We start from the raw sequence: 121,896 nt of genomic DNA, 5'->3' as shown, positions 1-121,896 counted from the left end.
CTTCTCTCTCTTCTCTCTCTTCTCTCTCTTCTCTCTCTTCTCTCTCCCTCTCTCAAAGCTCTTTGAAAAGACTTTGCTTCCCCTGCAGAGAAGTTGCCTCTCCATTTCTTTCTTGATCAGTCTTTGCCAACTCCCCGGTGCCCACCCAATGTTTTGGACCACAGATCCCATCAGCACCAGCTAGCACAGCAGCCCGAGCACATCAGGAGGGCACCACCAGGTTGGCAAAGGCTGGCTTGGTTGTTCTGCCTGGGGCTTCCTCTTGGATATATCAATGGATACCTTGGGGTGTATACCTTTGGAAGGGAAGCTCATTGGACTCTTCCAATGAGCAGGTGCCCCAGCCTGGGAAGCATCTCTGGGCATCTTGCTGCTGCTGGGCTAGGTGGATGTAGCAGATCTTGTGCGCAGCAATTCTTGCTTAAGGGCCGAAAGAGCTGCCCTGTGGGGTCATGCCAAGGGGAGCCCACCTCCCCTCGAATCCGGCTGCTTCTCAAAATGACCAGCCAGGTGCCTCCAGGGAATCCCACAAGCAAGACATTATGGTAACTAGTCCTCCTGTGTTGCTTGCTAACTGGCAAGATCCACTGGATCTGGTCTTCCCATTGGCTCTTCTGACTAATAGCTCATCTTTAGCAGACCTCTTTCTCTCCTCACTTCCAATTTCTCTCTTTCTTGGTCTTGGGAGAGAAAAGCTCAAGAAATCCTTTTGTTGTTGTTTTTCTACATCTTTGTGGATTCTTCTGGCCTGACGTGATCCCCTTCTGCAGTCTCCAGGTTGGAAAGCATTGCAAGATGAGAGCCATCACAGTGACCCTGGCCCTGGTGTTCCTCACAGGTGAGTGACCCTGTGCTCACGGGCAGGGAATGGCAGCTCTCCCTGAGGCAGCCCAACTCCTGCCCAAGAACCTTGGGGGGATGAGCTCTGAAGGACATGCTCCGATCTCCGCTAATTTCTGCTTGCGGGTGGAGGGAGGAGTAGCCGTAGAGGAGTGGACTCTGCCTTCGCAGGGCCGAACTGGGGGAGACCTGGCTCACTTCTGACTGCCCCTTTCTAAACACTTTGCCCTTAGGCTCTAACCATTATTGCATTGCTTCTGCAGGAACCCAGGCCCGCCACTTCTGGCAGCAAGATGAGCCCCAACAAACCCCCTTGGAGCGTGTGCACGACGCTCTCACTGTTTACATAGAAACCATCAGGACTGGTCTCCGTGAAGCCATCACTCAGCTGGATAACTCTGAATGGGGCAAGGAAGTAGAGTGAGTAGCAAATTAGGGACAAGCAGGGAATAGACTGGCAGGCTGTAGGCTTTTGGGGTGGCCAAAGCTCCTTCCCCTTTATCTCCTCAGGAGATGATGCTTCTGCCTCAGGAGGGCTTTCCATCTGTGCAGTGAGGGAGGGGGGGCAGGGAGGAGTGGCTGGCTGGCTGGCTGGCTTTGTGGATACCTGTGGAGGCCTTTCCAAACCCATGTCCCCCAGATCTCCATTCACCCTCATGGAACTGTGGTGCAGCACCGACCTCCGACCCCCCCCCCGGCTAAAAGCCAGATATGGGGGGGGGGTGCCTTACATCCACTCTGATCTCAGGGGCCTTCCCTGGGAGGGACAGCCCCACAAACTCTAGAGGGGCTGGATTACGTGACCCGCCTTACCCCACCCCACCCCGGCTGGGCTACTGAACAGCATCACAAATTCATAGCCGAAAGAGGAGCCTCAAATATACTTTTTTAGGCAACTGCTAAATAGACATGCTTTGTATGAACCCTATAAACAGATTTTAAAAAAATGAAATTAGACAACTGAGGTGTGTATGTGACAGGGTGGGGGGAGGAATCCTTTTATAAAGGCTGAGTAGATACCATATTTTTATCGATGCAGCCTTGGCTCATGTTGGCTGCTGCTGCTGCTTCTATTTGGGCGAGGAGGCAGTTTTGGCAGGTCGCTGTGTTGGGTTCAGACAGCGGAGAGGCTCCTCTTTTGCTGTGATGAGCTTCTCCCAAGAGAGCATCCCCACTCCAAAGGCAGGACCCAGCTCTGGCACTCGAAGGCATTCCAACATGTTGGAAAGAGCAAAAGACACTAAAACAAAGTGGCCTCCCCAACACTGATGGTCAGAGCAGAGGGTGGCTTCCTCGCTTCTGCTCCACATTGTATAAAGAGGTAGCAGAGACCCTGACCTTGCTTAGCAGAACAGGAGGTCGAAACTGGCTGGTGCTTCTCGAGGACAGAGGTGCTTCTTTCTTCTTCTGGGCTGGAGCAAGAGGTCTAGGCACCAACTCTGCCCTCCCTTCACCCACTAACTCGGTCTCCCCATCCTCTCTCTCTAGCCTGAGCCTGGTTCCGAAATTGGACAAGGCGCACCAGATATTAGCTGAGTTGCACAAAGAAATAGCCCCTGAGATGGAAGAACTGAAGCAAGAGCTGAAAGTGCACTGGGACAAGGGGATCGAGGAGCTGAAGAAGCACTTGGAAAGCGTGAATGCCAATATCCAGCCCTACTTTGATGAATTCAGCAAGAAGCTCCACCAGGAAATAGAGGCTCTCCGGGCCAAGGCAGAGCCCATTGAGCAGGAGGTGAAGCAGATTGTGCGCCAGAACCTGGAGACAATTCAGGAGAAGGTGAGGCCAGTGGCCGAGGAAGCGCGGGACAAGCTGCGGGACCACGTGGACGAGCTGCGTGCCAAGGTGGCCCCCCACGCCGAAGAGATGCGCCAGAGGCTGAGCCAGAAGCTGCAGGAGCTCCGGGAGCAGGGCGCCCCCAAGTTGAGAGAGTTTCAGGCCGAGGCCCAGAAGCACTTCTCTGCCCTGCGGGAGAAGATCGGACCCATGGTGGAGAAGCTGCGTGAGCAACTGCCCACGAGCGTGGAAAGCTTCAAGACCTACGTGGAGAGCCTCATCGCCAGTGTGCAAAAGGCCGTGGAGGACGAGGTGAAGAAGGGGCAGCAACAGCAGGCCGCCTAGAGAGAAGCATGGCAGCCCCTCTCCTTCCAGGATCCTGCCTGGACCTTTGGGCCTCCCCCTTCCCTCTGATCAGGGTTCCTCTGAATAAGCACTGCCTCCCCACTTCGGTATTTATCGCTGACCTTTCCCACCCCACATTTTGGCACCACAACCCTGGGTGGGTTAATGGGGTGTGAGCAGGGAAAGGAGGGGTTGCAACTCCTCCCCACGCCCTTAAGATCCCAGCTGGAAGACCTCAGGCTGGAGTGGAAGAAAACCTAGCTTCTCTCCCCCTCTTCTCCCCGCTGCCATCCCTACCTGCTCAGTCCAGTGCCTCTCTCCTTCTCTTTTGCCAAATAAAAAGCAACTTTAAGAGATATGGCTATTGTGTGGTGGATGTCTGCTGCCATGAAGGGGGCTGGGAGCTGTGGGGCACGGCTGGGTGGGGGGTCAGAAGGGGGAGGGCAGTGAGAGGTGGGTAGGAACTGAAGCGTTGGCATTTGGGGTGAGGGTGGGGACTCCTTTTGCAGGTTTTGCCAGTCCAAAGGTCCTGTTTCCTCCTGGCTAGTTCTGTGGGTGTCTCCCCACCATGCCCAGCGCCTTAGTGGGGGAGGGAGGCCTAGATTAAGAGAGGGTGGGTCCTGAAGGAGGGAGAGGAGGCTGCTTCAGGTGCCAGATGTTTTGGGGTTAAAAGATAGAGGGAGTTGTCTGCAGGCAAGGACAGCTGCCTCAAAGAGGTTCAGGCCATATAGACCCCTGGATGAACTTGCTAGGGATGCAGCAATGGCCCCATGCAACAGCACAGCTGCCCAGTGCCCCTGCAATCTCTTGGCAAGGCCAAGTGGAAGAAGGCTGCCGCCACTGTGTGAGACAGATTTTTGGTTTATTCCCTGTTTATTCCCAGCTCTTGGAATCAAAAATATATTGGGACTGGGAAGAACTAGAGGGAGTTTGGGAGGGGGGCAGAGCCAGGGAAGAAATCCCTGCCATTTGAGGGCAAAGAGATTGGCCTTACTTCTCTCTCTCTCTCTCTCTCTCTCTCTCTCTCTCTCTCTCTCTCTCTCTCTCTCTCTGTGTGTGTGTGTGTGTGTGTGTGTGTGTAGAGCCCACCACAAAAATATACACTCAACTCGGCAGTTTGTTTGAAAAACAAAACAGGGCAGCTAAACCTGAAAGTGAACAAGTGCCTAGTCAATAATTGTCTTGGCCATTTGGCCTCCTGGTGGCAGTGGCTGCTATGCCGACTCATCTTTATCCTTAGGTAGCACAGGGCAGAACTTTTCTCAACTCTCCTGTGGGTTGTGCTGGCAGATGGAGCCAGGAGGAGCTGCAGGAGACCCCCTGGCTAGGTGAAGATGCCTCTCCCTGCTTGCTTGCTTGCCTGCCACCACCAAACCCACCAAACCTAGGTCACCACGAACACATCAAGATTCTCTCTCTCCTTTCCCCCTTCCTCAGATTCAGGCCAAATTCATCCCAACTGGCAGCAGGAGGGAAGGGATTAAGCAGGTGCCCTGATAGGGCAAAGTTTTGATTCTGGAGAGTGAGTTTTAACTGGAAAGGGCCTTTTCCCAGAATGCCTCCCCCTGCCCACTTACGGCACATAGTTGCTCAAGGAAGGGGATCCCACCCACATCTGGAAATGTGGAAATGTGATTGTTTTGCTCTTGGGTGGTTCTGGTGGGAAACCACTGAAAGCCTCCCAAAAAGTCTTTTTGAAAGTGTCTCTCTTGCTCCATCAAAACCTCTGCCCAGTTTGCTTTGTTGGTTCACAGCAAGAAACTCAACCATGCAAAGAGTTTGCAAGATTTAATGGGGGAAAGTGCCACGCTTAATGAACATTGAGATGTCTGAGGGAAGGAGGGAATGAAGGAGTGACTAGGCAGGGCAGGGAAAAGGAGAAAGAGTGGCAAATGTTGAAATCCTTGCCCATCACTGAGGACAACTTTAGCACCCTGCCGCTGTACTGGGAAGGGCGAGAGATCCTCCTGGAATTGTGTGGAATCAAAATTCCATCATGCTGCAGGTGCCGGTGTCTTCAAAAATGTGGCAATCTTCTCCTTTACACGGCCAAAGTATTGAACTGCATTTGCCCAGCCGTTAGTGATCCATTCCCTAAAAGGCAGTAGGGGTGGATTGAAGGAAAAGGTGCATTTAATTGCTGTGGATCCCTCCCTAAAGGGTCACTTAGTGCAGTGTGGCAAATGAGAGCTTTTCTTGGTTTCATAAATTCCCCCACCCCAACCCCTTTAGGAAAGTAGGAATTCCAAGCCCCCTGAAAGCCTGGCTATTGCCAGAGTTCTACTACGCCCACTGTGTGTTGCAAGAACCTTCCATGTCTGTGCGCCCAGAAGTAGCCACCTCTGCCCCACGTGTTGTGACAGGCGCCAATAGCACCTTTGGGGTCTCAGCAAGAGGCTGCTGCCCCAGGGGAGACAGTGGGTGGAAATGAATAATAATAAGAAGAAGAGTTTGGATTTGATATCCCGCTTTATCACTACCCGAAGGAGTCTCAAAGCGGCTAACATTCTCCTTTCCCTTCCTCCCCCACAACAAACACTCTGTGAGGTGAGTGGGGCTGAGAGACTTCAGAGAAGTGTGACTGGCCCAAGGTCACCCAGCAGCTGCATGTGGAGGAGCGGAGACACGAACCCGGTTCCCCAGATTACGAGTCTACCGCTCTTAACCACCATACCACACTGGCTCTCAAGGCTTTCCTTATGCCAAGGAGGGGATTCTAGGAAGGGGGGCAGGTTCAGGAGATAATCCTGTTTGCTGATACGTGCAGCCGCACACGGCATGCATCAAGGGTGCCATCTCACCCTCAGGATCGTGGGTGCCCACCGCCATAACACAGATGTGCAATGACACACGCACATGCCTGCATGTAGTGTGTGTGACGTCACACGTTGGATTTTTGGAAAGGGGCTCCTCCAAAACTACAATGCAACATTGTGCATCGTGTGTGATGTCACACACACTATGGGCAGTTTTGTGCATGTGACATCGCATGTCATCGTTGTAGTGGCCAGCAGCTCTGCCTCCGAATTCGAGCCCCAACCTCGGAAACAGGTGACTCACTGGCTGGCTGCAAAGGGCGGAGCTGAACTGCTTCTCTCTTGGCTGGCTGGTTGGCTATCACCGATTTTGCTCATTGACTTTATGGCTCTGCTCATTATATTATTGTGGATGCCTAAGCACCCATGGAGTTGGCTCCTATGGCATGCATCCACCCCCCCACCCCCACCCCGGTCCCTCCTTCCCTTCTGCTCTGACCCAACCTTTCCCCTTCCTTGAGCTTAGAATGCCTCCCCCACCTGGCCTGCTGGGCTGCCTCCGACTCTCGGAGAGTGGTGAAGCGCTCCTGGGTCTTTTGGATGGCTTGCTGGGCAAAGACTTGCACTTTGGCCACCAAACTCTCCTTTGGGGCGTCTTGAGCTTCTGCAAGACAAAAAAGAAAAGGGGGAGGGATATGGAGCAAACAAGCACTTTCCCGCTCCCCTCCCTACACATACACTTCCCCCTCTATTTGGGGGGAGAGGAGGACAGAATCTCAGCCGCCTTGTTGGTTGATTTCCCATGCCAAAGAAATAGGGGTGGGGACCACATGGGTTGTGTGAATGATCTGTCCTTCCAGGTGCATCCTATCCCCACCAGGTGTGCCTTTGCCTCCAGCTTCAGCCAAGGAGTGATGCTCATGTAAGCTAGAGAGCCCATGACACGCAGACCCTCCAAGTGTCCCTATTTTCCAGGGTAAAGGTAAAGGGACCCCTGACCATTAGGTCCAGTCGTGGCCGACTCTGGGGTTGCGGCGCTCATCTCACTTTATTGGCTGAGGGAACCGGTGTTTGTCTGCAGATAGCTTCTGGATCATGTAGCCAGCATGACTAAGCCACTTCTGGCGAACCAGAGCAGCACACGAAAACGCCATTTACCTTTCCACCAGAGTGGTACCTATTTATCTACTTGCACTTTGACATGCTTTCGAACTGCTAGGTTGGCAGGAGCAGGGACTGAGCAACGGGAGCTCACCCCGTTGCGGGGATTCGAACAGCCTACCTTCTGATCGGCAAGTCCTAGACTCTGTGGTTTAACCCACAGTGCCACCCACATCCCATTTTCCAGGGACAGTCCTGGATTTACAGAAGCTGTCCTGGTTTCTCATTTGATCCCTGAATGCCCTGCTTTTCCTTAGGACGTCCCCTATCTTCATCGGAGAAATGTTGGATGGGATGGTAGGATGGTAGGAGCAATGGATCCAAACTACAAGAAAGAAGATTCCACCTAAACATTAGGAAGAACTTCCTGACAGTAAGAGCTGTTCGACAGTGGAATTTGCTGCCAAGGAGTGTGGTGGAGTCTCCTTCTTTGGAGGTCTTTAAGCAGAGGCTTGACAACCATATGTCAGGAGTGCTCTGATGGTGTTTCCTGCTTGGCAGGGGGTTGGACTCGATGGCCCTTGTGGTCTCTTCCAACTCTATGATTCTATGATTCTATGATCTCTAGTTTCATGGGAGAATTGTTGCAGAGCATTCAGTTGGTGGCCCCAAAGGGAGGGATCCCCCCTTCCTCTTCCCACCAGGAGCCAAGTAGCTGGCTGGATTTCAGTTGTTCCCCTTGCACCCTCTTCCACACAGGCAGGCATGTGTGAGAGCAATACTGTTCTGGCACTGGGGTGGGGGTGGGGTTTTCTTACGTGCAAACGCAGCAAGCAGCGCCAGAAGGACAAAGAGCAGTGGAAGGGGCCTTCTCATTCTGTCGCTTGGCTGGACCTGTGATGGGAAGGAAAGGCAGGTCAGATCACCATTGGCCACTGAAGGCCCAGAAGGCACCATCCCCAGTAGTCTGGGGCTGAGGCGACGCCTGCGCTAGACTAGTGCCGGAGCCGTCATTCAGCTGTGCAGAACAGGGTGTTGAGAAGGAAGGGCTGCTGTAGCCCAGGGGTAGAACATCGGTTCTGATGCAGTTTTGTATCAGCTTTGCATGCTGAAGGTCACAGGTTTGGTCCCCGCTTTCCAGTGACTCTATATAGGTTTGGGAGAGGCCCCACCTGTCAAGACACTAGAGAACTTCTTGCTGCCAAGCCGTGCGGATCATAGAATCGTAAGGTTGGTCTGTGTTGGAGATGTAAGGTATCAGAGGGATCCTTATATCATGTATGCTAGGGATGTGATAAAATAAAAAATTTGGGGGGAAATATACATGAGGAACTGAAAAAAAAATGTTTAAAACAACAATTGGTAAGAAGCCGGAAACATTCCTTTTAGGAATTATAATAAATGACATCCCCAAAGACATGAAGAGAATCTTTTTTATATGCAACAGCTGCTGCAAGGTTATTGATTGCAAAAAAATTGGAAATCAGAAGAAGTACCAACATTGAGAGATTGGCAATATAATTTTTTTGAAATGATTGAATTAGCAAAAATGACGGCAACAGTTAGAATGCCATCTAATCAAAATCTCAAACAGGAATGGAAATGTGTAGAAGAATACATGGCCAAAACATGCTCCAACAAGAACTTATTGATATGTATAGATTGATTTCACAAAGTTAAGTCAAGTTAAGCTAAGCAGATATATAAGATTGAATGTTTAATTATTAAGATACAAAATTACAATCTCAATAATAAAGTTACAAAATAACAACAAGGAAGTCACACACGGGTGAAGGGAAGACATGGGGCAAGAAATAAGAAATGGATGAATTTTGGTACATAATTAAATGTGAAAATGTGAATTTACGAATATAATGTATATGTATCAATATGTAAAGATTTCATATATGTATTGCAACATTAATAATAAATAAATTCAGTGCAAAGAGAGAGAGAGAGCGAAAGAATCATAAGGTTGGAAGGGACCCGAGGGTCATTTAGTCCAACCCCCTGCAATGCAGGAATCTCAACTAAAGCAGCCATGACAGATGGCCACCCAACTTAAAAACCTCCAAGGAAGGAGAATCCACAAAGATAGTGAGGCAGATGGACAGACGTCTGACTTGGGATAAGACAGCTAGCTTCCTGTGTTCCTAGATTTTGGCAAGCCCTGGGATTTGGCAAGCCCCCGTAGAGTTCAATCCCACACCCAACTCTGCTAGCAGGAGGGTGGGCACTCAGTGGCAGAGCTCCCACCTGCCGTGCATGCAGGGGGTCCCAAGTTCCACCCCCACTCAGCAGGATCCACAAGGTCTCTGGTGGCTGGGCTTCGAAAGGGACTTTGCTTTACCTAACCCGGGACGGCACCTGCCAGTCAGATTTGGCAAGGCTGGGGCCAAATATGCCATATATCTGCCTCGGGATAAGGTGCCCTGTTGTGCCCATTAGGTGATCCAAGCCGGTACCTTGGACCCAGTTCAATTCCAGACCAGTTTGGGCAGGGTGTGGCCAGCTCAGCTGACTTGGCTTCCATAGGATATGCTGTTCCATAGATTGCAGCAGTTGCTCCTTGAAATTTCCACCAGCTATTTTTAAAAAGAACAAAAGGATCCTAGACTATCTCCCTTGCCCCTTCTCTGTGCCTGTCTTCCTAGATGTGATGTCACTGTTTGTGGGGAGCAATGGCAGACCTACATTATGGGAGCCCTGAAGCGTGAAATGTCATGGGGTGTGTGTTCCTTTGCAACCAGCAACAAAGTCTAGGTAAACACTGTTACCTTTTTTCCTTTTTTTCAAATAATCTTTATTAGTTTTTCAATTAGATACTCCACATACACATATTGTATTACATTTTACATTTATACTTGCTCTTCAGAGCTGACTTCTCTCCTTCCTTCTTCTGGTTTTTTATATCACATATAATTTTATCGCATTATTTTCTTCTATTTTGTATATTGTTATTCATTTTCCATATTTGTCCATAGTATATCCATAAACAAATATGTCCTCATGTTTATACAATTCTTGTTGTCTGTCTGTCTGTCACCTTTTTCAGTGGGGTTGTTCCACCACACCTTTACATTTGTGCTACTGACTCTCAAACTTTGGGGTTGTTGAAATATATATACAACAAAAAAGAATCAATTTGACTTAGTTCAATGCAACTGAAACTGAGTCTACTAGACCCAATTTTTTAAAAGCAATATGTACTAATGGTGCTTCTGGGGCCCCTCTGGGATTAAGGAACCTAAGGCTTAAGATTCATTAGTTTCATAGTACATCTGCCCCTGGTGGGGAGGGAAAAGCCCTCTGCACATGCTCAGAGTCACGCTTCCTATTTCATCCTGGGAACGTTTCTAGGCTCAGACTGGTTTAGATTGATGTAGAACTTGAGGTTCGGCTTTTGCTACCCAACTCCCCATGGGACACTGTGTCTCCTAAGTCCATGATCGGTCAGAGAAGAATGGATGGAGGCAGCATCCAGTGGAAAGCAAGGCAGATATTTATTTTTTCTTTTGCAACAGAGTTCTCTCCCCTCCTTCTAAGCAGGGAGAGAGACCCTGGACAAAAGTGTGCAGGAACCTTAAAGACTTTTGACATTGCCCAACCCCCCTTAAACAAAGACCCCCCAAATCATCATACATACATCATAGGAGGCAGTCTACAGCAGAAATCCTGTCTGCCAGGATACCTGATAATGGTTGCTGATTGCATTACCTGGGCAGTCTGGCCATTCTTTTGTGATGGTGAATACTTTCGTTCCTGAATCCAGGTCACAGGCTCACCCTATTCATACACAAATATGCCCTCCTGCCAACCTAGCAGTTCGAAAGCACGCCAGTGCAAGTAGATAAATAGGTACTGCTGCGGCGGGAAGGCAAACGACATTTCCATGTGCTCTGGTTTCCGACAAAGTGTTCTGTTGCACCAGAAGCAGTTTAGTCATGCTGGCCACATGACTCAGAAACCTGTCTTTGGACAATCGCTGGCTGCCTCGGCCTGAAAGCGAGATGCGTGCTGCAACCCCATAGTCGCCTTTGACTGGACTTAACTGTCCAGGGGTCCTTTACCTTTACACCCTTAAAACAGGATTTGTGAGTGAAAAGACAATGGGAAGGCTTTCCCCATTTACCTCCCTAAATGCAGAGGAATATTTGACATCATTGGGAGAGTCAAAATGGCTTCAGGATTGCTCTCCTGTCCTATTTCAGACACATTTAGATACGTGTGCATTTATTGTATATTTGAGACTTTAGAATTCTTATAACAAGATTAAGCCCTGGCTCCCCTGTTGGCAAAAGGTAGGGGTGAGCAGTTCTTCCTTCGGGGAATATGCCTTTTTAAATGCACAAATCGGCCTGGAAGAAGTCAGGTGCTCCAAAGCAGTTTGTGACTGAACAGGCTCCCTTCCTGCCCCCTTTTCTCCACCCAGCAAGTCTCTCCCACTCTTACCTGTTCCTTCTTCTCAGGAGGTGCTGTCTGGCGCCTGCCTGGGCAGCTTCTCATTTATAAACCCCCAGGCTGTAGGGGCTATTGGACTAAAGGTCAACCAGGAGACCTGAGGGGAGGGGGACCATCTCTTGCTGACTCCCCCCTCCTCCTGTCGCCATGTTTGCTCAGCTGAAGCCTGTGCTGGAGGTGGAGAAATCCCGTCTCTGCTACCAAGGTTCCTGCATTGCTTTGTGGGCAGCCCCTTCCTGGCCCTCTCTGACTTTGGCACTGGTCTTCCTTATGGGCTAGCAGATGGCTCTTCTTCCCAGGGGTAGCACTCTAGCCTTACCCATTGCCCATGTATGCCAGGTACTCTTCCCCTTTGTTGAAGAATGATGCTCCCGTCATCTTTGTTGCGTAAGAGTCAGGAAGAAACTGTGTGCCCAGGTTGGCGCTCTGTGCTGCTGAGTCTGGCACTGGTGAGTTTCCTTTTTGCTTTTCACCAGTATTCTCCTTGAGGAAGAGTTCGGTGCAGCTCAAAAGCTTGCACATTGCATTGGCTCATCGTTGACCCTGAATAAAATGGTGCACCACAACCACCACCCTGCTCATTGTTTTAGGGAGCAGGAATTGATGCCTCTCTTGCTCTAGCAATGTTTGTACATATCCTTGCCTATTTGGGGCACGATGGAAGAATGGAGGATGAAATTAATGGAATATGCGGAACTTGATAAGCTAATGGGAAGGATCCGAAACCGGCGGGACCAGAAGTTTACCGAGGACTGGAGTAAATTTACGGATTATTTGAAAAGTATTTGCAGTGACCAGACGATGTTTGTAGGTTTGCAAGAAGCTCTGTGAGGAATAATATCAGAAATATTGCGAAAATGAAGGAGGAGATGGGATATGTTAAAAATGTAAAGGCAATATTAAGTTAGGAAATGCGTAAGAAGTGAATAAGATGGAGGATTATGAGAGGTGCTGATGGAAGTCCAATAAGAATGTATTTGTGATAATTTGTGTGGTATGTTTTATAATTTTGTATTTTAAAACCAATAAAATATATATATATATAATATTTGGGGCACATGGAAAACTCATTCCAAGCTGCCTGTCAACACGGGCAGTGTTTGCAGTTTGGAATGCTGCATTGTCAACAAGATTGCAGGAGTCAAAAACACCCTGGCTTCAGCTTGCTCTGCAGATGTCCCACAAATCTTTTGTCTTAACATTTGTTTAGAACATAAGAAGAGCCTGTTGCTGGATCAAGCCAACGGCTTGTCTAGTGGAGCATCCTGTTCTCACAGGGCCAACCGGACGCCTGTGGGAAACTCACAAAGCAGGATTTGATCAGAAAAGCACTTTCCATTTCTGTGGTTTCCAGCAACTGGTATTCAGAAGTACTGCTGTCTCCGTCTGTGGAGGTAAAACATAGCCATTGTGGCTTGTAGCAATTGACAACCTCCTTTATGAATTTGTCTAATCCTCTTTTAATGTACAGTGGTACCTCGGGTTAAGTACTTAATTCGTTCCGGAGGTCCGTTCTTAACCTGAAACTGTTCTTAACCTGAAGACCACTTTAGCTAATGGGGGCTCCTGCTGCCACCGCGCTGCCGTTGTGCGGTTTCTGTTCTCAACCTGAAGCAAAGTTCTTAACCTGAAGCACTATTTCTGGGTTAGCGCAGTCTGTAACCTGAAGCGTATATAACCTGAAGCGTATGTAAGCCGAGGTACCACTGTATTTTAATATTCTGTTAGAAGCCGCCCAGAGTGGCTGGGGAAATCCAGCCAGATGGGTGGGGTATAAATAAATAAATAATAATAATAATAATAATAATAATAATAATAATTATTATTATTATTATTATTATTATTCCATCCAAGTTGGTGGCCATCTTTGCCTCCTGTGGCAGAGAGTTCCACAGTTCTTCATGAAGCACTTCCTTTTCTCTGTCCTGAATCTTCCAGCATTCAGCTATGTCAGCTGTCCATGAGTTCTAGTGTTGTGAGAGACAGAGAAGAACTTTTCTTCTTCCACTTTCTCTACTTTCTCTTATGTTGCATCTTACTCCCCTTTTTTCTAAAGAATCTGAAACGCTGCAACCATTCCTCATTGGGCAGTCGCTCCATCCCCTTGATCATTTTGCTCTCCCCTTTTCCAAACCTTTTTCTACTCTAAAATATTCTTTTTTGAGGTGAGGCAACCAGAAATGCACACAACATCCCAAATGTGGTCACCCATAGATTTGTAGAGCTGCATTATATCAGCAATTTTATGTTCAATTTCTTCCTAATGATCCCTAGCATTGAATTTGTGGGGGTTTTTTACAGCTGCCACACACTGGGTCAACATCTTCATCAAGCCATCTACTATAACCCCCCAAGATCTTGTTCCTGGCCAGTCACCACTAGTGCATATATGTGCATTTGCCCCACAAACATATATGTGAAATTAAGAATTTTTTGCTGCAACGTGCATCACTCTACACTTGTTTACATTGAATTGCATTCGCCATTTCACTCAGTTTGGAGAGATCCTTTAGGAGCTCTTCAGAGTCTCTTTTTCTTTTAACAACCCTGAACAATTTAGTATCATCAGCAAACTTGACCACCTCACTACTCTGAGGTCCTGTATACCTGAAGGAATGTCTCCACCCCCATCGTTCAGCCCGGACACTGAGATCCAGTGCCAAGGGCCTTCTGGCGGTTCCCTCATTGCGAGAAGTGAGGTTACAGGGAACCAGACAGAGGGCCTTCTCGGTAGTGGTGCCCACCCTGTGGAACACCCTCCCTTCAGATGTGAAGGAAATAACCAGCTATCCTATCTTTAAAAGACATCTGAAGGCAGCCCTGTTCAGGGAAGTTTTTAATATTTAACGCTGAATTTTTTTTTAAACACTTGATTGGGAGCCGCCCAGAGTGGCTGGGGAAACTCAGCCAGATGGGCGGGGTATAAATAATAATTATTATTATTATTATTATTATTATTATTATTATTATTATTATTACTCACCCCGAACTGTAGATCGTTTGTCAACCAGCTTTGTCAACCAGACTGTGTCAGCCAAATCACCTCTACTTATATACTTCTTGGCACATTCTAAGAACTCGAATAGATTCATGAGACAGGACTTGTCCTTGCAGAAGCCATGCTGTCTCTGCATCAGTAAGGCTTCTCCTTCTATATGCTTGGGGTTTTTTTTAATTGTTAACATTTTGAAGAAATAAAGTGAAATTGGGTCTTTGGGTCCAATTCCTGCCTGGGGGAACTTGCACTGCACAATGGAGCTCATGACAGCTTTGCCAGCTTCCTGCTCGAGTCTGGACTGTCTGTTGGCCTGGATCTGAGATACTTGCCCACTGTGTGCCTATTGTAGACAGCGGTGAGCTAAATGGAAGCTTCCTATGTTCCTAAGTGACCTAGCCAGGCAATGAGGTGGTTCTTTCATCTATCTATTTATCTCTGACCCCCTGTTCCTCCCCCATCCCCTTCCACCTCCCGGAAGGTAACTGTCTGAACCAGGCAGCCTTCAGAATGGGAAAGAGCTCAAACCCATCCAACAGTTTATTGTCCCTCCTTCATAATGCCTGAAGAGGGTTTCAGTCTCCCAATGTCCCATGCCTTTGGACTTTTGGGGCCATTCCCCACCTCCAGTATTTATCTGCTGATTTTTTGTACCCTGGACTTAACCTATGTCTGCCAGTCCTTCTGTCTCTTGTGACTGCATGGTGCAATTTTGGCAAAGAATAGAAGCGCAGGAAGACTTGAATCAGTATAGATGGTTTTCTTGCAGGTTAAATGGACTCTTGTTGCTGCTTTGGGTGCATTGTCTTTTCCTGGAGCCTGCAGCTTGGCTCACTTGCCAGAGCCGCCTCTTTGTCCTGCAGGCAGTTCTTACCCCCTTGTGATTTGCTGTGGTCTGGATTATGGAGGGTGGTGGGTGGTTGCCTGAGCTCACCAGCAGGGGGCTGAGCTGGCCAGCCTTTTTCTCCTTCCAAAAATTCTGTTAGAGGCCTCCATAGTACTCTGTGTATGAGGGATGCACTGGAATGAGTGACGGCCATTGGTAAGAATGGGCATCTGGGAAACCTTGAACCATCTTGCATTACACAACGGAACGGCCTTAAGGAATGAATGATCTCATCTTTGGACCTCCTGCCTGTTGCCATCCCTGGCTGAGCTCTGCCCCTCCATCCTGCACATCAAATCTGCCTCACCTTGGACTGTGACCTCAAGATAACACATTGCAGACAGGCCAGAGAGCAGTGCCATAAAGTGGTTTCTTCTAAACCAAGAGAGATGCCTGGAAGCCCGAAACCCTTATCCTGCCAGTTGCGGTTGGCTGTTTTTGCTTGGTGAGGAGGGAGAGGCACTCTGCACACGCTCAGAGGCACAGTCCAGTCTCATATTGCTGAGCTCTGCATCCTGTCTCTAACAGAGATGGTGCTCTAATGACTCCCTTGGCGAGGGGGAGTGAAGAGAGAGCTCAGCTTCTGTCAGCAAGAAGCTGAACTGACTGATGTGTGATGTGCAAGGCAGAGACTTTTCCTAAGCTGGGAAATGGCCAAGGGTTACACAGCAAAAATGCAGCGCAAGGGAGTTTGGCCCCTGCCTTGCCTCACAAGCAGACACTCAAGAAGGAGTCCAAACCCAAGGGGGTTGCTGAGATGGAAGGGGACAGGCTCCAGGACCTCTCAAGCTCTCGGGGTGTCAAATGTGGGGTGACAATGGCCACATCCAGACCATTCATTAAAAGCATCATAATACCACTTTAAAAAGCCATGGCTTCCTCCCAAAGAATTATGGGAGATGTAGTTTGTTGAGAGTTGTAAAGAGACCCGTTTCTCTCCCAGAACTACAATTCCCAGAGTTCCCTGGGAAGGGAGACTGGCTGCTAAACCACTCTGGGAATGGTAGTCATGGGAAGGAAAAAGGGGTCCTCTCACAGCTCTCAGCACCCTTCACAAACTACAGCTCCCATAATGCTTTGGGAGAAGCCACAAGTGTTTAAAGTGATATCATGGTGTTTTAAATATATGGTGACCAACTGTCTTGAGAGTGTGATTTCCTGGTTAATGTGAGCCCAGGCAGGCAGCATTCTGTTTTTGTACAGCTCTGGCTGATGTGCGAGCAGCATTTTTGCTTCCTGCTGCGACTTATGCATCAACAACAAAAAAAAAAAGGAGAATGAAATACCAGAGATTCGGAGAGACATCAAAGTAACTACTGCCATACACATGTATTTGTAAATGTGTGTGTGCAGAATGGAGAAGAACTTGGTTCAGTCCATGTTTAAAGGTGAACTACCTAATTTGTGCCGTCCCAAACAATCAGCAAACCACAACATAACTTTCCTTTGAAATTCACACTCCTTTGAATTTGCAGTGTGGTTCTCCAGCCAAGTAACGGGTACAAAAATGAATGCTGGAAGGAAGTGTACATAAAAATGCATAGGTTTATGCAGATAGCAGACAAAGGTGCATTGCATCAGGGGAAAATTCTTGCAAACACATGTCTAATTTAGGGGGGAATTCATGCTAACATAGAGGGGTGTGTGTGTGTGTGTGTGTGTGTGTGTGTGAGAGAGAGAGAGAGAGAGAGAGAGAGAAACTGGCAAGTTGTTGTTGCTTCTTTCTCCCAGAAGTCCATGGTGCTATCAGTTTGTACCCAGAAAACATAGCTGACCTTCCCTGTCACCTGTTACATTCCATCTTAAGACTCTTACAAACTCCACATCTTTGGGCTTTTCATCGTTCCAGTTTTTTCATCTCCATGCCCCTCCCCTCCTTCGTTTTGTTTACTCTCCAGAAAACCAACCACCAAAGTGGGAAAGCAGCACTCAAGTGAGGGCTGAGGGTGAGTGGGAGAGAGGGGAAACTCCAGGCACTTCCAGTAACAAACAAGAGCAAATAAACTGTTTGGATTAGCAGTTCTTATCAAGCACCTAAGACATTATGTCCCCAAGAAACTTTGTTTAACATCCAGAGGGGGTCCAAGGTGGGGGGAGTTGGCCATTTTCTTACTCTGGGGATAAACAATTTTGTTGTTAAACAGAGAATGGCAGCATGCTACAGGGCCTCTTTGGTAGTGGCTTCCAAACCTGGGAACTCTCTGCCCTTGATGTACACCTTGCCCCAACATTAGGATTTTCCAGAAAACAAAGTTATATCTTTCCCCTCGGGTTTTTTTTTGGGGTGGGGTGGGGTGGGGTGGGGGGTACAAAAAGTGAATTTCCTTGGACGCTAAACAGAGCTTTTTCTCCACCTCTGAAAATTACTACACAGCCACCGGGATTAAATTTACGGCATGTAATGCCTTAAGAGAAAATATTATGAAAATGATATATAGGTGGTACATGACCCCAGTCAAGCTTGCAAAAATCTATCATCTGCCCGATAACAAATGTTGGAAATGTAAGGAAAATGAAGGTACATTCTTTCACCTTTGGTGGACGTGTCCCAGGATTAAGGCTTTCTGGGAAATGATATATAATTAATTGAAAAAGGTATTTAAATACACCTTCTTGAAGAAACCAGAGGCCTTTCTCTTGGGCATGGCCGGCCAAGTGGTGTCAAAGAAGGACAGAACTTTTTTTATGTATGCTACAACAGCAGCAAGAATACTCATTGCAAAGTATTGGAAGACGCAAGATCTACCCACTCTGGAAGAATGGCAGATGAAACTGATTGACTGTATGGGACTGGCAGAATTGACGAGCAGAATCCGTGACCAGGGAGAAGAGTCGGCTGAAGAAGATTGGAAAAAATTTAAGGACTATTTACAGAAATATTGTAAAATTAAGGAATGTTGATGGTGTTGGATTGAAACTGAGTGGTTTCTAGCTGTAAGGTTATAAATGAATATAGATGGGGGGAAAGGGTTTGAAAAATAAGGTAATAATATAAGCTGTAATGCTTTAAATGAAGGATTTGCTGAACAAATAATTTTAATTGGAATACAAGGAGGAGAAGTATGGGGAGGTCTGAGAAATTTGTTATTGAAAAGTATGTTTTATGAACTATATGCCTTTTTAAATGTTTTTGTTTGTTCTGTTTTTGTTTGTTTGTTTAAAAAATTGGAAAATTTAATAAATATTAAAAAAAAAATTACTACACAGAAGGCGAGCTAGCCTACCCAGTCCTTGGGTAGCTTTGGGTTCAAGTGTGCCTCCTCTTACAAGCCCTGCTCCTAAACCAGTATGTGCGAGAAATGTTTATGGAAGGGTGAGAGAGAATTATTTATTTATTTATTGAATTTCTATATAGCCCTATACTCGGAGGTCTCAGGGCGGTTCACAGAACAAAATCAAAATATAAAACCACAATATATATACAGTGGTACCTCCGGTTAAGAACTTAATTCGTTCTGGAGGTCCGTTCTTAACCTGAAACTGTTCTTAACCTGAGGTAACAATTTAGCTAATGGGGCTTCCTGCCGCCGCCGCACGATTTCTGTTCTCATCCTGAAGCAAAGTTCTTAACGTGAGGTACTATTTCTGGGTTAGTGGAGTCTGTAACCTGAAGCGTCTATAACCTGAAGCGTCTGTAACCTGAAGCGTCTGTAATCTGAGATACCACTGTACATATAATCAAGAAAAAAATGTCAATAACACTCCCCCCCAAAAGAACCACATTTTAAAAGGGCATAGGATGTCAATCATATCAACAAACTAAACGTACTCTACTTATGCCCAGAGACTATGTTTTCTTGCTGTTGCCTCAGAGCTGTTCCCTGTAATTGTAAACCAGTTCTGGATCTGTGGCAAGAGTGGATATTCTGCCAATTCATCATAGCGAGCGCTTGAAGAAATCCAGTGTTGCTCAAGTCCACCTTCCAATGCCAGGTTAATCTAGAGCAACTGCTGCAAAGCTGGCTCCAGCTGAATAAATCACTTGGAGCTACAGTGGTACCTCGGGTTAAGTACTTAATTCGTTCCGGAGGTCCGTATTTAACCTGAAACTGTTCTTAACCTGCAGCACCAATTTAGCTAATAGGGCCTCCTGCTGCCGCCACGCCGCCAGAGCACGATTTCTGTTCTCATCCTGAAGCAAAGTACTTAACTCGAGGTAAAATTTCTGGGTTAGCGGTAAGGGGTGTAATTAGACTAAAACACTTCGGTCCCTCTCTTCCTTTAAAAAAGAAACTCGGAGGATTGGAGGTGGGAGGGCAGGTTGACGGGGCTGTTTTCTATCCAGGCGCGGACTGAGATGATGCTTTGAGGGAGGGCAGACACGGGACGGGGAAGCCCCCCACTCAGCCACCCATCATTTTACCCCAATAACACCCCACTCTCCTGGGCCTTCAAGCCACATTCTGTTGGAGTATGCCCACGCCTGGTTTTCAGTCATGCCACACCCCAAAATCCATCGACCCTTTGTCTTTCCTATGTAGTTGCGCTCCATTCCTCCTGACCTCTTCCGTGCGCGCAATTGCAGTTACTAGTCCTCATGAATTCTTTTGTGCGAGCGTGCACTCCAGCGCTCCCCCCCCAAAAAAAGCGTTGTTTTGCCTTTCTGTCAGAGGTTGGCGTGGATGTTTCTGCTAAGAGCTCTGCTTGCCCAGCAGATAAGACGGGGGTGGGGGGGGGCTCCCTTGCTGCCATCCAGCCCTCGTCCACGTTTGCGCTCCTGCTAAAGTCCAAAAGCTCGAGGATGTGTCAGCAGCCTGCGTGGAAGCAGGAAGAAGCTGCTCGGAGGGCTATAAATTTGGATGGGCAAAGCAGGCTGAGCCACCTTGAGGAGACAGCGCAAGGAGAAGAGGTGAGCTGAGCTGAGCTGAGCTGCCTGCAGGGTCCATGCTTGAGCACTGCTCTTCCATTGACCTGGAGGGTGCTGATGCTGGGCTGGGAGCCCTGCTTGGTTCAGGACGATGGAGCAGGGGAGGTTTTGTGCTGCTTTGCTTACTGGGAACTTGAAGGGGGGAGGGCACTGCCTTTGTGATCTCCTTATTCCTATCCTAGTTAGAAGGGGAAACTTCTGGCCAATTTTAATCTGGTGGTTCTCCCCTCTTCTCTCTCTCCCCCACCTCCCCCAGCTCAGATTCAGGGCTAAGCAGCGAAGCTTCAGCTGCCTAATTCTGGCTTTGCCGACCAAATGTTCTTGGACTACATCTCCCATCAGTCAATGCAACCCTGGCAAGGTCTAATGGGAGTTGTAGTCCAGCAACATCTGGAGGGCCCCAGGTTGGTGGTCTAAGCGATGTAGAAAATATGTCTAAGAGCCATGAGAGATGGGGATGCGGAAGGGGGACAGGGCTGAGACAGGAATTTGGAGGGGATGCTGGAACAAGGCTGAGAGTCAGATCAGGGGGCTGTGTTTATGGGAATGGCGCTGATTTAGTTTTGACCCTTCTTCTTCTTCTTCTTGGCAGATCTGTTCCTTAAACGGTGGTGTCTGCAACCCCCCAGCCGCAAAAGATGACTCTGAAGGCAGCAGCCTTGATCCTCAGCCTTTTGGCTATCACAGGTAACCCAGAAGGGCTCTGCTGATCCTGTTATCTGCACTCACTCTGGTCCTATTTCTAACTGTTGAATTCTAAATATTGTTTGGTCTTTGTAAATTCTCACTGACCCATTTCTTGTTGCGCTGGCCGGCCAAGGCATAGCTGGAGAAATGCTATATAGCTCAGATCTCGGAATGTACCGAGCGATGCTTATCTTGCAGCTCAGGTTGAGCAAATCAGTGTGTTTGACCTAAAATCTTGTAAGTCAGGCACATCAGAATGATTCTTTACTAAAGAGCTTTGCCCAGTTGTTACAATTATTATTATTATTCCCTGCCCATCTGGCTGGGTTGCCCCAGCCATTCTGAGTAGCTTCCGACTCATAAAAACATAACAAAACGTCAAACATTAAAAACTTCCCGATACAGGGTTGCCTACAGATGTCTTCTAAAAATTGTGTAGTTCTTTATCTCCTTGGCATTTGATGGGAAGGCGTTCCAAAGGGAGGGCACCACTGCTGAGAAGGCCCTCTGCCTGGCAATAACATTGTTTGAGAAACCTCAATGAACTGGCCAGGAGAAAAGCAAACCGAGAGACTGGATTTCAGAGTGGGAGGCAGATCAAGCTGAAACAGGGTGTCTGCTTGAAACGGAAAGGAGTACTGGAAAATCTGGGCACCGTAGAAAGAAGCATGTGGCTAGCCTTTCTGTGCTGGGCTGGCTACATACATTAAACCTGGCAGACTTGCTGAGATGCCTCATCTGTTTGAAGAAGTCTTGGTCCTACCCAGACTTGATGGATATGTGCATGCATTCTTAAAGGGAAGTGTCTGTGTGGTTCTCCCAGTATTCCCAGAAATTATGGGAGTTCAGCTGTGGCTTTGCAGACACGTGGGACATTGGCAAGTGGCAGAGGAGTTGGGGTGGGAGGCTGTGAGTCGGGTCACACACAGCACCAACCTGCTCCCTCCTCATCCTTGCAGGGGCCCAGGCCAAGATCAACGCCGACCAGGTGGCTGATGTGATCTGGAAGTACTTCACCGATATGGGCAACAATGCCAAGGAGACGGTGGAACAAGTCCAGCAGTCAGAGATCAGCAAGCGGCTCAAGTGAGTAGCTGTTTCCTCTGGGGCCGGTGGAGGTGGGGAGTGCTCATGATGGCAACTGGGTTTAGGGACACACATACACACCCCTTGCCCGCTCGCTCCCTTGTCCCTTTCCGAGATTCTCCCTGTGCCTTTGAAGTTGGTAAGGAGGGAAGGCTCTTTTTGATGGGGCGTTTGATAACTCCTCCCCATTCACCTGTCACTTAAAAAATATATATTATTTTAGATTTTCTGAATTATTACAAATTAAACCAAATTATTTTAATTTAATACTTAAAAAAACAACCAACCAGTTTTCCTGCTCCCATTGCAAACACATGTCCATCTCTTTCTGTTGTTGCCACTTCATTTTTTCTTAAAATCCACTTAAAATCTTCGCTAGATCACCTGTCACTTTTAAGCTTCAGGTGTCATGGGAAGGCTTTCAAAATTCACTCAGAGACATTTTAGATAGATTATAAGGTATTTGCTGTGAAATAGTTTGATACTGCTGTTTTATCAAGTGAGGATTTTATTTTGCTTCTGCGCACACACACACACACACAGCTGCTTTTTAAAGATCTTGTTTTAATGCCCCTTACTACTATTTGGAAACTTGTTTTTAATTAAAAATTGATGTTTTAAATTTAAAAACTAGGTGACTTTTGAGGTCCTTTCAGAGCCTGTGAAATACCTAAACCAGCAAACACACCAAGAATGAGCAAAATATAAGGCAGGGGTGGGGGTCATGTTTCTGTGGTTATTTTGCCAGGGGGAGGATTCTCTGGGAGATGATAATCTGCTGGATTGGGTGAAGTGCTGCATGCAGGCATTTTACTACACGTGGCTTGCCCTTGTTGTAGGGCAGGGGTGGGGAGTCTCTGTCAGCCCAAGAGCCTCTTTCCCTTCTTGGCAACCTTCTGAGGATGGGGGTCTCACAGCAGCGGTGGGCGTTACAGAATGCCCACCACTCTCTATCCTCTGTTCAGGAAACAATAGGTATTGTCAGGGTTCAGACATTCCAGCCAGTCAAAATCACCAGCACAGGACCAGTGAGGGATGTGGCCTGGGAAGAGACCTGTGCAGTGTTAGAAACTGAGATATAAAGCATGTCTGCTGCATGAATCACTGTCTCATGCAGTACCAAAAGACATGCCTCTTTGGGTGCTGCGTTGCCCCGCAGATCAGCTGACTGGTGTGGTATCGCAGCCATGCCAGCCAGCCAGCCAGCCAGATGGAGATGTTAGGTGCCAAACCTGGCAACCAAACATCTCCACTTCCTCTCAAAACGTACCTGGTGCCCAGCTAATTTTGAACACTGGCTCTTGAGGGCCAGCTGTATAGGCCTGGGGGACCATGCATTGAGTTTCCGGGCCTGAGGCTCCTCACCTTTGGTGTAGGGTGCAAGCCCTGAACTGCTGTCCTCCCAGAACTGGCTTAGAAGGGACAGGATCAGCCTGGGAACAAACCTCGGGGTTGGGACACAAGCGCTGGGGGGTGTCCTGGTGAGAAAGTGTCATGGCTGCTGCACTGCGTGGTGCAGCAGTGGAGTTGGATGGGCAACTGTGGCCACCGGGCGCCAGAGGGAAATCCACGGCAGCAGGAACGCTGAAACTCCCAAGCGTTTTGGGAGCCAAGGAGTGCTTGTCTGTCTGCTCACCTCTCTCCTCCTGCTCCTCCACAGCACCCTCTTCCAGGACAATTTCCAGGCCCTCAACACCTATGCCGGGGAGCTGCAGAACAAGCTGGTCCCCTTTGCCACAGACATGCACCTTCGGCTGGCAGAAGATTCCGAGAAGCTGAAGCAGCAAATCCAGCAAGAGATGCAGCAGCTCCGAGCCCGGTTGGCCCCTCATGCCGACGACGTCCATTCAGCAATCAGCAGGAACATTCAAGAGCTGCAAGCCAAGCTGGCCCCTTATGCAGAGGAGCTGAAGACCCAGGTGAACCAGAATGCTGGAGAGCTGCACAGGAAGCTGGAGCCTCTGGCCCAGGAGGTGCAGGCCAAGCTGCAGGAGAACATGGAAAGCCTCCAGACCTCCCTGTCTCCCTACGCCGATGAGCTGCAGAAGCAGGTCAACCAGAAGGTGGAGGACATCAAAGGGAACCTGACGCCCTATGCTGATGAGCTGAAGGCCAAGGTGGACCAAACCATGGCTGAGCTGCGGAACAGCCTGACTCCCTACACCCAGGACGCCCAAGAGCAGCTGAACCGCCAGCTGGAGGGACTGTCTTTCCAGATGAAGAAGAGCATTGAGGATCTGCGGGCCCAGCTCTTGGAGAGGACCGAGGATCTGCGGCTCAAGCTGAGCCCTCTCGCCCAGGAGCTGAGGGAGAAGCTGCAGGGGGACGCCGCTGACCTGCGTGAATCTCTGACGCCCTACGTGAAAGGCTTGAACAAAAAGATTGACCAGCAAATCGAGGAGTTCCGCCAGGTGGTGGGGCCCTATGGAGAGAACTTCAACAGGCTCCTGGTGCAGAAGGTGGAGGAGATGAAGAAGAAGCTGGAGCCTTACGCTGGTGAGACAGAGGATCACTTGAGCTTCCTGGAGAAAGACGTGAGGGACAGGTTCAATTCCTTCTTCGACAGCCTCAAGCAGATGGCCAATGAAAAGGCCCTTCTCTCCGCTTTGGAGGAATAGTAGAAGGCACCCTATATTTCCGACACCACAGCCCCAGCGTGTCTTCTGCTTGAAGCCACCACCGAAACACCACCGAAAACAAGACTCCTGGCAAGATTCAGGATGCTGCAGCCCAGAATAAATGGGTGAGGAACTGGCTGTGACCCACTGGAGCCCCCAATGCCCCTGAATGTTTGGGGCAGTGCTGGCGGCCACATTTCTATTACCCTCTCTGTCCATTGCTGCTAACAATCTCCATGCACTGTTGTGTGCCCAGACACACACTCTCTCTGCTGAAATAAACGAACACCTTAGCAATACCTGCAAGTTGCTCTTTTGTCTCCTAATGCCTGGTCCACCTTGGAAGGGAAGGGGTGGGTGGGATGGAGGAATCTGATCCCAAATGAAAGTGTTTTTGAAGAGGAAAATGGGAATGCCCTTGGCTGAATGGTGGGGATGGAGCTGAGTATCCCCTCACCCAGGGAGACTTTTATTGCAAAAATGGCAAAAAGGATAAATTCACAGGTGTGTGGTTTTTTTTTGGGAAAATCTGTTACACAAATAGGTTGCAACCTGATTGTCACCTGCCCCTCTGGGAATGCCTCCCCACTGCAGCACCATTGATTGAGTGTGATGCCAAGGAATGTTCACAAGCATTCAGTTGTTAGAGGGAAAGGTATCAGCCACTATAGCAATGTCTGACACAGTGCAGGTTCTTTCAGCTGAGATGAAATTTTCACATTGGGTGGGAGAAAAAGCTTACATGGGACTTAGAGAGGGAGAGTCTATGTGCTTTCAGCAGAATAATAATAATAATAATAATAATAATAATAATAATAATAATTTATTATTTATACCCCGCACATCTGGCTGGGTTTCCCTAGCTACTCTGGGCGGCTTCCAACAAAACACTAAAATACAATAACCTATTAAACATTAAAAGCTTCCCTAAACAGGGCTGCCTTTAGATGTCTTCTAAAAGTTTGGTAGTTATTTTTCTCTTTGACATCTGGTGGGAGGGCATTCCACAGGGCAGGTGCCACTACCGAGAAGGCCCTCTGCCTGGTTCCATGAAACTTGGCTTCTCGCAGCGAGGGAACCGCCAGGAGGCCCTCGGCGCTGGACCTCAGAAACTGAAGTGGGGATGGTGCTCCCACCAGCAATGGTTGGAGGGTGGGGAACTGGGGATCAGGAACTGGGTGCAGATGGCATCTATCCAAGAATTTTTAAAGAAATGGGTGGATGGATGGGCAAAAGTATTAAAATGTCCCATGCTACAAGCAACATCTTTCAAGTAGCTCCTTTTGCTGCGATGTGCATTTGAACAGCAGGTTTAAGACTCCTCTCTGTTTTCAAATAAGAATTTTGGCTCGCTAGTAGAAAAGGCAAAATTATCACTAGGTTTGCGTGTCCGCAGTTAACAACTCCATTTTAGCAAAGATTATCTGAGCTGACTTGACAGGAGATGAGAGCAAAGCTTTGATCTAGCAGCATGGAAACCTTTGAGGAACCTTGCAAGGCACATAGCTTTGATCTAGCAAGATTGGAGTTTGCTAATTACAGACCATGGGAAGGAGAAAGTGGGGAGATGAAGTTTCAAAGCACAAGGAGCTTTGAGGTGCTTCAGCCTTTAGTGTGACCTCTTGCAAGTTGATGACATCCAGTTGTTTGGGACTGCAGTTCCTATCAACCCTCCCTCACCCCCAAGCCAACATGGAGTCTAAAAATTAGGGAGGGCACCAAGTTGTGGAAGGTTGCTTTAGTGAAAGGAGCTGGACCATGCAGAGCACTATAGACTCATATAATTGTACAGTTGCCAGAGACACCAAGGGTCATCTAGTCCAACCCCATACAATGCAGGAATCTCAACTAAAACATACCTAACAGATGATCATTCAACTTTTGCCTAAAACCCCCCAATGAATGAGAGCCTATCACCTTCTGAGGTAGTTTGTTCCACGGTCAAACGGCTCTCACCATCAGAAAGTTATTCCTAGTGTTTAGTTTGCAATCTTCTTTCTTGTAAGTTGAATCTGTTGGTTGAAACCACTTTTGGAAAGGTCAGAGGTCATCTTCAGGGAAGAAAATATACCTCCCCTCCAGCACCAGGGAGTGCATTTCTGCCCAGGAAGACTTGGGCTAGAGATTGCTGGTGGGGGTGAGTTGCATATGGAGAGGCCTCTCCTTTGGGGAGAATTGGGGGCTGGCTGGGCTGCCCTTTGATACCAGCTTGGGAGCAATGACTGCTTGGAACTTCCCCTAGCCACAAGCTGGTCTTGGCTGGCTCTGCGCACTCTGACCTCTTCTGAATATTCGCACAGAGGTTTTTGCTGGGAATAGCTCTGTGGTCATTGAGAGCCTTGGCCAGGGATGTGTTCTGAATGGCTGAAGATTGGGGGGACGCACCCCAAACTCCCTACAGACATGGAAGAGGTGGGGGAGGGTTGCTGTCATTGGATTGTTTTCTCTCAAAGCAGTTATTTCTCCCCACATGCCTGTCAATTTACAAATTTGGTACCAGGGCAACTCATGTGAACATTGAATTAGGGCTCACCCTCATCTCCCATTTGTCTCATGCCCAGAAAATTCAGGTCAGACTGGTTTCTCTATTGTCCCACTCCTCTTCTTGGGAAAACCTGTTCTTTAGTTTTCAGTGGGAACAAACAGCAATCCTGTGCTTTTTGAATGAGTGCTAAAGAGCGCTTTACCTTGGGGACAATAGGACACTGGCACCATCTTGGCAGGGCCGTGGGTGCCCAAGTACCCACAAAATTTTCAGTGAGGGGGCTGGGGCCCCTCAATATTCTATAGCCAGGTGGTCTCCGATGGGCCCTTCCGCTGAAGTAGCAGACTTTGATAGTCTGTCACAGCAGCGGGTGGGCCCGACAGAGCCCATTGCAGCCACAGCAGGCCCCACTGGGCCTTTCGGAGGGCACACCGGGGTTCCTCCTAGTGTGTGATGTCATACATGGCGTGCGTGAAGTCACACACGCATGCTGGATGCCCACAATGTTGGGCGGAACCTGGCACACCTGCAAGAGGAAGTGTGGATAAGCCCTTTCTTCCCTCTGCTTGAGCCTTTTTTGGGGTCTGCTACTTTAGCCCAGCCATTGGTACAAGATGGAGATCTGGTTCTGAGGCTGCTTTCCATGCCTGCATGAATACACTACAGATTTAAACTGGCTTAAGCAATGTTCCCTCTTCCTGGAGAACCCTGGGGGGAACTGCAGGAGATCTACAGCAATGTTGTCAGGGAAGAAGCCATGGCAGTCCAAAAATGGCATAAAACTGTAGTGTAGGAAAGTCATTTACTCAAAGTAATGTTGGGAGAGAATGGCCTGAAAGATGCATTTTTGTGGTAGTCAGTGGAGAGAGGGTATCAGCTTTGGTTCTCAGCATCACCTTAACCTGCAGTAACTCTGCCCATCCTGCTCAGGGTACCATATTTTTCCGTGTATAACACTCCCCCGTGTGTAAGATGACCACCATTTTGGGGACTCCAAATTAAGAAAATGCCCAGAATTGTTAATTTTAGGGGTTGCCTAAAATTGCTCACCCGCCAGACAATCACACGTGCTGCCAAGGATACCAATTGTCTGCCTGCTAGTTGCCAGCAGCCGCAAATCACCCGCCCAATTGCCGCCGCCGCAGCCAATCAACAGCAAGCCTTGCCATCAGTGGCATAGCGTGGGGGGTGCAGGGGGGGCCGGCCGCACCGGGCGCAACATCTGGGGGTTAGGGGGCGCAAATCCATGGGTTAGGGGGTGCAAATTACTTGCCTTGCCCCGGGTGCTGACAACCCACGCTACGCCACTGCTTGCCATAGCCACCAATCACTTGCCCAATCACCACTGACAGTCTCCTGCTCGCGGCTGCAAACAATCGCCCGCCCCCCTTCAGCACTATCCGTGTATAAGACGACCCCGAATTTTTAACATTATTTTATAATAAAAAGCATTGTCTTATACACAGATAACTACGGTAATTATTATTTAATTTATGCCCTGCTTCATGTTTTGTAAGAAACCTCTTTTTGGTTTACATGCATCTCTTGCTAGAGGCCATGCTCACCCCTTCACAATGCTGACACCCTCCTTTGGAAAGAGTTGAGCTTGCTCCTTCAAAGCCATTTCCTGCCCAGTTGGACTGCAAACCACTGAGCCTCATTGGTGGGATAGTTTTACATGAAATGAAGAAACAAAAGATTTGAACAAGGCAGAGCAACACAAACGAAAAAAGCCTCTCCAGCTTCACCTTCCTGCATCTCAACGCTCCCCTGGCCAGGGTGGCATTGCCTGGGATGCAGTTAGCCCCCACCCCCCGCAGGGTTCACTCTCTCTGTTTTCCTTTCCTTGAACTCTCACCCAGTTTGGACTAATTGTCCCATGATGCTTTCCCCTGTACTTGGGCCAGGAGTTGCAGAAGACTGAATAACTGGGATGGGGAGGCAAAGGCCACAGGAGATTCCTGCTTGCGCCCCAAGTATAGAGAGCAGGGTCGATCAAAAGAGACCCCCCTTATCTCAGAAACCACCACCTCCCCCGATCAAAGTAAGCCCTCTGTCCTCTGCTCACGACAGATGCAGACGTCATCTCTTTGTCAATGTCTTTCAACCTTTGTGTTGTGTTTACACGGAACGAGGGCCAGGCTGGCTGGCTCTGCAGCCGTGTGCAAGGCAGTGAATGCTGCCTGGCATATATAAAAGGTGCGGCAGCAGGGCATCTACAAGAGCCAACCCCGAGGAGAACAGTGCCCAGCATACAGGTAGGAGGACACAGCGGGAACAATCCCACCATCTGGGAGCAGTTGAGCAAAATACCTGAAGGAATAAGGTAAGGCAAAAGTGGTTACAATCTGGCACGTGAACTTTGGGTTCTAAGCAGACAAAGCACACCTTTCTGTTCAACCAATTCCTGTTTTTAAATTGAAATGAGGGATAATCATGCAGATGGACTTACAGCCTGGAAGGAGCATCATCCATACTCAGCCAAGTCTGACAGCGGAGATCCTTGCTTGCTGCGGCTATACAGCTAACATGCCCCTTTAATGCCTTGTTGCAGAATCCTCGCTTCATCATGTGCATCAAAGCTGCCCTCCTAGCAGTGCTGCTGGCCACCTTTTCAGGTGAGGCTCTTTCTAATAATAATAATAATAATAATAATAATAATAATAATAATAATACAGGTGCATTTAGAGAGTGGGGAGGTTCTGGGTTGTGTTAGGGACAGCTCGGTGACCTCTGAGCATGTGTTTGTGGGCTACAGCCTTAAAACAGTGCTTACAATGCTCTGCTTCTAGTCACAAGTCCCAATCAGAGCTGCCAGCAGGGTGACAAATAGATTCAGCTTCTGGACACCTGGGCACAGAGGGGTTCCCCCCCCCCGAAGACCCCTCTAGCAGCGACATTAAAGAGCAGGAATGACCCTGAGCTGCAGAGGTGACCTCCCTGGTTGCCTGAACTGTTGTGCAACATTCTCAGTATGAGAATCCAGCAATGTGAGAGAACTCTGTTGGTTGTAAGTGGGTTGGCTTTTCCATAGACTGTCTACTTTTTGTCCTTTCCTCTTTGCCTCACCTGCACAGCTTCTCCAGCCAGTCTTCAGCGGAGCCACGTCTGGGACTACTTCAGCCAACTGACTCACGACAAGGGCAGCACGGAGCAAGCCCAGCAGCTGAAAGGAGGACAAGGGGTGAAGTGAGTCTGATTCGCTCTGAGCTTATCAGTACGATTGTGTTCTTTTTCATTTCAGACATTTATCGTCCACCTTTTCCTCTAAAGAGGTTCTCCCTTTTCCTATTTTTTTATCCTCACAACAACCCTGTGAGGTATGTGAGGCTGAGACAGTGACTGACCCAGGGTCACCCAGTGAGCTTCATGGCTGAGTGGGGATTTGAACCCTGTTTCCCAGGTCCTAGAGCCTGACACTCTAACCATTACACCACACTGGCTCTCACAGAACAAAGGACACAACTGGTGGGTTTTCCTATCCACCCGTCCATTCCCTGATTTGTAGGGGAAGGGGTGGGAACCATTATGGGGAGAGATCATCTGATGCATTGGCAGAAGAAAGCAAGTGCAGCCAACAGGATTAGCCCCTGATCAGGCCTAAGGAAACTGTGCTGGGGACATTGATTGAAATGGGGTCCTGCTTGTGGGTTTTCCAATGGGGCCTCTTGCCTGTCACTGTGAGAGCAGGATTCTAGACTAGATTCCTGACCCAGCAGCCAGGATCTTCTAAAGTTTTTATTTTGAAAGATTATATCCTGCCTTTCCACTGTAACATCCTCTCAAGTGACAGAAGGAACTGCACATCTGCAGCCCATAGCTAGAAATGGTTCTGGGGTAAGAGGGAGGTGAGAGGATTCACCAGCCCTTAATATTAACTAGTGAGGGGAAGGAGTCTTCCCTATTCGTCACCGGTAGAGGCTTCCACTGTTGTTTGGGCTCCCAGGGGATGACGATGTCGATTGATTGATTAAAGGTAAGGGTAAAGGGACCCCTGACTATTAGGTCCATTCGTGACCGACTTTGGGGTTGCGGTGCTCATCTCGCTTTATTGGCTGAGGGAGCCAGTGTACAGCTTCTGGGTCATGTGGCCAGCATGACTAAGCTGCTTCTGGCGAACCAGAGCAGCGCACGGAAAAGCCGTTTACCTTCCCGCCCGAGCGGTACCTATTTATCTACTTGCACTTTGAAGTGCTTTTGAACTGCTAGGTTGGCAGGAGCAGGGACCGAGCAACGGGAGCTCACCCCGTCACGGGGATTTGAACCACCAACCTTCTGATCGGCAAGTCCTAGGCTCTGTGGTTTATCCCACAGCGCCCCCTGTGTCCCGATTGATTGATTAATCGCCTTCTAAACCACCATCTCAAGACAATTAAAAACAGCTTAAAACACAAAAACAACAAATACGTTTAAAACAAGACGAAAACCTGCTTGCTAATACATAGCAACGTATTTATTTAATCATTAATTTAACTGCTTGCCTGGATTCTGAGCAGCATAGAAGTAAATGAGAGTCCACCATCCTTTCATTCCATCCTTTCTCAGTGAAGTTGAAGCTGCCTATCATATAATGGCTAGGAAGGATGCAGGAATAGGTAATGGGCACTAGGAGGCCCGGGTGTGGGAAGGTATCTTGCAGCCTCAATACGTGAAGATGCTGGAGACAGCATCGTTGCTGATGTGGTTTGCCTAGGAGCCAACTCCTAGGGACTGTGGGGGCTTTGGCCCCCACAATAAAATATTTAAGGGGGCTGGGTCACCACAAAGTTGACGGGCATTCCCATTCAATTATGCAGGGCAGGGCTTACCTGGACGCCCAAAATATTTTATTCAAATTGAAACCCCTGGTGTGTGGCCTGGTGGAACTGCAAAGGAGGACATATTTGGAACAGAGATGGCTAGACAGTGACTTGGCGAGAGGGGATTTAAATGCAGTGTGGGTGGGTGGGGATTATTATTTTGTTTTTATTATGTATTTTGTCTTTTAATCCTGTATTTTTATGCTTTGAACTGCCCTAGGATCTGTGGGGGAAGGGTGGTATACAAATTTAATAAATAAATGAAATGAAATAACCAGTGTTGTGTGGAACATATACAGTGGTACCTCGGTTCTCGAACGTCTCCATTGATGAACGTTTCAGAACTAAAATGCCAAAAACCCAGAAGTAAATGCTTCCATTTTCAAACGGCTTTCGCCGTGTGTTTCTCAATTTCCTCAATGAAATTTGCAGACCACCTTTTTAGCACATTTTGGAACTTGAAAGGTCTTCTGGAACAGATTACTTCCGAGAACCGAGGTACCACCGTACTTGCATTCCTGTTTGTTTGTTTGTTTAGTGAGATAAAATAATTGGGATTGGTACGATCCTAATACAGTGGTACCTCGGGTTAAGAACTTAATTTGTTCTGGAGGTCTGTTCTTAACCTGAAACTGTCCTTAACCTGAGGTACCACTTTAGCTAATGGGGCCTCCCGCTGCCACCTCCCGATTTCTGTTCTCATCCTGAAGCAGAGTTCTTAACCCGAGGTACTATTTCTGGGTTAGTGGAGTCTGTAACCTGAAGCGTCTGTAACCCGAGGTACCACTGTAATGGGCTGTCAGACTCAAGACTTTGTTTTCGGGTCTGTGTTCCCTCTGCAAATGTGTGCATTCTCTCTTTTGTTCAGAAACATGAAGGAAAGTCTCCAAGATGGAGCCAACTATGTGGGACAGGTCCTTGAGAAGTTGACCCCAGTACACAGGGGATTCGAACCCCAGTTCTACCAAGATGCCGATGGACTTCGGCAGATCATCCAGAGAGAGGTCGAAAGCCTCCGGAGGAAACTTTCTCCTTATATGGATGAGGCGCACCAAAAAATCAGCCAGAACTTAGAAGGTCTCCGTCTCCGCCTGACTCCCCTCACAGAGCAGCTGATGGAACAGGTCTCGCAATGTGCAAGAGAATTGCACCAGCATTTCAGGCCCAACCTAAGCGCAGGGGCTCCATTGGTGGAAACTCCAGGTGCGGTCCAGAAGTTTACAGCCTCTTATGCTGAAAAGGCAGCTACCTTTATTGACCAGGTGAAGGAGATTTTCCTCCCATATGCTGACAGGTTAGCAACTGAGATCCACCGTACCATGGAAGAACTCCACAAAAGCACAACACCTCACACTGCAGTTATGGGCCAGCGACTCAGCCAGTATCTACAAGAATTCTCCGGCAAGCTCAGCCACAACGTGAAGGTTCTCCATCTCCAAATTGAAAGGAACCTGGATCAACTCAAGGTGCAGCTGAGCCTTCACCCCAACACCTGGGTTGCATATCCTTCCCACAGGAGCCAAGAAAACCACCAGCTGTCTGTGGACCTGGAAAATATGGCTCAGGAGGTTCAGGAGAGAATTGAGGAGTTCAGGAGAGGTACAATCCTTCAGATAGACAACTTCACAAGGACCACGGACAGGGAGATGGAAGAAATGAAGTTCAAGCTGTCTCCCACACCCTCATACTTGGAAGAGTTCCAGGAAAACTCCACGCCACTGGAAGACTTGCATGCCAGGCTAGACTCCCTGTGGAAGGATATTTTCCAGAGTCTCAATGAGCCGAGCAGCAGCTTATACTAAAGTTTTGTGCCCAGGCAAATTAGGCAGTGGAGGCCTCTTTGAAATAACCTACTTTTGGGGTGGGGGAGATCAAACCCTTCTGAGCAGTAGTGGTTTCCCTAGACTGCCACATCAGACTTTTGGGCACGTCGCTCCTCCTGTGGCTCTTTTATTCTCCTTTTCAAAATTATAGGACCTTAGAATTATTGGATACAGCTAAGCTCAATACATCATCTCTTGCGGCAAAGAGTATTTTCTCCCCTCTCCTTTTCTCTATTATTTGGTAGGGGGTAAACATTTAAATAGGAGGCTACAGCCCTGAGAGCAGTGGTGTGAAACCTTCACCTTGCAGGCATAATCACACACATCCCAATTAGGTCCATGGTCTTTTTGTGTCGAAACCATGTCCACCTCTCCATCACCTGACAACTTATGATGCCAGCAGCAGTTCTGCCTTTCCAGACGCTGGTTGCAATTCAGCAATTCAGTACTTTTTTTCACCTTGGTACTTTGGGGTGACAAAAAAAAAGCACAATTGTGCCGAATTGCAACTTGAAAAGGAATCATTGGATGCCAGGGGGCTGAGGGTGGGGCTTACTCACCTGTCAAAAGGTGGCACACAGGTGAGTGAGTTTTGAATCTGGCCAGTGGGTCAGATCATCTAGTTCCTCACCCACGCAGTTGAGTTTGCTGAAGGTTATGCTAGGACAGAGTGGTCCAAAGTGTGGACCTCGGCAACATTTGACACCCACCCAGCCTTCCCAAAGCCAGGTAAGGAAGGTGCTGGGCTTTGGGAAGGAGATGTGAGGGTTCTCACAGGGTCTTACAGTCCTCCTTCCTCCTTCCCAAAGCCTAGTGAATGCTTCCCCAGTTTTGGGAAGGTGAGAGGGCTCTAGGAATCTGCCAGAGCCCTTGTGGCTTCTTCTCAAAGTCCCAAAGTGCATCTCTTAGCCAGCTTTGGGAAGGCAAGGGGGGGGGTTATAAAATTTTGGCCTTCCTCTCTCCTGTGTGGCAAGACAGTGTGCATCCCATGGGTTGTGTTTCAAAGCACATATGTGCCCCACTTGGTATGAAAAATTGGACCTCCCTCTGTTAGAATGATTAAGACCGATTAAGACCTGGCTCCCATCTTAATTTTACTCATGTTTTAAGAGTGTTAAGAGACTGCTTCTGATATGGAGTACCTCCTTGGATCTCCTCTTAGCGGAACATTTTATCCCCCACCCCCCACCCTGGCAATGTTGATGATTAAAAATCCTGCCACTGTTTTCTATTTGATGTATTGTACTTTTATTGTAGGTATATATATATATATATATATATATATATATATATATATATATATATATATATATATACTGTAGTAACGCTGTAAATATATACAGTGGTACTTCTGGATGCGAATGGGATCCGTTCCAGAGCCCCGTTCGCATCCAGAAGCGAACGCAACCCGCGTCCCCGCTTCTGCGCATGACGTCATTTTGACTGCCTGCGCATGCGGCGAAACCCGGAAACAACGCACTCCGTTACTTCTAGGTTGCCGCAGTGCATAACCTGAAAATACTTATCTCGAAGCTACTTCAACCCGAGGTATGACTGTATTTTGTAATAATATGCATTCATGTTGTTCACCTCTTTGGGGGGCCTCTGGCTAAAAAAAAAAGTGGTACAGTATATAAATAAACTGCACCCTACCATCCCATGTTTTATTCATGAGAGGCCAGACTCTCGTGTTCACTGTGCCTCCTCAGTGTAAATTTTACTCACTTCTGCATTCACTCTAAATGCACCTAAATGCACTCTAAATGGGTAGAGAAATTGCCACATCAAGAGAAGCACTGAAAACTGAAACCTCCAAAGGCTTATGTTCATCATGTGAGCACATGGTGGTGACTTTGCCCAAACATTTTTGCCATGTTTAAAACAAGGTTCAACCAGCTCCCGTGACACCCAACTTTTAGCTACTGTGCTCAGTAGGAGCCAGAAAGACAACAATGAATGAAACTACTACCATTTGCCACTTCTGGTGCTCCATTTATGTAAATACATAATTTCTCCTGCAGTGTTTCTTCTCTTAGATGTTAGCAGAACCACTATGCCTATGGAATAGGTAATACAGAAATGGCTGTGGAATCCTCAGCTCCAGTTTGTACATCCAATTTATGACTGTGGTCTAATGCAAAATTTCAGTGGCCAGGTTGCTTACTTGAGCATATAACGCCAATCTTGGCCCAAGTGCACTGGCTCCAATCAGTTTCTGGCCAATTTGAAGTGCTGGTTTTGACATATAAAACCTTAAATGGCTCAGGACCACAATACATCCAGGACTGCCTCTCCCCATATGAACACTGCATCCATCATCTGAAGCCCTTCTTCATGTGTCCCCTCCATGAGAGGCCCACAGAGCAGCAACACGAGAATGGGCCTTTTCTGTGGTGGCTCCCTATTTGTGGACTGTTCTCTCCATGGAGTCTCGCCTGGTGCCTTCATTACATATCTTTAATAATAATAATAATAATAATAATAATAATAATAATAATTTATTTGTATCCCGCCCTCCCCAGCTGGGATCAGAGTGACTAACATCATAAAAACAACACAATATGCATAAAACAGCCACCAATTTATTAAAATACATCTTAAAATTAATTCAGACAAATTAAAATCTGGGCAGGTGGCAATTATCAGGTTGGAATTGAGAGTGGTTAATACTTGCCAGGACCAACTGTTTCCACTGATCATACAAGGACCTGTGAGCGGGTTGGGGGCCTCCTTCGGGCTTGTTTTATACAAAGGAAAGTACCGTAAGTCAAACTGTATCCTGCCCAAAGGCCAGGCAAAAACATTCCTCTTCTCCAAGGCCTTTGGCTAATTAAACAATCTGGCCTTTTAAACAGCGTAGGGGGAGTGTTACTGTTTCTTGTTACCTATAATATGTATTTTTGTGATCCTTGGATGAAAGGTGGTATAGAAATTTAATTTTTAAAAAAATGAAAACATGGACTAAAATTGCAGAACAACTGAACTTCTAGGTTTCAATTGCCTTCCAATAGTTGCAAAACTAAGCACAAAATATTTACCAAGCTCTGCTTTGGTTGCCACAAAGTAGTTTTTCACCACTTATTTACCAATCTCCCTCCACCCCCGCTGACTGTGTGTGCGTGTCTGATCAGTATGAATCTGTGAACAAAGCACTGCCGCTACACTTTCTGCATCAAACTTGGCTTCCTTGTCCTGCACTGTAAATGGCTTTTTGACTGTCTGTAATAAAGTAACATTTCCACTGGTCCTGCCTCTTGTTTTGTCTGAATCTGCAGTGGTCTACCACAGTGCAAAGAGAGGGCTGAAAACTCTGGTCCAGGCATTAGAGACCCACCCCATCCTTGTGCACACACACACCTCCAACTGGAAGAGCTTGGTTCCTGGATCAGGCCAAGGTGGACCTGTCTAGCCAAGTACTCAGGTTCCCACCCACACGGGACATGCACAACCATTTAGGATGCCTGCAAGCAGCTCCTCCCCAGCAACTGGTATCCAGAGGTAGACTGGCTCTAGAGGTTCCCCAGCAACTGGTATCCAGAGGTTCTCCTGGCTCTAGAGGTTCTATTGAGGCTTCTCATTTCCCAGGGGCTTGCAACCTGGCCAGGCTCACCTTGGCAAAAAAGGGAGAAAGAGAGAGATTCCCCCGGGTTGAACTTCTGTCTCTCGGCTTGGCCCTCTTATTGCCTCCCCCTGTGTGAACTTCTGCCCGCCCGCTGGCCCCTCTGTTATTTTCTCCCCGTTGAACTTTCTGCCTGCCCGCCCCGCTGTGCCCTCTTATTTCTTCCCCGTTGAAACTTCTAGCCTGCCTGCCCGCGTGGCCCTCTTCATTTCTCGCCCTGTTGAACTTCCTGCCTCGCCCGCTGGCCCCGCGTTTATTTCTTCCCCCTGTTGAACTTCCTTCTGCTCCCCGCTGGCCCGCTTATTTCCCCCTGTTGAACTTCTGCCTCTCGGCTGGCCCTCTATTTCTCCCCCTGTTGAACTTCTGCCCGACCGCTGTTCCCTCTTATTTCTCCCCCTGTTGAACTTCGGGGTCTTTGGGGGGGGGGGGGGCAGGTTCTTTTGGTTTGTTGGTTGGTGTTTTTTGGTTTTGTTGTGTGTTGTTTCGGGCCTGGGTGTTTTTGATTTGGTGAAACTTCTACTATCCGACCTGTGAACTTACTGTCTCTCGGCTGGCCCTCTTATTTCTCGCCCTGTGACTCTCGGTCGGAACTTCTGCCCGCCGCTGGCCTCTTATTTCTCCCGTTGACTTCTGCCGCCGCTGGCCTTTATTTCCTACTGCCTGCCTGCCGCACGCTGGCCCTCTTATTTCTCCCGCTCTGGAACTTCTGCCTCCTCCCCCCGCCCTGGCCCTCCTTATTTCCCCCTGTTGAACTTCTGCCTCTCGGCTGGCCCTCTTATTTCTCCCCCTGTTGAACTTCTGCCCGACCGCTGTTCCCCTTATTTCTCGCCCTGTTGAACTTCTGCCTGCCCGCTGGCCCTCTTATTGAGTCCGCCGAGGCCTAGGAAAAGCCCGCGAGGCCCGCGTGGGAGTACCGCGCACTGATTCGGTCACACGACGCCTGTGACGTCACCCGAAGCCGGTTGCCCTCTTTTCTGGCGGTGTGGGTGAGAATGCGCATGCCTTGAGTGGAAGTTCCGGGTTGCCGGAAGCGTGCGTGGGTCGCTGCTGCTGTTGCTGCTGCTAAGGGAAGCATGTCGGCCATCGGGACCCTGGACCCTGTCCGGGGCGGCGGGGAAGCGACCCCGGCCCTGTTCCGCCCGCTTAGCGCCGAGGACGAGGAGCAGCTGCCGGCCGAGATCGAGTCCCTCTGCATGGCCTGTCACTCCAACGTGAGCCTCCCCAAGATGCTAGTCCTCACTCTGCTGGTCCCTTCTTTCTCTCCGCCCCTGGCTTGGGGGCCTCACCGTTCTCCGGGGGTGGCGGGACACGTCCTCCCCCCGGGCAGCTTCTCAAGAGGGGGACGAGAGGGTTCTCGCGGGGGGTTGCTAAGACGCAGGCTTTCCTTCTAATGGCAGCGCCCTCTGCCAAGATGGGAGCCCCGCTCCGCCGCCTCCATCGCTTCCTTTCCTATTCCTCCTCTTCTAGGACTTGCCCCTGGAGAGGAAACCCCTTTCTTGTGCTGGGCGACCCCTCTCAGGCCTTGCTCTCTTGCTTTTTCTCTCTCCCCCCCTCCCTGCCCCCGACCAGCTGCCCTCTGAGCAAGGACTTCTCCCCCCCCAAAAAAAAACCCCCACCCATGGTGCCATATAGTTTCTAAAAATCATTATTAAATTTAGGGTGGGGAGGGGGGGATAGGTTACTGTTCTTTGTTTGGTTTGGAGTAAGCCCATTGGAAATAGCGCCCCTAAGTTAGTCCTGCCCATTGACTTCAGCGGGTCTACTCCAAGTCGGGCTATCGTATACAACCCTCATTCAGCGTTGGGGTTATAGGAGCAGGTAGTGTTTGTCTGGGATAAGGCATGTCTGTTACAGAGCTTTGGTGCAGAGGGGGAAGTTGTGGTGTCTTTGTATAAAGGGGAAAGGTGCTAAGTGTGACTGTGCAGCAGCCCAGATGTTTGGGATGCTGAGCCCTTGCAGTTTGCCTTTATTCTTCTTTTTCCTTATCTAGGGGGTGACTCGGTTGTTGCTGACTAGGATTCCCTTCTTCAAAGAGATCATTGTCAGTTCCTTTGCCTGCAGTAGATGTGGCTCGACCAACTCAGAGATCCAGTCGGCTGGCCGGATCCAGGATCAAGGTGTATGCTATATGCTGACTGTTAGGAGCAAGCAGGTGAGTGGGTTTGTCTGCTTCCCATTCCCCTGTGGTAGCTAAAGGACCTTGATTATGCTTTAGAAGCAAATTTGGCAACTTTGAAGATTGGTTTTGGCACAATCCCTGCCCGTTTGGATCCACTGCGTCACAGAACTGATTCGCTGTAAAGCTGATCTGGCTTGAGAAACCACAATTGGCAGATAAGTAAACTTTCAACCAATTAAGCTTACTTTCTTATAGTACAAAGGCAGCACAGTGTGTGGCTGTAGGTGGGCTGGGCTGCTGATGTCACGTTGCAGAAATCAGACTAAAGAAATCCAGATTTGAGGTCCCTCGGTGTGATCTTATGTTATATAAAGATTTAATAGCCACCTTTCCAAGACTCAAGGCAGTGTAGAAGCCACAACCCAGATTACATATAGAAAACCACTCAATCAGTGCCAGAAACTTACTCTGCTGTTCCAAAAGAGATGCCTTTTAAACCCCTCCTCCAGTGCAGAGTTCAAAAATGCCTGTGACTCCCAGGTTGCATAAAAACATAACATAGGCATCTAGCAGGGTTTGGGAGTTGAATCCAGCCAGCAGCCAGATCCTTACACACTCCCCACCCCCACTCCCCATGGGCCAACTTTGGCAGGTGCATGGGGCCACCCACCTGTCAGTCACCAGATGTCATTGTGTCAGGTGACCTGTATTCCTTTGCCCACACAGTTTTCAGTCAAACCATGTGTGCAAAGTAAATGGGTGTGTGTGCTCTGGATCGGAACTTGGGTCCAGTTTGTCCTTTAGAACTAACTGGTAACTGGATGGGGGGCAACTTTTGAATGTGTGACATCCACGGTGGTGTTTCTTTTTTCTTTTTTAATTTTTAAATTCATTTTTCATTTTTGTTCATTACATACATCTCAAATTCTTAACATTTACTATACACTATATATACACTACACACACACACACACACACACACACACTATATACTATACAATTACTATGTTTCATACAAACATGTAGGGCCAGTGGTCGGTCTCTAAATGTTCTTCCAAAGTGGAATCCTGAAACTGGAAGGGAAAATAGCTGCCTTGATCTTTGGAAGAGATACTTTGCTGACATCTGTTTGCAAATAGCTGAAAGAGGCATTTGGGTTTTCGTGCCATTTTCTGTGGGGTAACTAACTGCCACCTGTCTCCATTGCACATTTAAAGGTTGGCTTTGGTCAGCCTTTTATCTCTGGTTACCAGGAATAAATGGTAACATGGGCACAAGCTTCTAGGAAGAGGCAGAAGGAATGGGGTGGGCTGGAGCCAACTCTTCCCCCACCCCTGCTCTGGTTTGGGTTAGTTGGGGAGGTGTTATCACTCAGCTTGTGTTTCCCTTTAGTTCATGTGTGCTTTGGGCATGTCCTTGTCCTCACCCAACCAGGTGGGCTGCCGGGTTTCTAGACTGGTATAACCTCTCCTGTAAATCATTCTCCCCAGGATATGAATAGGGAAGTGGTGAAGACTGACTGTGCCACAGCTAGAGTACCCGAGCTAGACTTTGAAATCCCTGCTTTTTCTCAGAAGGGAGGTGGGTATATGGTCGTTTCACTATGTCTTGGGGCAGCTGGTCTTTGGGATGCAAGGAGCTACTAGCACATTCCTGACGACCTGTTCCGGAGGAGGAGCTGCTGTTTGAGGGTGTGAAAAGGAACATTTTCCACTGTGGGGCTTTTAAAGGGTGTGTGGAAGAGGCATTTGTTGTACTGGCTTGAACAAGAGGGCTAGAAAGCCCCTTGGTCAAGCCCCCTGCCCAGTCAGCCTATAGAACCCAGATCTCCACTAAATAGCTTCCTGCTTTCTGAGAGTCTGCTCTCGTGTTCCTCCTGATCTGATTAACATGAGAATTAACTGTTGGGCTGCTGGATCAGGCCAGAGACCCATCTCATTCAACACCCTGTTCTCAGAGCAGCCAAACTGATGCCTCTGGGAAGCCCATAAGCAGGACTGGAGAGCAACTGCAACTGGCATGCAGAGGCTTGCTGCCTCTGAGAGCGGAGAGAGCCACTGTGGCAGGTAGCCATGGAGAGTCCTCCGTAAATTTGTCTACCCCTCTTCTAAAGCCATCCAAGTTGGTGGCTGCTGACTGCTTTCCAGAGTAGTGGTGCTCCTTGGTTAAATCACGGGGATGCCAGCTCACCCTGTGTTCTGTGCACCTGCAGTGGTTGCCAGTGTGCCAGTTCCATCTGCTCTATTTTCTAAGGGCAGCTGGCGGGGGGAGGGCAGTGGAATTGATGGGGGTACGAGGCAGAGAAGGAATTGTGTTGCCAGGCTGCCTTTTGAAAAGCAGAAGTTGGGGCCTCTCTTCCCTGTTCTACCCAGTCTTTGGCTCACTGCAGAGGGTCTTCTGCTGGCAGGGTGGACTGATATCAGTCCACGAGAGCCAGCAAAGGAGCCAACCTCGTTATTTCTAGTAATAACAGTCACTTTTGCGTGCCAGTGTGGAAGAATATAACTGGTGGGGTCTGGACTGCTGGGTAGTGATGTGTCTGCCCTTTTCCCCTCCCTCCCTCTCACTAGTTCTTACCACCATTGAAGGGTTAATTGAGAGAGCCATAGAAGGATTGAAGCAGGACCAGCCATTCCGCAGGGTAAGCTGCTTGCAAAGGCTCCGCAGGGGGTGGGGGGAGCACTTTCTTTTCTGTGTGGGCTGACCTGTCATTTCATGGGGCTTTTCGGTCAGCTGGCAGGGGGAAGATGCATGTGTTGGGGACATCAGCTGCTGAATGATTTCTTGCTTATTGAACAAGATACCTGGCATTGGCAGGTGCTATGGCAGTGCTCATCGCACGGCCAGTATATTAAATGAATTTTGGGCTTCTTTAGGTTTAGAAGTCACCCTTCGGGAAGCAGAACTTGTGAATGGCCTAGAAGCACTGAACGCCCTTTTGGTTTGGACAGCTCTATCGCAGTCCTATGAGCTAGTAAAGCTGGTCCTAAATATTTCTAGCAGTGTTGTTAAAGGCCCCAGAAGTCCAGAATATGGGTGGCTAACACCTTACCTGCCCCCCTTTTGGTAAACAAAGACTCACTTGTTAAATATGTCTGGCAATAACATGCAGCAAGTCAAGTAACAGAGAGCAGAGGATATAAGGCAGATTTCTCTGTGCTTGTTTGTTTGATACTCTTTGCTGTAAAGCAGGGAAGGGGAACGTTTGGTTCTCTGGTTGTTGTTGGACTTCAGCTCTCCTCCTCCCTGATCATTGGTCCTGCTGACTGCAAGGGGTGAGGGGAGTTGTGGCCTGTGGTGTTGGATTTTAAGTCTGTGGTGTTGGACTCCCAAGTTCTTCCAAGCTGGTCTGGACAATAGAGGCTAAAAGCAACTGCTTCTGCTTTCTGGACGCAGGAAACCCACCCAGACGTTGCAGAGAAGATCGAGGAATTCATCTGTAAGCTGAAGCGCTTGAAAGATGTGGATTCAGCCTTCACTTTTGTAAGTACCACCAGGACAGGGCTGCCTTTAGGTGGGGTGGGGAGTCTTGGCCTATCCTGGCATGCACCCAACTACTCCCTGCAGAAGCAAACAGAGGCTATTAATGGCTCTTCCCTTCCATTTCCTTTCTCTCTGCCAGATCCTAGATGACCCCTCTGGCAACAGCTTTGTGGAAAACCCTCATGCCCCACAGAGGGACGAAGCCCTGGTGGTGACCCACTACAGGAGAACTGCTCAGCAGGCTGCTCTGCTTGGAATTGAGGTAGCATGAGCTAGAGGGTGTCTGACCTTAGTGGATTCATGAAGGCTCCGTAACTTAGTATTTAGGCAATGGCGTTCTAGTTAATGTGCCACTGTTGTTGATCACTTGACCTTTGAGCCGTGCTGCAGGTCCTAAGAGTGTGCAATAGACAAATTCCAACATCTCTGCTCTTTCTTAGGCTGAGGAATCCAAGGAGGACTTGACTGACTCTGTGGACGACCTACGGAATGAAGTGAGTAAACTGCCCTTGAGGTTTAGGCAGAGTCTTCTGGAGCACTCAGCGGCTTGCTTAGGCCTGGCTTGTGCCCTCTGGAGGGTTCCTGTTCCCAGCAGGGGTCATCCTACAGAAAGGGACTTAGAATCATAGGATTGTAGAGTTGGAAAGGACCACAAGGGTCACCTCGTCCAACCCCTTGCAGGAATCTGAGATCAAGAGTCTCGTGCTCTACTGACTGAGCTATCCACTGTGCCCCTCTCCTGTATTCCAGGTGCTGCAGTTTGGCACCAACTGCCCTGAATGTAATGCCCCGGCCAGTACAAACATGAAGCTGGTGCGTATCCTTTTGAGTCTGTGAACAAGGAACATGTCAAATTCCAGTCTGGTCATGTGTGTGCGTGCAGATGCATCGCTCTTGGCTAAAGAGTGCAGTTCAACCAAACATACCTTATTCCTTTTTAGTGGTGGAGGAACTGTGTCAAGGGTGGTTTGGAGTGCTGTTCTAGGGCTGGGATTCTGACAGTGAGGAGATCTGACAAAGCAAAGAAGTGGGTCTTGTATCTGTATCAGTAAAACAGGTATGTGAGTTTAGCTGTTTGTTGGTTTCCTTGACTTCTCCTTCTCCAGAGATCCCTCATTTCAAAGAAGTCATTATCATGGCTACGAACTGTGATGCTTGTGGGCACAGAACAAATGAGGTGAGAGGCTTTTGGTCTGGCAGGGTTGATGTTTCCTCGGATGAACTCTGTCCAGTTTACAGTTTTCCTACTTGTCCACAGGTTAAATCTGGAGGAGCCATAGAGCCTTTGGGGACCAAGATAACCCTTCATGTGACTGACCCATCAGACATGACAAGGGACATCCTCAAGGTGTGGTGCTGTTTTCTCCGCCACTGTCCATTTCTTGCAAATTTCTGCCTCCAGAAACTAAGTGAAATGTCCTCCTTCTTCCGCAGTCCGAAACATGCAGAGTGGAGATTCCAGAGCTTGAATTTGAGCTAGGAATGGGAGCCCTGGGTGGGAAATTCACGACTCTGGAAGGATTGCTAAAGGATATCCAGACTCTGGTGAGTTTAGTAATAAAATAAATGTATATCCCACCTTTAAAGGTAAAGCCCTCACAAAGTGACCTGCACTTAATGAAAAAACATATTGGAAGGAAGCTGTTAAATTAAGGGGGGGGGACACCTTAAACCAGTAGGAACCCAAAACAAATTTGAGTTGGCTTTTTGGCTGCACTTCAGCTGGAGAAATGTCCTTCCTCTAGACAGGTGTAGATCTTGCCAGCATGTGCCAACAGGTGTTGGTCTCTGGAGGGACAGGAGACAGGAATAATGTTACAGAATGGGAAGACTGAATCTGCTGGATGTGAGCAGAGTCACTGGGTGGCTTAGGGAGGGGGACCTGCTTTTGAACAGGGACTAAATTCTGAATTGTCTCTTACAGGTGGCGAAGAACCCATTCACTCTGGGGGATAGCTCAACATCAGACAGAGCAGAAAAACTCTGTGCATTTGGCAGGAAGCTGCAACAGGTTTGGTGCCTCTTTATGCCTTTAACTCAGCATCCTATGGTATTCTGATTTTTTGTACATTTTTTTTACTGTAGTTCGAAAATTTTAATTTTGCTGGATTTTATGGTGTTATTGATATATGCTTACTGATTTTTAGTAAAAGGGATGTGGGTGGCACTGTAGTCTAAACCGCTGAGACGCTTGAGCTTGCCAATCAGAAGGTCGGTGGTTCAAATCCCTGCGACGGGGTGAGCTCCTGTTGCTCTGTCCCCGCTCCTGCCAACCTAGCAGTTCAAAAGCACGCCAGTGCAAGTAGATACATAGGTACTGCTCTGGTTTCCGTCAGTGTCCCATGCACCAGAAGGGGTTTAGTCATGCTGGCTACATGACCCAGAAAGCTGTCTGTGGACAAATGCCGGCTCCCTCAGCCTAAAAGTGAGATGAGCGCTGCAACCCCATAGTTGCCTTTGACTGAACTTGACCGTCCAGGGGTCCTTTACCTTTTTTACCTACTGGTTTTTAGTTATGTTTCATATTTGTGAGCTGTTTACTGTGTGAGTTATATTCTTTAGTTTCATTGGATGGCCAGAAGTTCTGTCGTTATGAGAGAAGGATTTTTTTCTCTGTCCACTGTTTTCATGGCATGAGTAATTTTATACATTTCTATAATGTCTGCTCTTATTCAAATTAATTCTGTAACCTTTCCCCATAGGGGAGTTTCTCCACCTCTTTTTGATGATTTTGGTTGCCCTTTTTTTTACTCTTTTCCAACTCTACAACACAGTCTTATCTTGCTTCTGGAACTCCTTGGTACTCGTATGTTTTGGCTCCTGAATGCCGAAAACCCGGAAGTAAGTGTTCCGGTTTGCGAACATTTTTCAGAAGCTGAACGTCCGAAACTCCTGCAGCCAATCAGAAGCCGTGCTTTGGTTTTTGAATGGTTTCGGGAGTCAAACGGACTTCCAGAACCAATTATGTTTGAGAACCAGGGTACGACTGTTATTTTTTTTTGAGGTGGAGAACTGTGCACAGTATTCCAAATGTGGTCACACCATAAATTTGTATAATGGCAGTTTTATTTTCAGTTCCTTTCCTAATGATTCCTAGCATGGAATTTGCCCCTTTCACAGCTACTGCATACTGGGTTGACACCTTCATTGAGCTACCCACTATAATCTCCGAGGTCTCTCTTTGAGACTGCTAATATTGAGTGGTATATAAGCTAATTAAATGATGAGAAGGGCACCTGGGCTCTTTGGTTTGATGCTCCTCCTGTACTTGGGCTGATTTTCTGGCTGGGACGAGAGGCTGTGAAGCCTTCCCTGATGGGCATGCCTTTTCTGTTTCTCTCCAGGTAGTGGATGGGCAGTTGAGGATACATTTTGTCCTGGATGACCCTGCAGGGAACAGTTACCTCCAGGTACAGTGAACTTGGGACAGAAGAAACAAGGGGTTGTTTGGCAGATAGTTCTGTAGCAAGTGCTGGCCATGTTGGTTCCTGAGAACAGGAAAGTTCTGAGAATGGCCCATTTAAAAAAGACAGACTGTGGTGTATGCATGTGCCTGGCTGCTGAGTTTCAAAGTGCTTGGGGAGAAAGAGCACAAAATGATGGTGATGACGAGATATTGACACTGCTGAGAACAGGCTAAGATGGCACCAACCCAGCTCAGCACCCGGGACAGCAAGGGAAGAAAGGGCAGAGTCATTTGACAGAGCTGGAGACCTCTAGACAGTGGAGGGTGGTAATGCCGGAGGAGTGGAGGTTACAACAGGGATGTTTATAGGGCCACAGGGGAGTCTGTACCTTACTTATCCATGTCAGGAACAGGACACAGGCCGAGGAACGGAGCAAGTGCCTAAGTTTGGGGTTTGAGGGGCCTGGGTAGTGCATTGGGGGCTTGATGCCGGAGAATCCTTTGGTAACACACTTACCATTGAAAATGGCTTGAGCCAAGTTGCAATCTTTTTGGCTTAGCATCTTGGATTTTGAGGATAAGTGGGGAGTTTTGAGATTGGGAAAAACATCGGATATCCAGGTGCCTCCAAACATATTGCCGAAGAATCTAAGCATGCTTGCGCTCAGGCCCAGCTTTGCATGCCTTGAAAAGTATTCGAGAGAGAGAGGTGTATACAAGTCAGGGATGGGGCACCTGGTGTTCTCCAGAAGAATGTTGGACTCAATTCTCAACATCCCAGACCACCTGCTGTGCTGGCTGATAGCTCTCATCCATATGCATGTTCCATGTAACTGATCTCAATGTACACCTGCTCTAGATTTGGCCCTTGCGCAAGCCATGTGATCCCTTTCCTAAAATGAGCTAAACAGGGAGCAGGCCCTTCTACACACAGACTCCCCAAAGCTGGTGATTAATTCCTTGTGGGCTGTGCAGGAAGGGTTTCTGTGTCGTATCCCCGCATAACACACCGCCTCTTGCTGCCTGCAGAACGTTTACGCTCCTGAGGAAGACCCGGAGATGCGAGTGGAGCACTACGAGCGGCGGTTTGAGCAGAACGAAGAGCTGGGCCTCAATGACATGAAAACAGAGGGCTACGAAGCAGAAGGCTCTTCCCAGCGGTAGCAGCGCCACACAGAGGCCAGGACAGTGTTGTGCAGAGAAAGACGAACAGTTCCACCTGCCTGGTGAAGGAAGGGGCGGATTGTGACTCTCTGGATTGAATTTGACCCACGGAAAGCTTGCTAGCAGGGTTTCTCATAAAAAGCAAAAGCATTGCTTCTGGTTTGAGGCTCATTTTGTTATGGCCTGGGATTCTGTTGGCGCAAAAAGCACAGGCCATCCACTGCTTGATTTACTCCCCCAACTGGCCCATCGAAGTTAGATGCACAGGTATATCATTGCCCAGGATCTTCAGCACTTGGTTCTGTATTGAGTGCCGCCTCCTGCATGAGTAGCGTCTTGCATTTTCAGTAAGGGAGGCAACATTGTCAGTCTTCTCTTCTCCCCTGTTCCCTTGTGGGTGTTCGGTTTCTTTGCATTTGTTTTTCTCCAGAGCAATAAAAGTGAGGTGTGTGAAAAGACAACTCCTGCTCGCCCTCTGCTAGGGCCACTCTGCTCTTAGGAGAAAAATGAGGGATATTCAAGCCTTGAAGAACAGTAGGGATGTAATTGACCTTGGCTCCCTCTTAAACTAAAAGCTGGTACCCGACCTTGAAAGAATCGTATTTTCACACAAGCAGCATTGATTGTCTCTGCTTCGCAAGGGTAGGGGCTTTTCAGTGTAGCCTGCTTTCCTCTTCATGTGTTAGCTAAGGCTGGGCAATTTTTTCTAAACACTTGTCAAGGCTGACAAGTTGCACACTTGTAATAGGGTTTGTATAAGGGAGTCCTCTCCACCTAGGTGTCATGGCATAAATTGGCCTTTGCCAGGCTGAAGCTCTCCAGCTGTTTTGGATGATCATCCTGGTGGGCGGAAAGGGCAGCTGATGGGAGTGACTGCTCAAAACATCTTGAGGGTACCAGGTAGACAAAGGCGCCTGTAAATTACAGAGCTTCTGAAGATCTGTGTCTGTGATCATATTTTCTACCTGACCAAAGGTGTATACATGGAATTGTTCTTGGCTCTCTGGCCTGTGCTGCAGTGGATAGAGAATACCAAACAGTAATGGGTTGCTGGATCAGACCATAGATATCCTGCTGTCCTGTTTCCCACACTAATGGTGCTCCCCCCACCCCGGTGCCTCTGGGAAATCCACAGTCGGGAGGAGGTGAGGGCAGCAGCAGGCGATCGCTCATATCGCTCTGTTCCTGGAATGTGGAAGCCTCTCAGCCTGGCAATAGTATTGAGAGGCTTGAGAGGCGAGGGTCAGGGGGCTACAGGGGTGCCAACTTGAATAAAATATTGGGAGGCCAGATAAGCTCTGCCCCGCATTACAAGACGTGTCACACGCACATCATTTGAGTAGCAATGCACATCAACTTTGGGGGCCCCTGGCCCCCTCAAATATAGGAGTTGGCTCCTATGCCTCCCTATGAGGGATCGTAAGATAGGTGGTAGGTCTGCATCTGCCCCTTCTCTCTCCACTCCTCTCTCTTTACTGCGTTACTACTGCAATCTCTTGGGACTATCCCAAAGCAGTGGATTAAAATAGAAGGGAGATTCCAACTAAACATTAGGAAGAACTTTCTTTTTTTTTATAATAAATTTTATTAATTTTCATCCAATTATACATATTATCTCGAATACAACAAATTATGACTATTTTGGACTTCCTTCAGCGTCTCTGACAATCATCCATATTTATACCTTTAATACACATTCCCTTCTTTCGTACACATTAGGAAGAACTTTCAGGCACTAAGGGCTGTTTGATAGCGCAACAGGCTCCCTCAGAAAGTGGCACATTTTTTTATTGGAGGTTTCTAAGCAGAAGCTGGGTGGCCATCTGTCAGGGATGCTTCAGGTGTGATTCCTGCTTGCAGGGGGTCAGACTGAATGACCCCTGGGGTCTCCCAACTTTCCAGTTCTGTCATTCTGCTCCCCACCCCACGCGCTTGGCTGTGAAAGTCACCTTGGGCCACTTCCTGTATCCTCCGCCTAGCCCACCTCACAGGGTGGTGGTGGGGAGGAAGAGAACCAGGTGATTCACCTTTAAAAATAAAATAAAATTATTTATTTGGTTTTACAAATTACAGTTTTACAATCACATATCCAACACACAACAGAAAGACAAGATTGTATAGAATCTCCTGGACTCCCCTCCTCCCCTTCATGGGTCCAATTGTTAGTCATTTCCTCCTACATCTTTTATAATAATCCAATTTTTTTTACATCTTCATTATATCAAAAATTCACCATTAAACTACAAGTGTTATCAGGCCATTCACCTTGAGCATCCTGAAGGAAAAGGTGCGGATAAGCTTGCAATAATAAACAAGGGTCGCTGCTCTGCCTGCCCCCCCCCCCCCCGCCGCGCCCCGCTTGCCCGGCCGCCTGGTGGGCCCGAGATTATTGCCTCCCATCCCTCGCTAGAGGGCGCCCTAGGCTCCCGAGCTCTTCACGGCCCCCAGCAGCTCCAACCATAGAGAAAGGAGGAAAAAAGAGCCTCGTTCTCTATGGTCCTGACTCGGTAGCCGACCTGGCTTCCGCTTCCTCCCGCCTGAGGAAGATGGCGGCGGCCTCGGCTTCAGCCTCGGGCCTGTCCAAGGCCGAATACCTGCGGCGGCGCTACCTGGAGTCCGACGGGCCGGAGGCAGACTCGGAGGCCAAGAAGCGGCGGAAGAAGAAGAAGGCGGCGAAGGAGCTGCCGCCGGGAAGGTGGGAGACGGAGGGAGGGAACAGGGATGGAGGGCCGGGGGGTGGTTGTTGGCTCTGTCTCCGCCGCGGCCGCCGCTTCCTCCTCCTTCCTGCCGATGGCGAGGAGACCCTCCTCCCTTTCCCCGCTCTGCTTTCCCCCTCCTTTTGAGGGGTATGAACGCATAGAAATATCTGCGCCTCTCTGCACGGCCTCTCAGCCTCGCCTACCTCGCAGGGTTGTTGTGGGTGGGGGTGTTAAGTGAGAATGGAAGGGAGAACCATGTGTGCCACCCTTGAGCTTCTTGGGGGCCAAAAGAAAGGGATAGAAATGAATAAATGACGGTTGAATGCCAAAGTTCACCGCAGGGCAGCCTTGGTTGGTCAGACTGCCCGCCTTGCTTCTCAAGCCACAACGCCCATTTGTGTTTTTAATAGCCTTGCAAATATGCCCAAATATACTGGTCTGCAGCATTTTTTACTTGCTTGTTGAAACGCGGCAGAGGAGGGATGGAGCATTGCACAGCTGGGTGGGGTGGAGGAGACCCTTCCTTGTCTAGCAGCCTGCTTGCATTTCATGCTGGGTTTATGTCGTACCTGTGAAATTCCTCCTTCTATACGACAAAGGTGAACAAGTCCAATTATCTCTTTCCCACCGGACCACCCGACAGCGTTCCAGGCAGCCCACTTGCTCACATCATCTGTGTGGCATTTCATGACCTTGTCTATGCAATTTCTGGTTTCCTCTTCCTATCAGATTAGTGCTGGAATGTGAGTCTTTTTATGCCTCCACCCATCTTCCATTTCCCCTCTTTCTCTCCTGCTGTGTAACCAAGCCTCAGTATCATTCAGTAGCATTGGCTGTCATTCATTCTATTCCCTTCCTGTCTTTTCTAGGAGTTTACTGTAGTTTTCAGATTGTAAGGTCCTAGAAGGCAGCAGTTTGTGGTCTTTGTATGAGAATCCTGCAAAATGGCAAGTACGTTGATGGTGCTGCCCATAGAAGCCTTTAGCATGCCACTCAGCTCTTAAAGCAGTGGACACCACATAATAAGAAAAATGAGGGCGCAGCCCACTTGTGCATTCTGAGTTTCTAACAGACTAGTCAGAATGTTGGGCTTGGATGTGGGAAACCTAATAACTAGGTAAAGGGACCCCTGACCATTAGGTCCAGTCGTGGACGACTCTGGGATTGCAGCGCTCATCTCGCTTTACTGGCTGAGGGAGCCAGTGAACAGATTCTGGGTCATGTGGCCAGCATGACTAAGCTGCTTCTGGCAAACCAGAGCAGCTCATGGAAACGCCGTTTACCTTCCCGCTGGAGCGGTACCTATTTATCTGCTTGCACTTTGATGTGCTTTCGAACTGCTAGGTTGGCAGGAGCAGGGACTGAGCAACGGTATATTCTGACAGCCTAGCAGTTATCTAGAAGATTTATTCATGAGTATGATGGCTTAATAAATGGAAGTGTTTGTAATGCTACACTGTGATACTAATGCAATTTCTTATTCTAGAGAGCTGCTCTTTTTTTCAGAGAATACATTTAAACAATATGCTGATCTTTGATCATGTTGTGTTATCTGTTTGACATCCAGAATTCGCATAGTGGATGATGATGACACAAGCTGGAAAAATATCCCTATTGAGCAGGAAAAAGAGGATGAGGAGGGGGATGATGGAGACTTGCCTGTGGTGAGTATTTGGAGGCAGTTGGAAACAGAGTGCATAGCTGTACCATCACTTATTTAAAACTGTTTAACTCTCTGAGTAGTACATCATCTTTTCTTCTCAGTCGTGTGTAGTGAAGGTCAATATAATTTCCATTTTACTCATTGGAATTGGAGGGTTCAGACAAGCACAGATGCATTCAGTACACACTGTAACAAGGGTCGCTCAGCTGGGGAGATTTTGGCTTTGCAGTGTGACATGCCTCTTGGGATTGCCCAGATCTCCTGTCTTTCCTTCCAGGTGGCTGAGTTTATTGATGAGAGGCCAGATGAAGTTAAATGGATGGAAGAATTCCGAACCAGTAACAAGTGGAAGCTGTTGGGAGGTTAGTGTTCTGTAGTTCTTCTAATGGGATGATTATTTTGTGCTCTGTGAGATACTTTCATTAGGTTAGCTCTGCATGTAGGCACACAACCAAGACGGGCACAATTTTTTTTTGTGGGGGGGGAGTGAGGGGGTTCTTTTGTGTAGTTATACCTCTCTTTTCTGTAGGTGTGGCAGAAGAGTAAGGTTAGGTGAACAGAGAAGTAGCTTAGTAAATGTTATGGAAGCGTAACCAAGAGATAGCGGTTACTGCGCAAAAAAGAATGAAGGTGGAAAATAAATACACTTATTAGTGTTTAGGCAATGTAGAAGTTCATTGGGGTCTTAACAAAATAAGACATTATGAGTCATCAGAATGCAAACTGTCAGTAATGGAATCTCATGTAGAATTCAGCTAGTGTGAACATTTTTGCTATGACGTATTGAGTGTAATCCGTTTTTCATGACTATGCTACAGAAGTTGGTCAACAGTGACCCTTCAATGACATCCCAACTCACATCATCCCCCAGCCAGCATAGTTAATGCTCAGGGATGGTGGGAGTTGTAGTCCAGCAGTATTTGCAGGATGAAACAGTTTGTGGGAAGTGGAGTTTGAAAAAGAAGTTTGTGGGTTGCCAAAAAAGCCTGTCGGGGGTTTACTTTAGCTCAGGGAGGGGGCGAGCATAGGAATGCAGGGAGTTGCCTTATGCCAAGTCAGACTTTGATCCATCCAGCTCATTGTTATAGATACTGACTAGCAGGAGTCTCCCACCTTGAGATCTTTTGCATGGGCTCTTTTGCATGGAAAAATATGTGCTCTCCTCCTGGACAGTGATGTGAATTTTCCAGGAAAAAAAATTGAATTGGGGTAATTTGCATTGGAAAACTTTCTGATGCTCTAGAAGGTGATCTAATCTAGTGTGTTTATTTTACTTATACTATATTTAGTAAACAACACTTAGAAAGGTTGACTCTGTCTGACTTGCCTAACACTGTATTTTCAATTGATGTTCATTGTTACTAATTACCATATGAGATGGAATGCATTCTGCAGAAAGATAAAGCACTGGAACATGTTCCACTCCACATCACCGCTCCTGGGTTAGTTTTCTAGACATTGCTGTCCTTTGCATGACCATTGCAAAAGCCACAAAACTTGCATATTATCATAATGTTATGGAGACAATTCAGAGGTCTACATAAACATGGCTTAAATTGCGTTCTTTTTTCAGATCAGAAGAAAGAGCCACAAGAATCTGATCGTTCTGTGACTGCAAATTCAACAAAGAGGTAAGGAGGGTATTTAGTTGAGCATTTAACAGCTCATGTTTTCCTGACTAGGACACATCTGTGGTATAGGAGGAACAGATGGAAAGCTCTTTAACTTGAGTAGGCTGAAAGCAAAGAGTAAGGTTACCATAACTTCCATCATTGAACTTCAGTACGCTTATGTCAATGTAGTGTGTGCACACTTGGGGGATGATTTCCAAACCATCCTCCATATCTTTGCAAAAGCTTACGAAAAGCTTGACCTGTCGCTCAACATCCCAAAAACCAAAGTGCTGCACCAACAAGCACAAAACAACTTCTCTGCCACAAATCCAATTGAATGTTAAGACAGTGTTGTTTACTCACTGTTAAGACAGTGTTCATGAAAGACAATCTTACTTGTCTACGAGGGATCACCAAAGGAGGAGGAGGAGGAGGAGGAGGAAGAAAAGCTCCTTCAGGATGATTTCAACAGCTGTTGTGACTGGCTTTAACCTTCTGGATTGGAGCAGCTATTTAACATAGTTTGTGAGTGGAAGGAATAACTAGCACTTCATGTTTGTAGCACACCAGCTCTATGAAATCTTTGAAGCTAAGGCACAAAGCTTGTTGCAGGCTCACTGAAAACAGACTGTGTAGGCTCTGCACAGTTGAAAAGGGCACAGTAAGCCTCCCAACATCTTTATGAACATAGTTATTACTGGGCTGGCCGTAGTGCGGTATAAGAGGGGTGTCAAGATAAATAATTAATTGTCACATGATTCCAAAGAAAGAGCACACATGGTGGACAGTTGGCATTCTGGCTGTGGTGGTATTGGCAAAGAAACTGGCAGTGGCAGAGTTTCAAGTGCCAACACCAGGAGGCTGAGTCAGCCTACTGGGTGTTCCCTGGTCAGGATTGCTACTCCCCGCTTGCTGCCAGCCTGCTGTGTCAAAACCATATAAGGCAGCAAAATTTTACTGAAAGTGACTTGCCTGTTTGAAGCTTTGACTAATGTGCATTTTGGTTTTCCTTCCAGTTCAGACGCCACAAAACAAAAAAGAGCAAGGCATTTGCCAGACCAGTCACCGCCGAGGAAACGTCATGACTCTCTGGACCAATCACCGCCCAGGAGGGTCCTCCGTGACTCGCCGGACCAGTCACCGCCCAGGAGGACCCGTTGTGACTCACCAGATCAATCCCCACCCAGGAGGGGCCGTCGTGACTCTCCAGATCCATCACCTAAAAGGCATCATTCTGACACAGGCAAAAATAATACCAGAAGCTCGCATGGAGGCCGACAGGAATGCTATGCTGACAAGCCCTCAGCCCATCAGAGGTGGCAGGCTACCTCTGACCTGTCACCACCCCAGAAGAAGACGCGTGATTCTGATGCCGTTCCGTTGGTGTCTCAGAAACGGCAGTTGCCCACAGGGGGTCTAGGAAAACAAAGCAACGCCAGAGGTGAGTAAATTTGTGGAAACCTTTCTCCAGAGAGGAGTATGTTTTGGGAGTGTGAGTTACTGGAAGTCCTGGTAAACATCCAGTCACATTTGGTAATTTGTTTTGATGCTTGTATGCCACTTTATAGACTCTGAAGCCAATAAACGGTCCCATTCATCAGCACCTTCACCGAGGAAGCGCCAGAGACATGATTCTGAATCCGACTCCGATTCTCCCCCACCCAGGAGGAGTGCCAAAACCTCCTCAGATTCGGACCTTTCCCCACCACGGGCCTCTCGCAGTACACACTCACAGCGCCCGAGCTCTCCTTCCGACCTCTCTCCTCCCAGAAGAACACGGGGCAAGTCTTCAGACTCTGATTTGTCCCCTCCCCGAAGAGGTCAAGAAGGCAGGAGGAAGGCCCACAGATCCAAGAGCCCCCCTGACCTCTCACCACCTCGACGGGCCAAGGACACCAAAGGGAAGGATGGCATCCAAAAGGTGAGGACTTTGTTATTCAGCAGTAAATGTGCTGATTCTGTTTTGTAAGCATGACAACCATGATAAGAACTGCTTAAGAATTGGTGCCAGACTTTGCTTTTTCTTCTTCTCTCCCTGCCCCTTTTCTCTTTGTGTCTTGTGTTTTTTTTTTTAATAGATGGTAAATCTGTAGGCAGGGATGTCTTGTTTTAATTGATTATATCTAAACTACTCTGGGAGCCTTTTGGGCTGAAGAGCAGAGTACAAATGCTCTAAATAAATAAATAAGGAGTGTGGAACCCTGTAATGATTTCCTGTATGCTTTCCCCATGTGCTGTGGGGAATGAATTCCCTCAGAGGCAGCTACACTGGAATTGTATTGGGTTTAGTACTTTTGTAGAACTGGCACAAGGGTAGCATTTTTGACACGGCTGTTGTGCTGCTTTTGGCTTGCAGGGCCCTCAGATGCTTTCGGGGGGCAAAGCTGGCTTGGTGTCAGCTGAGCTGCTGAGGAAGGAGCAGCATGAGCTCAGGAAACAGCAAAGCAGCAGCAAACATTTGGAAGGTGAGCTGTGGGGTGGGAGGCAGAGGTGGAGAATGTGACTTTCTCAGGGTCACACAGTGACTTCATGGCACAAGTAGGACATGAATCCAGCCCTCACCCCCGGGGTTGTATGGGCAGCTCTGTTTAAAACCCATCAGGACATGTCATCCCCGCCAAGGCTGGGTTACTATAGTAGGAATGAAAGTGGCTTTCAGAAGGAAGTGTTTGGCTGTGACTCTCCATAGTGGAGCAGGGCCCACCAGAGTTTTGGGCAGGTCCTCCTGCAAATGCAGTGGTGATGAGCTGGGACTGCTAGTTGCAGGAATGGGTAGTTGCAGCTGCTACATTCTCTACAGCGAACCACCATCCTTTCATACGGATGTGAGGGGCTATGATTGAAAAATGTGCAGATATTTGGGGTTTAATTGCTCACACCAAATGAAGTTAGCACCCAGCAGATTGAAAGGAAATGCAGATAGACCTTTCACAGTAGACCTTTGAAACTCAAGAGCTGCTAGCAGTAGTGGTGGTGAGTCATACGATTTGTCTCGTCCTTGGCTCATTGTAAGTCTAAAAGCAAAGTTCTGCAGTCCAGAGACCCGTATTTCCTGCAAGCAGAAAAATACCAGTTCAATTTATCATTTACAGCTTTGCTTTACTACAGAAATAATCAAATGTTTACTGGGTGTGCTGAGTTCACCAAACAGATAGATTCGATGGTGCGACATTTTTCAGCCCCCTGTTGTGGCTAGCTTGAATGCCTGACTCCTTCTCCCCCGCTTCCCTCCCTCAGCTGAATCGCGACATGCTGAAACGGTTTTCCGGGACAAGTCGGGCCGCAAGAGGGACCTGAAGCAGGAGTTGCTGGAACAGCGCAAGAAAGCAGAGGAGAAATCTGAGCGAGATGAGCAGTATGCCAAATGGGGAAAGGGGTAAGCTGGATGGTTCCTGCGTTCAGGGCAGAATCCCTACTTGCCTATCAGACCACTGAAAAATGGTGATGGGAAAACTCACTTAACAGTGAGAAAGGAAGGTGTCCTAACACCAGCTCAGAAGATTGAACCTGACACCTCTTGCCTGTAGCATTGAGCCACAACCGTTACCCTAAGAGAAGAGCCGCTATGTCAAGCCTTCCTTGGTGTGTTGCTGACTTGGGCAACAAGCAGGTGACCCTTCTCTCTTTCCAAACCTCCTGTAGTGTCTTGTGCAAAAAAGGCAAGAAAAAAAGTTGAGTCCAGCCGCTTATGCCCTGCTTTGGTTTGTGCCTCTCCCTGCAGCCTCACACAGAGCCGGCAGCAGCAGCAGAATGTGGAAGATGCAGCGAAAGAAATGCAGAAGCCACTGGCCAGGTACATTGACGACCAGGACTTGGACAAGATGCTGCGGGAGCAGGAGCGTGAAGGGGACCCCATGGCTGATTTTCTTAAGAAGAAGAAGGCCAAGGAGAAGAAAGATACCAAAGGTCAGCACTTGCGGTCTCCAGGTGTTACTGGTTTGTGGTGGTGGGGAGGGTGGCTGTGGTTGACAGGAAGAGGCACTGTGCTAATTCTCGTGCTTCCCAAAGGTCAATTCTGATCTGTTACAGCTAAGAGGTGGAATGTTCAGCTTGGACATAACTTTGATCCTAAGAGATGCACCTAAATGGAATTTTCAACAATGCCTTTTGAAAAGGATGGGGTGTCAGGAGTCAGAGGAGTGACTAAAGCATTGTGGTGAAGAGAACTGGGCAATACTCCCCCCTCTTCCTTCTCTGTTACACCCAGTCCTCACATTCTACTTCTAAGCTCCCCTCAACAAAAATTGCTTTCTGGGGTAGAGGGGGGGGAGATGTTGTTCAGGGCTGCTTCCTCTAGGAAGGCATTTTGTGATGGATGGCATATTAGGCATTCTGTTTTCTTGCCTTGCCTCTGTCTTCCTGTGAACAATCCTGTGCCTTGCACACTGTCTTCCCTGTAAATCACACGGTCTTTGAGGACCACTGTTGACTTCCTCTATGTGTTTTGCGTCAGTGCTAGCATAACTCCCTGGCTTCACTGGAAAAAAATAATTGTTGAAGCTGTTTGCTTATTTTCCTTCCCCTCCTTCAGAAAAGCCAAGATACAATGGACCAGCACCCCCACTTAATAGGTTCAACATCTGGCCTGGGTATCGCTGGGATGGAGTGGACAGGTAAGACTTGTCTTTCTGCTAGTAATGGTAATAGACGGTCTCCAGTTACAAAGAACCATGTGATGTACCCATGTGGCATTTCCTACATGCAATATTGACTTATTGCTGAAACAACTTCTGGTTTCGCGTCCATCCTCTGTCCCTGATCATGACACTGAAGCAGCATCCCTAGTGGGGTTTCTTTGTGAAGTTTGCGGGTGGGTGGGATATCTCCATTCAGCTGCTGTTGACAACTTTCTCATGACCAAGATTTGGGGCTGGGAAATTTGAAGGACTTGGTTGCACCGTGAAGGCCACCCAGCTCCCCCAAGAAATCTGCCTGCCCCAGTTTTTTGTTGGGTCACCTTATTGACATTATTTCTGTTCCTGTAGGTCCAACGGCTTTGAGCAGAAGCGCTTTGCCAGGATCTCAAGTAAGAAGGCAGTTCAGGAGCTGGCATATAAGTGGAGTGTTGAGGACATGTGATTTTCCATCCTGAGATGCGATGGAACCTCCTCACAGTGCTGGAGATGGAAGGATCTCCTCTGCAACAGGATTAAAGGGGTCCACCTATCAAGACTGTTCCAGGTGGTTTTGGAAGGGCTTGGAGGCAGCTTGCCATTTCCAGGCAGAAGGCGAGACTGATGGAATTCCTGCAGTATATATAGACTGGGCAAGGAGGAGTGAGAGAGAGCGACCTGTGGTGCAGAAGCCCCAAGTCCTTTTCAGATGGAAACCTCTGGAAATCCACTGCTGGAAGAAACTGGTCTCTTCCATATTAACCTCATGGAGCAGTTGAGGTTGCTGCAGCTGATCGTAAGCTGTATTTGAAATCTCAGGTGCTTTTTCTGGGTAAGGGGCAGCAAGAGACAAAGTTAAGGAGGACACCCTTCGTTGAATAACATTCCTTCTGCTCCTTGGAAGGATTGACTGTCTTTTCTTGTAGCTGCTGGCCATGGTTGAAACCACTGGCTGGTTTGTGACTCTGAACATCCTGGTGTACATAAGCACAACATCTTCCTGTGTTTTCTGTCTTGCACTGTTGGGTGCACACACTTCTGGACTGTGCAGTTTTTGCCTGGGCAGGGAGAATGCTTTCCCATAGCCTTTTTCCTAAAAGGACCAGCTGGAAATCCACACTGTTGTATTTGAGAATAAACTCACCTCCAGCAGCAGCTCAAGGAGCTAGTTGGGAAGTCAACGTGCAGATTTTGAAACCCTTTTGCATTTCCCCTGAAGCATCTGCTGGTGTCACCGAAGGAGTCTCTTCTGTTCCTGCAAAACATGGGGAAGCTAAATGCAAAGACTTTGTCATAGGAAACGGGATTCTCTGCAGCTAAATTTTTTACAACCCTTTGTATTTTTGATGTACAGTTTGTAAATAACAACTTCCTTTTCCGATTTGGTTGTATGCATTTTGTAAAGTTCTGTTACCACCATGTTTGTACCAGGGAACAAGAAAGATTTGGGTTTGAGCTGTTTCGCGTTTATATTACTCCTTTTTATTGAACATAAGTATGGTTTTTGCTATGGCAAAAGCCAAACATGAACAGAACTTGAGAGTAAAGTTTTATAATTTGTGAAGGAGCATAGATTCCAGCCCCCTTTAAAATCCACAATGTTCAGCCATGAGTCCCTGAGGTCTGACCCTTCTGGCACAGTCACACTTTAGTCGTCTGCTTCTTTCCTAGACTTCTGTTGCTGGGCTAGGTACATTTGCAGTCGACAGACAGGGAGTGGAATATGCCTGCAAAAGAGAATGCAGAGCTTGCTTAAGCTGCTGCTGTTCCAATCTCTACCCTGCAACAGCCCAGCCAAACTTTTGGATGCCTCCCTGGGGCTTTTCTTGGCCACTATTTGGCTGGATACCTGTAAGCCTCTCGGTGGATGGTGGCAAAATCTTGCCCTCCCTCAGTCTGGATGGGTTTCAGTTCTGGCTTGTAGCTCTTGGCCTTCTCCGCTCTCTTCAGCAGATAAGTGCTGCATGTTGTGGTTTGGTTTCCAAAATGGCCCTTTTGAAACAAAACAGAAACAAGCAGCAGATGCTTTCAGTGTCCGTTGGCAGAGATGGGATACAGTATTAAAACGTCCTTTGTCTGACACCTTAAGCCACAGCCATGAGAGGAGCCGACAAAGGGCTTCCTGTGAGAGAGCAGCCCAATCCACCACGTTCCCATCCGCTTCATATATACTTGCAGAAGAGGTAGTTTAACTAGAAATGGGAAGGACTGAGAGTAGATCGTTGAGGAAATTTGAAAATGATGCTATGCAGTGTGCGTGCATCTTGTTCACTCTTCCTAATGAAGAGCTGATCCAGTTTCAACTCCTACTTCCTTGGGCTTGAACAACAGGTGCTTTTCCCTTGGGAAATCTGTAGTGCCCTGAGAGATTGGGAACAGGCATTTTTGGTGGGGGTGGGGAGCTGCTTTTTTCACCTCTGTTCAGCTACTGAGCAAGATTGGGGCTTGCTGTTGATGCCTTTAGGCTCTTGCCTGCAACACGTCCCTTTTTGGTGATTCTACTTCACAGAAGCTGTACATTAGAGGCAAGTTTTTCTTCCCTGACCCATGAAGAGGACAGCCTTCCCACCCCTCTTTCTAACGTCCTTGCAGCCTAGTATTCTCTCTTCTCTCTCTAGCCTAGTATTGTGTGCTGTGACTGACAGGGCTGAGGTAGGATGCATCTTTCTGATCACCTTTAGACAGAAATGCCAGAGACTGGACCTGGAGCCTTATAAGTATTCGAGGATGTGACTAGGCAGGATTCCAGGGTGCAGTGATGGCTTGGCCCCCGAGCTACGGCTCTGCCCCAAAGCACACTCTGTTCAATGGGTCCCTTACCAAGGAGTGGGTGCAGTTTCCTTCCCGAGGGTCTCCATATCGAATACGAGGCTGAGCTCCCCAGTCCCTGAAGAAGAACCTGTGTGCTGTGGAGTTGTCAAACTGGGCAGCCAGAGATTTCAGAGCTGTGCCTGGATGTTTAATGGGCTCCTCATGGTTGAGGAGGACAGGAAGGTGATAAGGAAGCTGCAAGAGGAGAGGAATGCAAAAAGGATACAGGTAAAGGTAAAGGGTAAGGTAAAGGACCTCTGGATGGTTAAGTCCAGTCAAAGGTGACTGTGGGGTGCAGTGCTCATCTCGCTTCAGGCTGAGGGAGCCGGTGTTTGTCCACAGACAGCTTTCCGGGTCATGTGGCCAGCAGGACTAGCTAAACCGCTTCTGGCACAACAGAACACTGTGACAGAAACCAGAGCGCACGGAAACACCGTTTACCTTCCTGCCACAGCAGTACCTATTTCTCTACTTGCACTGGCATGCTTTCGAATTGCTAGGTTGGCAGAAGCTGGGACAGAGCAACGAGAGCTCACCACTGTTGCAGGGATTGGAACTGCTGACCTGATCGGCAAGCCCAAGAGGCTCCGTGGTTTAGACCACAGTCCCATCTGCATCCCTTCAGAAAGTAGCTGCAGAAGTAGGTGAAGGAGGCAGGGAAGGGAATTATCTGCTTGCCCAGGTAGCTGACCCACGTTAGAGGTGGAACACTGGATTGGGATGTGACTAGGCTTCATTCCAGAAGAGCCAAAAGAGCAATGAGGACTTGAAGCTACCCTATAAGTGAAGCCTGAAGGTCTTGGGCATAATGCCAATAGGAAGTGGGACCCTCATATTTTGAAATTCAATGGGCTCCACTGTTTCACTCCCTAAGCCTTAGGGGCGAGGGGAGATAAATTTCAAGCAGGAAAGTACTACCCTCATTCTCTTACCAACTTCCTTTGCTGCTGGGATGAACCCTTACCTTGGTAACGTCTCCTTCAAATTTCCCACCTTCCTCTGCCCCCCGGTTCTTTTTCAGGGTGATGAGCTTGGCACAAGAGTATGCAGAGGCGTTCCAGCTACGGTAGCTCTCTCTGTGGACAGTCTGGAAGTTGGTTCTGTGCAGAAGTGATGGCGTGTGAGAATCTGCAGTGAATAGTCCCATTGTTAAGTCTCGGGTTACTGAAAGGCCTTTAAGCCAGTTGCACCATGCAGCAGTATTTGTTCTCTCGTTGTGAAGGAAAGGAATAGTGATTCATTCGATCCTCTTGGGAACTGCTTTTAGAGTCTCAAAAGAGCCTGGTCTTACCTCGCTGACCTTTTCATGGTTGGCCAATGAAAACTGCCCTGGGTACACCTGTGCTCATGTAACAATACCCAAGAAGAAGATGCTGCACTTTCTCATGGGCAGAGCAGTCCTGGGAGAGGATAAAAGGGAACCTTTCTTGGGACTTTAAACCGCTTGCCAAAGAAAAGTCAGTCCTGCGGCACCTTAGAGGCTAACAAATTCATTGATTTATGGCATAACTTTCCATGGACCAAAACACATGTCATCAGATGCATGAAGTGATATCTCAGTTGACGGGTGTAGATGAAGGAGGAGAAAAATGCAAGATGGGAGTTGAACAGTCATGAGATGCAAAAAGTACCATCAGTGATCATTCAATTAGAGTTTAGAGGGTATGTTAAACAGGCACAGGAACCCTTGACGCAGCAAATTTGTGATCATTTACTCAGCACTGCAAAGATAATTATGTTAACACCTATAGCTGGACAGGAAGCCATGCTCTCTATTCAGACTCAGATGAACCTTATTGAACTTACTGATGAGTCGCAATCCAGCGGATTCACACTGAAGTTCCTTTCTCTGAGGATGGCCCTTTGCCTCCCCAAGATCAACAGCAAAGTGGTCTGGTAGGTCGAAATGTTCTCCTTTCTGAAATCCTATTTCTGTGCATTTATTCTTTCCCATTGGTGCTGGCGCATTTGCCCAATGTAGAAAATCTTACGCCATAATCAATGGCTTTGTCTTTAAGGTGCCGTTAGCCTCTTCCTGGTTTTGTTCTGTTGGTATCAGACTGACATGTGAAGTCCCTGCTCCTGTCTCTCCTCTGTCCCAAACCTCTCCAGAATCGTTCCCCAGCACCTGAGATGCTCACCTGAAAGCTGGGTTAATTGCCAGGTTGTCCAGAGGAGGCAGGGCAGGTGCAGCCTGGCCAAGAAAAGCCCTTTGTTCTGGGAAATCGCTTTGGTACTTGGTCACATATTCAGCTGCTGCCGGTTCTGAGGATTTTGTGATGGCCCTCTTCTCTCGAAGGAATGCCCCCTTTCCCAAGGGCAAGGGGTGGCTGGGGGTGGTGACGACATTTACTCCTGCAGAGCAGAAAATGGTGAATGATACCCTTTTATTTTGGTGTGAAGAGTTCGGATCCTCAGCCTTGCAACTCCCCCTGTATGGAAGGCTGCTTTTAATCCTAGGGAAAACTCACCTGGACTGTGTTCAGGTGGGGGCAGATACGGGAAGAGAGGAAACATTTTAGTTCAAAGACCTGACGCAGCCTCCAACTTAGAAATGCAACCAGGCCTCCCATTCCTGCCCCAGCTTAGCTCTGATTTGGTAGAACCAAATACTGTATTTGAGGTTAGTTGAATGTCCCCCTTTTAAGCTTAGTTTTGGTGCTGCTGCTTTCTTCATTTTTAGCTTTACCTGGCTGGTCTGGAAGCTGCCTCTTTAATCCCTTGCTTCCGGAGCTGTTCTTGACTGCAGGGCTGCAGGGCTGGAGCTTGCTCGGATGCTGCGAGAGGGCGGATGCCCGTGGTGGGAAGGGGAGCTGGCAGAGAGCCTGGCTCTGGAAGGGTCCCTGTGGGTGCGGGCCTCCCCTCTCCTGCAAAGCAGATGGCCCCGCAACTCGCTCAGTAAATCTCACCTGCATGCCTCTAACTTTTCACCTGTGTGTTCATAAAGCTGTGAAGTGCTGTGATGACGTTATGTTTAGGAGCAGGGTGATTTATCAAATGTACAAGCAACCCTGAACCAATGGCAGGGTACTGCATAGAGATGCGGGGGAGAAAACTTTGTTTCTTCCCGCTTTCCTTAACAGAAATAATTCCAGCCAAAAGCTCCCCTTTCTTCCCTTCAATGTATTTGAAGCTGTTTCCCCCTGAGATGTGCTAAAAGCAAGAGGGCAAATTAAGTAGGTATTTGCGTGCAGAACTGGGAGCTCCCCCTCACCCCAGGTGACAGGAGGCCTCCCCCCCCCGTCTTTACCTTCATGGGATGCTCGGTTCTCTTGCCTGGATCCCAGACGACAAACTCTGCCCTCTGAGTGGTCTGGAGGTCCATGGGAGGAGGATTTGGGTGTGGAGGGGTGCAGGGGGGCCTCTTGCTGCTGCGTGGGTGCACAGCTGTTTGGAGCAGGGGGGAAAGAACAGCAGTTAAGTGCTGGGATATGGTTTGAGATCAGGGAAACGAAGGGACTGACCCAGCCCTTTCCCAGGCCAGCTGGGCCCCCCTTCCCCTCTTACCAGGTGGGCAAGTGTAAGTTGCCTTGTAGTGAGAGAGCCAGCCCTTCCCAGTCTTCGGCTGCGCCAGCAGCAGCCGTTGCTTTCGGCAGTTCCTGTGGCGCTTGTGGCGGCTGCATGGGAAGCAAGCAAGCATCTGAGAACTAGGTGGCATCAACCTCGGCCAGTAAAGCAAGATGAGCGCCGCAACCCCAGAGTCGGTCACGACTGGACCTAATGGTCAGGGGTCCCTTTACGTCCAACAACATTTTTCACAGCTCCAGGTTCACCACACCTGGTCCAAATGATTTGGGTTGAGTGGACCCGCCCCTGGAAGTGAGGAAGGGGGAATGCGGGGCCTGGGTAAAGGTCTACGCATCGCCAGCTGCTCCTTGTCACTGGCTACCATTTAACCTGCAAAACCTAGAGGAACTGCACTTACCCACAGTCGCAGAGTTCGCAGAGGCACTCTTTAAAGGGAGGGCTCTCCATGTTGTGTGTGAAAGATCTTCACCGTTGCAGAGTCTGTGGCTGAGCACTGTTGAGAGAACTGAAACTGCTCGGATTCCTGTACGGAGAGGCTTGTCCTTTGCTTTTGGCCAGAACTCAACTCAAGGGGTTTGTGCTGGTTGCTAAGGCCCACAAATCCCTCCTTTTGTTCTCCCCCCTCCTCTTTGCCAAGGGTGATTTGAATATGAAAGCTGCTCCCCGAAGAGGCCGCCTGTATTTGCCAGCAGAAGTGTGGAATTTCTCAGAGCCCCAGTGCCTGGCACAGCTGGAGCACAAAGCAGGCAGGGCCTGTGTGGTTCTTGGAAGCTGCTCTTAGTCTTATGGCCCTTCACTCTGCAACTGGTTCTCTTGCTCTGCCTTCCTTAAGTTTGGACACACCATGTTTGCATTTCTTCTGATATGTCGTACTGAGATCCACCTCCAAGGGCCTTCTGGCAGTTCCCTCACTGCAAGAAGTGACATTACAGGGAACCAGGCAGAGGGCCTTCTCGGCAGTGGCACCCTCCCTGTGGAACGCCCTCCTTTCAGATGTTAAGGGGATAAAGAACTACACAACTTTTAGAAGAAGTCTGAAGGTAGCTCTGTACAGTGGTACCTCGGGTTACATACGCTTCAGGTTACACATGATTCAGGTTACAGACTCCACTAACCCAGAAATAATACCTTGGGTTAAGAACTTTGCTTCAGGATGAGAACAGAAATCGTGCTCCGGCGGCGCAGCAGCAGCAGGAGGCCCCATTAGCTAAAGTGGTGCTTCAGGTTAAGAACAGTTTCAGGTTAAGAACGGACCTCCAGAACGAATTAAGTACTTAACCTGAGGTTCCACTGTATTGGGAAGTTTTTAATGTTTGATGTTTTGTTATGTTTTTATATCTTGCTGGAAGCCACCCAGAATGGCTGGGGAAACCAGGATATATATAAAAAATAAAAAAATAAAAATAAAATAAAATAAATAAAATAAAATAAAATAATAAAAATAATTGCAAAGTCCTGATTGCTACACCCCAGTCCCTGTGCTAAGGATTGCTTCCTGACAGCCCCCTTCCGCTAATCAAACCACACATTGTGAAAGGCACCTGCTAATCCTGCAGAGGGCCGGCCCTGCTATGCAGCATGGGGTGAAGTGGCCTCCTTCAGGCGTTGTGAACTGGGGGAGCGGTGCCATTTGAGGTCTACATTGGGCAGTAGTATGGCCTCGGTTGACACTTGGCATTGCCCTGCTAGAGTCTATATGTTTGTGAACCCAACTGTCCTACGAATCTGTTATCAACAGTGTTAAAATTTGCCTGCTGCGTGTAAAAGAGCAGGTGGTGAACTGCATCATACCTCCGTGTTCATACACATGCATGCATATCCGTGGCATATGCTCTGGAAACCAAGATGCATTTTTGCCTGGAAGAAACTGCTAGAGACCCTAGGGAACAAGGGTTGTAGCATGCTTACAGGTGTCAAATGTTAAACGTGTGTGGATTTACCAGGGTTACATCCCCACAAATAGGGACATCTAGGAGCATATGTTTGCAGGGAGTATTCAGAGGCCTTTTCCTCCCTCCGTCAGGCCCCCAAATACTCGGCAGATGAAGAAATGTGTGTTTCTTTTCCTTTCTATCAGCTCATCTTGGAATTGCTCTCTTCACCGTTGTGTTTCTCTGCTGAGTTTGCTCTGTATGCTTTGTATGTGGGAGGGAGGCGGCGGCTGGCAGCCTCGGTTGAACTAAGTGCAATCATAATCATTATTAAAAGGTAAAGGTAAAGGTACCCCTGCCCGTATGGGCCAGTCTTGACAGACTCTAGGGTTGTGCACCCATCTCACTTAAGAGGCTGGGGGCCAGCGCTGTCCGGAGACACTTCCGGGTCACGTGGCCAGCGTGACGAAGCTGCTCTGGCGAGCCAGAGCCGCACACGGAAACGCCGTTTACCTTCCCGCCAGTAAGGGGTCCCTATTTATCTACTTGCACCTGGGGGTGATTTCGAACTGCTAGGTTGGCAGGCGCTGGGACCGAGCAACGGGAGCGCACCCCGCCGCGGGGATTTGAACCGCCGACCTTTCGATCGGCAAGCCCTAGGCGCTGAGGCTTTTACCCACAGCGCCACCCACGTCCCTATAATCATTATTACTATTGCTTAATTTGTTTATTTTTTAATTTTAACAACTTACTGCTTTGCTTTCACCAAGTAAGTGATGGGAGGCAGAGGGAAAGGGGCATGGGCGCAGGTTTGCATGGTGTCATGAAGAATGATGATGCCACAGGCTTCCCCCTAACTTTGGGGCTGCACTTCCGCACCCTCCAGTTTCAGTTTCATGGGCGGACTTCTTGATGGCTGAACACATGGAACAGTCTCCCCTCTCTCTGTTAGGGCTCAGTAATCAGGGGATTAGGAAGTAAAGCTGCAGGAGGGGGTTGCCACCACTGCCCCAAGATCTACCACCTGAGGCGATTGCCCCACTGCCCAATGGCAGGGCTGGATCTTCATCTGGAATGCATTTTTGGCTGGATCTTTTCTTGCCTCCAGGGCAAGAACTCCAGGGACTTTAACATACCTGCTACTGATGCACATTTAAAGGTAAAGGTAAAGGGACCCCAGACCATTAGGTCCAGTCGTGGCTGATTCTGGGGTTGTGGCGCTCATCTCGCTTTATTGGCCAAGGGAGCCGGCATACAGCTTCTGGGTCATGTGGCCAGCATGACTAAGCCACTTCTGGCGAACCAGAGCAGTGCACGGAAATGCCGTTTACCTTCCCGCCAGAGCAGTACCTATTTATCTACTTGCACTTTGTGCTTTCGAACTGTTAGGTTGGCAGGAGCAGGGACCGAGCAACGGGAGCTCACCCCGTCATGGGGATTTGAACTGCTGACCTTCTGATTGGCAAGTCCTAGGCTCTGTGGTTTAACCCACAGCGATGGACACTTACCTGGTGCTAAATGCTGTATGGGTCGAAAGAGGCCCTTGTGTTTAAAATACCTTTTGTTAAAAAACCAGAAGCTTTCTTATTAGGAATTACAGGTGCTGACATTCCAAAGGACCAGAAAAGACTTTCTATGTACAGAACAACAGCCGCCTGGATGCTACTAGCCCAGAGATGGAAAGAAGACAAGGTCCCTCCTGCCAGAGAGGAATGGCAAACCAAGCTGATGGACTATGTTGAAATGGCAAAGCTGGGAAACTCAGGAACCAAGAGGACAAAAGCTTTACTAAAGAATGGGAAAAAATTATAAGTTATCTAAGAGGCTACTGTAAGCCGAGGGAAACATTGGCAAGATTTTGATTTTACGTGTAGCGTAACAATGACCATGGATAATATGGATTGAAATAAAAGTTAAGAGTTTGGAAGAAGATGCAGTTTTGATTGTTTAAAATGGGACTCGATGGAGGGGGTGGGGTGGGGGAAGTCCTGAGATTCGGAGAAATATCTGTACAGACGGGTTGAAGTTGCTTCAGGTTGAGAGCTTTCGGGTTGTGCTCCGCGGCGACCCGGAAGTAACAGAACGTATTACTTCCGGGTTTCGCCGCTCGCGCATGCGCAGACAGTCAAAATGACGTCATGCGCATGATATGGATCCCGTTCATATCCAGAGGTACCACTGTATATGGATATATATTTGGATTTTTATAACTTTGTATTGGTAAAATCAAATAAAAATGATTTCAAAGATAAAGAAAGAAAGAAAGAAAGAAAGAAAGAAAGAAAGAAAGAAAGAGGCCCTTAGGAGGCCCTTGGTTCTGTAGCATGACTTTTGACAGCTTGCTCTGTGCCTTGTGGTCCCCCGTCCTCCCTGGAAAAAAATTACTGTGTGGAGAGGCTGGCCCAGCGGCAGAAGAAGCTGCTTGGGCATCTGGGGTGGTGCGCCCGGGGGCGGGGTGAGCCTCCCATAGGGGCGAGGTGCACCGTGGGGCCTCCGGAGTCTGCCTGCCTCCCCCCACTCAGCCGCCCTGCAGCTGGGGGGGGGGAAGGAGGCAGTGGATGGACCGTTTGGGCAGCGCAGAGTTTGTGCGCGCCCAAGCCACCACATCTCTCCCCGGAGAGGCTGCAGGCCCCTCAGTGGTGACACCCGGGGCAATCCACACACCCCGCTTCCTCCGCCCCTGGGCTGGCCGCAGAGATGGTGCCAGTCATTGGCTCTAGGGTGGCATTGCTCTTTCCGTGCGCCAGCCGCCAGCCCAGTTGCCACCCATGTCCCTTTGAGTGTTATTTTTGGAAAGGCAGCTGCTGCCTTCAAAACCGGCGTCGCCGGTTGACTTTGATTAGCCTTAGCCATAGGAAGGAGAGTGGGGGAAAGGATATTAAAATCTTAATTTAATTTAAAATGCTGTCATTCACAGTCATAGCAAACACTGAGCAGGCTAATCATTATGCAAATGAGGCAGATAGAAAAATGATTAATAATTGTACAAATTAAAAATTATTGTAAACATCCTGCGAGTGGTGATAAGTCTGCACGGCACTGGCACACGGGTGGGGACGCGGTGCAGCCGGCGCTGGCATCCTGATTGTCTCATTAGCACGCTTTAATTAGGGAGTGATGAGCAGGAGCCAAGCAGCGTGAGAGGGATGGTGGGCACAGCGGCGGGGTTGGCGAGGGTGGCGGGTCAAGGAGGGGTGTCTGCGACTGAGCTGATGGGAGGGAGAGGGTGTGGCAAGCTTGGGTTTTATTTGGCAAGGGGGATTTGAAGGTGGCAGAGCCTTCATGTGATGGTTCTTAATTTTGCGCTCGATGCTGTACTCAACATGGAGACAACGCAGCCTCTGTCCACTGAGCCTACAGTCTATGTATAATAATGCCCACATTTGCAAATTGTAAGATTTGCAGGCCTGGAGGTTATCACCACCAGAGAAGAATGGCTGATGAAGTTAATGGATTACGCTGAAATGGCTAAAACGACCGGAAGAGTTAGAAATCAGGAAGACCAAAAGTTTAAAAAGGAATGGAAAAGATTTATAACTTACCTTAAAGACCATTGTAAACAGTTAAAACTGTTACAGTGGTACCTGTACGCTTCAGGTTACAGACTTCGCTAACCCAGAAATATTACCTTGGGTTAAGCACTTTGCTTCAGAATGAGAACAGAAATTGTGCAGCGCATAGCTGTCAACTTTCCCCTTTTTAAAAGGGGAATTCCCTTATTCCGAATAGGATTCCTCGCAAGAAAAGGGAAAAGTTGACAGCTATGGAAGCGGCGGTGCAGGAGCTAAAATGGTGCTTCAGGTTAAGAACAGTTTCAGGTTAAGAACAGTTTAAGAACAGTTTCAGGTTAAGACCTCCAAAACAAATTAAGTTCTTAACCCGAGGTACCACTGTAATAAGATTGGAAGATCACTTGTAGTTTAAGGTTGAATTCTGGACATAATGGAAGAGGTAAAGGATTCGGTTGATCATAAAAGATGCGGGAGGAAAGGATGAATAATAGGACGCACAAAGGGGAGGATGGAAGTCTAGGAGTTTCTTTGGAATCTTGTTTTTATGATTTATGTTTGATGTATCTCTGTAAAATTTTAATTTGAAAAACCAAATAAATTTTATTAAATCAAAGGGAAGAGGTTATCTCAGGAAGTGCTGCAGGAGGGGAAGCCAAGGGTCGACTTTCCACCCAACTTGCTCCTCCACCTCAGAACAACCACCGTCTGGCCTAGAAGAGGCACCCCACCAAAGATGGTCTTGTTTCTCCATTGTGACATCAGTTCCCCAAACCCCTCCCTCTTCCCAAGCCCCCTTGCGCTGTCCCGTTATCAAGACCTGCCTGCAAACTTGATGGGACTGAAAATCAGCCAACAACTCATTAAGGTGCATGCCCCATCTCACATGTTGTGGATTTGGTGCCCCTCAATACACCTTGCCTACACTTCTGTACACTTGAGAACCGGGTAATCCGATCAGGAAGGCAGTTATGCATGTTTGTGGGTAGATTCTACTCTGCCTTAGTACAGAACTTAGGAGATGGTATGTCATCCTGGATTTATCACTCTGCTGCACTTGAGGGGTGTGAGAGCTTAAGTGCACCTCCTTGGCCGCTCTGTATTTTTTGGGGTGTGTGGTAAATGACAGAGGCTCTAGGATATTCCTGTTCCTCATTTTGTCTGATGCACCTGAGGGGATGCGAGGGTAAAATCCAGACGCTATTGAGAATTGAGATCTCTTGTATGACGGCTTGGCTGCTAATTGTGTGGCATTATTCCCTGCCCCCCCCCCAATGTTTAACTGTTTTACTTTTATACTTTTGACAGGAAGCCGGATGATAATAATAATAGGCTTACACTGGGTAATAGGCTTATGTGGTACATTATGCATGTCAAGGACAAGCAATTAAGCTTGGCCTCACACATAATAATTAGATTTTTGTTGATGAGCTCATCAGTAATGTGTTTAGTTAAGATTAAGGGCTTAGTCCTCAGTGCACAACATCGCCCAGAGTTCCTCCCCCACTACCACCATCTTCCTTCTCCAAACCACCTCCATAGAAACATGCTGGAGGGAGGGCACAGTGGGAAAGGCCACTTGCCAGCTAGCTCAGGGCTGGGGGACAGAGGAGGTCCTCCAAGATACTGTTGAACTAGAACCCCCATCATGTCTGGATCTTGAGTCAGGTCGGCTGCTGGGAGTTGTAGAGCCCAGAACCACCTGGAAGACGACAGGTGTTCCCTGTGCCTCAGGTAGGAGAAGACACTTGGGGGATGAGACCCCCAGCCCAGATGTGCAGCTTAGCTGTGACAGCTGGGCTTACATCTTTCCTAGGTGTCAACTAGGGTTGGGCAATGTCTGGTTTTCATCACAATATACTGATATGCCACAATGTCTGAAATAAGGATGGAGCTATGTAGAAGCATGGTTTCCCCCACATTGTGATTTTTGCATCACACCCCCCCACACCCACACACCATGATTACTGCCGGGTCAAAAATTATGAAACCAATATCACGATATGGACTTGAAACTGGTTTTGGATGATATAATGCCCAGCCTTAACAAACATCATGTTTCGTGATATATTGCCAGGTCAAAAACTATGAAACCGATGTCGCAATATGGACTTCAGACCAGTTTTGAATGAAACTGGTCTCAACCAGGCCTTCCAACTGGAATTGTCTGGGGCAACTCCCAGTTTCAATGTTTCAATTGCAATTGAACCTTTAAACTGTATTGGGAACTCTATATGGCAACATGGGAGAACGGTCTTTGATTTGGAATTGCCTTGGGAGACGGCGTAGCTGCTGTTTCTGATATATTGTCTATGATGTTGTCACCCAGAGTTCTGGTCTTGCCCTGGTGGTGCCCCTGGAAAGGGGATCATGTGTCGGCAGAGATGGATTTGCTTTGGTGTGGTGGTTGGTTTTGGCTGCCTTGCCCCTCCTGCCTCTAGCCGATTAATATTTTTTTTTTTTAATTTTATTTTTAAAAATATAAATATATTTATTTGGTGTAATTGCCTCCGAGACCATTCCCATACTAGTCCTACTCTGAATCCCAGAGGAAAGTTAAGAGAAGATTACAGAACCCCCAAGTTGCTAAGATTACATGCATCCCTTGCTCTCCAGAGGATCGTGCAGGAGGAACGAGAAAGGGCTGTCCAAGCTTACCGGGACATAAAAAAATGCAAGCAGCAGCAAATGGCTGAAAGTCAGTTTGCTATTGACAAACTAAAGAAGCCCATCCGAGATGTTGGAATGCTTCTACTGTGCCAGAAAACAGGAAGAAACATTTTAATACAAGGACAGAGAAGCAGCCAAGATGGCGCTGTATTTAAACGATCCTCTTTTTGGATGACCACATAAAGCCATCTGGACCAGCAAGATTGACTGGTGTTGTATGCACTGGGAAATACAGCAGTCATCTGCTACTTCCAGAAGCAGAGTAAAGTGTATACAGTGGAATTTTTCTAGACTCAACCGCCGATTAATATTTTTAAAGGTATTTCCATTGGCTTAATAGCCAGACATGGAATAAGCACAGGGAAGCCTTGGCCAAGGCTCAGTGGCCTGCCATCCATCCTTTTTCAGTAAAGGTAAAGGTAAAGGGACTTGCGGCGCTCATCTCGCTTTACTGGCCGAGGGAGCTGGCGTACATGTGGCCAGCATGACTAAGCCGCTTCTGGTGAACCAGAGCAGCACACGGAAACGCCGTTTACCTTCCCGCCGGAGCGGTACCTATTTATCTACTTGCACTTTGACGTGCTTTCGAACTGCTAGGTTGGCAGGAGCAGGGACTGAGCAATGGGAGCTCACTCCGTCGTGGGGATTCGAACCACCTACCTTCTGATCGGGAAGTCCTAGGCTCTGTGGTTTAACCCCAGCGCCACCCGCGTCCCTCCTTTTTCAGTGGCAGGAGTTTATACATTAATTCACCTTGGAGAGTTCTGGGGCCTCGGTGCACTTCCTTTCATGCTGGAGTTGGAAAACAGCAACTCTGGATAGGCTACCCCTTTGCCTTTGGCTCTCAGTTGCTGCTGCTGCCGCTGCCGCCCTCTCTAATAGCTCTTGCTGATGTCAGAGTCGATGGCTCATCAGTCACTGTTGGGAGCAGATGCTCTACAATTACAGCCATGTTAGGGGGTGGAATGCTCCAGGTTGTCATCAACATATCAAATGAGCCTGTGAAGAAATAAGGGATGCTCCAGGAGGAAGATGGATGTGGTGTGTGGGAAGGCCTCCCAGACCTTTTAGGGGGTGCAGGACCTCTTTGGAAAGTTGATGCAGGTCTGGAAGAGCGGTGAGGAACTGGAAGAGGCAGTGGTACCAAATGTGGCTGCTCAGACCTCTCCAACTGGCCCCTCCGGGGTCTCCACGGGCCACACCTCCTCAGCCACATGCCCTCACATTAGCCTGACGGACAGGAGCGAGCCAGCAGTAAATCACACCAGGCAGGTTATTAGCAAAAACAGGATCTGCACAGGAGTGTCAGTCCTAATGAGCACAGCAACTCCAGTTGGTCCTGCCTCCTTGCAGTCCCTACCTCTCCAGGGTTTTCCTCAAGCAATCTGAGACTGCACCTGTGTGAAGACACCTTCTCCTCTGCCCTTTTCATGCGTCTCCTGGTTCTGGGAGACCAGGGGGAAGGGGAGCTTGTCACAGCAGCAGGTGGAGTGACATGTGGCTTTTCTCCAGCTTGACCTGTCTGTGCTTCTTGGCCGTCCTCCTCACCTCTGCTTCTGGACTTCTCTCTCCTATAGATGGGAGTCCCTCCCAGCCCTACCTGGAGATAACATGGATTGAATTTGAGACTTTCTGCATATGAACTAGGTGCTCTATTTCTGAGCCACGGCCCTTGCTAAGGGAAGTTTTAACTCTTTTTCTTCCTGTCACAGTCATCATAAAAGCAGCCCCTCTGAAGCTGCTATTTGCAAATGGGAGCTGCCCTTGAAATAAAAATAGCAGATATTATTATTATTATTATTATTATTATTATTATTATTATTATTAATTATTATTATTATTACAATTTATATACCTTCCTTTATCAAAAGATCCCAGGGTGGTGTATAGCATTAATAACACATTTTATGGAACATCGTTAATAAAAACATAAAAAAGCATTATAACAGGCAGTATAATAAAAAAAATAATAAGCACAATATCAGTCACTCCCCCCCTGCCCCAATTTTAACAGACCATAAATTATTTAATGGCTAAAGGCCTGGGTAAAGAGGAATGTTTTTGCCTGGTGCCTAAAAACATGTAACGATGGTGACTGGTCCTTTTATGACTGATGATTAAAGAAGAAGAGTGTTGGAATAAATGGACAGTTCTCCAAATGGAGGAAGGGAAGAAATGGGGTCTCCTAAGGATGCGGGTGGTGCTGTGGTCTAAACCACAGAGCCTAGGGCTTGCTGATCAGAAGGTCGGCGGTTCGAATCCCCGTGACGGGGTGAGCTCCCGTTGCTCGGTCCCTACTCCTGCCAACCTAGCAGTTCGAAAGCACGTCAAAGTACAAGTAGATAAATAGGTACCGCTCTGGCGGGAAGGTAAACAGTGTTTCCGTGCGCTGCTCTGGTTTGCCAGAAGCGGCTTAGTCATGCTGGCCACATGACCTGGAAGCTGTACACCGGCTCCCTCGGCCAGTAAAGCGAGATGAGCGCTGCAACCCCAGAGTCGTCTGCAACTGGACTTAACAGTCAGGGGTCCTTTACCTTTACCTATGGATCAGGGCCTGTGCTTTTTAACTTGTTAAAAAACAAAAAAAACCTAGACTTAGAGGTGAAGTAGCCAAGTTTGGTAATGATACCAAATCGTTCAGCGTGCTAAAAATGGAAAATGATTGCGAGGAGCTCTAAAAGAATGGTACAGGTGGAAAAAGGGCAAATGCCATTCAGTGCTGGCAAGTGTAAAGTCATGCGCATGGAGGCAAATCCATCATAATTTCACATATAAACCCATGGGGTCTGAACTGGCAGTGACTGAGCAGGAACGAGAACTTGGAGGAGTTGTGGCGGATGAAGATGTTCGCCCCGCGTGAAAAGGCAAATTCCACCTCTGAGATTAAAACCGTTATATAAATCTGTGGTAAGGGGCACACTTGGGCTACGGCATACAGTTTTTGCTTAACCCACCTCAGAAAGGATACTGCAAAGCTGGAAAAGGCAGCTAAGTTGCTCCTAGGGGTGGATCAACTCCCCTATGAGGAATAGTTGCAACGTTTTGTGCTCTTTTGTAGCACCCTGCTTGTGGTTAACGCTTAGCTGGAATGAAATATTCAACACAGCAATAGAGAAATTAAAATAATAATTTATTTGTCAGACAAATAAATGAGAGACACAGTGGTATATGGTTACCAAAGCTCTGCCCCCTCCAGCCCTGATGGCCAGCACTTATATTTCCTCAGCCCAGCCCCCTTGCTCCTCCTTTGGCTGCCTCTGTCCAATCAGCCTGGTTGAAATTCCTATTGGCTGTTTGCTAGAACCAATCATAAAAGATACACCCATTTCCTATTACCTTTTATGGGAGACAAAGAGCTATATTTCCTTCTATCCATAAATGGCAGACAAGTAGCCATATATCTTACATTTGCCTCGACAAGGCACCTTAATTACCAGATCACCTTTTGCCCCTGCATTCCAAAACAAATGGCTAAAACAGATGGCTCATGGTATTACATTCTATCTAAACAGAGATCTTGGGTTCACATTCTCACACACCATCAATGAAATAAGAATCTAACATAAGAATCTAACATTTCTTGCTTTCTAAATCCTTTGCATAATTACATTAAGCCAACAAATCTCATACATAACATAGATAGTTTTTTAGAAGAAAAGGCCTTTTCAAAAGTAAAAAGGAACTCAGTAAAAACAGCTTCAAAGAAGCCTCTTCAGTTTACACCCCCCTTTCCCAGCCAGCTGCTTTTCCCATTAGCTCTTGCCCTTTAACTTTAGGAAAAGATGGCTAGAGTCTGATGGGAGGCACATGGTATTATTTTCTGTTAAACAATAAATCTTACTATTTACCAACTCTTAATTAGTGTTTTTGCAGCTTGATTGTATTCTGTAATATGTAGGGTCAGTATAACCTTTGCTCCCAGCCTGTAATTCCCTTTTACAACTTTGAGAAACTTGTCTCCTGCTACTGCTATAAATCAGGAGGGGCCCTTTTCAGGAGGATAAACAAGTGCCAAAGTACTTAGCCAGCTGCTTTCTGCCTGGCATGAAACATACAAACATTTGCAAATATATCTTTAAGCTCATTTTAAAATACAGGCCTTGATCAGATGCCTCACTTTAGTTTAGAAAAAGGGCAAGAAACCCAACATCCAAAATAGCTGAATGGTGGATCATTCAGGAGAAACAAAAGGAAGGGCTCCTTCACCCAGCGTGTAAGCAAACGATGGGATTTGCTACCTCAAGAAGTAACAGACATCAAAATAGATGGCATTAAAAGGGGCTTAGACAAATTCGTGGAGGATAAAGTTATCAGTGGCTATGACTATCCTACTTTCCCTGGAGGAGGAGGCAGGGTGCCTCTGAATACTTGTGGGAGGGAATTGCAAGTGGGGAGAGTTGCTATGCTGTGCAGGTGCTGTTTTTTTTTGGGTGGGGCTTCACATCAGTGGTGTAGGGTGCTGGCAGGGGGGTATTTGGGGACCGTTGCCCCAGGCACACATTCAGAAGGGCACAAGTGGCCTGCAGCAGTCCCAAAGGTGTCACGTTGACTAGGAGACAACTGTTGGCTCCCTTTTCTAGCCTCGGGACAGCTTGCTGCATGCTTCTTGCACCCTGGCTGGCACCGCTGCCATGTGCACTGGGTTGCTGCTGAACTGGGTGGCCCCCTTCTGCCCCAGGGCTGCCACAGAACCCCCCTGGCCAAGGCCCCATGTGGGATCAGGCAGCCCTAGGCATGGCGGGTTGTCACCAGAGTGCCCGGTGTGGATGAAGAGGTGGCCACGTGAACCTTGGCTGGCAGTGTGCTGGTTCCTGGGCCAGACTGGTGGAGCTTCCTGTGTTGGGCTACAGGGCCCCACCCCTTTTGCAGTTTGCCCTGTATCTTGGTGACCGGCACTACGCCACTGCTTCCCACTGCAGCCTCTGGTTGCAGAGGTGGATTTAGGGCAGTTCTGCTGCACTGGGCACCAGCCCTAGGGGACATCACAGGGCACCACAACTATGATGTAGTAAACTGAGCAGAAGAATTGTGGGGTGTGTGTTGAGTTTTGGCCGCACTCAGGACGCCACTGAAATTTGAAAGGCCCAAAGTCCACCCCTGCTGGTTGGCCACTGTGAGAACAGGGGGTGGGCTCCCTTTGGCCTGATCCAGTTGCAAAGACCCTTGCTATGTTCTTACTTTGTTAGATTCAGAAGACTTGTAGCAGGTGACGAGGAGATCACTGGGATAAAAACTGGGAAAAGTGAGTTTAAATTGAAAGCATATGCTGATGATCTAGTGATTACAGTGGAAGATCCAAAAAACCTCTCTCCCTAGAGTTATAGAAAAGATTCAAAAATTTGGGGAAGTGGCAGGATTTAAATTAAACAGAAATAAAACTAAGTTATTAGTTAAAAATTTAAAGGCAGAAGACTTGTAGCAGGGAGAGAAAGAGTTAAACCAGGCATAGGTAAACTTGGCGCTCCAGATGTTTTGGGACTACATTTCCCACCATTCCTGACCACTGGTGCTGTTAGCTAGGGATCATGGGAGTTGTAGTCCCAAAACATCTGGAGGGCCGAGTTTGCCTATGCCTGAGTTCAACTCTACTCCACCTCCTTCCACCCCCGCGTGAGGCTGCTCCGGCTTTGCTTGGGGCTGCTATTTGCATAACGAAAAGCTGCAGGGAGTTGCGTGGGTGCAACCTGAGCCTTTGGGACGGACCGCTGCCCAGGCAGCTCTGCAGCCGCCCTCTTGCAAGCCGGCTCTGCGCCCCTGCAACCTGCCGCGCAGCCAGGAGATGGCAGCAAACGCCAATCCAGGTGCGGGAGCCCACCTGCTTGGGCGCCTTCGCCTGGCTCGTGCGTGGCCGGAGCTGCAGTGCGCCAGATGCGCGGTTGATGCAAAGCGAAGGAGGTTGGATGGATGCTGCAGCTGCGGGGATGTTTTTTGAGGGTGTGTGTGTGTGGGGGCGGGCGGGCAGGGGTGCCTGAAGATGTAGGAGGTGCCATGGTGGATAGGGGCAGGAAGGCTGCGTTTTAGCTGGATTCAGCTTCAAAGGAAGAGCGTTTCAGGATCCCTCCCCCCCCGGGTTTCCCCCAGCAAAGGCGAAGGGCAAAAGCCTTTGGATTCCTGCAGCTGGGAAGCCAAAGGGCAGCGTCCCGGCCCGTCCCTCCCTGTCCCAGGAAGGCCACCCCCCCAACGGACGTAGCCAGGATTTATGTTGGGGAGGGAGCAAGACACCCACTTGTCTGTCTAGCAACTTCAGATTGTAATGTCTCAACAACAGTTGTTTTAAATTACTTCCCTTTGACCCCAAGTGCTCAGAACAATCGGTCGAAATCGACAGCTTCTACTTTTAGTTAAGTATTTTTATTTATTTACTTGAATAACCCCGCCCCCTTTCCTGTTCCCCACCGGCTACGTCCTCGCCTCCCCCTTCCAGGGGTCCTCGCTCTTGCAAAGTTTCCCTACCTGGGGGTACGTTTCCTCCAGGCAAATCTCAGTCCCTGAAACCTCCCTCCCTCCACCTACCTTCATACTGAAGGCTGCGACAGCATCTTAATTTCGCCCTCTCCATCTGGCCCCCCCGGAACAAGCGGCTGGACGTGCCTGTTTCTGCCTGGGATTATATGCGTGGAGATGTTCACAGGGAAAATTTACAAAAATATTTACTCTGAATCCCCCTCCCCGGCTAATTAACACCCCCCTCCCGCTTTCTGTGAGCTATGGTGGTACTTAGCAGATCCTCCTTAATGAATATTTGTAAACGCGAGAGCCTCCCACGCATTGGAATATCCAGAGGGGAAGCGCAACCCTCCCTTGCGCTCTCTTTGTAATTCTTTTTTCTTTCTTTTTTTGCACAGGATGTTTTAATATTTATAGTTTCATATCCCTGTGAATAATATTTTTCAAAAAAAGAAGAAAAAGAGAAACCTACAGATTTAGCCCCAAGGAGTTTAGAGAGTCTGGGGATATTGATGGAGTGCCGCCTGTTCCCTTTTCAATTACAGACACCTCACATAATTAAGTGCTAATAACCTTGTTAATCCGAAATGGATGTTCTTTCTCCTGGCCATCTCTTAATAGAATTAGAAAAAAACACACACCCAGATAATAAGCAAAGTTGGGCAAGATTGGTGCAGTCACAGATGAGATCAGAAAGGAGGTGAAAGGGGTGCTGCTGGGTTGCCTGCCCCCCAACTTTTGTGTTGGTGCTTTTGAAAAAATATGTATACCATCTCAACAGAATGCATGGTGCCGAATAATACCTGTTCCGCAGTTGTTAAGCATCAATATTTTAGTGTAGCAGCATCTTCATTGGAACTCCCTGCCTATTGACACCAGGCAGGTGACTTCGCTGTACTCTTTTTAGTGCCTGCTAAAAACATTTTAGCAGGGACTAAATGGGACGCAGGTGGCACTGTGGGTTAAACCACAGAGCCTAGGACTTGCCGATCACAAGGGCGGCAGTTCAAATCCCCGCGACGGGGTGAGCTCCCGTTGCTCAGTCGCAGCTCCTGCCAACCTAGCAGTTTGAAAGCACGTCAAAGTGCAAGTAGATAAATAGGTACTGCTCTGGCGGGAAGGTAAATAGCGTTTCTGTGCGCTGCTCTGGTTCGCCAGAAGCGGCTTAGTCATGCTGGCCACATGACCTGGAAGCTGTACGCCGGCTCCCTTGGCCAATAAAGCGAGATGAGCGCCGCAACCCCAGAGTCATCCGTGACTGGACCTAATGGTCAAGGGTCCCTTTACCTTTACCTAAAAACATTTTGCCTATCCAGACATGTAGAATGTTGATGCATATTTTAATCTGTTTTAAGCTTATTGCTGATTTTCTTTTCTGAACGTTTCAAATAGTTGTTTTTACTGTTGTTGCTAATAATTGTATTGTTTTCATCTCTTTGTAAGCTGCTTTGACGTATTTATTTACTTATTTATTTACAAGCAAGCAGTGTATAAATTCTATGAAATAAATAAATAGATGATCTCACATTATAAAAGAAACCGGAGAGGCAGATCATTGGCCCGAGAAAACTGCCATGTCAAGCTGACAACAGGGAGTGAACTGAGAGAGGAGAAAGCTAGGAGAGGAGGCTAACAAGGGCAAATGCGACCAATGGCAACTTAATGGACGAGATTTCATTGTAGCTCAGGCTGAAGGGTGCAGAGATTAAACAGACAGAGACCCTTTCAAAGGTATCAATGGGGTGATCCCTACAGGGCCTCTGTGTACAAGGAGCCAGCTTAGTCCAACGATCACAGAGGGGTTTACAACTTAAAACACAAAAATTCATACCATAATAACAAATATAAACAAGAATCCCACCACAGTTTTAAAGGCCATAGACTATTAGCCTGGGGGAAGAGGAATGTTTTTGCCTGGTGCCTGAAGATATGGAACTAAGGTACCAGGTGAGCCTCTCTAGGGAGAGCATTTCACAAACAGGGAGCCACCACAAAAAAGGCCTGTTCTTGTGTCGCTGCCCTCCAAACCTCTCACAGAGGAGTCACACAAATAAGGGCCTCAGAGGATGGTTGCAGGGCCTGGGTCAGTTCATATGGGGAGAGGCGATCCTTGAGGTATTGTAGTCCTGAGATGCTTAATAATAATATTATTATAATAATTTATTATTTATACCCTGCGCATCTGGCTGAGTTTCCCCAGCCACTCTGGGCTGCTCCCAATCGAGTGTTAAAAACAATACAGCATTAAATATTAAAAGCTTCCCTAAACAGGGCTGCCTTCAGATGTCTTTTAAAAAGAAGATAGCTGCTTATTTCCTTCACATCTGAAGGGAGGGTATTCCACAGGGCGGGCGCCACTACCGAGAATGCCCTCTGTCTGGTTCCCTGTAACCTCACTTCTTGCAATGAGGGAACCACCAGAAGGCCCTAGGTGCTGGATCTCAGTGTCCGGGCTGAACAATGGGGGTGGAGACGCTCCTTCAGGTATACAGGCCTATAAAGCTTAAGGCTTTATAGGCCAAAACCAGCACTTTGAATTGGGCCCAGAAACTAATTGGTAGCCAGTGCAGTCAAGCCAGGATCGGTGTAATATGCTCACACCGTCTTGCCCGGTGAGCAACCTAGCTGCTGAATTCTGCACCAGCTGAAGTTTCTGAACTGTCTTCAGAGGCAGAGGTTACCAGAGCCATCATTGTCCAGATAGGGGTGCAGCTGGGTGGGTGTAGCGGGTGGCGCTGTGGTCTACCCCACTGAGCCTCTTCGGTTTGCCAATTGGAAGGTTGGTAGTTCAAATCTCCGGATCTCAGGAGCTCGTCCTACACTCGAGTAGGACTCTGGCAGAGAGACATGCCCGACTGGCATGTTCTCTCCCTCCTGGTTGGTCGTTCGGGAGCTTCAAAAGCTTTCTTCTGCCCGAACATCACAGTGACCGATGCCAACAGACATCGGCACACTTAGGGATCCACAGAGTTTGCGCAGCTGCGTGACAGACCTCAGCAACTCAGCATTTTGGCTAATCTACTTTATTTACATATAAACATACTTGGAGCACTGCAACATGGCTCCCTCTCTCTCTAGCATCAGACAGCAAAGAGAAAGAACAAAGGACAATAGTCCCACTTCACAGAACATAGTAACACAAACATCCTGTCTCCGTCACTTCCCACTCTGTGGAGTAAAAACATACACCGTCACGTGATAGACAAAAATCCCATGACTGCAGTCATGGAGCAGGAATTCTAACATCTTCAGCATATTGCTAACACAACGTACTCCAAACCTCTGGACAACACCACTCACTGGTTTCACATAGATATAAAACAGCATGGGGGCCAAAATCAAACCCTGAGGAACCCCACAGGAGCAAATAACACTCCCCAAGCATCACCCTCTGCAAACGAACTTCCAAACAGGACCAGAACCACCGCAAAGTGATGCCACCCACCCCGAACTCGGACAGCCACTCCAGAAGGATATCCATGCTTGGTGCGATCGAAAGCCACTGAGAGGCTGAGGAGAATTAACAGGGACACCTTTCCCCTATCTCTCTTCTGACAGAGGTCATCATCATCCAGGGCGACCAAAACAGTTTCTATGCCAAAACCCTGATTGAAATGGCTCTAGATAATCAGTTTCCTCCAAGAGTGCCTGGATCTGGTTTCAGTCTCTTTGATTTAAAGGATTTTTAGAAAAGGTGGGATATAAATAATGGTGATATATAAAGAAAATTGGGTCATTTTAAAAATCAAATACTTCAGTACGCCTGGGCTGTGATGCATCCCAGTGCTGGCTCCAGGATTTTGGAAGCCCCTAACTGACCCCCCCGCAATAAAAAATCTAGAAGAGGCAGGGCATGCAAACTACAATTCTCTTAAGTTGTTGCACCTCATTTCCCCGGCTGCACAGTAGATGCAGGAGAGCTGTTAGGGAGGGGGCCCTCTGTTGGTCTTGGGACCCTGGCAACTGCCTGATCTTGTCATCTCCTGGAGCCAGACTTGGAGCATCAGTCTTGTGGTTGAGGCTGAAAGTTCCCAAACGAGCCTTTGCAATTTGCTGGTGAAGGCATGGCTTCAAGTCATGTCTGAATGTGGGGAAATATTTTGATGCAGTGCGTGGACTTGAGATGCAGCCTGTAGCCGTGAGAGGATTAATTCTCCTGGCCCAGACTGAAGAAGAGCCAGCGAGCTTGAAATCACATTTGATCTTTGTACTTTTGTGGGTGGTTTCTATTAAAATAAATGTCCCTGAAGTACCACCATACAGCCACCTTCTGTCAGGCTTCAGGGAATCTGATCCCTCCTGTGGTGGGCAGCCAAGAAATAGATAAACAAGAAGAGTTCTTAACAAGTCTTTTATCCAATATTCAAAGAGAGGCTTTGAAAAGTGCCTCCCTTAAAGTAATGGCATTGCTCCGAGTAAAATCCCACCCCCTCTGTCTCTCCTATTATATGTCATCCCTACGCTGGCTGATCTGTTCTTTCTGCCTCTGAGCTTTCTGTTCTCCTACCCTCAATGCCTGCTGGGACCTGGGAGAGAGGGGCTGTCTGCCATGCTTTCCAAAGACACTGAGTCTGTCAGCTGTCTTTCCCCTGCGCTGCTTCTTCCTGCTCCTCCTCTCCAATATTTCCCAGCTTCTCCCCTCTGTAGCCTCTGAACTGTGACCTTCTGCAAACCACTGTTCTAAATCTATACTGTACTTTCTCTTCTCTGTGAAGTGCAGGAGGATGGGGGGGCACGCGGTCTCCACCATTCTTCCTCAGTCTAGTCCCTGACACTTTCGATCTTGCTGACGAATAATCTTAACTGGCTATATTCAGGACACGGGACACTGTTATGAGAGAGCCTGTGCAGTAAAGTGGTTAGAGTGTCTGCCTAGGATGTGGGAGACCAGGGTTCAAATGCCCACTCAGCCATGTAGCTCAGTGGGTGACCATGGGCCAGTTACTGCCTCACGGTCTAACGTCCCTCATTGGGTCCTTGTGGGAATTAAGGGTGGAACCTTGCATACCAACTTGAGCTCCTTGGAGAAAAAGATGGGATGTCAATAAATAGATGATAAATAAATGATAAAAATTCATTTATTGAAGGACATCCAGATATCTCTCTGTATATATGCATATATGTTGTGTCTGTCTGTCTGTCTGTTTATTATCTGTCTATCTATCTGTCTGTCTGTCTATCTATCTATCTATCTATCTATCTATCTATCTATCTATCTATCATCTATCTATCATCTGGCAGCAGAGGCTCCAGCCCCCATGGCAGGTTGCCAGGAATGGATAAGACAAGGAAAAGCTCCTATCAACTGCTTTTTATTCAATATTCACAGAGAGAGGCTTGGAAATGCAGCCTCTTGGAATAATGGTGTTGCCCCGAGTGAGTCTCCACCGCCTCCCTCTCTCCTTTCATGCGTCATCACTGACTGTGGGTGCTGAAAAGTGCCCTTTGCCTCTGAGCTCTTTGCTCTCCTACTTTCAATGCTTGCCGGGTTCTGGGAGGGGGGACGAGTCTGGAATGCTTTCCAAATACACTGTGTCCATCAGCTGTCTCCACTGTGGTGCTTCTTCTTCCTCCTCTCCCATTATTTCCCAGCTTTACCCCTCATCTGCCTCTGAGCTGTGATCTCCCTCAAACCCCTGTTGTAATTCGGAACTGTCTTCTTCTCCTTCTCTGGAAGGTTCAGGCTGGGGAGGTGGTTTCCACCATTTCTCCTCTGCCCAGTCCCTGACCCTATCTATCTATCATCTATCTATCTATCATCTATCTATCTATCTATCTATCTATCTATCTATCTATCTATCATCTATCTATCTATCTATCTATCTATCTATCTATCTATCTATCTATCATCTATCTATCTATCTATCTATCTATCATCTATCTATCTATCTATCTATCATCTATCTAATCTATCTCTACAGAATCAAAAGAGAGTTGGAAGGGACTTCTGAGGGTCATCTAGTCCAACCCCCTGCCATGCAGGAATCTCAATTACATCATACATGACCGATGGCCAGCCGAGGTCTGCATAAAAAACCTCCAAGGAAGAAGAAGAAGAAGAGGAGGAAGAGGAGTTTGGATTTGATATCCCACTTTATCACTACCCTAAGGAGTCTCAAAGCGGCTGACAACCTCCTTTCCCTTCTTCCCCCACAACAAACACTCTGTGAGGTGAGTGGGGCTGAGAGACTTCAAAGAAGTGTGACTAGCCCAAGGTCACCCAGCAGCTGCATGTGGAGCAGCGGAGACGAGAACCCGGTCCCCCAGATTACGAATCTACCGCTCTTAACCACTACACCACACTGTCCTGAGGGACACTGTTGAACAGCTCTTATTGTCAGAAATTTCTTCATGATTTGTTGGAATCTCTAGATATCCCTATGTATTTGTTGTGTTTAAAATAAATAAATTCAAATGCACTTGATAAAGGTGCCATGGATGCCAGTACGAAAAGGGGGGCCATGGGTAGCAAAAAAAGAAAGAAAGAAGAGGTGATGGTACTGTGTACTGAGTGAATTTGAGCTGCAACCTCGAGCGAATGGGCAGGAGGTTCCTTGAGCATCTCCCAAGAGGCCTCCTCTTCTGGACAGGTAGCTCACCTGCAGAGCTGCTTGGTTGAAGCTCACCTCCATAAAGCAGCTGGGTTGTGTATGGCCTGCATCTCCATCTCCCGCCCCTGAACCCCCCCACCTCTCCCTGCCTGCCCCAGAGCTGTCATACAACCGCAGGCTGAACGGCAAATACATACTTTTCCTTGTTCTCTTTACACAGCTTAAATTTTTAAGACAAACAGCCGTGTAACACCATCTCCTAATGAAACTGTTCTATGGTAATTAATTATGTATCAGGCTTGTTTGCATGCATGCCGCAACTTGCTTTGCCTCGGCTGAGGCTTTGATCTGTCAAAGGCTAAACGGGAGATAAATAATGAAATTACAAAGCAGCCTGGGTGGAAATAAACACGTTCGGGAGGGAAGGATCCTCTGGCAGGCAGCGGTGGCGGAGCAGGGAAGGGAGGAACACGGATTCTGGGGGTCACCTTTAGCAAGTCACGTTGCTCCCTGGGCTTCCGAGGGATGAGAAGTTTCTAAAGATTGCTCCTCTGTTGAGCCCATTTCCTTTTGTGGCTATTGACTTTCCACTCTGAAACTGCTCAGAAGAAGCAGACTGGTGGCAGCTGTTGCAGGGAGCGTCTCCCTGTCTCTGTTAGGGAACATCCTTCAACTCCCACCACAAAGGCAGAACGACAGATTCAGATGCAATCATAGAATCACAGAATCATAGAATTGGAAGGGACCCTGAGGGTCATCTAGTCCAACCCCTTGCAATGCAGGGATCTCAGCTGTAGCATCCATGACAGATAGCCACCCAACCTCTGCTTAAAAACCTCCAAGGAAGGAGAGACCACCAGCTCCAGAGGGAGGCTGTTCCACTGATGAACAGCTCTTACTGTCAGAAAGTTTTTCCTGATGTTTATTTGTAATCTCCCTTCTTGTAACTTGAAGCCATTGGTTCGAGTCCTGCCCTCCAGAGCAGGAGAAAACAAGCTTGTTCCCTCTTCCATGTGACAGCCCTTGAGATATTTGAAGATGGCTCTCAAATCTCCTCTCAGTCTCCTCTTTTCTAGGCTAAAGATACCCCGCTCTTTCAACTATTCCTCATATGGCTTGGTTTCCAGACCCTCGATCATCTTGGTCACCCTCTACTGCACACATTCCAGCCTGTCAATATTCTTCCTAAATTGTGGCACCCAGAACTGGACACAGGATTCCCCACCTGAAACCCAGCAGCTGCTGCTAGTCAGTGTAGACCAGGGTTTCCCAAACTTGGGTCTCTAGCTGTTTTTGGACTACAATTCCCATCATCTCTGACCACTGGCCCTGCTCCTTGAAAGATTCCATCAATGGTATCTGCGAATTTTTTTACACATCACTTGGGAAGACAGGTGAACTAATACCAGTGTACTGGAAGAAGCAAAAATCACCAGTGTCGAAGCAATGATTCTTCAACATCAACTTCGTTGGATTGGTCATGTTGTTCGGATGCCTGATTATCGTCTTCCAAAGCAACTACTCTTGTCCAAACTTAAAAATGGAAAGTGTAATGCTGGTGGTCAACAAAAGAGGTTTAAAGACTCTCTCAAGGCAAAGCTAAAAAAAATGTGGTAGTATAAACCCTGACAATTGGGAAACGTGCTCCAATTGGAGAACAGCCTTTACCAAAGGTGTCATAGACTTTGAAGATACTTGAACTCGGGAAGAAAGGGAGAAACGTGCTAAGAGGAAGGCATGCTTGGCAAATCCACACCATGATCAACTCCCACCCAGAAACCTATGTCCCCACTGTGGAAGGACGTTTGGATCCAGAATTGGCCTCCACGGTCACTTATGGACTCACTGTTAAGACTGTGTTCATGGAAGATAATCTTACTTGGCTACAAGTGATTGCCGAAGAAGAAGAAGATGGAAGTTATTGTCCAAAAACAGCTGGAGACCTAAGTTTGGGAAACCCTGGTGTAGACAATACTGCGTTAGATGAGATGAACCAAGGCAACCTCTTCTGCTCCTTTTATTTCTCAGCATGCATAGATGTAGTTTTAGGGTCCACAATTCAGTCTGGAGAAAGTGAATCCATAATTAGATTCCAGAATCAGAAAAGGACACCAGCATTCTGGGTCCCCTGAATGGATGATGTGATGTCTGCAACCACCACACAACAGAAGGTTTCAATAATTTCAGGTCAGCCCTGAGGCTGAGTTTTCTTGCCATGTTAACACAGGAGGCTTCTCTGTCTGTCTGTCTGTCTGTCTTTTCTCTCCCCTATCAGTGAGTGTTATTGGTGTTAAGACACTTTGCAGAGACACCTCCACCTAACTGACCCTGCTTTGAGATGCCAGTCTAAATTTTCAAGGGGCCAAGAAATGAACAATGTGCAAATGGAATTATTCACACTTAAGCTTCATTTTGATTGTGAGGATAAGAGGTGGGTTTACAGAAGAGAATTTTGTCAAACCAGTTATGTGGATAGTTTGTGGATAATTCTTCACGGGAGGGAGGCAATAAATATTCTGGCCTAATCACCTGACTGGTGTGCAGCGGCAGAGCAAGCCGATTGGGTGCCTGGGGCGGTGGACCTGCCCTACACCCAGAGGTGGGGCCAGCCAGGGCAGGACACTCTGTGGGGCCTCCGAGGAGTGGGGGTGGGGTGGGGGAGGGGGAGGTGGTGGGCAGAGCGTTTGAGGCAGCACGGAGCCTGTGGGCGCCTAAGCCACCGCGTCACTCCCAGAAGAGATGCGCGGCTCGGGTGCTCGGTAGGCCCCGAGGTGAGTGCTGCCCAGCATTTTGCCACCCCCCTCAGTGGTGACACCTGGGGCGGCCCGCCCCCACCGCCCCCTCCTTCCTCTGCCCCTGCTGGTGTGTACTGCAAACTAGCCTTCATCAGTTTGGTGCCTTCTAGATGCCTTGGACTACAACTCCCATCTGCACTAGAGAACACAACTGTATGGTCATGTTAACTGGGGCTAATGGGAGTTGTAGTTCCAAACTCCTGGAGAGCACCAGGCTGACAAAAGTTTCCAGGACACCAGAAACAAGTTGTTTCTCATCACTGGAGTATAGTTTCTGATGTGGGAGACAATAATAGTCACAGTGGGGAGAAGGGCAGCCTTCTTAAGACAGTCCTGGTCTCACCATCTTTCTTGCTCTGCCGCAGTGAAGGGACTCACCCACCTTCCCTTGCAACCCCTGTGCAGTCCTGGGCGGTGAGGTGGATGGCAAGAGGGTGCCCCGACCTTTGCTCCGGCTGGCCGGCTGTCACTCCCTCTTGCTGGAGGCCCATTCATATGCACAGGGAATGGAATTCAATAAAACTCATTAACCTAACACCAGGCTGATAAGATGAGCGCCTGAGATGCTGCTGTCTCCCGCACACAAAGCTCCTCCAAGGCTCTGCCACAGCCAGATAATTGCTTCAAAGCCAGCACACAATGCATTTACAATGGAGGAGCTGATAGCGGCTGGACGTGGCAGACGACGCTGGAGAGGGCGGGGGACCGGAGGATGCCCCCTGTCTCCCTCTGAAGAACTCATCAAGGTGAACAAAACTGGGCTGGAAGAGGAGGAGGAGAGAAAAGGGAGGGATGGACCAGGTGGAGCTGGCTAGTGGAGCGCTGCCTTAGTGAGGAACCCCTGGTTCCACACGGGTGAGGCCGGATTTTGCTAAATTAATATGTTTCCCGTCAGAGACAACTCCTGCTATGACTCCAGAGCTCCTACCACGGAGCCTGTTATTCAGTGCAAAGTGGTAAAGAACAGAATGCTCCCAAGCACGTGCAAAATATCTTTCCCCTCACCTAAGTGGGATGTGTGGTGTTCCAGTTCTGGAAGGTTGATATGCCAGTCTGGAAGGGAGAGGAGGTTCCCGTTCCCTTGCAGATCTGCTAATGTGGCCATTTTGGAGAAGGGGTGTACCTAGTGTCTTCTGTGCTTGAGCATCCTCAGCCGTAAAAAGCAGCGAGTTCCTTTCCTCAGAGGTCCCCAGTGGAATCCGCCTGCCTGGTAACACCAGGCAAATCAAAGAACGGCGGCAAAAAATGTTGAATAAACCTAGCACTATGTTATTTTTGGTTAAAGGTGCAAATCTTTTTGAATGCAATTGCATTGTGCAAATCTTTGTAAGTGGTGTTGAGAGCCTCTTTGGGCTATTAAGTGGGATGAACGGAGTAGCAGTAATAATAATAATAATAATACAAATTCTATAACTGCTTGGATGTCCTTGGCTGAGTTTTGTGACTCAGTTCTCCCACCCCCCAATCTCTTTATTGCTGCTTTTCCTGGCTGCCAATATGAAACAGGTGCCTTGGTGTTTGAGTGCCAGAGGAAGGAAAGAGATGAATGCAAGAGAGAATCCTTTAACCCGCCACCTTTTGTGGATGAAATCTAGTGAACAGAGGAGGGCTGCATGGTCAGGAAAGTGCAGAGGTCTTACTTGTCAAGGAAAATGCAGAAGAGAAAATGGAAAGCCTAGACGTTGGACAGGAAAGGAATTGACAGCCTATGAGGTATGTAGTTTTCCTTGCCTCCCCCTCCAGTGTGAAGTTTCCCCCCCCCAATGTAGATTGCTTCATGCACTTTGAGATACGTGGCTTTGAAGACAGCATGATCGACCTCTCTACTGGGAGCTAGGATGATTCCTTGGCAATAAATGTTTAGATCATGGCCATTGGTCCCATCACCTCCTGGCAAATAGAAGGGGAAGAAATGGAGGCAGTGAGAGATTTTACTTTCTTGGGCTCCATGATCACTGCAGATGGTGACAGGAGTCACGAAATTAAAAGATGCCTGCTTCTTGGGAGGAAAGCAATGACAAACCTAGACAGCATCTTAAAAAGCAGAGACATCACCTTGCCAACAAAGGTCCGTATAGTTAAAGCTCTGGTTTTCCCAGTAGTGATGTATGGAAGTGAGAGCTGGACCATAAAGAAGGCTGATTGCCAAAGAATTGATGCTTTTGAATTATGGTGCTGGAGGAGACTCTTGAGAGTCCCATGGACTGCAAGAAGATCAAACCACTCCATTCTTGAGGAAATCATCCCTGAGTGCTCACTGGAAGGACAGATCCTGAAGCTGAGGCGCCAATACTTTGGCCACCTCATGAGAAGAGAAGACTCCCTGGAAAAGACCCTGATGTTGGGAAAGATGAAGGGCACAAGGAGAAGGGGACGACAGAGGACGAGATGGTTGGATAGTGTTCTCGAAGCTACCAGCATGAGTTTGACCAAACTGCGGGAGGCAGTGGAAGACAGAAGTGCCTGGCATGCTCTGGTCCATGGGGTCACGAAGAGCCGGACATGACTAAACGACTAAACAACAACAACAAAATCTGGGGAGCATTCCAAGATGTTTCCCTCCACATTAACTAGAACCCTCTTCCAGAGCAGAAATTTCATCTGCAGCAATAAGGTACGGTCCTTGGCCAGGACAAGAGGAAGCAGAAAGGCAAAATGTGATGGATCTTTAAATTCAGAAATGAAACGGCACAGAGTGAGTCAGTGCAGACACCAAGAGAGCTGTGGTATCTGTTTGCACCCCGACCAGTTCAGCATCAGCGTGCCAGTGCTGTGAAGTTGGTGCTGTGGAGGCAAGTTGCTTGGCTGTGTTTCAGCAACAAAGAGAACACAGGAAGCTATCTTATATTGAGTCAGAGCATCGGTCCACCTAGCTAAGTGTTGTCCACACGGACTGGCAGCATCCTTGAAAGCCTAGAGACAGGGCTTTTCCTAGCTCTACCTGGAGATATCAGGGATTGAACCTAGGACCTCCTGCATGCAGCAAGGCAGATCTCTACCACGGAGCTACGGTCCTAGGGCCAAGTTAGCCTTCAACTTATTGGCCATGTTGAAGCAGATGAAAGCAAGCAGTATGAAAGCAAGAACCCTTAGAGCAGCGGTTCTCAACCTGCGGGTCCCCAGATGTTGTTGGACTACAACTCCCATCATCCCTGAGCTCTGGCCTTGCTAGCTAGGGGTGATGGGAGTTGTAGTTCAACAACATCTGGGGACCCACAGGTTGAGAAAGGCTGCCTTAGAGGTTCTTCAGGATAAGGCTGCCAGGTCATTCACTCCCAAAGAAGAGTCATTCCAAGGGTGATTTCTAATAATGTCATGTTGAATTTGCTAAGAATTCTTATTGGCTCTGTTCAGTTAAAAAGTGTAAAAAGCGAACCATAGCACTCTCAGCAGTGAGCCGAGGTACCCAGGGAGGCAGAAGACCTGGCCCAGCCCGGCTTAGCCCCATCACATGACAAACAGCTCACTAGCGGAGGAACATCCTTCTCTTTAAAGGCCTGACAGTACCAATGTCCTGCATCCTTTATGCTCATAGTGCTCCACAACTCAGGAACCGAGAGGTGTGAAAGTGCATTGGTTAATTCGCACCACCAGGTATAAACATGGCCAGGATCATGCTGAATGGAACAGAAGGCTGTAGATTTTTTTGTTCATCCTGCTACTGGGCAAGCCAGCCTGCCAGAGCAGGGACTCAACTATATTAGTAAAAAAAAAATGTTTTAAATGCATTATAAACATGCAACACCAGATGGCGCTTTAGAGCACAAAACTTTTCTGTGTAATTTTAGATAGGGTTTTTTCCCTTTTGTTATAACTTTCACCCCCGCCCCTGTGCGCAGATCCACCCCAGGTTGGGAGGGATTGAACTCTCACATAAGCTCCCTTTGCTTCTTCACCATGTTTTTGACACAAACATACAACCACCCTGGCTTGGAGAAGGCAAGAGGATAAGTCACCTGCATAGTAAGGATAAAATATTCAATATCAGGAGTGAGTTTTTAAACTCTCCAGGGATGCACTGCTTGGTGGCAAGTCCCAACTTGTGTGTGTGTGTGTGTGTGTGTGTGTGAGAGAGAGAGAGAGAGAGAGAGAGAGAGAAATGGTGATAGCCACTGCCATACGGGACAATTTCAGGGCAATTTAACACAATCTCCAATAATTTGTTAAGTGGAGGCAGATGTGCATCCATATTCATTTCCAGTAACCGAAGGCGTCACAATGATCAGCCAAGCTGGGCTTGCCGAGACACTCAAGATCCAAGACTGCCGTCCCCAAAAACTGTAGGTAGGAAGTGATGCGAAAGCAATAACAGCAATGAAAAAGAGATCCCTTTCTCCCACCGGAGGGAAAAGTCATCTCTTGTCAGAACATCTGCAAGGAACAGAAGGTGAAATAGCTTCTCTGAGCTGTGGATGCTTGAGACATGGCAGGAGCAGAACCAATGGCAAAAGGCATCCTCAGGGGCAGAAGTAGGTAGCTGGGAGCCAGCCTGAGACTTCCAGTGCCCAGGGCTTGTAACAGCCCATGGGTGTAGGCAAGGGGCCGGGAGGGGCAGCTGCCCCCTAAATCAACAAAAAAATCAATAAAAATACATAACTAACTCAGGTTCTGCCCCCAGTAACAAAAGGCCTGCTCCTGCTAACAAAAACCCTGGCTATGCCCATGTAACAACCTCTTGCACAGTCCTAATGCTTGCCCCAATCTCTCTGGGTCTCTATTCCACCAGCTTTTGCCTGGTGGCTCAGCTGTGTCCCAATCTGGACAGGGATAGCCAAACGTCTGCCATGTATGCTCTGGTAACCTCTAGGTTAGATTACTACAACACATTATATATGGGGCTGCTTCTGAGGACAGTTTGGAAACTTCAGCTGGTGCAGAATTCAATGGCCAGGTTGCAGGACAGTTTGAGCGTATTACATCAGTCCTGCCCCAACTGCACTGGCTACCAATTAGTTTCTGGGCCCAATTCAAAGTGCTGCTTTGGATATATAAAGCCTTAAATGGCTCAGGACTGCAATACAGTGGTACCTCTGGTTACGTACTTAATTCATTCCAGAGGTCCGTTCTTAACCTGAAACTGTTCTTAACCTGAAGCACCACTTTAGCTAATGGGGCCTCCCGCTGCCGCCGTGCAATTTCTGTTCTCATCCTGAAGCAAAGTTCTTAACCTGAGGTATTATTTCTGGGTTAGTGGAGTCTGTAACCCGAAGCGTATGTAACCCAAGGCACCACTGTACCTCAAGGACAACCTCTCCCCATTTGAACCAACCCAGACACTGTGATCATTGTGTGAGGTCCTTCCTTGTGTGCCCCCTCCGTGAGAAGTTTGGAGGTTGGCAACACGAGAATGGGCCTTTTCTTCAGTGGCTCCCCATTTGTGAAGTGCTCTCCCCAATGAGATTTACCTGGCACCTTCATTATACATCTTTAGGCACCAGGCAAAAATGTTGCTCTTCAGCCTTTGGCTGATTAACGTTCTATGTCCTTTTAAATGTGTTTGTGGGAGTCGTTATTGGTTTGTTTTGTTCCTGTTTTATTATGCATTTTGTGTTTTTATGCTATGAACTGCCCTGAGATCTTCAGATCAAAGGGTGATATACAAATTTAATTAATTAGTTAATTGATAATACAGGATAATGGACTTCTCTCCCGAGGAAGGAGTGGCATGGATTCCCAGACACCACATTAACAGGATCAGCTCTGGTAACAAAAGTAATATTAATGATCATAATAATTTAATGTATTTATATTCTGCCTTTCTCTGAAATTGGGGCTCAAGGTGGCCTATAACATTTAAAAAACATCATTATAAAGTACAAAGTAATAAAAACACACTGGTTAAAATAGATTAAAATAGATTTAGAAACAGCATCAAAGTACAGTTTGGCCTCACATCAGCCCAGTGTTCAGTGTCATCTGCGCCTTATTTTTCAAAAGCCTGTCAGAAGAAGAAGCTCTCAGCCTGCCAGCAGAAGGATAACAAAGCAGGAGCCAATCTAACCTCTCTTGGGAGGGAATTCCACAATATGGGAGCAGCCATTTGTGTACTTGTTGGGAGTGGAACTGGCTCACTGGCCTCTGAAGGTCTCCAGTCTCACCCTAGGAGGCTCAGCAGGTGAGCATTTGGAGGGTTCACCAAGTGGTGTCAAGTATTATTAATGTACACATCAAAGTCCCTTTTGCAGGTACTGTAGTAGTTTGGCAAAGTTGTGGCAGCAGCTGGATCTGGCTCTTGGTACAGGGGACCCCACAGAAGAGAAAGGAATATATTTTGGGGAGCTGAGGAGTCTTTTGGGTGCATTTGTAGAGCATAAAGTTTCCACAAAGGAAACTTACATTCTGCATGAAGAGGAGCCACATTTTGTGGCCGAGCCATTATGTAGGCTGGTTTTGATGATGCCTCTTAGAGGATTCATCCAACCACCACCTAAGACACAGCTGATGGTGGTCAGTCCACTCTGTAGGCTCATATGTCCCAAATATGTCCATTACAAGGGGCCTGACATTTGACCAGATGAAGTTGTTTGTTGAAATGGTTTCATGGACTACCCAAAATTAAGTATATGTGTAAATTGCAGAATAGGCTGATATACATTCTGCAGGATAACATTCCTATTTTCCCCACAGGAAGAAAGGAAGTTATACACCCACATTCACCTCCACAGCCAAGAGAAAGCATCCTATCTGGTGCAGGAACTCCTGGGGAAGGCAGCCTGGATTTCAGGACCACAGACAGCTCCAAAAGCACAAGTTGCTGTGACACTCTTCTCTGCCAGCCTTACGTTGTGTTCATTATTGTCTCACATTGAATATAATTGACCTGTAGAAATCCATTTTTGATCTGAAAATAAAGATGATGTATGTTAACAACAACAGCAGCAGCAGCAGCAGCAGCAGCAGCTTCAAAATAGACTGAAGATTTGTAACTCCAGTTCAGATTAGTGTTCCTAGGTGCCACCTTGAGCCCCACCTGAGGAGTGTGACTTTGAAACTGGGCAATCCCCAGCAAGCCCCTCCCCCTGTGTGTGTATGTCTCTGTCTCTCCCCCCACCCTTTCCCCCCTTCTCTGGCTTCTGTCTCTGAGCCTTGACTATATCTTCTGAGGCTGGGGTTAGGGCACATCCATGCACTTGTTTCAGTATCAATGCTTCAGAAGATGTTCAGGAAACCAATTGAGCAACTTACCCAGAATCCCTGGGAATCTGTGACTGATTGTCAATGTTTAGCTGGTAATATTGTGAGGTTTAGCTGCTGATAATGTTGCAGTGTTTAGCTGATGAGTTATGGTGATGTTGAAAACCACATATTGCCTAGCCTTTACACACATTGTGATTTGTGATATATTGCCAGCTCAAATATTATGAAACAATTATCACAATGTGAACTTCAAACCGGTTTTGGACGATATATTGATATATCGCCCAACCCTACTTTAGATGTGTCCCCTGTTCTCACTCTGTGACACCAATCATCCAAATTACAACAGACAAAAAAAGAGAGGGACCCTTCCTTTAATCTGTTGGTGCACAGAAGCCAGATGCCGTGTGAAGAGCATGCCCTATCCTGGGGGGGCAGTTCATGACTTACATGCACACCAACGCTTCGTTTTTCCTCACCCTTGATGACTGATTCCACTGAATAGCATTGTATGCAAGGAGACAGGCAGGCTCTTCACACATGTATATCCTGAACTTCACATTGTGGTCATCAGGAGATGATAAACCTGCAGGCGAGGACCCTTCCCCTACTGCAGTACCTCAGAAGTGTTGCAGCCCTTCTCCCCCTTAACTGATCTGCTGCAAAGCCAAGCCATTTCTGCCCTACAATTACTCTGAAAGCTCTTTTGAATTCAGGCACCTGAAACATTGACAGCAGGAAGCTATTTAAGAGATGCTGCTTTGGTGCTGTTGTGGTTAGGATTTCTTACCCACATTTCACCATGAGGCCCAGGGCAGCTTATGACAATAAAATAATAATTAATAATAATAATTTTTTATTTATACCCCGCCCTCACCGGCCAGAGCCGGGCTCAGGGCGGCTAACATCAGTAAAATTACAATAAAAACATAATGGGGGGGAACAATTTAAAATACGGGTTAAAATACAATTTAAAACGCAGCCTCATTTTAATAGTAGCCCATAGATCAAAACCATAAGGGGAGGGAAACATAAGGGTCAGACTGAGTCCAAACCAAAGGCCAGGCGGAACAGCTCTGTCTTGCAGGCCCTGCGGAAAGATGTCAAATCCTGCAGGGCCCTAGTCTCTTGTGACAGAGCGTTCCACCAAGTCGGGGCAGTACTGAAAAGGCCCTGGCCCTAGCTGAAACCAATCCAACCACCTTGCAGGATTGAAAATGGTTAAAACAAGTTACCGTCAATAGAAGTGGGTGAATCCTAATATACACATATATCTCAGGTGTCAAAGAACAATGTAAAGGACAAGTCTTCACTATATGGTGAAAATTACAGCATGAAGGTGCCAGCAGCATCTATATTGGGAGGGAATTCTGCAATTTAGAAGCTGTCTCTCTGTTGGGCCTCCCTGAGCTTCTGAGGGTGATGAAAATATCAAGAGTGTTCCCCCCTGCCGATCTTAACACCTTGGAGAGTCTGTAGGAATGGAGGTTGCCATTCAGATATTCTAAGTTATTTGGTGATGTGTTTCACAGAATTGCTTTGAGATTCTGAATTTCTGAGACCAAATTGAATGATGAGGTGTCCTTGCATCTTTGATGACCCGTCCCTTCACCCTTGGCTTCCTGGTCTCTCCACATGGCTCCTATTCCTCTTCTAATCTACCTCTGTTCAGCACCCTCACAGTCAAGAGCTAATCAGGGCAGCGCATTTTGACATAGCATTGGAAATCTTTAAGCTGCCTGACAAATCCATTCTTCCCCCCCTTGTCAACCTCTATACAAGGGTTGAATAATTTACTGCTGAATATTAGACTCAGATGCTATCCTCTTCCCTCAGTCCAGAAGCCTGAACTCTGGGCACCTTTTCTGCTCTGGGGGATGTGCCAGCCCATGGGAGTTGATAAGCCTCCATGGCAGCCGTATCCAGGTGCATTATGGGAAGATGGCTGCCGGTCAGGAAAGCCTAGCATAAATCAAGAGGCAATCGATGTCAGTCAGCCACAGGTGACACCCGCTGCTAATCACATGACAGGTGAATAAACACAAAGGCTCTTGATTTGTGTTATCAGGGTTTATCTTTTCTATTAATGGCTTTCTAAATTGGTGGCACTGGAGCAAGAAAACCCAATTTGAACTCCGAGCATGCCTGATTATGACTGTAATAACCTCAGCTAATAAGAATATGATGTGGGGTTAGGCCAGGAAAGAAAACACATTTCTCATTAGCTTTTTGATTAATTACTCCCCGCACTTTCCTAAGGGGACCTGGTCGAGACTGACTGCCTCGCCTTGTCATGTGGAGAAGAGGCTTACCTTAACTTAATCATTTTCCTCAGTGACATTTTGACAGTAGGTTTCAATTAATCCCTTGTCAGCTGGAGGCATCGCTCCTCTCCCCTTAGCAATCTTGGCTCCGGTTGTAGGAGGGAGGGGACCAAGTCAGGCAGGACTTGCATCACAGCCCCTCTCCCCCAACAAGGGGCTTCCTTGCTTGGTGTGCCGACCATCACTAGACCCATTGCTGTTGCATACAGGAGTCAGGAAAGGAAAGCTACATCTTCTCACAACCTTTGACCAGGGGCGTAGCTAGCTGCTCCGGCACCCAGAACGGCAGGGGCGGGGTGAGCCATGCTGTGCTTATCTGCCCTGGCGGGGGGGGGGCATGTCAAGCTGCCCACAGCTGCTCCCATTTCGGGAAGGGTGGGGCCCCAAGCTACTGCGTCATTCCCTGGGGAGACACAGGGCCTGGGCGCACCGCAGGATAGGCCCCATGGTAAGTGACTCCCCCCACGGTGTGCAATTTTGTCACCCTCTCAGGGATGACACCCGGGGCGGACTGCACCCTCCTGCCTTTGACTTCCCTGTTCTTGTTTATAATAATAATAATATTTTTTTATTTATACCCTGCCCTTCCCGGTTCAGAAAACCGGGCTCAGGGTGGCTAACAACAAATTTAAAACACTTAATTGTAGAAGCAGCATAAAATACAGTATAAAAACATGAATAACAATAAAATTCAAAGGTCAGAAATCAATTTGTGGAAAATCCATCTAATAAGCATTAGATAGTCACCAGGGCTAGCTGGCTGAATTAGTCCTACTTGGGCCAGCGAGGAGGCCAGGGGAGAATTAGCTGTGGGGTCTCAGAGCAGGTAATCTTCATAAAAGGGGAGGGGGAGGGAAGAGAAGCGAAATAAAAGATCAGGCTGAATTCAAATTAAAGGCCAGGCGGAATAGCTCTGTCTTACAGGCCCGACGGAAGGAGGTTAAATCCTGAAGGGCCCTAGTCTCATGGGACAGAGCATTCCATCAGGTTGGAGCCATCACTGAAAAGGCCCTGGCCCTGGTGGATGATAGTCTGACTGATTCTGGTGGATGTGGTCACCCGGGGGGTGGAGGGAGATCAGATAAGGCTGGAACCAACACCTCAAGAACATAGATCCAGAACCTCAGAACTATTTTGGATGGTTTCCTGAATCTTGTGAGAACCTGGCCATGCATCTATCTAGAGCAGCACCTTGTCTCTCACCATCAGTTGCTCCCATGAAGATCACAGGCAGTATGTGAAGGTGACAGAGGGTCTCTACAGCTGCCTCTTCGCCAGCCAGTGGCACTCAGGTTTTTCTTTTCTGAGGCGCCACTTTGCTGTTGTCACCCATGGTCAAGTGGTACAAGGGACAGCAAAACCTCCCCTTAGCTATTCAGATATGGCAAACATGCCTTCCACCTCCAGGTGTGAAAATCGCACAGTATCTATCAAGTCCCCTCATTGCACCCTAAGAGCAGTATTATTGCAGCATCTTAAGTTGCAGGAAGGGAATAAAACCTGACCCCCAACAGGTCCCTCGTGACTAAGGCAGGGCATTCCTGTCCTGGTGATGTCTCCCACTCTTCTTGTGAAGCAAGACTGACACCCAATGGCCAGTGAAGGGAGCCTGACTGGTGTGCTGGTGCCTGAAGGAAACATCTGTTTCTGCACAGCACAGTGATTTGAGATGGAAAGGTGGAAGAAAGGGATCTCGGGAGTCCGGAGGGCAAATGCTTCCAAGACTGCGGTATCCTTAGAGAGTCCAATTGCATGTTGCTGCAAGTTTAAGGGCTGCCACAATGCCTGCACTCACTCTGGCAAAAAAATAAATAAATCCTCATTTTCTTTGCCAGACAAGAGCAAAGACGAGTGGACTGAGCAGGGTTCTTCATGCAGCCCGCTAATTAATTGGCAGCGCTGATTAAAAGATTAATGACGCAAGAAGGATGAGCGGAGCTGGGATGTTACGGGAAGTTTGTCTTGCAGCCTCGTGGAGGAGGTGTGCTGGGGGACCGTTTCTCTGCGCATCGGCAGGTGCAGCCAAAATGTGCTAGCAAGGAAAGATGTTTTGTATGGATTTGCACTTGATGTGTTTCCCAGAGCTGCATGGGACATATTGCACTGGATAAAGATAAGCGTACACAAACAGGGAATAACCCACGATCAGCTGAGCAACATGCGAGAAAATCAAGAGCTGGCAATTTTTTGTAATGCCATCTATCAACTCAGAGTGCATTGATAATTAGGTAGATTTCTGATTGGTGTTCCTGCCCCCTCCCCCCCACGCCACATTTTTAGGTTGTCCCAGCAGTTCATTTCTTCCTCTATGTAAAACCTGTGATCTGTTTCCTCTGTGAATGTGTCAATCTTTCCCTCTCAACCACCTGCTTGTGTTCTGCCTTCCTTGACTGAATTATAATATCCTTTGCTTTGAGCCCTTTCTGTACCCCATGTCTGTTCACCTTGAAGGCTGCCTCCTGGTAAGCAGGGTGGGGCAGAGGCGATAAAGTAAGGTTACCATATTTTTTCCAATGAATCTGGGGACACTTTTCAATTTCAATGGATTTTGTATGGGGACTGATTTGTAAATCCGGGGACACCTGGTAACCTTACAATAAAGTAATTGCAGGATGTGGGGCTTGGGTGTCGGGGGTGGGGGGGCAGTGCCTTCACTTGAGCTTGGTGCTTTCTCAGAGTTGCCCTGAACACCAGTCAGGATTCCATGAGCTTGATACTGCGGAAGACCTTGAAAAGAGCCCATCTCATGGTCCAGACCAGCTGTGCTGGGTGCTGCCTGAGATTATCATGGCCAGGAGCAAGCTCTCCCTCGCAATGGGAGCAGCCCCTTCCAAGCGGCTGTTTTCATCCCGTGGCTTTTGCATGGTAACTAGGCATAACCTCAGCAACACGCACTGTCGCTGAGTAAAATGTCGAATTAATTTTCCTCTGGATCACCCTGCTACCTTTTGACATTTCTGCGGCTGTTGTTCAAACACTAATTGCATTACGAGTCCTGCTGCTCTCCTTTCCACAAATCTTAGCTGTCTTCGGTGCCACTGGGCGTCTTTATCCTGCTGTTTACAACAGCCCCATAGAAAAGCTGGGCTTGGGAATTATGGCCTCTGAGTGCAAGGAGAGGGCAAGTGGCGTCATCTGTGCAGCATCCTCCCAGCTGGTGAGCCTCGTCTCCTGTTGCCTTCGCACTCAGCCAATATTGAAATAATCCTCCATAGATGACACTATGATTGTACCACTCTCCTTCTTAAGCCTTCCCCAGGGGTCTTCTGCTTCTTTCTGCATCCACTTCGGTTTTGCAGTCTGTACATTCAAGGCTCCCCACCTCCTCCCTTCTGACAACAGCCTATATTTCACATGACGATGTTTCTAAAGTCACCACAAAGTGATTTTACAGCATGGCCAATATTTTGTTTGACAGCCCCTGGTGCTCCCACACTGGAGAGAACTCTAGTTTTTAATATTCCCCCCCCCCTCCCCACTGAGGTAAAATACCACTTCTGACTATGTGATGACGCAAAACAAGAATGAACATTTAATCCCTGCCCCCCCGATTTTAAGGGGATATGTAGAAATAAAACATTAACACAAATATAACAATGACTAATCTTTTCCCCCACCCAACTCCCTCTTTCTCCTGACAGCTGCAGTTTTACAAAGACAGAAGATGTTTATACACCATTTGCTAGAGTCCAAGATCAAATAATGTTCGAGATTTAGATTTCAGATGACAAGGAATGGGAGCTGTGGTCTGAGAATACAGTCAAGTCAGGGCCGGACAGAGGCTATATCGTTTTGTCTATCATGATATCCAGATTTGCAATGCAGCATGTGAGAGCTTGTCTGTGAGTCTGTGATCACTGATGTATGAAATACCGTAAACCTCTACCATGTCGCAAAGAAAGTATCTGGCTTCCCCTTTCCTCAGGAGACTGTGATGTTGTGGGTGATCTTCTCAGCTATTGCCAGTTTCCAAATATTATTATACTACAAATCTGGTGTACAACATTTTTAAAGTCCTTCCATGTTTGGGCTATCGCCAGGTGTGTGATAGCCAGAAGGAACATTAGTTATTCTTTATTTTCGAGTTGTTTGTTGTCCCCTTGGAGATGGAAAAAAAAAGAATCAATAGTGGGGTAAAAAATACTGCCCATTTGTTTGTTTATTATAGCACCCTTCCTCTGCAGATCTCAGGGTGATTCACAGAATACAGAATAAAAACAAGAACAAGAACAAACCAAACCAAACCAAACCAATAACACCCCCCCCCCCACATTTGAAAGGATATAGGATGTTAGTCAGCCACATTTTTGCCTGGTACCTAAAGGTGTATAATGAAGGCACCAGGTGAATCTCGCTGGAAGGAGCGTTCCACAAAAGGGAAGCCACTGCAGAAAAGGCCCATTCCCTTGTTGCCACCCTCCAGATCTCTCATGGAGGAGGCACACAAAGAAGGGTCTCAGGTGATGATTGTGGGGTCCGGATAGGTTCGAACAAGGAGATACAGTCCTTGAGGTATTGCAGTCCTGAGCTATTTAAGTCATTATAGGACAAAAGCAACACTTTGAATTGGGCCCAGGAACTAATCGGCAGCCAGTGTAGTCGGGCCAGGATTGGTGTACTATGCTTGGTCACAGAATTCTGCGGCAGTTTCCGAACTGTCTTCAGAGGTAGCCCTACGTAGAATGCTGACTGGGAGGTTACCAGAGCATAGATGACAGTAGTTAGGTTATCCCTGTCCAGAAAGGGATAAGACACTCCACGCCATTGAGGCCACTGGAGCCTCAACTGACAGAAAAGGATCCAGAAGTATCCCCAAACTACATACCTGCTCTTTCAGAGGGAGTGTAATCCCATCAAGAGCAGGCAACCTCCCATCATCTGGACCAGGGAACTGCCTACTAACAGTGCCTCAGTTTTATCTGGATGGAGCTTCAATTTGTTGGCTCTCATCCATGGGCATAGACAGGGAGGGTGGGGCAGCTGCCTTCTAAATCAAGTAAATAAATAAAAATCGTGTCACAGATAGCTCTCAGTTCTCCCCTCCATAAATCCTGCCCCCTTAACATAAATTCTGGCTATGCCCATGCTCTCATCCAGTCCATTAGCAAGGCAATACAATGTTCCAGTACATCACCTGCTGCATCTGCAGATGTAAAAGAGTAGAGCTGTGTGTCATCAGCAAATTGCTGACCATGTACTCCAGAACTCTGGATGACCCCACTCAGTGGTTTCAGGTAGATGTTAAACAGCATGAGGGATCAACCATAACCTGTGGAACCCCACATTGAAGGCTCTACGGGGCCGAAGAGCACTCCCGAAGCATCACTCTCTGGAAGTGTCCATCCAAGTAGGACTGGAAGTGCCACACACTTCTAACTTGGACAGCCACTCCAGAAGGGTAAAAAAGTAACCTGGGTGGTCCAGTCAAAGGCAACTATGGGGTGCACTGCTCATCTTGCTTCAGGCTGAGGGAGCTGGCGTTTGTCCACAGACAACTTCCCAGGTCATGTGGCCACCATGACTAAACCACTTCTGGCACAACAGGACACCGTGATGAGTGTCAGAGCGCACGGAAACACCGTTTACCTTCCTGCCACAGAGGTACCTATTTATCTACTTGCACTGGTGTGCTTTTGAACTGCTAGGTTGGCAGAAGCTGGGACAGAGCAATGAGAGCTCACCCTGTCATGGTCATGTGGATTCAAACCTCCAACCTTCTGATCAGCAAGCCCAAGAGGCTCAGTGGTTTAGACCACAGCACCACCTGCAATCTGAAGGATACTATGGTCAGTGGTAACGAAAGCTGCTGAGAGGTCAAGGAGAATTAACAAGGGCACCTTTCCCCTGTCTCTCTCCTGGCAGAGGTCATCATACAGGGCAACCCTGTAGTTTTGATTATTTCTTTGGCTACAGCACTGCAGAATAATCTGACCTTTCTGCAAGCATCCTCTCCAGCATGTGGGTGTCATGTAGCCACTTAATTTAACTAATGCAGAAACCACCCCAGTAAGCCACTGAGCTGATCGCTGCTAGACTGGATGGCAAGCTAGAGGTATCTTGGGTTGGTGTCCAGCTGAGGGAGGAGTGTGGAGGGAGGTTCACAATCAACAGAGATGAACAATCCACGAAGCGCTTCATTTTATAGTTTGTTCTAAAACAAGATCTGAAATGTGGAACTGGTCCCATATGGACACATGATCAGATTTCCTCTTTGGAGGCTCATCATCTTCCTTGGCCAATTCAGTGTCAAGTCTTGTTGCAATAGCAATGCCCCCATGTTTAAAATCCTCCAGGTTTGGCAAAGGCAGAGTGTTGTTAATCTGAGCAACTGCAGCCAGACTCTCTAGACATCAGGAGAACAAGGGAAAGGAAGGGAAAGGGCATATCAGGATCCATCTGAGTGAAAGGGAGTTTCACGTGATGAGCATGTAACTGTGCTTGACGGTTCAATGTGAGAAGGATTTGCTCTGACAGCCAGCCTGAACGGCAGTAAGTCCACTCCTAGGTGCCTGGCAGTTGATGAACGATGACACAATCAACCAAGCATGCACCGAGAAGAGACAGGATTACAACCCAAATCCCTCTCTTGTTTGTGTAGCTCCAGCCTCCAGGAGCCAGCCTCTGGCTTGTGTTCCTGTGCATCTTCCAGTTGGGAGACCTCCACTTTTAGTCTGGGGAATTTGCAAGTGGGACACACTTCTGCTATGGGAAATGCCAGCAGAATCCTTACCTTGGTGAGAAGATGACCACTCTACCAGTAGTAACTGACAACTGAACAGAGCTTCCCTTTTCACTTCTCCCAGTCCTGGATGTTTAGGGCAAGCAAGAGGGACTGACGAGCAGAGTTGTGCTCTGCTCAGATGGACACTGTTGATGACTAAATGGAGTAGGACAACATGGCTCAGTTCAGGTAGGTAGCCGCATTGGTCTGACGCAGTCTAAATAAAAAAAAAATTGGGTGTCTGAAGACACATGAAGGCTTATACCCAGAACAAACCTAGTTGGTCTCTAAGGTGCTACTGGACATTTTTATTTTATTTTATTTCGATGACTCGATTCAGCAAGACTACTGTTGTCATCTTTCTTATATTCTAAGACAGCAGTTTTCAATCATTCTACTTTCAAGGGATACTTTCCAGGTCAGCATGTCTGGAGAGGAAATCCTGAGAAATAGTTATGGAATCCCAATGCTTTGCAAAGGATTCTGGTACCTGCTCAGTATCTGCCCTGTGGCAACGCCCATGACTCTTGGGTCCCATGGTTACTTTGCATGAAAGGGGGCTCCATAATGGTGCTAAGGCTCTTTTCATTGCCCATAGTTCTGGGCAAGCTGCCTTTTTAGGGAAGCTGGTTGTGTGTTATTTCTGATCTCTCTGAAGAACCTCTGACCAGTTTCTAGGGAGCACCAGGGATTCCCATCATGGCACACTTTGAACACCACTGTCCTAAGACATGGGACTGGACATCATTGAGTTAGGAGAAAGTTGTAGACCCTTCTACCCTTTGCTAAAGCGGGGACTGTCACCTGCAAAATGGCCAGGAGCTGCTATTATTTGGATGAAGGACTATAAGGACAAAGTTGATGGCACCACCACAACACTAATGAAGGTTCCTGCAAAACTAACTGGAATATGTTTAACAAAATATGAATTCCAGGCACCTTATTAACACGAGCTTTAAGGAGGAGACATTTCACATTCACACTGACCTGGCAAATGGCTCTTCCTTGCTTCACATATAGACTGTTAGCCTGATCTTAATCAGGGGAGGGCAGATTTCAGAGGGTCTACCTTATGTTTTATTTCTTTGTTTAATGCATCTATTTAGGAACCATATAAATGGCTTGAACAAAAGCTCTCTAAGCAGTGTACAAATACTATCCTACATAAAACATGGCTAAAATCCATGCACCAATTAGAACAAACCTCCGCTGAATAAAAAGAGAGGTAAAACCAGCAACAGTTCTAAAAAAATAAATATAGGCAACTAGATCATGTGCCTAGATAGGCTTGCCCAAACAGAAAAGTTTCTGTTCCTAAAGTGATATAGTAAGGGTACCTGCTTAATGTCAATAGGTAGGGAGTTTCAGAGCAAAGGTGCTGTCACACTAAAGGAATGACTCCTTGCAAATGTAGAAAGTGCAATATGTGGCCAGTTCCACATATCAAGATTCACCAAGTGAATCTACAGGCGCAAAATGCATATGCATAGAATGGGAGAATTCTGAAACCAGGAATTTGGTTTGCATTCCAGAAATGAACCGAGCTCATAGCCCATCCACACAAAAATCCACTTCTGGCTACACCCCCTCCCTCAGTCCAACCATTTTTCATTTCAGCAGCATTAATTTAGAAGGGGCAGATAGTGTTGCAGCTCTTGCTAAATAATTGGGATTCAGAAATCTTTGCTGATCTATTTCAGATCACCAGAGACCTACCAGTGGACCCCAACTTATCTCTTGCCCACTTCTACCTTAAAACACATTTTCTTTAAGCCTTAAACCCCACACATACACTAAGTAGAAGCAGAGAAGCATGGCCACCCAACCCCAGACCACTCACCATTCCCCTCCTCCCCTTTTCTTCCTAACCTAGCATTGTATACAACACTAATGTCTCACAACAAATGAAACTGATCTGTAGAAAACACAGCTTGAAACAGGAGACAATGCACATATTTTTGCTACAACAGCAGCAAGAGTTCTACTAGCAAAGTATTGGAAGACACAAGAACTACCCACACTGGAAGAGTGGCAGATGAAGGTGATCGAATATATGGGACTAGCAGAGATGACGAGCAGAATCTGTGACCAAGGGAAAGAGACGGTGGAGGAAGATTGGAAGAAATTTAAACTTTATCTTAAAAATTCTTGTAAAATTATTGAGTGCTAAAATGCCATGGGTAAAGCATAGCAGATTTGCAGCGATAAATGATTGGACAAGAGGAAAGAAAAGGGTTAAAGAAAGGAATTAATAAGTAATTCAGACCAGGGGTTGCTGAAAAAAAAAGTTCAAAACAGGGATGCAGAAAAGGGAGGCATGGGGAAGTCGTTGAACATGTTTATATGTTTGTTTGTCAGTGTTTGTTGTTTGTATTGTCTTATATTATATGTTGAAAAACCAATAAAAATTTTATTAAAAAAAAAGACAATGCACATATTTTATAAACTAAGAAATCTTTAATAAAAATATATTTAAACACACAGACACACAGACACAGACACAGACACAGACACACACACACACACTAATACAGATAAAGGAAATAGACTTGCACTCTGGTAAAAGAAAGCAGCCCCAGCAAAGAGTCCATTTCCCCCCCAGATGTGAGGAGTGACCCACCCAAACCCAATGAACTTCTCCCTTCCTCTTCCTTTTCAAGAAAAGTTTGAATAGCCAGACGGTCCATTTGCATGCAGCGCTCTCACTCCCTGCTGGAAACGTCTCTGATGGGCACCGACATCTCTGTCCGTGGTGCTGAAAGAATAAGTGATGGATATATTTATGCTTCCATCCAGCAGCCTGTATCGAAGCAGACACTTTAATCTATTCAACAACAACTCAAGGATTAAAAAGTTGCTGGCAAATCAGAGCCCCAAATTGGTACGAGAGAGTTGCTTGTCAGTTGACAAATCGTGTTATAAAGCTGGCTTTGCGTGGCCTCCATCAGGGCACAAGTCTTCATCCAGCAGCCCAGCCCACCCCCGCTTCCGTTCTTTATTCCACACAAGCCCTTGCTATCATTTCCCCCCATTTCAATCATTCATAAGCTATTTCATATTGAGCCACAAAGATCACACAGCACGGCGCCACAGTTAGGAGGTCCTGGTGTGTTTGCTCTCTTTTGGCACCCTTCATTTCTCTCCGCCTCTATCACTTTGTTCTTTCCTGAGCTGAGTCCTCCATAATAGGCCTTCCAATCAGGGGCCGGTTACCTGTTTGCTTTTTGGCAGGCCGTGGCTGTTTGCAAGCACACGATCTATGCTTGTGTTTGCAGGAAGCGAGGATGCTGTGACAGCCGCTGGTGTCAATGGGTTTTCAAAAAAGGATTAGATGTACACACAGAGAAGAGGCCTATCTATGGCCATCAGCCATAGCATGGCCTGGGGAAGTAAGTGGGTGGTACTGCCATACCCCCCCATTTTTCCAAGGCAGGGGTTTTGTCACCCCATTGGCTTCACCTGGTGTTTTGAGTTAATTCCCACACTTATAAGGGTTTCCCCTCTGCAGCTATTGGTTTGGTTTGGTTTGCTCACAATCAATAAAAGTTGTCCTAGTTCAACCCAACCAAATGCTCCAGGCTCTTTATTCAGCTACCCAATCGCAAGAGAAGTTTTGCTTCCCTTCCCATAACATTAGAACTGGAGGCCACTCAATGCAGCTGAATGTTGGAAGATTAAGGGCTGGCAAAAGACAGGACCTTCTTCACACAGCAAATAGTTAAGCTATGGGATTTGCTCTGGTAAGATGTACTGATGGCCATCAACTTAGAATCATAGACTTGTAGAGTTGGAAGGGACCCTGAGGACCATTCAGTCCAACTCCCTGTAATGCAGGAAATATACAGCTGTCCCATATGAGGATCAAACCTGCAACCTTGGTTCTCAGCACCACGCTCTAACCAACTGAGCTATCCAGGCTGTCATGGCTCTTAATGAGGATTAGGCAAATTCATGGAGGATAAGACTACCAATGGCTACAAGCCATGATGACTGTGTTATCCCTCCACTGCCAGAGGCAATATGCCTTTGAGTGCCAGTTAAATCACAAGAGACGAGAATACTATTGCACCCATGACCTGCTTGTGGGCTCCCCAATGGGGCATCTGGCTGGCCACTGTGAGAAGAGGAGGCTGGACTAGATGGGACTTTGCCCTTATTCAGAAGAGCTCCTCTTTTTTGTTCTTATTCCAGAGAACTGCTTCCAGGTAGATTAAATGCAGAAGGCTGAATGGACCTTTTGTCTCAACTCCGTAGAAGGCAGCTCCTAACTGCAAGTTTTGTCTCGCATGTGCTGATGGTGTAGTCTTCTTGGACTATGCCAAGCCCCAGAGACACACACTCCTCGATCCAATTAATTTAGAGTTGGAAGTGATTTGAGAATGATTTGCTCAAGGTCACCTCAAGCTACTAGTTAAGCCTCGGGATAGGTTTATCTTGTTACATCAGGTTGACTGATGTAGCCACTCGACCCCACTGCCCTCAAGAGGCAATTGACTCTGCTCCTAGAGTGAAGTGTTGCTTCTTAGTCGGACCTCGACAGAAGCCAGGGACACCAGCCACACAGGCTGATGGCATTGCCTGCTCCTTGCCACCAAATGCAACAACTTTTATTTACCAGAATGTTTATTTTTCAAACAAAGTAATTGCTAATTAATTGGCGAGGAGCTTGATTTCCAGTCCCTGAGCTCATTCGAGGCAAATCTGGCCGTTGTTTCCGTGGCTCTGTGTTTGTGTGCATGTGTGCATGCGAGGTAAGCGCTTTATGACTGCACCATCTGGCTCTTTGAAAATAATTAGCAGGTGTCCAGTGTTGGGAGCAGGTAATTGGTGGTGGGCAGTTTGCTATTTTGCTGCATATGTTCCTGGAACTCACAGATACTCCCAGGCAAAGGGAGGGAGGGGTGGAGGGATGGAGACATGTGGTCTTTGTTAGGAAAAAAGATTCCTGCAGTGAGACGCAGCCCCTGCTGGGAAGGCAGAACTGGGTGGGTGGGGAGTGTTGGAAAAGGCAGTGAGGAGGGGAGAGCCACTAATCTCCAGTAGGAGGAGGGGAGGCACCAGAGTGTGCATTTTTGTCTGGATTTGTTGCAAGTCACATCATACCTGTTCTGCTACTGCTATTTGGCTGCCCCAGCTTGTGACTCTTTTCCTACCCCTGGTTTCTGCTATATACCAGGCTTCTTGTCTGCTTTATATGGGTTGCAAAATCTCTGTGTGCCGGGAATATGCCATTTTCAGTATCAGGACAGCTCCTTGCACATAGTTGGCACAACAGCTGTAGCAAAAGCAGCAACAGCAGCAGCTCTGGTTCTTCAGATACTGCTGGACGCTAGGGCTGGGCGATAACTTGTTTTCAGTATCGCAATATATCACCGGCTAAACATCACGATATCTGAAATAATGAAAGAACTAAGCAGAGGCGAACAGAATAATGTCCTGACAACTGCTACTACGTAAGGGTCTAAAACTGATAAATGATATTATCAATCACTTCATGGTCACTTTCAGCAGCAGGCAAGCCAGAATGCATCCAAATGAGACTTTTGGTTTTGGGCTTGGCTACCAAATGGTGGCACTCAGAACAATCCAAAGTATGGGGATGAGTCATAGTGAATACAAATAATCTGGGACTGCCAGACTGCCAGCAGGCCTACTAGGTAGCAGAAATGGCAGCAGCCTGTTGGTGGCAGAATCAACAAGGGGGGTGGGCAGCAGCAGTGGCACAAAAGTCAGCAGACTGCGAAGCCTCGCCACAGCAGTGGCTGGTTGCGGCAGAAGCGGCAGCAGCCTGTGAGGCCTTGTTGTGGTGGTGGTAGTAGTGGCGGCCTGCAAGGCCTTGCAGCAGTGGCAAAAGCGGTGATGGTCTGCAAGGCCTTGTCTTGGCAGTGGCAGTAGTGGTGGCCTGTGAGGCCTTGCAGTGGTGGCAGGAGATGGTGGCAGAAGCAGAGGTGGCCTCCTGCAAGGCCTTGCTGAGGCAGGCTGCCACAGCTTCTACCACCACCTCCCACTACTGCCAGGAGGACTTGCAGGCTGCAGCCACTTCTTGCCACCACAGCGAGGCCTCACAAGCCCCACTGCTTGTGTCGCCACGAGGCCTTGCTGGCTTCCACTACTATTGCTGCTATCTCCCGCCGCCACCTCAAGGCCTCACAGGATGTCGCTACTCCTGTTACCTCCTGTCCCTGCAGGCCTCTGCCGCGACGACTTGCAGGCCACTGCCGCTTCTGCTGCCAAATCCTGTCGCCACTGCAAGGCCTCATAGGCCAATGCTGTTACTGCTTCACTTCCCATCACCGCTGCGAGGCCTCGCAGTCCACTGCTGCCGCCATCACTCCCTGTCATTGCTATGAGGCCTTGTAGGTTGCTGCTTTCACTGTTATGAGGCCTTGCAGGCCACCACCGCTACTGCCACCATGTCCCGCCACCGCTGTGAGTTCTCGCAGTCTGCCGCCACTACTGCCATCATTCTCTATCACCACCCCAAGGCCTTGCAGTCTGCCACTGTTTGTGCTGCTGCCGAGGTGCTTTGCAGGCTTCTGCTGCTATTGTTGCCCCCCCATCACTGCCACAAGGACTCACAGGCCGCCACTGATTGTGCTGCCACCACCAGGCCTTGCAGGTTGTCACTGCTACTGCCGACAGGTATCGTGGTCATAGCAAGCTGTTTCTACCACTGCTGCTTCTGTCTCTTAGCAGGCCTGCTGGCAATCTGACAGTCCCAGATTATTTGTACAGTGGTATCTCTGGTTGCGAACGGGATCCATTCTGGAGGCCAGTTCACAACATGAAAAGAGTGCAACCTAAAGCACCGTATCTGTGCAGGTGCATGGCGCGATTTGGCACTTGTGCATATGCGAGATTTTGTGCTTGTGAGCATGCATGAGTGGCGAAACCCAGAAGTAACCCTTTCCAGTATTTCCAGGTCGCTGCGGGATGTAACCTGAAAGAACGTAACATGAAGCAAAAGTAACATGAGGTATGACTGTATTCACTATGACTCATCACCGAACTTTGGATTGTCCTGAATATCACTGATGTAGATCACTTTGGGATGCGTCCTGGGAAGCAATAGCTAGGCAAGCAAGCAAGCAAGCAAGCAAGCAAGCAAGCAAGCAAGCAAGCAAGCAAGCAAGCAAGCAAATAAAGAAATAAACAACACTATTGTTTGGACAACTGACTAATCCATTGCTTAGATTAATCAATTAAAAACATTTTGATTGATTAGCAAGTGCTCTCATCAATCAGGCAGCATATCTTTAAAAATGTCATAAAAACTGCAGATGACCGATGCTTCTTCCCCTCATCTCTTGAGTACAAGACAGTGTGCCTCTTCTAAGATGATGCTGGCTACAGCACACAGACACAAACACACACGTATCTTCTTAAAGCAAAGTATAATTTTTGCTTCAGCACCACTTCTGTTACAATGTAGCAAGATAAGAATCATTCAACTAAGATAATAAATAAACAAACAAGGATAGAGCCTTTGTTTATTTCCACTACAACAGTGGTACCTCTGATTGCAAATGGGATCCGTTCTGGAGGCCCGTTTGAAACATGAATAGAACGCAACCCGCAGTGGCGCGTCTGCACATGTGCGGGTTGTGATTCATCACTTCTGCACATGCGTGTGATGTCATTTTGCGTGCCTGCGCATTCGTGAGTGGCGAAACCTGGAAGTAACCTTTTAAAAAACATATCATGAAGCAAACGTAACATGAGGTACGACAGTACCAGCAAAGACGCACATGTTTTGCAACAGGAGAATGAAAGACTCAGCCTCTTCTTTGCATCCCACCTGGCAAGAGCCAGGGATAACTCAGTCGGTTGGAGCATGAGACTTAATCTTAAGGTTGTGGGTTCAAGCCCCTTGTTGGGCAAAAGATTCATGCATTGCAGGGGGCTGGAATACATGATCCTTGGGGTTCCTTCCAACTCTATGAATCTATGAAACCAGGAAGCTGGTGCAGAGGTCAAGTTTCTGGTACCTGCATTAGGGCAAACCCCAGAGGGTGTGGGTCCCAGGTCCCAAAGTATTCGAGGGTACTTGAGTCCAGACTGTGAAGTACAAATATATTTTAACATGCTAACTGGCCCTGGGAAAATGAATGCCAGAAGGTGCCCATCAGTTGTGGGATACTGCTTCCCCCTGCATGCGGAAGGTCCTTGGTTCAATCCCTGGCATTTCCAGGTAGGATTGGGCATGGAAATCTAGAGAGCTGCTGCCAATCAGTGTAGACAGTTCTGAGCTAGATGGAGCAAGGCCAGAATAACTCAGAATAAGGCAGCTCCCTATGTTCCTGTAAACAGAAAGGCAGGAAGCAAGGCCGGGCCTTCTTGCTGTTGAGACACTATGGAGCTTTCCGAGGAGAAGATTGAGAGGCAAGAAGTAGAGAAACACACCCCACTGGCAAAATCTTACTCTTGTCTGTTTCACAGGTCAGTGGTTTGATGCCTTTTTAAGCTGAGCGAGTCCCTTGGGGAGAGGCCTTTCTGCCTGCGCTGTGTTCGGAGTGAAACTCCACTGCCGAGGACCTTATTTACATGAGCTGCTTCTGCTATTAAGGCTGTGTCCTGCAGCCTCCGGTTGCCAAGGAAACAGAAGCTGGGATGGCAGTTCAACAACCCGGCTCTTTTGTAAGCGCAGCAGTGCTGGGCTGCACCAGAAGGATGCAGGAAGGTGCAGGCAGGCAGGACTCACTTTGGACCTGTTTGTCTGCACCAGTGCCACATTTATATATAGAATAAGTAGGCTGAAGCCTAGGGCCTCTAAATCTAGGGGGCCTCGCCAGCCCGCCCGCTCCCCAGTGGCCGTCTCCCCTCTCCCAAAATTGCAAACCCCAAATTGCAAACTCAGGCCCAGCAACTATGAGACTCAGGGCTAGCCAGTGGGGCCCAATTTGAAGCAGTGGGGCGCAACTTGATTTTTTTTTGTAGGGCCCCAGTTCACAGCCAAAGTCTGCAAAATCTTATAGATATAAATAAAATCCATCTAGATTGCCCTGGTGCAGGGGGGGGCCCTTAGGAGTGGCACACGGGGCCCAATTTGGCTAAATTGCTCCAATTGCCTAAGTTCAGCCCTGATGAGACTATGCAGGGGCTGGACTGACAAGACCTGCACCTTCTAGGTCCCTGGTGTCACTATTCAAAGTACAGACTCAAGGACTTGTTATGGAAATAAAGGGGGGCACTTATTGGAAATTGGTTTTGTCACCCCCCCAAACCCCGAGACAATGAGCCCAGCCACCTTTTATTCACAGTCGCATAAGCACTACACTACAGCATGGCCATAAACCTGTATGTTCAACCGCTGAAATATACACCCAATATGTAGCAATGGAGATTTATGTTACTGCTTTATGAATGAACACTGTGTTTTATGAATGGACTCTGTATTTCATGAATTACCTAAGAGCCACCAATAGGGAGTTCTAGAATCTGACAGCTAACCAATTGGGTACTACCAAACAGCGACCCCTATTGCTGAAAGCAGGTAACCAGCAGGGAACGCTTCAGCTCAGCCTTTGCACTGTTGACTGAACACCCCCTGCTGTGCAGATAATGGAGAAAGCTCATAAATTGTATCCCTTCTGGCATCCTGGCCAACTCTATTGTGCTGGTATAAACCCTGGTACACCAGAAGCCCAGAATAGCAGCAAATAAAATTCGCTCATACATCAGCGACTGATAAGATTTGTCAACCAGTTCTTCCAAAGTCTTCCTAAATTATAAAGCTCCAAAATACAGACCAAAAGAGAGCAGGTCTGGGAAGAGTGAGGCATACAGTGGGCACCACCAGTGAAAAGGCCCTGCTCCGTGTAGCTCCTGCCCTGTCATTTGATAGGGTGCCCACTTGCCCTCCTTCTTAACATGGAATGCTCTCTATTGGGAGTCTCCAGGTCCAGTACAAAGACCATGAGAAGGGAGAGCAGGGACCTTGAAGTTCCCAACAGCTGTTAAGCAAGCAAGCAAGCAAGCAAGCAAGCAAGCAAGCACAAAGGTCACCTTTGTCACAGTCAGGATGCCTATGTCCTGGTCAGGCCTGCTCTCAATCTTGTTTTTATACAATCTTGTTGGTTCTCAGTAACCAAAAATATATTATCAACATGTACAAGCAGAAAAGTTGTTTTCCGTCATTTGCAAGGAACCGTACAAAACAAAATGGCACTAATAAAGAAAAGTTCCAGGGTGGCAATAGAAAGCAAACTAAAAATGATTTTGCAGTTCATCAAAACTATCCAGCAATATCAAGTTATAGGAAAATTGGTGCTATTAACAGTAATCCTTCTAGTTGGTTAATTGGTTCGGCAACTTCCATGCACATGACATGTGATGCTAATTATTTTTCCATAGAGTTAAATGATAACTAATCAGAGGCAGTTACAGTTGCAAATGGCAACAAAATATCTGTGAAAGGAAGAGGAGCAGGTTTGCTCAAGTGTGTTGCAGGTAGAAATACTATTTGTAATGAAGTGAGAGCAGTAGTTTAGTTTCTCAAATTAACAAATAAGAAAGTTTTGAGAATTTAAATTCTAGATTAAAATCGATTACTTAAGTGAGAAGGGGATTGTAACAAAAACACTGGGGGCTAATTTGAATAGTAGAGTGCCTGGTATCTGTTGGGCAATCTCATCCTTTATTTCCACACTGTGGCTGCAGACCAAATCACTTGTCAGGAGAGCTATGAGATTCAGGTGAGGGTCAGATGCCTTGTCAATCCCAGCAGGTATATAAGAGGCCTTCACCCTGGCCAGGCCTGTTTTTGGACCACAGTTCCGATCATCCCTGATCACTGATCCTGCTAGTTAGGGATGAGGGGAGTTGTAGTCCAAAAACAGCCAGAGACCCAAATTTGGGAAACCCTGGTCTAGAGAAAGAGATGAACATCCAGGACAGGCAAAATAAATTTTCAGTGCAACATAAAAAACAAACAAAACCCCATCGCAGCTCAGAGAGCAGCAGAAAAGGTAGAGGCAGAGGCGTTTTCACTTTGCATGGAAGAGTTGCCCTCGGAAAGATTCCAGAAAGCACTGGCGGGGATCAGCGCCCTTCCTATAGCTGGAGGCATTGCATTTAGCTGGAACTTTTCATTTCATGGCAGCAGAAAAGTCCCCAGTCCGGAGAAGAAGAGCATCTCTGCCTGGCCAGGCTGCTTGGAAGCCTTGTGGGGCTGCTGCTGGCCCCACTCCTGGCGCGGGCCCCTTCTAGCATCCTGGCCTGGCCTGGCCGGGGCTCTTCCAAAATTTTGCATGCCAAGGCAAGGGAGTCAGCGGCGATGGGGCAGCACAGCACCACCTAATGGCACTCGGTATTATTCCGGGCGAGAAGGATGCTGAGCTCATGAGCTGCGCTCGTTGTTGGCCTCGCAGTCATCATGGAGCAGGAGGAGGCGTGGGCCCGGCCAGGTCTGCATTCCCACATAGCCTTTATTTTATTTCATTTCACTGCAATTGAAGGCAGTTGACAGGCGATGTCTGGCCTCTGCCAAAACAGCCCCGAGAGGGAGAGACTCTTTGCAGGTTTGCCTCAAAGGATTCATCCGCACCTCTGGAGTTTGCCCTTATCCTGGGTCTCCCGAGCACTGCATGCAGCTTGATGCTTTGCTCTGGTGCCACTCATAGCATGAGATGTATCTCTGACCACCTTTGTAGGACATGTATTCCCTCACTTACTTTTTGGGATAGGTCTGTAATCAAGGAAATGTTTGAACCTCCTCTGCCCCAATATCATTCTGGCCATCAACCCAGAGGAGCTGGACTTGGTGTTTTTTTTTTGGCTTCCCTGTGAGAAAAGTGCAGCTTGACTCACTTGCCCGAGTGACCTCATGTAAGCTGCTCTCCATGTCTGATTTGCCTTTGCCTTTGCCCCAGCTCCAGGATTCTGCTTAACCCCCTGCATTCAGCCTCCCTCCCTTTGCAGGCTGTTTGATGGCCAGCAGTGTCGATCTCCACTTCCTCCTAATGAGCAATCAAGCTAGATAAGAACCCTTTAATAAAGACATGCCAGAGCAAAGCGACATAATGCAGGTGGGGGGGGGGTGGGAGGCACAAATTGAAAAGGGAAATTTTCTCCAGCATTTGTTGCTTTTATTGTATCCGTCCTCTCTCCTCTGAACATCCGCCCCTCCCCAAATACAATACTGCAAAGCAGGTTGATGAATTATTCCAATATATAGCCTGTCTCAAAAGAAAACACGCATCATATATATCTTTGACAAGTTATTATTCTCCCTTATCGGAACGGGGCACATCCAGCAATGGTGGATCCTCCTTGCCATGGGTTGTTTTTTTTTTGCAACAAGACAAGGAGCAGCATGGCAGCTTCTGCCTCCTCAAGCCATGGTGCGTGAAGTTGATTCCAGGAGTTCTGAGGTGCCGTTCACAAGCACTAAGATATCTTAAAGTGATGAAAGGCAGGAGTATAGGAGGGGGCGTATAGGAGGTGGGATGCGGGTGGCGCTCTGGTCTAAACCAATGAGCCTCTTGGGCTTGCCGATCGGAAGGTCAGCAGTTTGAATCCCCGCGATAGGTGAGCTCCCGTTGCTTGGTCCCAGCTCCTGCCAACCTAGCAGTTCAAAAGCACGTCAAAGTGCAAGTAGATAAATAGGTACCGCTCCAGTGGGAAGGTAAACGGTGTTTCCGTGCGCTGCTCTGGTTCGCCAGAAGTGGCTTAGTCATGCTGGCCACATGAACCGGAAGCTGTACGCCGGCTCCCTCGGCCAGTAAAGCAAGATGAGCCTCTTGGGCTTGCTGATCAGAAGGTCAGCAATTTGAATCTCTGTGACGGGGTGAGCTCCCATTGCTTTGTCCCAGCTCCAGCCAACCTAGCAGTTTGAAAGCATGCCAGTGCAAGTAGATAAATAGGTACTACTGCAGCAGGAAGGTAAACGGCGTTTCCATGCGCTCTGCCTTAAGTCACAGTGTTCCATTGCACCAGATGCGTTTAGTCATGCTGGCCACATGACTTGGGAAGCTGTCTGTGGACAAATGCTGGCTCCCTCGGCCTGAAAGCGAGATGAGCGCCGCAACCCCATAGTCACCTTTGACTGGACTTAACCATCCAGGGGTCCTTTACCTTTATAGGAGGGTGTCCAGGAAGAAGGTATGTTTGCCTGCATGGCACTGTTGAGGCCAGAAATAGCGAGCTGGGGGAGAGGAGAACATCTCAACACTTTTAGGGTGTGTACGCACTCCCAGTTATTCCCGTAAGAGATGCTCTTTCAGCGCTGGTTTCAGAAGTGGTCACACACATTAGCCACAAGCCACATCCTGTTGTTTCTTATGAAATACTGCATTTTGATGCGTTTGTCCTCCAAAGCAGCTTTGATCCAAACTGGGAACCAGCTATCTGTGCAAACATTACTGGCTTAGGAGTGCCTTATATACATAATGGCACACCAGTTAAGCCCAGGAGTGCCAGTTTGGCCCCACGACCATGGGTGCCCAGGGCTGTGGGTGCCATGCATGGCCCTGGCACCGAAATATGTGGGTGCCCAGTCCCTTCCTGGGGAATTTTGTGGGTGCTCGGGCATCCAGGGCCCCAGGGAGTTGACACCTATGATTAAGCCAGGACTACAGGGCCACTAGGGACGCAGGTGGTGCTGTGGGTTAAACCACAGAGCCTAGGACTTGCGGATCAGAAGGTCGGCGGTTCGAATCCCCGTGACGGGGTGAGCTCCCATTGCTCGGTCCCTGCTCCTGCCAACCTAGCAGGTCGAAAGCATGTCAAAGTGCAAGTAGATAAATAGGTACCGCTCCAGTGGGAAGGTAAACGGCGTTTCAGTGTGTTGCTCTGGTTCGCCAGAAGTGGCTTAGTCATGCTGTACGCTGGCTCCCTCGGCCAATAAAGTGAGATGAGCGCCGCAACCCCAGAGTCGGTCACGACTGGACCTAAAGGTCAGGGGTCCCTTTACCTTTACCTTTACAGGGCCACTGCTTACTCCCAAGAATGTAGTAAGCAATACAAGTCACATTAGGATGTGAGACTGGCTGTGCCTTATGGGTAACTGACATTGGGCTGGCTCCTTCAGCTCACAGTGACTCGGCAGCCTTTAATGGGTTTGTTCCCAGAACTACCTAGGAAGGCAGTACCCTGACAACTATTTAAACAATGTGTGTGTGTATGAGGAGCAGAGGCTGAGGGTCAGTTAGGTTTGCCTCAGAGACAGCTGATCAGAGCCAGTGTGGTGTAGTGGTTAAGAGCAGTGGATTTGTAATCTGGTGAACCGGGTTCGATTTCCCACTCCTCCACATGCAGCTGCTGGGTGACCTTGGGCTAATCACACATCTCTGAAGTCTCTCAGCCCCACTCACCTCACAGAGTGTTTGTTGTGGGGGAGGAAGGGAAAGGTGATTGCTAGCCGCTTTGAAACTCCTTAGGGTAGTGATAAAGTGGGATATCAAATCCAAACTCCTCCTCCTCCTCCTCCGATGCACCTGGGGCATTGATGAAGAGAGATCCACTCTTCCAGCAGAAGAGTGAAAATGTACTTGTTGCAGAATCTACATCCCACATTGAGAACACACAGCTCCCCCCCATAATTATAGAAATTGCAGTTTGTCATGGACACTGCGAGGGATAAAAACTACATCTCCCAGGATTCTTGGGGGAAGCCACGTGCTCCAAAGGTCGGGCGTGGATATGTGGGGAGGCTGTTTGAAAAAGGGAAACGCTTGCTGAGCTCGTTTTTGCATTTTGTTCGTGTGTGGCTCTTGCACCTGCACTACTCCAGACTGGATCCTGCAAACAAAGACTTGCTAAATCCGGAAGCCTTAAGAGTCAGCAATGTGGGATAGAGGTTCTATTCCACCCAAAAGCATGGATGGAAAAAAAGTGGCTTTTGGTCAGGGCAAACCCCCCTCACCTGTCACTCTGAATGTGAAGAGGGAAGTGTGGCTAAAGTGTATTAAAGGATTCTACCTGCATGTTTTACCAACTTGTCTATTACCGTATTGTTGCAGGGAAGAGATTGCTAGAGATGGCGGCGCAAGCACTTGCAGCGGCTCGGCACTCCGAAGACCGGTATCCGATTTGTGTTTTATTTTTATTTGTGAACTTACTGCTGCTATGGACTGTAAATACTCAGGCACAAGAAATTTATAGTCGTCAAGAGCTCTTAAGTATCGGCAGAGGAGAAGGTTGCAGCCAGGAGGTCTCAACCTATAACATTCCAGCTGAGCTTATCAGAGAGCCTCCATATCTTGCACATTCTTGGGATACTCCCCTTGCTCTCCTTGCCAGAAAGAAAAGAAAACGGAGAGGGCGTAAGCAGAAGAGGGGTTGCAGGGCTGGATTACGAGTGAGGCTAGGTAAAAATCCCCACAAGCCTGCATTGCCAAGTCTCCTTGTATCAAATGTGAGATCCTTGCCTAACAAGGTAGAGGAGTTGGAGCTTATTACCTCTCGGCAGAAAAGTATCCGGGACTGCTGTGTTATGGTCCTTTTAGAGACGTGGCTGGATCCCTCCTTTCCACAGGGACTTCTGCAGCTAGAAGGACGCTCAGTAATTAGAGCGGATAGAACCGCTGAATCCGGGAAGAGCAGAGGAGGAGGAATTTGCGTTTATATAAATAACAACTGGAGCTCGGACATCAAACAAATGGACACGTATTGCTCTCCTGACTTGGAGTACCTAGTGGTGAAGTGCCGCCCTTTTTATTTGCCACGTGAGTTTAATGTTGTTATAATAACAGCGGTGTATATACCTCCCGACGCAAACACTACTACAGCTATGGGCCACCTGCTAACTGCTATTAGCAAACAGCAGCGGGCCTACCCGGATGGAGCATTTGTGGTTGCTGGTGATTTTAATCGAGCCGATTTAAGGACTGTGCTTCCTAAGTTCCACCAGTATGTTGATTGTCCCACTAGGGGGGGAAATACCCTGGACCGAGTATATAGTAACATCATGCATGGATACAAGACCAAGCCCTTGCCCAATTTGGGGCAGTCAGACCACATATCTTTACTTATGATACCATCATATAGACCTCTCGTATGCAGAATCAGACCATCAACTAGAGAGATACGAGTGTGGCCAGTAGGTGCATCTGAGCAACTTCAAGATTGCTTTCGGAGCACCGAGTGGTCGCTTTTTGTGGAGAATAATGTGGACACATACGCTTCAACAGTACTGTTCTACGTTAAAAGCTGCATTGATGTTGTCACTACCATCAAACAAATACGGGTGTTCCCTAACAACAAGCCCTGGCTAAACAGGGATGTGTATCTTCTGCTAAAGGCAAGAAATGCTGCTTTTCACTCTGGTGATGTGCAACAGTATAGAGAAGCCAGAGCCAAATTGAAAAAGGGCATTAGGAACGCCAAAGCTATGTACTGCCGGAGGATTGAAAAACATTTTGAAAGCTCCGACCCTCGTCGAGTATGGCAAGGCCTGCGACAAATTACAGGGCAAAATATTAAAAACGAACTGGCCAGTAGCAGTGCGCACCTGGCTGATCAACTGAATCAATTTTTTAGTCGCTTTGAGGTGGGAACTGGAACTACCGTCACTACAGCATTGGCTACCAGCACATCATCAGAAACTACTACTGATAGACAACCATTTTTATTACAGACCTCTGACGTACAACGTGCCTTTCGGAGCATTAACATTAGGAAGGCAGCTGGACCGGATGGAATCACGGGACGGGTTATTAGGGACTGCGCTGCAGAATTAGCTGGGGTATTTACGGACATTTTTAACCTATCCCTGTTGCAGGGTTCTGTCCCTACCTGCCTGAAGACATCGATTATAGTGCCAGTCCCCAAGCAGTCAGTGGTGGTATCTCTCAATGACTATAGACCAATAGCTCTAACATCTGTCGTTATGAAATGTTTTGAGAGATTGGTGCTAGATCATATTAAGGCTGGTCTTCCATCCACTCTAGACCCGTTCCAGTTTGCATACAGAAGAAACAGATCTACTGATGATGCTATTTCCATCGCTGTCCATACTGTACTGAGTCATCTAGAACGACAGGGAACCTACGCAAGGCTGTTGTTTGTGGACTACAGTTCTGCCTTCAATACAATTCTGCCAGACAGGTTATTTCTTAAAATGACCAACTTGGGTATACATCAGAAGATCTGTCTGTGGGTAAGGAATTTCCTGACTGATAGGCCGCAGACAGTGAGAATGGGACCTCACTATTCTTCTACTCTAGTGTTAAGCACAGGAGCCCCTCAGGGATGTGTGCTAAGTCCCTTTCTCTATTCCCTGTACACATTTGATTGCACCCCACTGTATAAGTCCAACACAATCATCAAATTTGCGGATGATACAACGGTGGTGGGGCTCATTAGTGAGAACAATGAGACTGCTTATAGGAAAGAAGTACAGGGGTTAATTCAATGGTGTAAAGAAAACAATCTTATGCTTAACACCAAAAAAACCAAAGAACTCATAATTGACTTTAGGAGAAAGAAAAGTGTATTTTTACCATTGCACATAAATGGCGAGGAGGTGGAGAGGGTTGGTAGTTTTAAATACCTGGGCATTTATATCTCTGAGGACCTCTCATGGACTGCAAATATTAATATGGTTGTGAGGAAGGTGCAGGGGAGGTTGTATTTCCTGAGAATGCTCAGGGGACTGAATCTATCTCAGCACCTACTTCTGTCCTATT

At 47.8% G+C, this 121,896-nt stretch overlaps 7 protein-coding genes across 11 annotated transcripts; 5 read left to right on the top strand and 2 right to left on the bottom strand.

Moving 5' to 3' along the window:
- The first annotated feature begins 711 nt into the window (after positions 1-711).
- On the top strand, positions 712-3,316 carry APOA1 (apolipoprotein A1). The gene is made up of 3 exons (XM_053366302.1): positions 712-838; positions 1,104-1,260; positions 2,329-3,316. The coding sequence occupies exons 1-3, from the start codon at positions 796-798 to the stop codon at positions 2,960-2,962; spliced, it is 834 nt and encodes a 277-aa protein (XP_053222277.1). The 5' UTR covers positions 712-795; the 3' UTR covers positions 2,963-3,316.
- Positions 3,317-4,735: 1,419 nt separating this feature from the next.
- LOC128402325 (apolipoprotein C-III-like) lies at positions 4,736-11,372 on the bottom strand. 2 transcript variants are annotated; one of them, XM_053366308.1, is made up of 4 exons: positions 11,272-11,372; positions 7,638-7,713; positions 6,259-6,382; positions 4,736-5,056 (listed from the first exon to the last, which is right to left on the bottom strand). In XM_053366308.1, exons 1-4 carry the CDS (start codon positions 11,323-11,325, stop codon positions 4,957-4,959), a joined length of 354 nt encoding a protein of 117 aa, XP_053222283.1. In that variant the 5' UTR covers positions 11,326-11,372; the 3' UTR covers positions 4,736-4,956. The 2 variants fall into 2 exon arrangements, with proteins under 2 accessions (XP_053222283.1, XP_053222282.1); XM_053366307.1 differs by lacking the exon at positions 11,272-11,372 and having other exon boundaries at positions 7,638-8,079.
- Positions 11,373-19,846: 8,474 nt separating this feature from the next.
- On the top strand, positions 19,847-24,718 carry APOA4 (apolipoprotein A4). The gene is made up of 4 exons (XM_053366298.1): positions 19,847-20,010; positions 20,621-20,715; positions 21,675-21,801; positions 23,462-24,718. The coding sequence occupies exons 2-4, from the start codon at positions 20,667-20,669 to the stop codon at positions 24,417-24,419; spliced, it is 1,134 nt and encodes a 377-aa protein (XP_053222273.1). The 5' UTR covers positions 19,847-20,010; positions 20,621-20,666; the 3' UTR covers positions 24,420-24,718.
- Positions 24,719-28,848: 4,130 nt separating this feature from the next.
- Positions 28,849-33,619, top strand: APOA5 (apolipoprotein A5). 2 transcript variants are annotated; one of them, XM_053366301.1, is made up of 4 exons: positions 28,849-29,162; positions 29,459-29,522; positions 29,982-30,093; positions 32,572-33,619. In XM_053366301.1, the coding sequence occupies exons 1-4, from the start codon at positions 29,001-29,003 to the stop codon at positions 33,503-33,505; spliced, it is 1,272 nt and encodes a 423-aa protein (XP_053222276.1). In that variant the 5' UTR covers positions 28,849-29,000; the 3' UTR covers positions 33,506-33,619. The 2 variants fall into 2 exon arrangements, with proteins under 2 accessions (XP_053222276.1, XP_053222274.1); XM_053366299.1 differs by having other exon boundaries at positions 28,849-29,230.
- A 4,520-nt stretch (positions 33,620-38,139) lies between these two features.
- Positions 38,140-47,470, top strand: ZPR1 (ZPR1 zinc finger). Of its 2 annotated transcripts, XM_053366295.1 has the most exons (14): positions 38,140-38,356; positions 39,136-39,297; positions 40,755-40,845; positions 41,835-41,905; positions 42,661-42,747; positions 42,887-43,009; positions 43,188-43,241; positions 43,498-43,564; positions 43,854-43,924; positions 44,006-44,095; positions 44,182-44,292; positions 44,672-44,758; positions 46,092-46,157; positions 47,183-47,470. In XM_053366295.1, exons 1-14 carry the CDS (start codon positions 38,219-38,221, stop codon positions 47,315-47,317), a joined length of 1,353 nt encoding a protein of 450 aa, XP_053222270.1. In that variant the 5' UTR covers positions 38,140-38,218; the 3' UTR covers positions 47,318-47,470. The 2 variants fall into 2 exon arrangements, with proteins under 2 accessions (XP_053222270.1, XP_053222271.1); XM_053366296.1 differs by lacking the exon at positions 44,182-44,292.
- Positions 47,471-49,828: 2,358 nt separating this feature from the next.
- Positions 49,829-59,360, top strand: BUD13 (BUD13 homolog). Of its 2 annotated transcripts, XM_053366294.1 has the most exons (12): positions 49,946-50,012; positions 50,886-50,967; positions 51,584-51,680; positions 51,957-52,041; positions 53,253-53,310; positions 54,309-54,733; positions 54,861-55,213; positions 55,649-55,757; positions 56,530-56,668; positions 57,014-57,198; positions 57,824-57,905; positions 58,278-59,360. In XM_053366294.1, the coding sequence occupies exons 2-12, from the start codon at positions 50,945-50,947 to the stop codon at positions 58,369-58,371; spliced, it is 1,650 nt and encodes a 549-aa protein (XP_053222269.1). In that variant the 5' UTR covers positions 49,946-50,012; positions 50,886-50,944; the 3' UTR covers positions 58,372-59,360. The 2 variants fall into 2 exon arrangements, with proteins under 2 accessions (XP_053222268.1, XP_053222269.1); XM_053366293.1 differs by lacking the exon at positions 50,886-50,967 and having other exon boundaries at positions 49,829-50,012.
- A 4-nt stretch (positions 59,361-59,364) lies between these two features.
- On the bottom strand, positions 59,365-64,973 carry LOC128402318 (uncharacterized). The gene is made up of 9 exons (XM_053366297.1): positions 64,642-64,973; positions 64,224-64,333; positions 63,967-64,103; positions 63,406-63,583; positions 62,858-63,071; positions 61,681-61,816; positions 60,726-60,911; positions 59,755-59,897; positions 59,365-59,632 (listed from the first exon to the last, which is right to left on the bottom strand). Exons 1-9 carry the CDS (start codon positions 64,689-64,691, stop codon positions 59,554-59,556), a joined length of 1,233 nt encoding a protein of 410 aa, XP_053222272.1. The 5' UTR covers positions 64,692-64,973; the 3' UTR covers positions 59,365-59,553.
- Positions 64,974-121,896: the final 56,923 nt, after the last annotated feature.

This window comes from Podarcis raffonei, chromosome 15 (assembly GCF_027172205.1).
Source record: "Podarcis raffonei isolate rPodRaf1 chromosome 15, rPodRaf1.pri, whole genome shotgun sequence".
NCBI classification, from domain to species: domain Eukaryota; kingdom Metazoa; phylum Chordata; class Lepidosauria; order Squamata; family Lacertidae; genus Podarcis; species Podarcis raffonei.
Note: the sequence above shows the minus strand (reverse complement) of the source record. Positions and strands in the feature narration are given on the sequence as shown.

Excerpts from the sequence above, each read along its gene's own strand:
- APOA1 (XM_053366302.1), top strand. The coding sequence starts at position 796 with ATGAGAGCCATCACAGTGACCCTGGCCCTGGTGTTCCTCACAG. Across the intron at positions 839-1,103 it reads GGCCCTGGTGTTCCTCACAG|GAACCCAGGCCCGCCACTTC; the intron begins GTGAGTGACCCT and ends TTGCTTCTGCAG. Across the intron at positions 1,261-2,328 it reads GAATGGGGCAAGGAAGTAGA|CCTGAGCCTGGTTCCGAAAT; the intron begins GTGAGTAGCAAA and ends CTCTCTCTCTAG.
- LOC128402325 (XM_053366307.1), bottom strand. The coding sequence starts at position 7,776 with ATGGTGCCTTCTGGGCCTTCAGTGGCCAATGGTGATCTGACCTGCCTT. Across the intron at positions 6,383-7,637 it reads GCTGCTTGCTGCGTTTGCAC|AAGCTCAAGACGCCCCAAAG; the intron begins GTAAGAAAACCC and ends TTTGTCTTGCAG. Across the intron at positions 5,057-6,258 it reads GAGGCAGCCCAGCAGGCCAG|GGAATGGATCACTAACGGCT; the intron begins GTGGGGGAGGCA and ends ACTGCCTTTTAG.
- APOA4 (XM_053366298.1), top strand. The coding sequence starts at position 20,667 with ATGACTCTGAAGGCAGCAGCCTTGATCCTCAGCCTTTTGGCTATCACA. Across the intron at positions 20,716-21,674 it reads CAGCCTTTTGGCTATCACAG|GGGCCCAGGCCAAGATCAAC; the intron begins GTAACCCAGAAG and ends TCATCCTTGCAG. Across the intron at positions 21,802-23,461 it reads GAGATCAGCAAGCGGCTCAA|CACCCTCTTCCAGGACAATT; the intron begins GTGAGTAGCTGT and ends GCTCCTCCACAG.
- APOA5 (XM_053366301.1), top strand. The coding sequence starts at position 29,001 with ATGTCTTTCAACCTTTGTGTTGTGTTTACACGGAACGAGGGCCAGGCT. Across the intron at positions 29,163-29,458 it reads GAACAGTGCCCAGCATACAG|AATCCTCGCTTCATCATGTG; the intron begins GTAGGAGGACAC and ends GCCTTGTTGCAG. Across the intron at positions 29,523-29,981 it reads GCTGCTGGCCACCTTTTCAG|CTTCTCCAGCCAGTCTTCAG; the intron begins GTGAGGCTCTTT and ends TCACCTGCACAG.
- ZPR1 (XM_053366295.1), top strand. The coding sequence starts at position 38,219 with ATGTCGGCCATCGGGACCCTGGACCCTGTCCGGGGCGGCGGGGAAGCG. Across the intron at positions 39,298-40,754 it reads TGACTGTTAGGAGCAAGCAG|GATATGAATAGGGAAGTGGT; the intron begins GTGAGTGGGTTT and ends CATTCTCCCCAG. Across the intron at positions 46,158-47,182 it reads CAGGGAACAGTTACCTCCAG|AACGTTTACGCTCCTGAGGA; the intron begins GTACAGTGAACT and ends TGCTGCCTGCAG.
- BUD13 (XM_053366293.1), top strand. The coding sequence starts at position 49,864 with ATGGCGGCGGCCTCGGCTTCAGCCTCGGGCCTGTCCAAGGCCGAATAC. Across the intron at positions 53,311-54,308 it reads ACTGCAAATTCAACAAAGAG|TTCAGACGCCACAAAACAAA; the intron begins GTAAGGAGGGTA and ends TTTTCCTTCCAG. Across the intron at positions 55,758-56,529 it reads CAGCAGCAAACATTTGGAAG|CTGAATCGCGACATGCTGAA; the intron begins GTGAGCTGTGGG and ends TCCCTCCCTCAG.
- LOC128402318 (XM_053366297.1), bottom strand. The coding sequence starts at position 64,691 with ATGGAGAGCCCTCCCTTTAAAGAGTGCCTCTGCGAACTCTGCGACTGT. Across the intron at positions 63,584-63,966 it reads GAACCGAGCATCCCATGAAG|GAGAGGGGAGGCCCGCACCC; the intron begins GTAAAGACGGGG and ends TCTGCTTTGCAG. Across the intron at positions 61,817-62,857 it reads GCAATTAACCCAGCTTTCAG|AACCAACTTCCAGACTGTCC; the intron begins GTGAGCATCTCA and ends ACTTCTGCACAG.